Raw genomic sequence first — 144,179 nt, 5'->3', positions numbered from 1 at the left:
TTTTGAACAGTTATGTATTAGATCAGTAAGTAAGAAAAGTAAAAGATTCTATTTTACCTTCATTTATTCCATCACTAACACTCTTCCATTCTTTATTTAACTCTAAGTTCTCAAGAAATCATTACAGAGAACACACTGTCTGTAGCAAAACTTGAAGAGAGAAGAAAACAAGGAAAAGACATTCTAGACAGAAGAATGATGCCAAAGGGCACAGAGCCAAGGAGGCATCTATGGATAAAACAGTAGTTGAATTGAAATTCATCCTAGAAATCATCTGTGGTTTAATTACCTCATTTCCTAGGTGAGTAGTTTGCCCAAATTACATAGCTAGAAAGTTGCAGAACTGTTATTCAAGCCAGGAATAGTGACTTCAGCACCTGTTCTAACCACAGAAGGTGGTTAAAACCTGCTGAAGCCCTGGCTGGTTTGGCTCAGCAGTTAGAGCGTCGGCCCACAGTCCAATGAGTCGCAGGTTTGATTCTGGCCAAGGGCATGTACCTCAGTTGTGATTTGCCCTGGTTGGGGTCGTGCGGGAGGCAGCCACTCGACATGTCCCTTTCATGTCAATGTTTCTCTCTCTTCCTCTCTCTCCCTCCTATTCTATCTGAACAAAAAGGGGGGGAAAAGTCCTCAGGTGAAGATAAAACAAAAACAAAAACCTGCTCAAGGTGTCCCAGCCAATAAGACACAGCAAAGACAAGACTTTTCGTTCCTTTCTTCCATACCTGTCAGCTTTCGTTCTCCCACAGGTGCACATCCTGAAACATGATTAATGACTCTATGGGGATTTTAGGGATGGAGTTAACGTAGTATTCTGGGGTCAGGGGAAAAAGTTCCATAGGAATCAGAAATAATATATTTTCAGGAGGCAGCGAGAATTTCTAGAGTAGCACTAGCTGCAACTTTGAATAAGCTGCCAGTATAGACTTCCTAATGAATTCAGCCAGAATCTTTCTTTGGAAACTTTCCTAAGTGACCAGGTCTGTGTGAGTGAATACTTATACCCTAGACCCAAAGGAATGCATTAGTCAACGGAAGCCTCCTTGCAAATGTGGGTTGTGGGCAGAGAGGGTGAGGTACCATTATGGGACTGGCAGAGGAGGGTCTTTCTTTCATTCTAGGGTACTCACCTTAGAGTATTATGTAATAATTACAAGTAAGAGATGATATACTGCCCTGGCCGGTTTGGCTCATCAGTTAGAGTGTCGGCCTGCGGACCAGTGAGTCTTGGGTTTGATTCCGGCCAAGGACACATACCTTGGTTGTGGTTTGTCCCCGGCCCCAATTGGGGTCATGTGGGTGACAGCCAGTCAATGTGTCTCTCTCACATTGATGTTTCTCTCTCTCTCTCTCCCTCCCTCCCACTCTGTCTGAAGATAAATGTAAAAATATCCTCAGGTAAGGATAAAAATAAAAAAGAGATAATATATTCACATAAAAATAAGAATGCATGTTAAAAACATAATGCTTACTAAACAAACAAACAAAAACAACCTAAGAAAATGGGGTGAGATATATGGCACCTCACCATTTACATAAGTTTAAAATATGTGCCCACAAAACAATATTATGTTTTTCAGGAATACACACATACAAGATACATATTAAACACATTAGAACAGTTTCCCACGGGAGGCAAGGAAAGATGGTGAGTTATGCAGGGTATATAGATTTTTACATTTACATATATATATACATGCAACACATATTTTACTTATATATGACTTCATATTCATGTTTATTATACACACATGATTTATATAAGGATATGAATAATATAACCTATACTTATGTAAATCGTGTGTGTGTTACAACCCTGAGCAATGATAAGATGCTTGAGAGCAGCATTTGTAAATGATTCATTTTAGAGGTCTTCATGCTTCCTAGTATATGGTGGGCAAACAAGAAATATTTCTAAATGAATGGCTTCATCTTCAACTGACCCGATGTTCGCAACGTGACCTGCTAGATAGAACAATAACTTTTCTTTCCAATTCCTCCCATTCCCCTGCTCCCAGTTCTCTCTTTTGCAACTATGGACTATTCCAGTGACAGGAAAGAGGTGACAGAAAGAGAGGAATAGTTATTTTAAAATGAAGAAAGAATTCCTATTAAAACCACATTTAACACCCCTTTTAAGTAAGAGTAGTTGTCCAGCATATTCCCTTTTGCTTGTTTCCATATGCACAGTGTTTCCACTGTGAAATACTCATTGGCTTTTCTTTATACTATAAGTCGATAAAGAGAAATCAGTTTGCATCCATTGTGTCATTTCAGCAGGACTCAGACGCCATTGTCGATATAATGGTATATGCTCCTTATTTCACTGTTTTAAAGCAAAATCATGTTTCTGTCAGGACAACTAAATTCTGCAAGTCTGATTTTTAAAACAATTTAAAAATTGTATAACAGTTTTAGATTTACAGAATTATTGCCGCGATACTAAAGAGAATTCCCATATACATCACAGCCAATTTCCCCTATTACATTAGTATCATAGTGTCACTTAATGAACCATTGTTAATAAATAATTATAAATTCAAGTTCTTACTTAGTTCAGATTTCTGCTAAGAGGACCTCAGTCTTTTCTCTTAAAACTTTCAACTGATTGGACTAGGCCCACCACTCCACGGAGGACAGTCAGCTTTACGCAAGTCTACTGAGTTATGTTGATCACATCTAAAAAATATCTTCATAGACACATCTAGACTTGTGCTTGACCAAACAACTGGGTACCGTGGCCTAGCCAAGTTGATGCATAAAATTAACCACAACAGTACAGAGACTCCCCATATATCTCGCGGCTGCTTTCCCCTGTTATCAACCCCTTACATTAGTACGGCACATTTGTCACGATATAAGAACCAATATGGATACATGATTATTAACTCAAGTCCATTATTTTTTAACATTTACAGTATTTTATTTTTCAATTACAGTTGACATACAATATGAGTTTCAAGTGTACAACATAGTGATTAGACATTTATATACTTACAAAGTAATAACCCTGATAAGTCTAGTACCCACCTGACACCATATAATTATTACAATATTATTGGCTGTATTCCCTGTGCTATCATTTATATCCCCATGTCAAGTCCATTCTTTATTCAGATTTTTCTCATTTTCTTTTCTAATGTCTTCTCTGGGCCTCAGGATCCCATCCCATTTAGTTATCATGTCTCCTTAGTTTCCTCTTGATTGTTATAGTTTCTCAGACTTCCCGTTTTTTATTAGCTTGACAGTTTTGAGGGTTGCTGGTCAGATATCTTGTAGGATGTCTCTCATTTGGTATGTTTATCATAATTAGCCTGGGGAATTGTTTTGGGAGAAAAACCAAAGAGGTGGAGTATCATTATTATCACACCATATCATGGGTATATATTATCAACATGATATTACTGTTGATGTTATCCTTGATCATCTGGTTGAGGGAGTATCTGTCAAATTTCTTCACTGTAAAATTAATTCTTCTTTTTCTCCCTTTCCATATTATACTCACCAGCCTGCCCTTAAAATGTACGACTGATCAATACAACTCCAGACATTGGTATTAATAATGAAGGCTTTACGATAACAAAAGGATCCTTAGAGAAGAACACAAAGATGTTTCCTTCCCTTTATCAACAGTGGGAGAGATGTTTCCTTCTGACTCCTGAGGACTGCATAAAAAATCTGACTTGATACAGTTTTAAATTGACAAGATTCACACGAATATTGATTTTGTCTTTTCTGTACAATACAGAGACATGTGAATCTTTGTAACTTTCCCAATGATTCTGCTCTTTGCTAATACACATTTGTTCTCGGACACATAATGTGAAAATAAGGAGAATAATACAATATATCATAGTAATACCATAAGAATCAACTCTAGAGATAAACAAAGGACTGTGAGCATGTGGGAAGAAAGAAGACTTTCAGCCAGGCAACCTGAGGACAGCTTCATGGGGGCAGCACGTGGGCGTGGTTTTAAGAAGCGAGGAGGCTGGAAGAACACCACGTGCACCGACACGGAAAAGATGAGGACCTAACACAGGAGACGCGAGGCCGAGTGTGTGAGAGCGCAGGGTGAGTGCAAGGTGTGTGCCAGGCTGGGGAGTTCCCACTTTTTTCTGTAAGTGTAGTTAGTTATAGGGGACACCGACATTCGGGGGTAAGGAGAGTCATATAATCAGATCCGAGTTTTAGGAAAATAACTGGCAAAGGTCTAAAGGAAATCGGAAGGGTAAGAGATTAGAAAGAGGAAAAAAGGAGGTACTATAAGAAATTATGGAAGCATAGAAAATAAAGGAGGTGATTTTGGAAACAGACAAGAATAGAAAAACTTTAGAGATATTATGGAGGCAGAATGGAGAGGACTTGGAGCCAATACAATAGCTAACAGCAGAAGAGACTCTCAGGGTGCTCACTAAACCCATTTCCTCTCCTTTCTGGCCACGCAGCTGGACTACATCCCCCAGCCCCCTATGTATGAGGTGGCACTGGGTGCCTGAGTTCTGGTCAAACAGAACACTGCGGACGAAAGTCATGTCCGACCCTCCAGACTATCCTCCAGGCTCTCTTGTCTTCCCCCCTCCTCGTCACACTGGAGTGGAGAACTCCCCGAATGCAGTGTGGGCCACGCGTTTGAAGGTGGTAGAACCACAGGATACCAGGAGCTCTGTTTCCTGAACCACTGCTTCGAGAAGAATTATCCAACCTGCCAGACCTCGAGACTGGTGAGGAGTAAAAGGCCTATCTGTAACCACAGCAAAGCTTAGACTACCCTCAGCAAATTAGAAATTGACACTTTGAAGTAGGTGCTCCCCTCCAAGAAAAGCATGTGACATTGCTTCGTGGGGAGACAGAGATACTGGAGATCAGAAGACTGGAGAACCCTGTGCAGTGGATTGGGGTGAGCATGGATGAGCATTCACAGAAAGTCTGGTGCATCAGTGGCTCCAGCACTCCTGATGGAACAGGCTGCAGGGCAGTCCCCGGCTTGGAGTGGGGCTTGAATGGAGTATGCACCGTACTTCACATTAGATGTAGAAGTTGCCACTTGACTTCATCCAAAAATAAGACGGGAAAGGCAACAGAAGGATGAGGCCCTAAAGCCCACCTGAGAAAGCCCTCAGTATTGCCTTATGTTGTGGAGGTGGTCTTCTCAGAACCCCCACCCCCACCCCCACCCCGAGCAGGACCTAACTCAGAAATGCCTCACTCACAGCTTTACCTTCAGGGGCAACTTGCTCATGAGTAAGGAGGTGGCAGCTGTGGATCTGGGACCCAGGTTTGGGGGACCCAGGAACATTTTCAGCTGAGAAGTGTGAACTGTTCCGTTGGGGGTCCTCGAAGAGGTAAGCAGCAGGGGTAGGTGAGGACACTGAGGCTTGGAAACACAAGGTGACCTTTTGAAGGTCACATAGCTATTTCTCCATTTTAGATGGTTTGCCAGCATGATGTAGCAAATTAGAAGCAGAGTCTAAACTTAGCAAGAACTCGTGAAATCTAAGAGAAGAGCTGAAAGGGCCATTTGGGTCTATACTGTAGACATCTGATTCATCTCATTTACAGATTGAAACATGAAGGGCCAGACAGAGACTAATAACAAGAGCCGACTCTTGCGCAGTACTTACTGTGTGCCTGGCGCCCTTCAGAGAGCTTGCCAGGTATCAGCTCCTTTTATCATCACAACAGCACTATCATCCCCTTTTCTGCAGATAAGAAAGCACTCACGGAGTGGACAAGTGGACTTCAGAGGAGGACAGGGAAATTGTCTAAAATCACACATCTCAAAAATGACAGAGACAAGATTCAAATCCATGCAGCGTGGCTCGAGAGTCTGCTTCCAGCCACTGTGCCAGGCCAGTGCCCCGGGACACGGGCAATGGACCTCCTGCTGGTGGCGGTTTAGAAAGACGAGCAGCAGGGCTCTGCAAACTACACGCTTATACACACATTCACCCTCGACAAGGAGCATCATAAAACCCTATAGTTTAGTCACAGGGAGAGATATTGGAAAACTTCTAAAAACATTTTATGGCCTTAAAAATTCAGTAACTCAATAGCTCCATTCTACTCAAACCTGTCAATGGACAGAAATGAAATGTCCTATTGTAGACTGTAATTTTCAAAGGGACTTTGACTCTTGTCAAAGTATGTGTGTGGGTGGTAGTAAATGCCTTTTTACAGCTGCCGGGAGCTGCGGGCTCTCTGCACGCAGAGGTGTGGGTGGCCGGATGTCTGTTCTCTGGGAAGTAAGCAGAGGCAGGAGCCTCTACCGTGAGCCAGTGGTGTGCCTTGAGTGTTTCAATCAGCACCTCCCTGCTTGTGTCAGGGAACCATTTTCTCTTCTGCATTCTTGCCCGTTGACAAAACAGGACCTTCTGCACTCTGTGAGCAACTGGGAAATTAGCGTGTCCTCTCCTTCTCCCTCTCCTTCACCACTTCCCGCGGGAGGGAAAGGCATCTCTTTCTGGGGAGGCTGCAGAGGGGCCCTGCACTGGGCGCTCCCCTTACAGGCCGGCTGCGCACGGGATGGAGACTCTTTCCTTGCTTCCGCTTTCCCGTGGGAAGAACAGTTGGATCCCCGCCCAGGACCGTGTCTCTTTCTCCCGAATTCAGGGGTTCGAGGCAATCTGCCCACCCTCGTGTGTCTGTGCCATATCTGCAGATCTACCCACGTATAGGTCCAGACTGGGTCAGGGCTGTGCCATTTTCAAGATCATTTGATTGCAGGTCCAGTTTAAGCACTCCAACGTGGCCATCAATAGAGCTACTGTTTTGTCTCTGGTTGTAAATACGACTGTTTTTAAACTGGTCCAGAACCAGAAAAGTCCTACTACCTAAAAGAGCTGAAAGGGGACTTGAAGTGGTATAGCACAAGCCCCTGATTGTGCGGGTGCAAAGCTGAGAACTGTGCCCCTTGCAGTCCACCCTTCCAGACCCCCCGGTGCTGGTGGATGATGGAAGTGGGTTACCCAAGACTGCTCCTCGCCTGGACTGGCCCTGCTGCTTTAAGCCCAAACCCTGCACAGCTGGAAGACTCGACCTGCCTCAGATCTCACTGTGTCCTGGTTTTGTCCAAGTTGACCCCTTGCTGAAAGGTGCTCTGTGCCTGGTTTTCTTCCTCACTCATTCAGGAGCACCAGCGTCTCCCTCCCATTGGCATGGCTCAGACCCCTTTGTGTTGCTGGGCTATGACCACTGGTGTCTTGGGATATGTCTGTGTTCTGGATCTGACCCCAGTGGACTGAAGCCTGTATCCAGGTCACCTGCCTACCTGCCCAGGGCTCTACACCAGGGTGGGTACTCGCTGTGAATTATATAGTTGGACTTCTCTTAATATCCGACTTTATTAAATAGAGCATTAGTTTTATCTCATTATGTGACTCAGAGATGGTTGCTAGGGAGCCAAGGGGAATATGTTTAATTGGTAAATCTTGTCATGGCCCTAAATTAGCAGTAATTTGTGCTCTTGCTTCAAATGTATTTGGACTGAGCAGACTGGGAAGCAGGTGGGGGGGGGGACAATCAGAGGCTGGCTTTCACCATGGTATGGTCACACTTCTCATAAAAGGTTTTGTCCCCTGCTTTGCCAAAAGGCTAAAGGGATTAAAGGGGGAGCCAGAGGGGGCATCCGGGCGTCCTTCCCAGTGGACCCAGAAAGCTAAAAAGACAAAACAGCGCAGTCCCGCTGTTTGCATGGATTCAGGTGCTCACAGCAGAGTGGCTGGAGGCCGCATACGAAGGGATGGAGGTAAAAGAATATCTACAAGGACTTTTTATTTTAAAATGGATTCAGAATCCCCAAACTGTCATTTACAGGGGTCTGCAAACTCCAAATGAGGAGCATCAAGCTATTTGGGAAATTTCATCATCAGAACAAGCCAGGTGATCTAAGTGGAGGACCCCAGTGTCAGATTCAGCAGAGAGGTGGCATCATTGCTGCCCAGCCTTTTCTTGGTCCATATGGGTAGTCAGAGGGCCATCCAACCTCTGCTCTTGGACATTTCCAATAACTCACACCTTCCCAAGGCAGACAATTTTATTTTAAAACAGCCTTAATTATTAGGAAATATGCCTTATATTGAGTCGAAAATGGGGTTCAGGTGGGTGGTATTTTCCCTCCTCGCTGCAGTTGGCTGGCTGAGCTCATAGAGGCTTGTTTGTGAGTCTGAGAGACACCCTCCCTTGTCATATGTGCCCGCCACTGAGCAAGCCGCACTGCCCGGGGGCCCAGGACGACCCAGACAGCTAGGGGTACCTTCTGACAGAGGGGAGAAGCAGTGTGGGGAGAAAACGGAACGTTCCTTGGTGTACTGTTTGAATAAACCTGTCTCTCAGGATCCTGCACTGTTTACCTCCTTGTGATAAAAACCAAAACCGAAGAGCAGACGCTGTTGCCTGAGGTAAATGTCACATGAAACTGTTCTTTATGCCACGCCAGGCCAATGGAGGATGACTCCGTGTTCTAGATGGGCCAGATATGCTAGGCTTAAGGGTCCCTGCGCTTTCTTTCGGAAACACCAGAGTTCCATTAACGGCCGGATATCACGTCAGCTTGGGGCAGCTGCCTCCCCTGTACAATTAGTGAGAGCCCTCGGGCTATTTCTCTTTTGCTGGTGCAACATCACATGGCCCCCAACCTCAGCTCTGTGGGGACTGTGGATGTTCAGGGCTTTTGCTATCAGATTGCAGGGACTGCAACCTCCTGTTTCTGGGTTTTTTTTGCATCTCTCCTGGCCTTTAAGGCTCCAGAAGGTCATTACATTATGTGATCTCATCCACATGGTTCTGTTCCCTTTGACTCTAATTGATTCAGACCAACATGTTGAATGAAGTTAAATGTCTAGTCTGTCTTTTACCGAAGTCTGTTCCCTTTTCCAGTTCTTTGACAGAAAAGTTGGAGGACAGGCAGGAACTGGGAAGTTCTGTTCTTTCTCTGATCCATCGAAGCATCATCATCAGCTTATCTGATCATATATTACCCTCATGAAAGGTAATTGTTTAGGATTTTTGAAAAAAGACTTGCACCCTGAGTGCATGTTCTGCCTGGCCCCTTTGCCCTGGTTAGGACTGCTGGGTTCGATGCTACTTGATCGTTTTAACTAGCAGCACCACGGCCTATACAAAATGGGCACATTCAGTAAATCCTCATTCAGTTGTCAGTCTTATGGAAAGGCTAGTTTTACGTGCCACAAAGCCATCGCGGAGGTTTACCTTATTGTAGAGAGAGAATCCAGGAAGAAGTGAATGGTCGCGGGTGGCAACTTTGTAAAATTTCAAACTGTGGAATGATGTCGCGGGATCCTAGCTTTGCCTCTGAGCTCGGCTCGAGACTCGCTAGAAAAAGAGCTGCTCTGTAACTGGGAAATACAGAAAGGGCCCATTTCTTGGAATGTGGGGGTGTGATTAGCCTCAGCCTTGGAGTACGGAGTCAGAATCCGTCTGACCTTGGAAACAGGGCTGGAAAGACAGGACTGGGTTCTGAAGCTGCCTCTCGGGAAAGCACCAGTGCTGCACCACACACTGGGAGTCCGAGGCATGCACAAAGGCAAATATGTAGCAAGAAAGAGGAAAAGGAAGGGATGCTTTTGGCCCCACATAGCAAGTGGCATGGATTTGGTGTTGGCGTACCAGGGGCTAAAGAAAGAGAAAAGACTACTTTGTTCTCTCTGAACAATGACTTTAAACTTCACATCAGTCGTCGCAGTCAGTTTACTGTGGAAAACTGAGAACGTGGCTCTGAAATTCCAGAATTCCTTGGTGCAGACTTGCGCCTGGGAAGAATCCCAGTTAAAAGCCACTAATAGTCATCCCCATAGCAACACTCTGTGTTTAAAATGTAGATGCATCAATAATATATACAGTCTTGAGTGGTTAATTAAAAGGCACTTAGAACCATTCTTGGAGATAATAATAATGTAAGACAGCCTCCCCTAAGGGCCAGGAGCGGAGTCAGGGGTGGGTGCTCCCAGAGCGAGGCTGAGTCGGGGTGGATAGGGCATCTGCAAGGAGAGCCGAAGGGAGCCCTGGAACTGAGCCTGGAAGGAGGTGTCCTCGGGATTCCAAGACTCCTGTGACCTCTGCAGCTTGACTGTAAGGAAAGGCAGTTTGGAGGATAAAGACAGTATCTCTGCACAAGAGGTAAACCCCAGGCCCAGTGGCCTCCAGGCCTGGGACCTCAAAGGCAAGAGATGGGAAAGTGTACCGTGACTTGATTTAACCTAGGAGGCAAGCCACTCCAAACTCCATTCCAGAAACTCACCCCTCGGTGACTCCAAGAACTCGTCACCAGCTGTTTGGCAATGTCGGAAGTTCGGGCACAGAAGGCTTCATGTTTCGCAGGCACATGCAGCGTGCTGCCTGCTCTCCCGTCCAGGGGCACACAGAATGGGCAAGGCTGGTCTACGTCGTCAGTGTGTGTGTGTGTGTGTGGGGTGTGTGTGTGTGTGTGTGTGTGTGCACATTTAGTGCCTGGGACCAGAGATGCTCCATGTCCTGTCCCTCTGGGTCAGTTTCTCACAGCATATTCAAACCCCATTGTCCAACACCATGCTTTGGACCCTGTCAGAGTCACATTCTTTTAAGAGAAACAGGTACCATTTTAAGTTCGTTTCGGTATTTTACAGTTTAAAATGATTGCACCTCAATCACTTCTGCTTTTACATTTTAAAAGACTCTTATATTTAGGAAATACATATTAGCATAAAGAAAATGATGAAATAATCCTCAACTCTACGATTTAGATATAACAATTATCAATGTGCTGGTACACATACTATCTTTAAATCATCTCTTTTTACCTAACACATTGTGAATAATCTTCATTTTCTTAAATATACCTTTCTATAGTATTTTATTGCTGCCCAATATTCCATTTAATGGCTGTGCATTATCTAATTATCTTCTGCTGTTGAACAGCTAGACTCTTTTTTTTGTAATTGACGCAATGTGACAATTTATCTTTTCTTTAGAAAAGATCCTTAACTGTCAGAGAGCAAAAGGACATTTGACACCTGGGAAGAGTTTCGGATCTGCAATGAGAAGCCTCAGGTTCAAGTCCCACCTCTGCTACGCCTTTGCTAATCAAGTGGCCTCAGACCAGCCGGTTAAACCTGTCTGTACCTTGGTATCTTCTGTAATGTGAGAGTAACAAGACTTCCCCAGCAGGATAGCGCAGGCATTGGCTGTGATGCTATGCCTGAGAGTACCTTCTAAGTGTAATACTGTGGGAGAGATTTTTAAAATACGTCCTCTGTCACTTATTGTGAGCCTCTCCTATGCCAAGTACTTTTCTATGCTTTACCTACTTTATTTCATGTTAATGCTCAGAGCAAACCTATAAGGCAGGTGTTATTTTATTATCCACATTTCACACAGGAGGAAAACGAGACAGGTGCATACTCGACCCCGTTTTGGGCACAAAGCTGTAAGTGGCAGAGCAGGGACCCAGGTCTGCCAGACCCGTAGCCAGACTCTGGGGCGAATGTCATGCAGAGTAGGCGACATGCCGCAGTTTTGCAGAAGCCCTTCTCAGAGTCATTGCTGTCCTCCACACCCGGCTCCGTGGCAGACGAGGGCAACCATTAGTGAGCAATCTCGAGGCAGCTAGGTTCAAATGGGGCTTTTATCAGTCTTTGAAAATGGGTGTGAGAATCCTTATATGTACATGACACTTGTCTATTTCAAAGCTGTTTGCGCTGTTCCCTCATTTTGTCCTGATGATATCTGTGCTGTGGGTGCAGCAGGGTTCCCATAGGGGAGGAGCGGCTTGTCAGACCTCACTGTAGGGTGTACACGGGGGCAGAGAAAACGCTGATAAATCAACTGTGCTAATATCATCAAAAGACACTCACAAAGAAAGTGCAAGTACCAAGTGTCTTGAGGGAAGATCATTTTAACATAATAGCTATAACTGATAAGGGATTAATAACCTGATTTTATTTTTAAAAATTCTACAAATTAATTACGACGATCCCCTCCCCAGATGGGAACAGGAAACAAATAGGCAAAATTACAGATGGGGCGATACAAACAACAAATAAACATAGGAAAATATGTTTAATCTGAATAGTAATCAGGGAAATAAAAACTAAGACCTATGAGACACTATTTTACACACACTGGATTAGGAAAATTAAGATAATAGCAAGTGTTTATAAGGATGTGGGTTAGTGGGAAATTTTATACACTGCTAGGAGCACTGATTTTGTATAATCAACTTGCAAAACAATTGGGTAGAATGTAACTTGCCATGTCTATCACCTATCAGTGTCATTCCTAGAGACTTGTACATGAGGTATCGGGGATGTCACGAGAATGAAAATGAATAACCCACAGCTATTTGCATCAACTCAAATAAATCTGACAAACATATTTTTTGAACTAAAATCCAACATAACTCACATAGTTGATGATCTTTTCCTAATGTTCAAAAAGAGCAAGATGAAACAATATCCAAGTTCTTAAAGGATTAAAAGCCCTGGCTGGTTTGGCTCAGTGGTTAGAGTGTCAGCCCGTGGACCAAAGAGTCTTGGGCTCAATTCTGGTCACGGGCACGCACCTCAGTTGAAGTTCAGTCCCCAGACCTGGTTGGGTCATGCAAAAGGCAACCAGTCAATGGGTCTCTCTCACATTGATGTTTCTTTCTCTCTCTCTCTCTCTCTCTCTCTCTCACATCGATGTTTCTCTCCCCCCCCCCACTCTATCTGAAGATAAATGGAAAAATATCCTCAGGTGAGGATTAAAAAAAATTCATAAGAATATGATAAAATATAAGAAGGCAAAGGAATGTAAACAACGACGTCCAGAAAAGGGAGGACCTGGGGTAGGCCTAGAAATAACGTGGTGTCCATAGGCAGAAAAAAGCTACTGTAATAATTTCATCCTGTTGTTGGCTTTTATTATTTCATTCACTTACTTTGATATACCTTACATATAACTTCCGTATTATCAAACATTACATAATAAAAGTTTTAAAGATATGAGAGGAATAATAAAAGTTATAGGAAAATTGACTTACTGGCTAATACCAGGAATCTGGCAAAGGCCCTTTTGGAGTTCTGTTTCTAGACCTCACAGGGCAGGACTTTGAAGTCCATGACTGGCTGTGAGCCTTGGAGCCTCTCAGGGTCACAGTAGCTCCAGAGAGAGGCAAGGGGAGCCTTGGTCAAGGCTCCTGGGCAGAGGGGACACTGCCCTGCCTTCCGCTGAGTCCCCTGCCCATCTTCCTCAGAGAGGGGGTTTGCCCCACTCGCTGTGAGCACAGCCGCCCTGCAAGGACCGGGCAGTTTCACCAGCCAGTGTCAGGGGGGTGAACAAAGTGATGCGTCACTACTCAGCTTTCGAACATTGTGTGTGGGTGCTGTCAACCCGGTGCAAAGAAGGGGGACCTTGGAAGGCAGGACCAGCCAACAGTCCTGTCATCTGTGCTCATGGAAGACCACACAAAGAGTTACAGATAAAAGTCAGAGAACTGACCATTTCCCCCCTCTTTTTTCTAATTTTAATTCTTACTGGAGGATATGTTTTTATTGATTTGAGAGAGAGGGGCGGGGGGGGAGGAGAGAGAGAGAGAAAGAGAGAGAGAGAGAGAGAGAGAGAGAGAGAAGAATAGAGAGAGAGAGAGACCGGTTGCCTCCCATACATGCCCCGACCGGGGATCAAACCCACAACATTCTGGTGTACGGGATGACGCTCCAACCAACTGAGCCACCCTGCCAGAGATCGACCATCCCTCTCTTTATCTTGCCTGTTGAGATGACATGAGCATCCAGCGACCAGGGATGAAATTCGGTCACACGGCTCCACTATGTTCTGTGGTCTCAATTCAGAAACCTAGAGCCTGATCAAGGCTGGGGAAAAGCAGCGGCTCCCAGGGTGAGGGAAAAGCTGCTGATAAGGGGGGAGGAGTAGGCAACCTCCGTGCTAATTCTTGCCTTGCCCCTCCCTAGCTGTGTGACCCTGGACAGTTACTGGGCTGCAGTTTCCTCTTCTGTTTATTCTCTATCAGTTGTTCTCATTTGGGGGTGAGCCCTCCCGAGCGGACCTTTAAAACACGGAGGGGAAATGTTTGGTCCTCACAATGACTGGAAAGCCAAAATGCCAGTGGTACCCTAATGAGAAGCAGTGGCCCTCAGCCTGCCCAGCCTCTGTATTTCTCCAGATCGTCTGCCTGTGTGATGTTCGCCGCTGTGGGAAGGGACACTTGGGGATGCGCTCTGAAGCATGCACGTCTCTGCTCAGACTGCTGGGGACACATGGCTGTCGGTACCACTTCGGGGTCTTTCGGGCTGCGGGTGCTCTGTGCTCACTTACTCCCCGCTTGGGAGCTGACTCGTCCTCGTCCTCGCAGTGAGATTTGGTTGCATTTGGTGGAAGTGGACAGTCACAGACTCTGTCAGCCATCGGAAGCAGAGAACTGGCTTGCTCTGGTTCAAACTGCACTCTCAGAATAACTGTGCATTCGGGGCTCTGCTGTCCTGTGCAAAGCTGAGCAGTGCCCTCACCGGGACACACTGGGAATGCGCAGGACTGGCTGCTTGCAGAAATGCCTGGCACAAGCAGAAAACGTCCCACAGCGGCGGCTTAGGCTGCTCAGACCACTGTCGTTCCGAATGGAGGCACCCCCTTGGGGAAGGCAGCCCACACCAAGGCGCAAAGCTTGGCGGGAGGAATGAGAGCTGGGCTTCGTGGCAGCCTGAACCTAAAAGCATGTACATCTCAGACTCTCGTTCTAAAGGGAAGGGTCCAGGGGTCTAGCCCCCCGCCCCTGGCCTGACATTCAAGGCTTTCTACACTCTGCTTCCAATTTTGCTTTGCTCCCCATGACTCCCAGATTTTCTTCTAGGCGGACGACCTTAGTCATCGCCTCCCCAAAATGCCTGAGACCTTTCATCTTCATCCTCTCTCACACTCTTCCTTTATCTAGGAAGACTTCCTTTATTCCTTTGAAGACTTGGCTCACTTGCCCTGGCTCAGGAGTCACTGAAAAGCCCTCCTGTACCTCCCCCTGGCTGCACAACTCCTGTCTGTACTGGGAGCCCGCTCCCTATGACTGTAAGTTCCTGGAAGGTAGGAATCTAACTGGAGGAGACTTGGCCCCCAGGTTCCCTTCCTGGAAAATGGCTAAGCAATTACCATGGAAATAAACAGCTTATCTTCCTGGTCTCTTGGATCAGAACAAATGAACAAAGAAACAAACAAACACATTGTTGAAGAGCATGGAGTCGGTCTCCCTGCCTGGATGGGCAATGAGAGCATCAGGACAACCGTGAGGCCAACTCAGTGACGCTGGTTTAGTAAGTTGCCCGTGAACTTGGCCTGGGATGCTTTGGTACCATCGTAAAGCAAGTGATTCAACCTGATTCCTGTAGGCCCACACTCCCGAGCTCCAGGACAGGAAGCACTGTGTCCCCGTGATTCACTCGGGGACCACACGGGCTGAAGCCCCAGGAACCAGGAAACAGCTGTGTCCACACAGGGGGAGCCTTACCCATACTGGGGTGAATCTGATTGTTACGTTTAAGAAGTGCTTTGACTGGTTTTTGAGATCTTTGACCAGTTTGCAGCAGTCCTGGACCACTTACATACTCACATCCTCCACAACTCAGGACAGCAGATGTTTCAGAAGGTGCCTGGGAAAGGGCATCCTTGCTGAATTCCCCTAGTGATGCTATCACTCCACAGGCATGTCCTGAGCACCTCGGTGATGCTCAGGTCTAGGTGCTGGACATACAGCTGGGAACAGACAGACAGAACTCCCTGTCCTCCTCGGCCTCCACTCCGGCTCAATGCCTGGTGTACTTTTCACACAACCCAAGCCTTCAGCAGGCATTAGGACTGTGACAGGGCTGTCCCAGAGCTCCTGGGGTAGGGAACACAGCACACACACCTTTTAGAAATATCCCCTCCAACCCCCCTGTTCAAAGTGCGGTCTGTGGACCACTTGAGTCAGCACCACCGGGGAGCATCATAGAAATGCAGAATCTCAACCTCCTCTCAAGACCTTCTGAATCAGACGCTGCACCTGGGTCAGCCCCTCGGGTGGACCACGTGCAGGTGGAGGTTTGAAAGGCACTGCTGCAGGATGCTAAGTCCCGCCAGCTGTCCTGCAAACAAAGAGCAGGATGGCCAGATGAGTTTGGGGAAGAGCACATCCTGTCTCTCGCAGACAGAAAGCTGGCCTGTGAGAGGTGACAACGCCCTCAGAACAGAAACTTCCAGCACTACTGAACCGCTCTGGCAGCCCACCATGACTCAGCGACTGTGACCTTCCCAGGGAAAGTGTCCTCTGAAACGTACCTCAGGCAAAACCATGTTGCTCTCCCCACCCCACCCCACCCCCGTCCCCCTCCAACCCTCCTGGCATTCACTGTTTCAACTTGGGCTTAAACAGTTCTGCATGGAATTAGCCCCTGGCAGAATATCTGGCAGCTTTGTTGAGGCACAAATTGGAATTAAGCCGCCTTCCCAGCTGGGGTTCTGAGCAAAGGTCTCAGTTGTGGGGGACAGGAGGATGGAGGGGACCAAGGGGCCTTACCTTCGTGTGGCTGGGTTGGTCTCTGCCCATGGCTGACTCTGTGGCAGGGCTTCTGGGGTAATAGAGACACTGAATCTCAATGATTCAGTGTCCTCACCAGAGAAGCCTTCCCCGGTGATGTTGATCGCTGGTTACTTATGAGAATACACATAGGAAACACTGCATTCTAGAAGGATGTCATTTGGAGACGTTCAGAAGCCAAGATAAGCATTCATTATTTGTCATTTAGGGAATTCCAGAAGGTCCCGGGCCATTCACACTCCACAGGCGCCGGGACCCATGAGGATGATGATGACAGCTGGCATTTACTGAGAGTTTCTCATATGCCCTGCACTGTCCTAACTCATGATTTTCTTGCAACAACACTGAGGCGAGTAGTGTAATCATTTTACACAGGAGGAAACAGACACCGTTCAATCAATCCCTTTTAGGTTGAATGTGACATTTGAGATCTAGGTGACAGGTGACTGGTAGAGGCCAGATGATGGGGTTCACTGGGTGCTCAGCCCCCCAGCAAGCTCCCGGAGAGCTAAGCCTTCCAGAGAGCCTGGTGGGACAGTGGGCATGACGCAGATCTGTGCCTCAGCAGGACCGCGTACTGCACCGTAGGCTCATTCGTCTGGAAGAGTGCGGACCAAGAACGTTGCCTCTCCCTTGGGAGACCCTCTCCTGTCTGCAGTTTGAAGGTGTCATTTCGGGGGTGACCAGCACTGAGTAGATAGGTGCAGACGGGAGTGGCCGTTGTGGGGAGCCCCAGGCTGGGAGGGGTCGCCTGGTTTGCCTGAAAGTCTGCATTTCTATCACGCTCCCAGGCTCTGCCGCTGGCTGTCCCGAAGGGCAGGGCATGGCTGGGCTGCCAGGAAAAACTAACCTTGCGCTCGCAGGGCCGGGCTCTCGTCCAATCTGCCCCAGCTGCTGCCTAGTCTCCGCAAGCCCCTCCCGCTGGCCTGGGTCCCTTCTCTTCCCGGCCCCCATGTGGACTGCCCAGCGCTCCTCACCTGGTATGTGGGGCAGTCCCCGGCCCCTCCTGTTTCAACTCACTGCTTCTCAGGAGGTTCTTCCCTGGACGCCCTCGGCCCGTGGCTGCTCCAGGCTGGCAAATCGGATCACGCAAGAGCTGGTCGAACCCGCTCTCTCAGGGACACTCCGATCTGCTGCCTCCACATCACAGCAACAGAACCCGATGAGAAGGCCCCGTGTGCTCAGGCAAACCCCGGATAAACTGTCTCTGCTTCTTGGGATGACACCTGGAGGTCCCCGGGACCTGGAGGTGAGTCACTCAGTTTAGGATGCTTCCCTCGGTTGGGACACAGCATAGGGTGGTGGCAAAGGTGTCTGCCGTCCAGGCATAGCCTCAGGTGTTCTCTGTGTGACCCTGGCACACGCGGCGTGGATACAGGACCTGTGTCCTCGGGCTGCTGTGTGACCCTGGCACATGGCCAGTGCTCCCTCCAGAGGAGCTATTGTATGGTTGTTACTGGTCGTAAGAGGGGGTTCTGGGGTACACCATAGAACATTTTTAAAAATTTGCCTTTTAAAAACATCAACACGTTTCTAAATGGAATTTAAAAACATGTTCTTCTCTCCCTATAAAATTAATGTTTTGTATGAAGCTGGACACACGGTAAAAACAGATTAATGAACAGAAATCAAGGGCTGCTGAAAGTTCGAGGAGTCCCTCCGTGTCCCAGCGCCCTCCGCTCCGGGTGCAGCAGGGCAGGCCCGCCCCTCCCTGCTCGGTGGATGCCAGCGGCTGTGTTGGCTCTGCCCAGGCACCGCGGCCAGCAGGGAGGAACGTGCGGTGTCACCAGCTTCCAGGCTGCCTCCTGCCCGCAGTGCTGGACTGGAGAACAAGGATCAGGAAGACCTCAAGTCAGGGGTCTGGGCAGCAGGTGAGGCTCAGCCCCTCCCGCGGGCCAGCGTGGAAGGGGGAGGGGGAGGGGGAGGGGGAGGGAGGGGAGGGGGAGGGGGAGGGGGGAGGGCGGGGCATTTGGAAGGTTCCGCTGCGGCACGCCAGCCGCGCCAGGTGTCCACTTCCCACAACCACGCGGGGTAAGGGACGGGCTCACCGGCACGCCCTGGCCGTCAAACCCGCGGTGTGTTTACCTTTCTATCGCATGAGGCCGCTGTCTGTCCAACATTTGGGGCAAGAACAAAGCGTATGTACTGAAGCATGCCAGTCAGGGCAGGGTGTGGAGTGGTTCCCAGCAGGCCCTGGGGCCAGACTGAGGGAAGCCAGGCTCAGTCACTGCCCAGCTGTGTGACCGCAGGGACACTGTTCAGCCTCTCTGTGCGCCGGTTTCCTCACCGGTGACATGGAGAACAGTCACACCTACCTCATAGGACTTGCTGTGAGGATCACAAGGAGTTCATAAATATAAAGCAATCACAATACTACTAGGCACATATATGTTTAATGGTTGTTCTTGAATTAAGTACCCCGAAGGCAGAAATTGTTGTGTTCTGGTCTGTTTTATAACAATGCATGGTACTCATGAGGCACTCCATAAATATTTGTTGGGTAAATGAATACTATTACTACAATCAGAGAAATCTCTTTTGTAATGCAGACGTTACTTACTTTGGCCAGCAGAGAGCAGCAAATAGCTGTGACTGGCACTAATTCTGGGCAAGGGTGATTTTCAGTGTTCTAACTTTGAAGGCTCACAGGACCAGCGCCAGCCAGCTGGTGGGGTGAAAGTTTGCCATCGCACCTGTATGAGTGGCCCCTCCCCCTCGCACTCACCTTTGTGCAGGTTAGAATGATTGGCAGGAATTCCGGTTCACAACAAGCCTTGGTTCAATATGTTCTCACAGGTCCCATTTATTTTCAATTTTCCTCCTCCCTTCTTCTTCCCTCCCTTCTTTTCCTCCTTCTTCTTTCTCTAATTACATTTCTCTCACAGACACACATGTAGCCCTCTGCATCACGCTAGTACACTGTACACTCCCATATTTTATCTGTACAACCGCAGCTTGTATTCCTTATGCAGTATTCTTCCCAACAAACCAACAATGCTAAATGTGGTACAATAAAAAGAACATCTGATTTGATCAAAGTAGATCCAGAGACGTGCTATGACTTGGTTCAGGACACACAACAATTCGCTGTAGAGTTATCGCACCAGCCAAGCCCTTTGGCTCTGTCCATCCAACCAGGTCATCACTTGTTTCCCTTTCGACCCACAGAAGAGGCTCAAGTGGTTCCCTTGGATTGACCCCATCAATGCAGCCGTCAGCTTCTGGCCCCAGATGCCATTTGCCCAGGCTTTGGCACAGAGGAGCAGATTGCTTGCCAGGGCAGCTTCCCAGGAGGCCCAGGGACAGTGGACGAAGGGCACTGCTGCCTGTTTCTTCCTGAGCTCACTGGACCCTGCCCACAACTCTCAGGTTTCCTCTGTGGCCCAGTATGAGACCAGATGGTGCATTTCCTCCACATGGACAGGGCCCACACCAGCCAAATCAAAGGTGCCTTTTCCCAGGAGCCCTCGGGGAGCCCTGGGTACCGGGGCCCAGGATGCTCTACTTCTCTCTGGCCGCTCTGGCACAGCTGGTGGCTGCAGAGGTTCCGCATCAGCCTCAGGGCTGCTCCAGGCTCGGTTCAGGTGTGGCCCAGCCTCTTCAGTTGTCTTAAGATCCTGTCTTTCCCAATGAGTATCCAAAAAATCATGCCAGGGTCACTATTTGAAAAAAATATTTAATTGATATTCCTACTGAAAAACAAACTCCATATGAATTGATGAGTGAAAGAAAACTAAAATAGAAAAATTTAAAAACTGAAATAGAAAATAATATGGGTAACCTATTCTATTAGATTAGGAAGATTTCTTAAGCATTACAGCCAAGATGGAAGCTCAAAGGGAAAGAGTTACAGATGGGATTACATTGGAATTAGAAAGGAAACATCAGAAACAATGTTAAGAGCAAGCAAGAAACTGGGACAAGTTTGTGACATAAAAAGCAAAGGGCAAGTATCCTAAGTCAGAATATTAGAGGGAAGAAATGAAGATTAACTGACAACTTAAATATAGAAACTTGCAGGGAAATGGAACATGTTCAGTATCACTGGTCATGAAATAAGTGCAAAATTCTATTTATTTTATTTTTATTTTGGCCTCTTGAAGTGGCAAATAAAACTCAGTGTCACTGAGGATGCGAAACCACGGGTTCCTCAGTTCTGCTGGTGGCCCATTTCCAGAGGGCGCTTTAAGCTTACAGGTGTCCATGGCAAATGCCTTTGTCCATAACCTTTATGGATATCACTGTATTTATTTATGACCTATTGCCCATCCCCACCTTTGCCTGCTGGATCAATAAATAGCTTGATGACTGGGACGTTGCTTATTGATCCATCCCAGGTGCTTAGAACAGCACCTGGCCCATAAACGCATGTTCAACATCCACTTAGTGAGTGAATAACTGAACTTTGGCCCTGGTGACTCTACTCATAGGAACTGATCCTAAGGCAACGATCAGAGATCTACAAAAAAATTTATATCCAAGATGGTCAGGTCAGCATATGTTGTAATAGTTAAACTTTGCAAATCATTTAAATGGTCAACACAGGGTATTAACACACAAATTATGATATATCCTTATTAGAGACTATTAGTAGACTACAATAGTAAAGTCATTAAAATCATGTTGTAGGTGATATGACATTGAGCAATTTTCTGATATAGTAAAAGGGCAGGTTACATAGTGCTGTTTTCTACAGAATTTCTGAAAAAATTTTCTGGAAAATTTCTATAGCTAATACTATCCTAATTTATATATCTATTTACACCAGCACGCTCAGACAGCCATTCCAGCACATATGCCCACAGCAGGCCTCCTTGGGTGCTTTACTGCTGAAGGATGTTATTAACAGAGCTTTCTTCATACTTCTTAGAATCAAGGCTGGTGAGTACCGCAGAATTCACCTACCTTGAGTGGGTGGGGGTGAAGCTGCCCTGAGGGTCCCAGTGCAAAGGCATATGCACAACCAAGACCAGAACTCACCAAATAGCAGTAATCATTATGGAACAACTACCAATTTCCCAAATTCCAAGGTCTGGCTTTTGATCTGAAGATTTGCCCAGAGAGAGCTGCCATCCTGCCTTCGGCCAGCAGAGGGCAGACACTTGCCATCGATGGAGGTGGAGAGCCTGGCAGATCGTTTTGAAGGCTGGAATAACACCTCCCAATGAGGTCATTCTCCTTTAATGAAAGTTGGAGCTCAAAACAAAACTCTTGACTCTTCTGCTGCAAATATGCTACTTAAGACTGTGAGGCTCGAAGACAGAGGACCTCAGTTCCAGCTTTGCCATTTCGCCTTCTCTGAACCTCATTCTTTATTAGGTGAAGAAAGAGCCCTACTATGTGACTATGAGGTGATAATCAGGGGGAAACATGTAAATTATAAAGTTCCGTATTACAAAACACATATGCACAGAAAAGGGAACTCAACACAACGTTGTGTGTGAGTGTGCGTGTGAGTGTGTGTAGAGCTGGACCAAGGAGTGAGGTCCAGGCTACAGGAAGCTTTTCTGGTCTCAGGTGAATACATATGTGTCAATTTTCAAGCAATTAAAATTAATCCATTTTGCACTTGGAAAAAAATTAACTACCTTTATTTACAGTTCAAACTGTGTTTAAGAGTTAAAGATGTTGACCTACTGACTGTGTGAGAAAAGAGTGAAATATCACAGGAATACATATAAGGTCCTATGATTAAGCTAAAAAATATCCCTGAATACAATAGCAGGAATTGGTGGTATGCATTTTTTAAAACACGAAGTGCTTTGAGTGGTTATATATGTGGTCACGAGAAGCAAAAAAGTAGGATAAGATGCAGATATTTTTTAAAATCTAGTTTCATTTTCTTAGGATGTGGAGCCCTGGTAGAAGTATTTTTTCACACCAATCTGTGGCAGCCAGAGCAAAACTGCAATCCGAGTATTGTATTTTGCAACAACGAGAAACTACAATGCAGATGACAGGCAAGCAGTCATGCGGGAACTGTCTGGAGGGTGAGCTGTGGGTCTGGAGAAGAGTGGCCCTGGTGGGAAGGGACCTGTAGGAAGAAAATCGATCAGAATGAGAGGGTCACTAAGGCAGGTCTGGTCTCAATACTGCAGGACCTTCTCAACACTCGGCCGGTTCAAGGAGGGCCTGGAAGACAGACCCCTCTGGTGTCAGGAGCAAACGTGCTAAGTGGTCTCAGAAACCAAGTTGTCCTTAGACAAAGAAGTCATGTATCCAAGCGTGATGGGTGAGAGCAAGCTTGCAGGTGTGAGAATGTTCCTGGAGCACCACAGGAGAGGACCTTGAAATACGGGGACAAAGGAGTTGTCCCATGAAAAGTCCGACGGCACCAACGAGTGAAGCCACATCAAGGGCTCTCTCTTATCCTGACGACGACTGTCAGAGAAAAAAAGCAAAGTCTGCTTGAACCAAGAACCCCAAGGTGGTCTCAAAGAATCTGTGTGTCCACAGCAGTCAGAGGCGGGGAGCAGCTGAGGTGCGGTCACTTGCTCACCCACCAAGTCTCTCGAAATGAATTCCCACACTATGCTGGGCACTTTTTCAAGAGCTGAATTTTCTTTGGAGGCACAGGGTTGCTCCCTCAGGCTTTGTGATGCTTGAGATGTTATCTCTTCCTTCTGTTTCCTCTTTAGCCTCTGTGGCTACCTGACAATGGCAGGGAAAAACTCAGTCTGGGATGATGGAGCCAGGAGATATCTGCTGCCCTTGTAAAGGTATGGACACCGGAGCTCACTGAGATTCCACAACATGGCCCGTCAGCCTCCGGAGCCTGATTGATTTGAAGAGTTGATAAAACATAGTTTCTAGAAATAGCAAGAGGAGGATGACACCCCGGCCCTATCTCCCCTCTGAATGTCTTTTCACTTTCTCAGAAGTACCTTCCAGGATCCCAGGGGTGTGGCTTCCAAGGGCTCCGAGCGATGGGCTGACAGAGTGCTTTTTCTGGGTCTGAGAAAGGGCTCGAACTCTGGTCATGTGGAGAGCCATTTCCTTTTCTTTCTAATTGTCAGCTTGTCAGTTCCTCCAGAAGACAGTCTTTAAAACCCCGCTCGGCAAATCCAAACCTGTCATCTTGCTCGTTGTGGTAGATCTTTCCTGATTGTTTGCCCACGTCTAAATGGATTCTCCGTTCTTGGGAAACTGACCCCAATCCACAGGCTAAGCTGCTAAAAGCCACTTGATTTCTTGATCACAGCTAATTGGCAGGGGAGCAGGCACCCGCCTGAGACTGAGCCACTCACGCAGTCTCTCCTCATCTTGAAGTGCGAGAAACAAAGACTTGGGCTCATTGCAAATGGCACTGTGCAGGGAAAAGGCCCATGATTCTTGGTGCTGGAGTCCCTTAGAACTGTCCCAGTTCCCAGTCTTTCTGGCTCATGTAACTGTTCCGTGGATTCATGAGATACTCTAGAAAAATTGCTCGTCCAGTCCCTCCTTGGGCTAAGCCTGCTTGAGTTGGCTTTTACTACTTAGAGACCTTTAAGTAACAAACCACCTACACTTCCCCAGGAATCTCTAGTTCTGCCAGGGGCCCTGCCGTTCCCTTCTCAGCAAGGCTGGACACTGGACTCTGCCCTTGACTTTCGAGGCCCTCATTCAGGATGCTCAGACCTTGCCCATACGTCTCCGACACACGCCCCCTTCTCTCCACATGCTCGACGGTGACTCTAGTTCCAGACTCTGTGGTCTCTTTGCTGGCCTCGTCCAGCCTCCACGTGCTCCAGGGGTCATTCAGATTATACCGCTTCTCCGTCTAAATCCTATCGGCTCTTAGCACAGCATGAAGACCCTGCTCGTGCCTGCTCCCAGGCGCACAGGCTCACCTAGACATCCTCCCCTCCTCACTTCCTCTAGGATTCTGCACTTCGGCCCCCTTTGCCCTTCAGCCCTGGTAAAATCTTACTTCTTTTTAAAGGTCGACCTCAGGCCCTTTCTCCATTTCCTTATGAGAACCTCTCCCTTCACCCTCTGGAACAGGAGATCACTTGCCATGTTTTACGTTCACCTCCCCTTCCAGACAGTGAGGCGTGGGCCGGCTTTACTTGCTGGCACCTCGGCGGATGATCAGAAGGGGGTGCTGAGGGAATTCACTCGTACACCATCAGATGTTCACCAGGCTGGGAAAAGGCCCGAGAGAACAGCCAAAGCCAAAGCATTTCCTTCTGCTCCTGTGTACAGGGCTTTTAGCCAAAACCGGGGGGCAAAATGGATGGTGGGTGCTGAGGAGATGAATTAAACAGGCTGCGGCCCAGACCTCCAGGCATCGGGATGCTCGGGAAGCTGTTCTGGATTCCAGGAGGGACACGTTCCTATGGCTTTTGTGTTTACATTTCATTCCCATGGACACGACTGACTGAACTGGCGTGTGACCCTGGGGAGCAGTCAAAGTGCATGAAGGCCAGTTTGTCGGTGAGGGGACCTCCAGGCTGGTGGCTTCAACACTGTCACACCCACAAATGACAGACTTTCTACAGGAAACTGCCTCCTAACCTCAGATCCAGGGAGCTTTCTGTTGTACATTGTTGCTTCTCCAGTGGTAGAGTTAAAACACATCAAAACAGGTTATTTGGGGAAGTGGGAATAAGGTGTGTGTGTGTGTGTGTGTGGTGGGGGGTAACCTGCTTCTAAATCATGTAACTTTACCCCCCACCCTGGTCGCCACACACAAAACAGCTAGGGAAGTTAACCGCCCAGTCAGTACAAAATGGGTTACCCTAGTTCCAGAAATAGATACTGCCCCCAAACACTTTGATTTGAATGGCAAAATATTTTAATTTCTCATAAAGCTATTTCCTCCACCCACTCCCCACCCCACGGACTTGACATGGAAAAAAATCTGCATGCATCTGTCCTGGCTGAGCATGTACATAAATGCATACACATCCAGGTTTATTTAAACGATCCGATCTATACTTCTGGAGGCTGTTTGAAGCATCTTATCAAAAGACAACACATTTTTAAGCAAGAGGTTAAAAAAGCTTTTCAGACCCAACCCACATCCAAAAGATTGGCTAGTACTGGATGTACAGATTTGGTTTCAAAGCTGAAATCTGGGGTAACAGACCGTCTCATGAAATTCAGTTACTTTATAGTATGCCATAAAAAATAGGAACACGTATCTATTGACAACTTAAATATTAACTCAACAGTCTATTTGGTAATATAAGTAGGAAAAAAGTGGTCATGAACTAGGAGTGAAAAACTATGACACCAGCATATCTCAAAACTGCAAAGGATGTTAAACATCTATCCTAGAATCTAAAACAGGAAAGAAAGTCAAATAGTCCACTCCATAGAGACCCCATCTGGCCCAAATCATCCCCCAAGGAGTATACCCCCAACACATGAGGTTTACGAACCACCTGCTACAGATGTTGCTACGTCACTAATTAACAATGATCACAGAAAATGTGTCGTACCAGAGGTTCTGTTATTATACACAATGCATTAGTGGCTGCGGGATCTTCCTCCAAGAGCTATGGTCAGAAGGCAAAGGGACAATGTCCACGCCGCTGGTCCAAGAAACAACCGCTGAGAAACACGAGCTCATCTGCCCCGGGAGCCCTCTCTGGCACGCTCCGCACTCCAGTTCGACGGGCTGGGATGCAGGGGACAGGCCAGCCAGGTGCGGCAGCCACCTACTCCTGCGCCTCCTTGCGGGTCAACTTGTAGATCTCAGTGGGTCCGTCCACGTGGGTGATCGTGGTGGTGAGCTGCAGTTCTTCCCCACTGTGGACCCTCAGATCGCCTGAAACAGGGGTTTTGGTGTTAGACGTGTTCTAGGAGGAAGGAGAAGAAAGCTGGATTCATCTCTGTCACCAGCGCCCAGTGCCAGCCTGCCTACTCTCACACCCTGAGCTGACAGAGAAAACCCGGCACGAACACAGGGCTCACGCCCAGCCTTTACACTCAGGCTCTATCATAACTTCATCCACTTTTGTCTCCCAGAGAAGAGATATTAATGACAGATGAGTCAGCTTACTGCTTATGTAATTTGTAGTCATTACTAACATTTAATGAGAGCTTACTGGGTGCCCGACGCTATTCTCCATGCTTTGTCCTGGAGCATATGTAACCTCACCAGAGCCCCCCACACTGACCGGGCTGGCTTACAGATGAGGGAACTGGGGTGGAAGGAAGGCGACTGCCCCAGGTACAGGACAGACACCCAGCAGAGCCAGGAGCCAGGCCGGAAGGAAGGCGTGTGCTGTCGGCTAAGTCAGCACCACTCACCCCCGTGACGGGAGGGCAGGCGCATACCCCTGTGAATGATTTACAAAGCGGCTGAGCGTGTGCAGGCCAACGAGACCTGCCTGTTGCCAACAGGTTGGGCACGGTACCACGTATAACGCATTGAGGAGCAATCAGGAGTTTTACCAGAAATGCACTCTGGATTTGCTGCTACCCCCAGTATTCTGTACACACCAGTGTTCTGGTCACCCGACAGGGCCCTGCAGGGTGCTGGGTCAAAGCTAGTTCTTAATTTGCATATCTTGGGGAGCCATCAAAAGTTCAAAGCAAGTCTCAGGGTCTGAATCTGCTGGTCTGAGAGTCATCAACGTTTCAGAGAGTCCTGACCACCCTGGTAAATCCATTAGCATTTCCAAGTGTTTACCTAAAGAATCCTTTTCCTTGAAGACTTCTTAGAAATAGAAACCAGAGTGTAATTTTCTTCCGGTTTTGAACCAAAGACGTGAGTTCTTTAAGCTTAAAATGTGACTCTAATGAGCAGGCCCTAGAAAATGCGTCCAATCCTACAGATCGTTTGAAGAAACAGCCAAAATTACTTGGGCTTTTTTATTTCACAGGTACCTGGATTATAGTATGTGCCTGACAACATTCTAAACACTTGACAAATACATGTAATCTTCATGCCAGCCCTTCCAGAGGTGCTGTTGTCCTCATCCCCACTCTGTTGACAGAGGGACTGGAGCACAGAGAGGCTAAGCACCTTGCCCAAGGCCCACGCTGGTGCACGCGAGAGTCAAAGGGGAGCAATGAGACTCCAGCGCCCTTGTTTCCAACAGCCAATGAGACTCCAGCAAGATACAAATTCTCGTGCAATGCATTACAGTCGTAGACACAGATATACACTAATTTGGATGAATGATTCAGGATGTTAGTGTTGCTTTTTGTATCTGATGAAAGAGAATTTATAGCACGCATTATCAGTGTGCTGAGAATAAGGAGAGCTGTTATGTATGAGTATTTACCATATGCACCATTAGGGGCTTAGCATGCCCTGTAATTTCTTATAAGATGTGAAGACACTGAGGCTCAGATAGGCAATTCATTTCTCTAATGTGATGCGGCTTCCTCCCGGGGGAGCTGGGACGAGGAACCGGATCTGTGCAACTCGGGCTAGCAAAATCTTTGACTCACGTGTGGTTCTATTGTACCTCGAAGGCCAATTAGGGAACGGATGTGGGAATATGGCAGTAACATGGCAGGAGTGGGGATCCCTCCATTTGTCTCCAAATTCCATGGACCCCACTCCTGCCAAGGTCTTGCTCCATCTGTTCTTTCTGTTCTTCACCCTCTCTTGGCGTCTGCCACACAGTGCCCAAACATACTGGAAGACTCTTCCTTTCCAAGACAAAAAGAAAATTCCCAAACTGGGATGTTTCTTACTGGGGGGAAGGGAAGAATAAAAGGAAAAATAATAAGTTAAGGAAGGAAAAAGATCTCTGGTTTGCAATAAGTCTCCTTCTCTGGTTATGTCAATTCATCTCAGCTAATTAACAATGAGAGAACCACTGTGAAATGAGACCGATCCCTGGCATGAATTTACTCTCAATGGACGGCTGATGGGTCCATGTTTTGGTATCACGGCCAGAGGTGCACAGCTGCTGCTGATTCTAACCGCCTGAAATGCATACTGTGGACCCAGAAACCTACACACGCTGGACTATAATGACATAATGATAAGCCTCTAAAGACAGGCAGCTTTTTAAAATGACACTTATTTGTGTTATCTGTGACTATTTTAGTAAAAGGAAGGATAACTCTAAGATTGTTTCACAGAATCCGGAAGAGAACAGCAGTTTTCTGATATTAACAAGGGCTACCTAATTCTTTCTTCATAACCACTAAGCCCCATTAACACCCCATTACCCAGACATGGAAGCCAGGGAGGTCCCACACCACGAGTTTATATTTGTTTCTTGAAGTCATACACAGTATCTGCTGGAGCCAGGATTCCAGACCATCTGTGTCTGCCTGCAAAGCTTTTGTTCTTTCCGAAACATTCTTGACTTCATTCTATTCTGTGGAATTTTTTGGAGTCCCACATTACCCGCCTTTTTATTCATCTTCGAAACTAAGCTCAAATGATAACTCTCTATAACGAAGCCCCTGGTTCACAGCAGGAGAAAATCAAAAGTGTAGTATTTGTAAAGCAAAATTATTTCCATGCAAATGAGTGTTGCTTACTCTAAGATGACACCCCTCGTCCATTTTGGGTGTTCATTAAATAGTGGATGGTAGGTTTTTAAATTCTTTTTTCTTTTCTAAAGAACGTGATCACCCAGCACAGGACCTGGTATAGTAAGTGCTCATTAAAACACCCATTCAGATTTGTCTGGTAAAGGACAGTCTAGCTCCTCCCAACTCTACTCCGCGTGGCCAGGTCCAGTCCAGTGGATAGTACTGCTGTTCCCCACTGGGGTTTAGGGACATACTCTCAGCTAGAAAACAAGTATGCCTTGGGATGACTCTGCTTTTGTGATTTCTTCTGGAGGATGGGGCAGAGTGGCCTTGGTGGAACAAGGTTCAGGAATGCTGGGTTCAGCCATCTCTCAATCCCTTTGAACCATCAAGGTGATCTATACCAGGCTTGGGGTGAGGCGTTTCCCACCCACCTCCACAGTACCTCCAGACACTCAATGCCAGGCAACTGCATTGCAAGAAGGGGGGCCCCATAAAGCCTAGACGTTTTGAGTGAAATCTCAGTGTTGTGGGATGAACCGTATTCCCCACCCCATAATCACTTGCTGAAGTCCTGATTCCCAATACCGCAGAATGTGACTGCATTTGGACACGGGGTCTTTAAAGAGGTAGTTACACTAGTGTGAGGTATTGGGATGGGCCCTAATCCAATATGACCAGTGTCTTTATAAGGAAAGGAGATTAGGACACGGACACACACCGAGGGAAGACCATGTGAAGACACAGGGAGAAGACAGCCACCTCTAAGCCAAGAGAAGCCTCAGAAGAAACCAACCCTGCTGACACCTTGGTCCTGGACTTCCAGCCTCTGGAATTGTGAGAACATAAATAAATGTCTGTCATTTAAGCCACCTCGCCTGTTGTATTTGTTATAGCAGCCCTACCCAACTAATACCTTTAGGAAGCAGAAAGGTCCCCTCAAGAAGGTGCCTGAGGTACCTTCTATCACAGCAGGGTGACAGTAATTCTGAGACTCAGGAAATGTGACTTGAGGCGGCTGGGCTAGGAAAGACCAGGTCACCGCAGGACAGCAGGTCTAGGAGAGCAGGTGAGAAAGTGCCCGACGCCAAAGAGCAGAGCGGGAGGCGGGAGGCTGACGGGGCCTGTCACCTGTTTGCCACCCTCACCAGGGAGGGGAAGGGCTGCTGAGACCCCTTCAGAGCCCCGCCCTGCTGGGAGCCCAGTTTTCTCCCAGACACCCAGGGGGAGCCGCGGCCAGGGGGAGTCAGCTCCCCTGCAAGCAGAGGAAAGACTCAATAAAAGGCAGCCACTGGCCAAGCCTCACGCTCACACCAACGGTTACTGAGGCCACGAAGGCCACAGCCCCGTCCTGGGAACCGAGCAGCAGGAGACCCCGAAGTCAAACGGTGGCTGCGTGGCCGCCAGCTGCCGAGCGGCTGCTGGCTTCCCGCACAGGAGTGAGCCAGACAGAAGACACCCATGTGAGCAGCACAGACAGGAACCCGCCGGCCACCAGTGTCCCTGTTCCCTTCGTCATCCGCATCCAGTCAAGAATCATGTTTCTTGCGTTTTCCCTAAAACCTTCCGACAATAATCCTCTGCATGGGAGGACACCACCAAGCGAAAGGTATTATCAAGAACTGTCTGACTTCATACGCAACACCAACTTTTCTCCCCGATATGAACTGGTGACGGTGGTGTGTACGGGCCTCCGTGCTGTGACCCGGGAGGCAGTGTCCTCCCTCCGAGCTAAGGGCGGACCAACATCGGCTGAAACGCGTTGCTGCCTGGGAAGACACCCAGAATGACTCACAGATGGGTACAGAAACAGGTAAAAAGAACAACTTGAATGAAAAGGCAGCGAGGGCAGAGCAGAAAACATCAATGGTCCCTGCAAGAAAGAGGTCTAAGATACCTTTGTTAAATTTAAAAAAATTATATGCACGTTTTGTATATACATATACACACATAAAATGATTACATAAACATACACATACATGCAGGCACATGCACAAAAACATATATGTGAAATAATTTATGAGAAAGTGATACCACGGTAGCTGTGGTCAGTCAACCCACAAGAGGGGAGCCAGCGCCCCATACCCTGGCAGCACCTATCAGCCCCTGAGAACAAGAAAATGTGCTGCTTGGAGCTGTCCTGCCAGGTCCCGTGTTTCAGGAGGAGCCGAGAAGTCTTGTCTCCCATCCCAAACTTCTAGCTCGCTGAGAACAAGGACACTGCCTGGGGCTTCACAGCACCCCCCCTATAAACCCAGCTCAGGGCTCAGTGGTTCACTTCTGAGGGTCCCTTTCTGACCCACAAATAGAAGACAAATGCATGAGAGAAAATGCTCTTTGGAAACCGACCCTCTCGAACCTGCTGTCCGCTGTGTTTCTCTCCTTCCATTCCTTGATCAAAAGGGAGAAACGAAAGTCTGTGCTCTCTGCTCCCACTTCCTTCCTCCCCACTTTCTCCAGACACTTCTCGGCACCTTCCTCCACCCCGCAAACAAAACAACGCTTCTCAATGGTTCTTTCTTTTGCAGAGGTCTATCCAGGATCCATCTCATGAAGGCAAGAGGCACGACACACCTGGGATTCATTCTCCTTAGCAAGAGATCTGAATTTTTGGCTCTGCACTTTAAAAGCAAGGGGTGGGGGGAGGAGTCCAAGCCAACTTAAAAATAAACACTTTCCAAGAGAAAGAAAAAAGGTCATAAAAAAGTGGGTGGGAAAGGGGGGGAGTAGGGGTAGGTGGAGAGAATAAATGCCATCCAGAGAATTAAAAACTGCAGTATATCACCCTAACAGTCCATTTTTGAGGATTCCAGGTAACATTCCAAACTAGCTCTTTCTGAGGAGCTCCGAAATTGATCATTCCTAGGATGCACTGTGTGGTTTCGTGGCAGATGAAGCGATGACAAGTGATCAGAGAACCCAACATGGAAGAGCCCTTCCAAATGCACAGGCCACCATGCAGGAACAAGGGGGCTGCTCTGAAGTCACAGTTGATCATGCCACCATCACAGACCTGTGAAATTGTGTGACTTTTGTGTTTATGATCAGAACAGGGTCCCAAAAGAGTCTGCCCACTAAACTGCTTGAAGAATATTTTTCCACAGAGGCCCTGTTGGCATTAGGGGCAGGACAGTTCTTTATACAAAGGACCATTTTGCTCAATGCAGGACCTTTAACATACCTAGAATCTGGTCACTAAATGCCAGTGGCATGTCCCAATCATAGTGACCACCTTAAACAATCATGAACATTTCCAAGTACCACCTGGTAAAAGATTCAGGGGAGATGACCTCTTCCTGAGAACTAGCTTTTTTTTTTTTTTTTTTTTTAAATTTGAGAGAGAGAGAGAGAGAGAGACATCGATTTGTTGTTCCACTCATTGATGCATTCATTGGTTGATTCTTGTATGTGCCCTGACCAGGGACTGAGACTACAACCTTGGCGTATCGGGATGACTCTCTAACCAACTGAGCTACCTGGTCAGGGCCAAGAACTAGCTTTTGAGCTCTCTGTGAAGTTGCAGTTTAAGCTGTCTTCAACAACAACAAAAGTATGATGGAAAATAGATCAAGTGTTATTCTCAGTTGCAAAGTTTCAAGCTTAGAAGGGTAGCAGTGGTGCAGGGAAAGAAGTCCTAATGGGAGCTGCCTAACACCCGGCTGCAACTCAAGCATCTGGCTCAACAGAAGACAGGCAGCCATCCTGTCTCTGCGGGGCTGGCTACCGCTCTGGCCGCCCACATGCCTGAAAGTGCTGGAGCTGGGCAAATTGTCACCAGTGTCTGGAAACCCCTTACCTATGACAGAGTCACTCCCTGGGCTGCCACTTTATGACAGGAGGTGCTCCTCTGCCCCTTCTTTGCTATCAGGAAGAGAGAAAACCACAGAACTTCGTGGTTCCATAAGACTCCAGGAGATGAGTTGCAATTGGGAGAAGTGATGCACAGAGAAGGGAAGCAGTTTGCCAACAGTCATACAGCAAAATCAACCTCAACAGTCTGTGTACAGGAAGTGCTGTAGCTCCGGTCAGTACTCAATAATTACTACCCATTAGAAGGATCATTCCAACATCCCGGGAAGTCCAGCAATTGCTTTACGTGGTATTTCCCTGGAAGGCAGGAACTCCAATTTTTGGGTTCCTGCTTAATACTCTCAAGTCAAGAACAGGTCCTCATGGTTTCTGTCAAAGTCCAACAGGATGACCATAAAATGAAATCAAGATTCTTGATTTCCCATCCCATCCGGTTGGCGTGACGGAGGACCACTGTTGGAGAGGCGACATGCTTCCGTATTCCATGCACAGAGTGAAACCCTGAGGGCCGGCAGTGGAAAGGCAGCACCGGGAAGTGAGGCTTCCTAGTCCACAAGCCTTCGAGAGGTTGTCGATCAAACCCAGAGCTGGGCAGCTGGGCAGGGGACCCACGGCCAAAGGTAAGGCCGACGCTGAGTGGGACAAGCATTCAAGGAGAAGGCAGGCAGGCAGGCCGGCCTGGACACTCTGGCACAGAAGGGGCAGGAGCAGGGCTGGAGACAGATGATGGTTGAGACCCTTCCTCCACGGCAGACCCTCAGCACAGAAGCTCCTCTCCCTGCTCCCTTTCTCATTCATCCCTCACCTCCTTTGCCTCCAAGTTCGAGATCACTCATCTGTGACATATGAAAGCTCATCCAGAACTCTTACTTCTAGAACATTAATTCACTCAACATGTTCAAAGCACCCTTAGGACCAGTCCTTGACCGGAAGGACTTAGTGTTCCAACAGGAGAGAAGGGACAGGCACACATCCACTTCTACCGTGGGTGTCATGTGAAAGGTGCAACCTTGTTCCCCCAGGCCTGTTCCTTAGGGCACTAGTTCCAAAAGATACACTGTTAGAAAAAGGGTTCCAGGTCCAAGTGATTTAATAATTTGGGAAATGCTGTTACCCCAACCCATTTTAAATGATTGGCAGTACATATTAATGTCTAAAGGCATTAAGATGTCTTTTAGTAAAAACCCCATTGATGCTGATTAAAAATCCAATGTTATCAAACTTAATTGACTATTAAAACCTATTAACATCCCATGGCAATAATCCTCTACTGAATGTAATCTGTTGAACTCCAACTGGTGTGATCAGGAAAAGGTTTCAAGGAGGAGGAAGCATTTTGAATGAGCCCAGAGATGGGTAGAGTTTTATCACCCAGATGGAGGCCGGATATAAATCTATTCACTCACCACGGTCACTGAGCACTTCCTATGAGCAAGGCCAACCCTTGGTGCCATGGTGGACGGGCAGTCCTTGACTCTGGTCTCTGCTCTGGGGCAGAGTGAAGGGCATGGGCTCTCATTTGAGAAAGAGCATCTTATATTTGGGGAATAGCAAGTACATGGCTAGGGTAAAGAAGGTGTAAAAAAGAGACAAAAGAATAAGGGTGGAAAGAAACAGTACAGAATCAAGTATCCAAAGAAAAAGGAGCTATCAGAACAGATGTTTACCAGGCCACCAATTCCAAGTTAACAGCAATGCCATAGGCAGGGATATTCATTTCTTTCTGCCATGACTGGTAGAGAAACCCCAGGTGAGACCTTCCTTTCTCTGGGCCTCAGTTTCCTTATCTGTAAAATGACCAGACTGGCTAAGTTCTCTAAGACTCCTTGCAGCATCAACGTCTAAGACAGCACATACCAGCATTTAAGCAGAGAAAGGCTGTGGGGACTGGAGACTAGCTATTGGTTTAGACATATGTCAACAGCCTTGCAGGAAAAACGAGCAGGAGGAACATGAGGCCAGCTCCCTCTTCAGCTCTCAGCGTCCAGGCTCGCTCCACCTGGTGTCTGAGGCTCATGCTTCTCAAACTAGAAGAATGAATGTGGAATACTTCTCAACGGTCAATTTTGCTCAAAAAAATGAGGAAAACAAATTTATTTTTTTGAACTAAAACTGGGACATGTTTTAGACTAGAATGTAATATTCCTAATGTATCTTAAAGATTTTTTTTTTAATGAGAACTTAAAGAAGTACAGTCATCCCTCGTTTATCGCGGTTAATCGATTCCAGACTCTAGTCGTTGCACCTGGTGTTGAAGGATTCCTGGGGTGCTCGAGTACATAGGCCTATAGTCCATACATACAGTAATTGTAATTGAAATTGCAATACAGGGGTGTATAATTGACTCAGACAACAGAGCACGCGCTGTATCATTTTCACTGTCTCAATCAACTTTTTAATGAATATATTTGAAAAAACCGCGAGAGAGTGAAGCCACGCAAGTTGAAGTGCCAAGTGCAAGGGACGACTGCATCTGCCTTGTGCTGGCTTTTTGGCTCATGGTTCTGGAACCCCTAGGGTGCTCACTCACACTTGGAGGGAACGTTTGACTGGGGAACCCAGAGCCTTTGCTAGTTCAGTCCTGTAGAGACAGAAGCCTACTTACCCTAAGTAAAGCTAGACTAAAGAGACTGGAACTCACCATTCGTCTGGTCATCCCCATAGTTCTTATGGGATGGCGCGTACAAGAACATCAGAGCAAAGACATACAGGTTCCACATCCCATAGATGCCTGTGAAAAAGGCACTGTTCACTTGGACGGTGACACCGCCCCACTTCCAATGGCCTTCCGTCACCTAGGGAGAAAGAACAGTGACACTGAATTAGAGCCAAGAAGAAACACTACACCAACAGGAACCAACCAACACAAAAAACAAGTCTCTCCTCCACGTGGGAAAAGTGAAGGGCCATGGAAGACTCCATTCTTTATCTGAATCATACTAGGAGGAACAAATTAATTAAGGGCTTACTAAATGTGTCAGGCACAAGGTCTGCTTCTCATCTTGGCTGCACACCAGAATCACCTGGGGAGCGTCTCTTCCGAAAACAGCAGTACATCGTTATCGTTAATTTAAAGAAACTATGTTTGCGCCTAACACTTATCCACAAGTATAATTCCTCCTTCGTCATCTGTCTTCCCAGCTAGCTGTCAACTACCTGCAGACAAAGACCAGCGCTGGTTCATTTACTGCCATATCCTCAGTGTCTGATGTACCACACGGCTCAGTGAAGACAAAGGGATCCTTAGGTGAGGAGTTTTCCTTAGTGGGGTGGTGTGGGGAAGCACAGAGACACAGGCTTAAAGCCAGAGATCTGGATTCAAATCCAGACTCTACCATTCTCTGTTGAATGTGAGAGAAGTGAATACTAAGAACTCAGAACTGTAGTCTCCCCAGCCCCAAAGTAGAACTTGCGGGGTTATTGAGCAGAATTAAGTAAAAATATTTCTAGAAATTTCCTGGCTTGTAGTACACACTCAACAAATCTTTTTAATATCATGTCACCCTTTGTAAGTCACTCACAAAAGTAGTTATGAGCTTTCCTGTGCTTTACAATTCTGCGGGAATGTTCTGAGGCTGCTTTTGTCTATGTTAATGACTTGGTAATTGTTTTAAGAGACATGTGGAGTATGCTAAGGACTGTCAACAGGACAGTCCTGTTGAGGTGAATGGCTAGCAATTCGTGTCAACTCTGAGATCAAGAAAATGATTTTGACCACTTCAGGTCATAGAAGCCATCCCTAGAAGCCCCTTCTTCTAGGAGCTAAAGTGTAAGATGGCAAGCTACAGCCAAATATTAATGACTAACAGTCAGGAGGTTTCACCTCCTGCTTTTGAGACAGTGGGTCTACTTTGGTACACTCTTTATAACCCATGACCCAGCGGGCCCAGGCACAGTACAGCTGTTAAGCACTGGCGTGTCGGTTAACCAGGTTAAGTGATTACAGACTCACCAGCTTTAAATTGACACTGGGGATACATAACTTTTTCATTTCCACGATTCGTAAACAAAAGTCCCACCACGAACTTCTATTTATTTTGGAAAATAACTCAGGACATTTATTTGACGTGCTCAGGAATGTTTTAGGCCAAGCAGGATTTCAGAACCATTACTGATTTTGGAGCAATGCACCAGCATCCAAACTATTTAGGACTTACTTCGTAGAAATGTCTCCCAATGCCTTTCTTCTTCCTTTTTAAGTACAGAATAACCTAACTTTATAAAAATCACAGTACTTAGAACGTACGTAAGAGAATTCTTTAATGCCTGTAATGGAAGGGGAGAGGACACCTCGAGGTGGTTCCTGGAAGTGTACCTGCTGTCCGTACAAAGGGGGCTCTTCTGTATGTGGTTAAGGAGGGGCCGCAAGGCTCGGAGAAGTACAGGCAAAACAGAGTCAAACAGTTCTTATTTTCTTCTATTCTATTCCGATGGTGGACCTAGAAGAGACCCTACTTCCTGTGACATAAGCTGGAAATACCCAGGATTGACAGCTTTGCTGCAATTGAGTCTTGCTGGGGGTGACATGTCTGCTCTAAGGAAACACCCAACAGCATGTCTGGTACACAGTGGTGCTCAACAGATGTTCGTTGAATGAATATGGGCAAGTGTGCGGGGATGTGCAGGAAGGCAAGTGCACATACACGGAACTAGAAAGGGGGGATAGAAACAGTCACACTTAGGAAATACCTGACTGAAAAGTCAAGAGAAAATACCTCAGTCCACAGCAAATCACAATAATTGCACTTAAAAGTAAGAGGTCGCTAGGTAACGAGTGTCATTTAAATATCTCTGTCTATTGTATTACTTTATTATCAATTAAAACAAGTAGTTAACAGGTAAGATTTTTAAAAATAGTAACAAGGATAATACTAGTTAACATTTATTCAAGGCTAGTGGTTTGTCAAGTAGTACACTAAGAATTTTACACGGAAGGCATTGTTTAGTTTCAAAAGCAAATCTATGAGGTTGGTAGGTAACATTTCCACTCAACACCGGGGTAAACTGTGACAGAGTACCTTGCCCAAGATTCCTCAGCCAGAAAGTCATGGCCTGGCTCTGGAAGAAGGTGCACTTAACAATTACACAGCACAAGAGTGGGAATATTATCTTAAACAGGGGCGAGTCTCTTAAGTTAAATTATGAGGCAACTGTTGTGTAAGGTCAAATTTCTTTCAAAAAGTCACTTAATTGACCATGATGCACACTGTTTATACAGTATATGTACACACAGGCCTGTTAATTCAGATCCGTATAGTAATATCTATGCACTGTGTATCCTAGCTAGAATGCACAGTACACAATAAACTGGATATATATGCAAAATACGGTTCTGCAGCAGAACCGCTCCAGTGAGGCACCCAGACTGAGGAAATAGAATTTTCATGCCCGCATCTCACGTTTGCTTGGAGACACGTGCACGTCCTTCAGATAAAGTTGCAGAATTACCCAGACTACTTCATTTGTAATCTCCGAGTGTGTTATTTCCTGCTGAGGGCAAAGAATTGGATTTGCATAAATAAACTGTATACAGTGTCACCCTGCTGTTGGAGACTCGGTCGTGTTTCCCCCTCTCCCCTCTCAATTATTCATGCCTGAGCCACCCTGCGCTTGGAGCCCATTCCCACCAACATGTCCCACAATAAGCAGCCGCAACAGAGCAGGCCTTGTAAATCCAAAATCTCATTCATGCCAAGGCAGAGAGGTGACAGTCACCCCGTTTTAACTTTCAGAGAGAAAAATTAGGTAGCCCCACCCAGGATAAAAAAAATTTTTAAATGAAAAGAAAGAAATTCATCTCCCTTCCGTATACATCTTTCTAAAAGTTCCTGTTTTTCCCAATTTAACATTTGAACAATTTACTTTTGTGTGAAACCACCCAATTATGCCCCTGGAGCCAAGTGAAGGTCAGATCCTTTTTACACCCAGTAGTCTTGACAACCAACATTCCACTTAACAACAAGATTTCCAAATCCCAGACACAGGCTCTCTTACTGGAAACATTTCCTCTGTAAGTAACAGAATGAAGTGATCACACAAACAAAAAAAGGGCCGGGGACAGGCTCTCTGGGAGTTTGCTGTTTATGGCTTGACCTGAATGTCAGGCACCTGGGGGCTCTCTTAATGAAGGTTGGTGACCTTCTCCCCTGCCATCCACGGCTGTTCCCTACTGCTCATCACCTCTAAATGGAACGCCTCTTTCTTTTCCAGAGGGAAGGGGCTAAAATACCAGACTGTGATGTGCCATCTCTTGGTTGCTAGGACTGAGGCCATTTAAATGGCAGGCATTAAAAGGCTGCACCTCAGCACCCAGCTACAAAGCCTCAAGGTCACCGCATTCCACAGCTTCCGCCAGCCTTTCATTCCTGGCCTCAATATCCTGGCGAGATCCCCTCGCATTACATTTCAGGGGCTTAAATGCAAGCTCTCCCAGCAAGCCCAAGAGTATAATGGAAGTTTTAATACATTCCTTTTACCTAAGGCTGGGATCTATTTCAAAAAGTTACCCAATAGGTTTTCTTTCAGGTGAGCTCATTGCTGAGACATTCCAAAATGACATTAAAAAATAAATCCTCTGATGACTATATTAATACAGTACCTGGGACACTGAGAGTTATGCCTGAAAATGTCTTAGATATCTATAAATAAACCTTAAAAAAAAAGAAACCCAGCAGGAGGAATGTGAGGAGCTAATGGAATCCAAAAGACCTCATTGCTACCCCCTTAGAGTTCAAATCCACTCCAGACCGACTCATAGCAGATATAAAAAGTCAGCCACAGTTCTGTTAGAAAATGCGGGGGCAATGGAATATTAATCTTTTTCTCAAATGAAAAGCCACAAACTCTGCTCCTTGGAAGACTGGCCTCCTTTGCTTTAAAAAGGTACACTCTACTAAACATGTACAAGGTTAAATTCGGACCACATATAACTGCCCTAAACATCAGCCCACTGTCCCTTCTTGACTTCATAGCAGAGACCAGAGAATAAGTGGGCTGGGCTGTGGGGGAATGACTTCGGCTTTCTAAAGCGGCAGGAGCACGTTAGGAAAAGGTTCCTGAGAACATGTCCCGGTCTCGTCCTTTCTTCCTGTGCCCCTCTCTCGTGCCCCTCTCTCAGGGGGCTCTGCTCTCTCGGCCCGGCAGCACCGGCTGTATTAAGCACATCGCCAAGAACTGCAAAGCATTGGGTCGCACGAGGGGATCAACCAAGGGATACGTCGGGCCCCCACACACCTTGTTTGAGCCTTGGTTGGTGAGATAAAAAAATTCATTCAGAATTTGAAATATTTTTACTGCGTTAGGAGTGGAGAATGAAGTTTCCAAGGCTTTATAAATAGTCTGATACAAGCACAGCACTGTTGTGGGTCAAAGCAGATGTGGTGAATAGAACTGGTGAAGAGATATATTATATATGTATGTACATATGTTTTTCCACATTCACTTCAGCCTCAGGAGCAACACTGACACTGTCCCGGGGACACAGCCGACAGAACTCTAGGGACTCCTAACCTGGGTTAGAGGCATCCTTGGGTGTCCTTAATAGAGTTCAAGGGGTCTGTGAACTGGAATGAGAAAAAAAATTTTATCTTCATTTTCACCAGTCTCTAACTGAAAGCTACTGTTGCTTTCAATTATGAATATAGAAAATAGCCCTGGCCGGTTTGGCTCAGCGGTTAGAGCACTGGCCTGCGGTCCTGAGAGACCCGGGTTCGGTTCCCGCTAAGGGCACGTACCTTGGTTGCAGTTTGTCCCCGGCCCTGGTCGGTCATGCGGGTGGCAGCTACTCGATGTGTTCCTTTCACATCGATGTTTCTCTCTCTCTCTCTGTTCCTCTCTCTCCCTCCCACTCTACCTGAACAAAAAAATGGGAAAATGTCCTCAGGTGAGGATTAAAAAAAAAGAAAACATACCCCCATAATATTAGCTAGCACTACCTGTAATTTTGTTACCAATAGAAATCATATTTTCATATCAATTATAGATATGTATAATTGCAAATATAGATCATCTATCTATATCTACCTGATTCCCTTTGAAATCCAATGTGTGTTTTTTTATTTGACTCACTTAACAACATTCAAAGAAGAGGTTCATAGCTTTCCCCAGTGTACACAAGGGGTTCACAGCACAGAAAAGTTGGCAGCCCTTGTACTGGAAGAAAGCTTGCTAGCAGAATGGGCAAGTCCTGTCCTAAGGCTCCGTGAGCGTATTTTCAATTTTGGGCAAATACAGGGGTGACAGAACACTTGGTAAAAAGAGTCAGAAGGACGGGTTCTGGTCCCTAACTTACCCTATGTCCTGTGGCACAACAGTCACGCTTTTTGCTATTTGTAAGGGCACACCGACTCGTGCTCACAATGTGCCCACAATGTGCCAGGCACTGTGCCAAGCACTTGGCAAGCATTACTTCATGGGATCTTTAGAGCCACTTTCTACGGTGATACCATTATTATATCCATTTTACAGATAAGAAAATTAAACCTTAGAACTGTTAAGTAGTCATCCACAGTCTCACCCTCCCTCCAAGCTGGAAAACAGCATAAACGGAACATGGCTCTAAGGCCGCTAGATTTCTTATTCTAGCAAACTGGGATAACTATTCCTACCCGTAGGGTTTCTGTAAGCTCAGCTGAACGACAGATACATGATACATTAGATGTAAACAGGAACTTCTAAAACAAGTTGCCAATCTTTTCAAATCATGAACATTATTAAGATTTTCAAGTACAACAAAATGTTGAACTTTGGAAATGACCAGCAGAAAGATAAGGTTCTATCAGCAGGACTTTTGAATTTCATTTCATATTTAAGTGGCCATATAATTATTACAAAAAATGGCTGATGGACTATAAAAGGATCTGTGTTAATGTTAGATACGGATCAAACAGAATTAATCCATGCTTGTTGGTGTTCTGCTATAGAGCTTGGAGAGTTTATTCTCTGAAGTAAATGAAACAAGTCCTCTTCAATATGGCTGCAAGCTGTTAATTTACTTACTAACGTTTCCTCCCATGAGGCTGTACTAAAAGGAAAAATCTAGTCCACCTCTGGCCAGATAATAACCAGACTGAGACTGAAGCCTACAAAACATGGCTTGGTCAGCTGCCCAGCACGATAGCTTCCCGGCTCCTTTCTCAGCAGCTCTACAGAATTTTCTGTGCCGAGCAGAGGCACCTCTCCAGGGACATTCCGGCCCTGACGCTCAGGGTCCACTTACCTGGCTAACAATGAAGAAGATGACAGTCATGGCGGCACAGGCCAAGGTGATAAGCATGAGAAACTTGAACCTGAAAATTAGCCCCTATTAGGAGAGAAAGAGCAGTTTAACATTCCACCAGCTGCCATCAACCTTCATCTCAACATATAAATCGACACAAAGCTACTTTTAAACCTATAAAACCAAATCCCTAAGAGTGATAGCGAACTAACTTCACATAGTAACATTTCTCCTGCAGAGGTGGAGTGGCTGGGGAAAAAAAAGTATTGGGCCAAATATTTCCTAAGTTCTTATCTCTCCTGAAACAGCCACACCAGAGCCTGGGAAATTAGATTCATAGCACGTCACGAGGCTGCTAATTTCCCTGCTAAGCTGGTTATGCTTCTCCGCAAGGGTTCAAAGTGACCAAATCCAAGTTTTCTGCAGTTGAAATAAAGTTCTGCTCCAGTGAACAAAAAGAAATGTGCATATTAATCAACATGAAGTGGACTCGGTTGAGTTTTTTTCATGTGTCACTCCAGCCCTAGAGACAGGCAGAGAGAGCTTTAGAAAGTGCCCGTGGTTTCTGGGAGCAGGGTTGAAGGAAACCTGTTTGGGGAGGGCCGCCTCCGGTTGCAGATCCACTCCTATAGAAACCCCGTGGTTCTGCCGTGGCTGTTTCTCTTTTCACAGAGGAATTAGGCCCGTGTCTTTAAGGACAGCCACTTGGGCGTGAGTCCAAAGGGATCCTTGAGAAATGAAGAATGTGTTGCCCGCATTAGAGATTTGAGGATGTCGAGTGAGGCACATTCTCTGGGGTGAGGCACATAATCTATAAATAGAGAGGTGCTGAACTCTATCTGAGCACCTGCTGGACACTTCAGGGGAAAGGCGGCTTCCTGGAGTCTGGAAGTCAGATCACCTGGGTTGCACCCAGGTCTTCAGGCTGATTCTCAGCAAGGGAACCCTAACTAATGCCTCACCCCAACTCTCTATACTCAAAGCTCCCACCTAGCAGGCACCTGCATTCCACCGCAAAGCTGAAGAACCTGGGGCACAAGTTTACTCCTCAATGGGGACCGAAAGTCATTTATACCCCAGAAAACTCCAAGATTTAGATAATCCAGCCAGACGTTTCTCGGTAGGATTTAGCCTCTTATTTTGCCCAGAGATCCTATATTACCTGTAAATCTCTTAATGTCTATGTGTATTTGAAATAAAGGCTTTCAATCTCCGGGTGTAGAATTGTGTGTGTGTGTGTGTGTGTGTGTGTGTGTGTGTCAGTGGTGGTGGTGGTGGTGATGGTGGTGTATGTATGTGTGTTTACACATCAAGCAGGAGATACTGAGTAGCATTTCCTGAGCGACCAGGAGACTTGCTTACCTCATAGTGCAGTCGCCGGACTTTGCTCATGGCTGGCAGACTGGACTGCTTCCCACTGATGTTCCGAAACACCTGAAAGACCATGAAGCACAGAAACAGGAAGTACAGACAGAGGCAGATCCCAGCCACAATGATGAAGGCCATCTGACGGTGTCCAGTGAAGGAAACGGCAGGGTGGACAAGGACACAAGCTCTTCTCCCGGCTCTGTTGGCAACCCCTTTCTCTCCAAGTATTTAGGTAGTTTTCAGGGGGATGAAGTGTTAAAACCTGGTTCTAACGCCAGTGAGAGAGGTTTTCTGTCACAAAAGTACCACAGAGAGGAATGTTCCAAACTGCTTTCTAAGCCAACCAAGAGAAACGGAGCTTTGTTTGTTTAAAGTGCAGACTCAAGGGCCCACCCCAGACCTACCGAATCAGGATCTGCCTTTCAGCAAGGTCCTTAGGAGATTCACAAGCACCATAAATTTAAAAAGCACTAAAATATTAGATACTGGTTGCAAAATACTGATCAGGTGGATGGCTGTATTAAAATCATCAGAGGGGTCCAGCTGGTGTGGGTCAGGGCACATGCCCAGGCTGTGGGCCCGATCCCCAGTGGGGGCATGCAGGAGGCTGCCAATTGGTGTTCTCTTTCATCGATGTTTCTCTTTCTCCCTCTCTTCTCTCTCTAAAATCAATAAAGAAAAAAAATCTTAAAAAGAAAAAAAGAAATCACCAGAGGAGCCCTGGTCAGTCTGGATCGTTGGTTTAAGCGTTGGCCCATGAAGCAAAGAGTTGTGGGTTTGATTCCAACCAAAGGCACGTACCTTGGTTGCAATTCATTGCCGGCCCTGGTTGGGGTCATGCGAGAAGCAGTCAATTGATGTGTCTCTCTCACATAGATGTTTCTTTCTCTCTTTCTCTCTCTCTCCCCCCCCTCCCCTTCCCACTCTATCTGAAGATATTTGGGAAAATATCCTTGGGTGAGGATTAAAAAAATAAAAGTTAAAAAACAAAAAAAACAAAATCACCAGTGGAGTTAAAGTACAGGTGGCCAGGTCTCTCACTGCAGGTAAATGGAATCAGATTTTCCAAGGGATAGGACACCATGTATAACCATGTTTGGGAATCACTGGGCGAGTCCCTGGGGTTTTAAAGGAGATCGAGCTACCCTGGATCAGGAAGGGGTGGAATGGAGCAGCTCAGGGAGGCTGGCCATGGCACTGAAGGCCTTGAAGCAACACCAGGCACGAAGTTCTGTTTGTTATCTTCTGTCCGCCACAAAAATCACCTTGTCAAGTGGAACAGGGCACAGAAGGACAATGGCCGAAATGGGAGTTGAGAGAGGTGGCAATATTCTTTGAGACCAAGCAGGGCTACTTTAAGACCTCTCTTTAAAGTTCAATCTGAGAACCACCAACATTTCAGGGAGCATGAGCTGGCTTGGGAGACAGATGACCCAACTCCAACTCCTTACTGCTACAACTCTACCCAACGTTCCTATTTTAAACTATTTTAACAAGTGTGCATTCCGCATGCATATTCCATTAAATAATATATGTAATGAAGTTTTTCCTTCTTTCCTAAATTCAATAACACCCTGGAATGAAGGGAATATAGTTATTTGCTTCAGGACTTGAAATTGTATTTGCCTCCTGGGACCTCCATCATGTCTGTAGAATAGAAGGACTGGAGGAGACTTAACATTACATATATTCCCTGTTCGGTGCAGCCAACATTTTTTGGTGAGGGGATGGAGTATTGGGGTGGGGAGTCATCGCTTTCATCTTTAAGATAACGATCCTACTGATTTAGTTTGCTCACAAATTTCATGTGATACTAAGAAGCCAGTATAAACATCATGACCGGACAAAGCATATTTACCAGCACGTGACAAGATATTATCCACCAGGAAAGAATACAACTCAAGCCTTTTTCCCCTCTCTAGAGGAGTCTTTTTCTCCTGAAGGATTTCAAATATTATTCAGGAAGATAAAATATTTAAATCCAGCATCCTAAAGGGGATAAGCTAAGACTGTCACTTCTGCTTCATGAAGATGACTCAGACTGAGTTTCTGCCATCCACCCAGAAGCCTCTGTGATGCCTCTGGAACTAATCACCTTAGCCTTATCTCCACTTGGTCTCAGGAATGAGTAGCAGCAGCATGCTGTGCTGGCACACCAAGGTCACTGTGAGAAATTTCACTCACAGGCGGATTCAGAAACTGGCTCTCCCACAAGGAGCCCAGAGACGAACCTCCACAGCTCCAGGGAAAAGCGAGTCATGCTTCGGTCTGCAGTAAGCAAGGGTAGAATAGTTCATTTAGACAGGGTGCAAGAAGACCAGTGACTCTGATGCTTCTGCCATGGGGACATGTTGCGATCTCTTTATTCTGCCTGCTCTCACCCGGGCTTGAAAGCAAGCATTAATTCCTCTCATTATTTGCTTAATTGTGCCGTTATCATTGGTCTAAGGATCAAAGCTCTGGCGGAGCACATATGGAGAGCATCATTAGAAAATGATCTTGGGGTGCGGGTGGCTACGGGAAGAAATAAAACCCTGAGCCCATCCAGGAAGGATACAGCCAGCTCTGTTCCCACATCTGTAGTCCAGATACTGTAGAAGGGATTCGTGAGCTGTACTCCTCTGCAAAGAGAAAGAGATGGAAAGGCAAGACACCATTAACACAGAGGCAAAGGGGAACTTTCTTTCATAGATTCTTAGCTTTTCAGCCAATGGGGTGGGGCTGTATTTAGAAAAGTCACAGAGGACTTAAATAGAAAGGAGTTTGAAGAATAATCAGCCCAAATAGTTTGCATCTATAAAGAGCTTTGCTTTTGATTTAATCCCAGTCCTTATCTGAGGATGTGACCATGTCCAACCCTTATATTCCACAGGCTCCCAACCAGCCTCCTCCCTTTAGAATACACCCCCTGAAGAGCTAGCTGGCAGTGGACATGGTGACGTTTCTGCCCAGAGCCCCACAGGCATCTGCTCACCTCTCACACATGTCAAATATGAAGAGGCAGAAAGAGCCCACAGTGATTGGTCCAACTTGCTTCCAGTACCCTGCTATGTGATTCCGCTCATGCTGATCCTGATGAAAGCCAAGTTGAGGAATGAGATAAAGCAAAGCAATTCTATAGGTGAGTCAGTCATTCAAACAATTCTTGCCGACAACCTGTTGTGTATCAAGCCAGGCTCTAGGCATAGGAAAATGGGTGAGACCACAATTTGTTCCTAAAGACTCTCATACTAATAACAACAGGATGCTGCGGGAACACAAAGGCCTTGTAGTTTAAATCATTCAGAATTAAATTCCTGTGTGACTTAACCCTGTGTTTGTTAGGGTGGGGTGGTCCTCAGAGGACTAAATAAAGACTCTAAGGCATTAAAATATGTCAAATGTAAAAGGTCTCATGGTTAGAAAAATAAATAATGTTCTCCCTGTCTTTATTAAGAATAAGAATGGGCCCTGGCCAGTGTGAGTCAGTTGTTTGTGTGTTGTCCCATGCACCCAGAGGTCTCTGGTTTGCTCCCTGGTCGGGGCACATGCCTGGGTTGTGGGTTCGATCCCCAGCTGGAGGCAGCTGACTGACGCTTCTCTCTTATCGACGTTTCTCTCTCTCCCTTCCTCTCTCTACAAAATCTGTAAACACATATTTAAAAATAATAATAATAAAATACAAAAACAAGAATGGTTCCTTTTGATACATATACAAAGATACTAAAAGACAGAAAATAAAGGAATGTAAAGTGAGATAATGGAGAAAGGCAAAAGACATATCTGAGAATCCAGGCTAGGACCCAGGGAGGACAGTCCACACCCACTCACTCGGGGAATCCACCGTGGCAGGCTGTCCTGCTGCTACACCCGAGTCCCTCCACTGCCTGTCCCTGGTGCTGAGGGCTCATTCTCAGTGCGTCACCACTGGCGCACCCTTATACCTGCCCAGGCAGTAGGCAAAGCCTTGCTCTCCTCTCCCTGTTCTCCTGGAAGGGCAACAAGGATCAGAAACAAGGATCAAGCCATCATGGGATTTAGAAACAGCCCACTCAACCAGGAAGCCCGCGTCCCTCTTGAAATAGGATTTGGTGACTGTGCAAACTGACCAAGGAGGTCAGTATTTGGGGTAACAGGGGTTACGAGGCCACCTGGACAAACTGCCAGCTGGGAAAACTGGGCCCACACTCTGGGAGTTACTTTGGTCCTGGGGACAAGCAGAGCAGAAGCCAAAGGACAAGAAATAATTGTCATTAATATTTGTGTGTTTCCTTTCTGCAAAGTATGTTCCTCACATTTAAACCTCACAAAAACCCTACACACAAGTCTCATTTTATAGATAAGGAATTTGAGATTCAGAGCGATTAAGTCATTCGCCTAAGGCCACTCAGAGAAGGGGTGAAGCAGAAATCTGAACGGAGAGCGGACTCCAGAGCTCACTCTGGTAACCACGAATTGACTGTGCCTCCCCCACGGTGCTTGGCCAGGGGCTCCTACTCTTACCATCATGTGCTCGCCACAGAAGATGATCCAGAAGGAGAGGAGCATCGCGTAGAAGATGCCCTGTCGAATATCACCAAACAGCAGCATCCAGGTCCAGTCGAACCCGATGGAAAACCATTCCACTGGGATATTGATAAAAGTCATGGAAATCCCAAGGGCAAAGATGACTCTGATGGCAAGAACATATCAGGAAATGACTATTCATCTGGGAAGCAGGTCTTCAAAAATCAGAGGCCAGTTTTGAGAAACGAGATGTCATGTATTGGGACGGAAGCTATGTGATCAGTTTCTTAGTTCTCATAATAAGTTTCTACACAGAGAAGCAAAATGTCATATTTTGTTGGCACCACTGCAGAATGAAGGAATGTTATGTTAACCTTTCTAGATAGTTGAAGCTAATCTCCTTAACCCCTGGAACTTTATTTTGGGACCAGCGCAGATCAAAGCTTCCTATAATATTTGTACCCTCCCTTGCATTCTTAATCAGACCTCATTGAATATAATTATCCTCTCTTACTTATTCAGGTTACCACTAATTTAATCGTTAAGAACATTCATTATTATTATGCTTTCCTCAGCAACTATAAATTATATAAGCATATTTGTTTCAATAATAAATGACTACAAACAATATGAAATGCAAATTCTTTTAGCAGCTTGTTTTACTTTTTTTTTTAATTAATTAATTTATTTTTTTGTTACAGATGTTTCTCTTTTTTTACCCCATTGGCACCTCCCTCCCCACCCCACCCCCGCCCCGTCCCCAGCTTAGTTGTCCATGTCCATTGGTCATGCATACATGCATATAAGTTCTGTGGTTTAACACTTCCCAGCCCTCCCACTCCCTCTTCTGAGGGATGTCAGTCTGTGCCCTACTTCCATGTTTCTGGGTCTACCATATTTCTCAGACTGTTATGTTCATTATATTCCGTATATAAGTGAGATCATGTGGTATTTGTCTTTTTCTGCTTGGCTTATTTCACTTAGGATAATACTTTCCAGGTCCCTCCATGTCGTCTCAAAGGGTAAGAGGTCTTTCTTTCTTACAGCTGCATAGTACTCCATTGTGTATATGTACCACTGCTTTTTTATCCATTTGTCTACTGATGGACACTTGGGCTGTTTCCAGAACTTAGCTATTGTAAATAGTGCTGCTATGAACATGGGGGTACATATATTCTTCCTGATTGGTGTTTCAGGCTTCTTAGGGTATATTCCTAGAAGCGGTATCACTGGGTCAAATAGCAATTCAATTTTTAATTTTTTGAGGTAACACCATATTGTTTTCCATAGTGGCTGCACCAGTCTGCATTCCGACCAGCAGTGTATTAGAGACCCCTTTTCTCCACACCCTTGCCAACACTTGTTGTTTGATTATTTGTTGATGGCAGCCATTCTGACAGGTGTGAGGTGATACCTCATTGTTGTTTTAATTTGCATCTCTCTGATGATTAGTGATGTTGAGCATTTCTTCATATGTCTCTTGGCCATTCGTATGTCCTGTTTGGAGAGGTGTCTATTCAGCTTCTCGGCCCATTTTTTAATTAGGTTCTTTGTCTTCCTTTTGTGGAGTTGTATGAGCACTCTATATATATTGGAAATTAACCCCTTATCTGATATATCATTGGCAATGATGTTCTCCCATACAGTGGGTTGCCTTTCCATTTTGATGATTGTTTCTTTTGCTGTGCAGAAGCTTTTTAGTTTGATGCAGTCCCATGTGTTAATTTTTTCCTTTGTTTCTGTTGCCTTAGGTGATGTATCAGTGAAAATTCTGCTGCGTATAATGTCCGAAATTTTGTTGCCTACATTTTCTTCTAGAATTTTTATGGATTCACGGGTCACATTTAAGTCTTTTATCCATTTTGAGTTTATTTTTGTGTATGGTGTAAGTTGATGGTCGAGTTTCATTTTTTTGCATGTAGCTGTCCAATTTTTCTAACACCATTTATTAAAGAGGCTGTCTTTACTCCACTGTTTGCTCTTGCCACCTTTGTCAAATATTAATTGAGCATATTGCCTTGAGTCCATTTCTGGGTTTTCAGTTCTGTTCCACTGGTCTATATGCCAGTTCTTGTGCCAGTACCAGGCTGTTTTGATTATAGTCGCTTTGTAGTATAACCTGATATCTGGTAGTGTGATCCCACCTACTTTGTCCTTCTTTTTCAAAATTGCTGTGGCTATTCGGGGACTTTTTTGGTTCCATATGAACTTTTGAAGTATTTGTTCTAGTTCTGTGAAATATGTCGTTGGTATTTGATGGGGATTGCATTGAATCTATAGATTGCTTTGGGTAGTATGGACATTTTAATGATGTTAATTCTTCCAATCCATGAACAAGGTGTGTGCTTTTACTTTTTTATATCTTCCTCTATTTCTTTTTTCAATGTCTTGTAGTTTTCTGCAAATATGTCCTTTACTTCTTTGGTTAAGTTTATTCCTAGGTATCTTAATTTTTTTGCTGAGATGGTAAATGGGATTGTTTTTTCAGTTTCTCTCTCTGTGAGTTCATCATTGGTGTATAAGAATGCCATCAAGCCCTGGCCAGTTTGGTTCAGCGGTTAGAGCGTCGGCCTGCGGTCTGGAGAGACCCGGGTTCGGTTCCCGCTAAGGGCACGTACTTCGGTTGCAGTTTGTCCCTGGCCCTGGTTGGTCGTGTGGGTGGCAGCCACTCGATGTGTCCCTTCACGCCGATGTTTCTTTCTCTCTCTCCCTTCCTCTCTCTCCCTCCCACTCTATCTGTACAAAAATGGAAAAATATCCTCGGGTGAGGATAAAAAAAAATAAAAAATATTAAATAAATAAATAAATAAATAAATAAATAAAAATGCCATCAATTTCTTGAAGTTAATTTTGTATCCTGCTACTTTTCCAAATTCATTTATTAAGTCTAGTAGATTTTTGATGGAGTCTTTAGGGTTTTCTATGTATAATATCATGTCATCTGCAAATAATGAGTTTCACTTCCTCCTTCCAAATTTGGATCCCTTTTATTTTTTCATCATGTCTGATTGCTGTGGCTAAGACTTCCAGTAATATGTTAAATAAGAGTGGCGAAAGTGGACATCCCTGTCTTGTTCCTGTTCTTAATGGAAATGTTTTTAGTTTCTGCCCATTGAGTATGATGTTGGCTGTAGGTCTTTCATATATGGTCTTTATTATGTCGAGATATGATCCCTCTCTATTCCCACATTGCTGAGCGTTCTTATCAGAAATGGATGCTGGATTTTGTCAAATGCTTTTTCAGCATCTATTGATACGATCATGTAGTTTTTATTCTTCATTTTGTTTATGTGGTGTATCACATTTATTGATTTGCAACTATTGTACCAGCCTTGCATCCCTGGAATGAATCCCACTAGGTCATGGTGAATAATTTTTTGATGTATTGCTGGATCCGATTTGCTAGGATTTTGTTCAGGATTTTGGCGTCTATGTTCATCAGGGATATTGGCCTGTAGTTTTCTTTCTTCGTAGTGTCTTTTTCTGGTTTTGGAATTAGAATTATGCTGGCCTCATAGAACGTGTTTGGAAGTCTTTCTTCTTCTTGAATTTTTTGAAATAGTTTGTGGAGAATGGGTGTTAGTTCTTTTTTAAATGTTCGGTAAAACTCCCCCGTGAAGCCATCTGGGCCTGGGCTTTTGTTTGCTGGGAGAGTCTTGATTACCTCTTCAATTTCCTTAGTTGTTATTGGTTTGTTCAAGTTTTCTATCTCTTCCTGGTCCAGTTTTGGGAGACTGTGTGTTTCTAGAAATTTGTCCATTTCACTTAGATTGTCGAAAATTTTGCCATATAATTGTTCATAGTAGCTGTTAACAATCTTTTGTATTTCTGTGGTGTCGGTTCTTACTTCTCCTCTTTCATTTCTGATTTTGTGTATTTGGGTTCTCTCTCTTTGTTTCTTGGTGAGTCTAGCCAAGGGTCCATCAATCTTGTTTATCTTTTCGAAAAACCAGCTCTTTGTTTCATTGATCCTTTGAATTGTTTCTTTTTTGGTCTCTATGTCATTTATTTCTGCTCTGATCTTTACTATTTCCTTCCTTCTACTTGCTCTGGGCTTTTTTTGGCTTGTTTGCTTTCTAATTCTTTAAGTTGTGAGATTAGACAGTCAATTAGAACTTTTTCTTGTTTCTTGAGGTAGGCCTGTAGTGCTATGAACTTCCCTCTCAGAACTGCTTTCGCTGCATCCCATAGATTTTGTGTTGTTGTGTGTTCATTTTCACTGGTTTCCAGGAAGTTTTTAATTTCTTCCTTGATCTCCTTGGTAACCCATTCATTGTTTAATAACATGCTATTTAGCCTCCATGTGTTAAAATGTCTTTGCATGTTCTTGTTGCAATTGATTTCTAGTTTCATGCCACTGTGATCTGAGAAGATGCTTGATATGATTTCAATCTTCTTGAACTTGTAGAGATTTAGTTTGTGTCCTATCATGTGGTCTATCTTTGAGAATGTCCCATGTGCACTTGAGAAGAATGTGTATTCTGTGGTTTTGGGGTGTAATTCTCTGCAGATATCTATTAAATCCATTTGGTCTAGTGCTTCATTTAGAGTCTCTGTTTCCTTGCTAATTTTTTTGTCTAGAGGATCTATCCAGTGGTGTCAACGAGGTGTTGAAGTCCCCTGCTATGATTGTATTGCTGCTGATTTCTCCTTGGAGGTCCTCCAGAAGATTTTTAATATATTTTGGTGCTCCTATATTGGGTGCATATATGTTTATCAAGGTTATATCTTCCTGGTGGATAGATCCTTTCAATATTATGTAGTGGCTTTCTTTGTCTCTAGTTATGGCCTTCATTTTGAAATCTATTTTATCAGATATGCGTATTGCTACCCCAGCTTTTTTTTGCTTTCCATTTGCTTCGAAAAAATTTTTCCATCCCTTCACTTTCAACCTATGTGAGTCTTTTGTTGTGAGGTGGGTCTCTTGTAAACGCCATATAGATGAGTCATGCTTTCTTATCCAATCAGCTACTCTGTGTCTTTTTATGGGAGCATTCAATCCATTTACATTTAACGTGATTATTGATATGTACTTATTTATTGCCACTTTTGTTTAGTGTGGTTCTATTTTTATTCCCATTTCTCCTGCTAATTACAGCAGTCCTTTTAACATTTCTTGCAGTGCTGGTTTGGTGCTAATGTATTCCCTTAGCCTTTTTTTGTCTGGGAAGCTCTTTATTTGACCTTCTATTTTGAATGACAGCCTTGCTGGGTAGAGTAGTCTTGGATTCAGATCCGACCTTGATTACTCCATGCCATTCCCTTCTGGCCTGTAGTGTTTCTTGTGAGAAGTCAGCTGAGAGCCTTATGGGGTTTCCTTTGTAGGTAACCTGTTGCTTATTTCTTGCTGCTTTTAGGATTCTCTCTTTGTCTTTAATTTTTGGCATTTTAATTACTATGTGTCTTGGGGTGGGCCTGTTTGGGTTCTTCTTTCTTGGGACTCTCTGTGCTTCTTGAACTTGAATGCCTTCTTCCTTCACCAAATTAGAGAAGTTTTCTGTCACTGTTTTTTTGAGTATATTCTCTATCCCTTGCTCATTTTCTTCTTCTTCGGGGACTCCTATGATGCGAATATTATTACGTTTCCAGTTGTCCCACAGTGCTCTTAAGCTGTCTCCCTGTTTTTAATCGTTTTTTCCTTTTGGTTTTCTGATTGGTTGATTTTTTTCTTCCCTGTCTTCTAATTCACTCATCCAGTCCTCAGCTTCCTCTACTCTGCTTTTTAAACCTTCCAATGTGTTTTTCATTTCTGATATGTCATTTTTATCTCTTCTTGATGGTTTTTAATTTCCAATTGGCTTATTTTCAGTGTCTCTGTCCTTACTCATGCTGTTGAGCTTCCTCAAGATCATGGCTCAGAATTCTAGCTCTGTTAATATGCCTAACTGCTCCACATTGATCTCATCTTCAGTGGAGGTCTCTTGCTCTTTCATTTGCCTTCTGTTTCTGTGTTTCACCATTTTGGCTATCACAGTGGGCTTTGGAGCCCGTCAAGTTTTCCCTGTGGGTGTTGGTGTTCTGCTGTTTGTGGCTCCCTCTCCTATGTTTACATGAGTGAGGGGGGACCCACGTTAAACACCACTGTCAAGTCTTACTTTCCTGGTTAAAGTTGCTAGCCCAGGAAAGCTACTGTTATCCTCTAGCTCTTTGCCTGGAGGCTAGCAGTTGAGGTTACTTGATGAGTTTTGGGTTGTCAGTTGATTAAAAAACTCCCTCAGGTGCTCAGCATAAGGGGATTTCACGAAGGTGGGGCAGATGCTGTTTGTTAATGAGCTTCAATTAGCATTTCAATGGCCCACAGGGTGGGGTTGGATCCCCGAGGGAGGGGCTGCTGCCTCTCCCCAGAGCCCTGGGAAGGAGCAATATGGCCACCGTCCTGCGTGGCTGCCACTCAGCAAAGGCTCTAAGTGCCCCTCAAATCCCGAGTTTTCCCACACAGCTCCAGTCCAGTCTGCCCTCCCTCTGCCGGCGCCCAAGGTGAGTGGCTGTGGCTGTTTCAGCCTCTGTCCCGGCTCTGCGCTGTGGAGCCGCCTGGGAGTGTGACCCGAGGGCGCCGCTCCCAGCTGAGGCCGCTGCCGAGCTGCCGACCGTGGGCTCCCAGCCCCCGTCTTGCGCCTTCGCAATCCCACCAGGATCGAGTCAGTGTCCCTGGTTATATGGTCCTCACAAGCTGCTTTTCTGTTGCTTTTCCCGTCGATTTGTCTGTGTTATAGTTGTAATTCCAGTTTGGTTCTGGGAGACGGTCTGTGTAGCTCCGTTCACTCCGCCGTCATTTTGGAATCCTTGTTTTACTTTTTATTTTGCTTTTTCCCATCACACTATTAACTGCCATTTCTCTACCAAAATATTCATTTAGTCACTGAATCATTCCTACTTTCATACATTACAATGAAATACATATATTTATTAAGCACAGATTATGTACTGGGCATTTTGTTAGGGCTATAAATACCTAAATAAATAGGACCAGTTCTTCCACTCATGGAAGTATATTTAGTGCCTCAGCCAGAAAGAGACAAAGTGTGATAAGTTATATGACAGAAGTGTCCACAGGCTGCTACTGGGACCGTCTAACTTTGACAGAAAGAAACTGGGCTGAATTGTGAGTCAAGGTCAGGGAGGTGGAAGGGGCTCCGAGCAGAGGGAAATGCTTGGGTGCGAAGCCTGGGACAGTGTGAAGCATTTGGGGATCTGCATGCAGCTCATATCAGGAGATGCAGGACATGATCCCAGAGAAATGAAAAGGCTGAGCTCATGAGTAAACTTGCATACCTCATTAGAGAATTTGCAATTTACCCTGAAAGAACTGAAGATCCAATAAAAAAGGTTCAACAATGGAGTGACATCATTCATTCATTCATTCAACAAATTCAACAAATTCATATTGATTGAATTCTTGCTATGTACCAGTCACTATTCTAGACACTAGGACTGTAGTAGTGAACAAAACAGACAAAAATCCTGCTCTAGTGATACCTGCATTTAGGTGGGGTTAGAGGAGGGGTATGGGAGGAAAGATAATAAATAAATAGAGAATGAGTATTATAAAGAAAAATAAAGCAAGGTAGGAGAATGGAGAGTGGTGCTATTTTATATATGGTGGACAGTGAAAAGCCCCAGTGGTTCTCAACCTTCCTAATGCCATGACCCTTTAAAACAGTTCCTCATGTTGTGGTGACCCCCAACCATAAAATTATTTTTCTTGCTACTTCATAACTGTAATTTTGCTACTGTTATGTCTTAGGCGACCCCTGTGAAAGGGTCGTGCGACCCCCAAGGGGGTTGCGACCCACAGGTTGAGAACCACTGTAAGAGACATGAGAGCAGGGCCTGAAGGAAATGAGGACTTGAAGCACAGACATATCTGGGTAAGAGCACTTCGGATACAGAGAGAGAACAGCAAGTGCACAGGTCTGAAGTTAGACATGCTGAGCCTGTTTGAGCACGAGGGGATGGCAGGTGGTGAAGAGGCTAGGAGATCAAATCAAAGGTAGCCAGAGACCAGAGCATCTAGGGCTGGATAGGCTAGGGCAAAGGGGATGCAAAGCCAGTACAGAGGTTTGAGCAGAGAAGTGACAGGACCTGATGTACACTTACAAGGGAGCGATTTGGCTGCAGTGTGAATAGGTTCTGGGGAGGACAAGGTGGAAGCAAGAGAGCAGCTGAGAAATGATGGTGGGTAGATTAGGGTGGTAGCAGGGAAAACGGTGAGACTTCCTGGTGGGTTGGTGAAAACAGAAGTAAAGGACGACTCCTACATTTCTAGCCCGAGCAAGGGGACGGGGTGGAGTTGTCACTTCCCAAGATGGAAATGCCTGGGGAGAGGAGCAAGTTTGATAAGGGAGAATATCAATTGTTTTTTTTCTTTTTTTTGCATGCATTACATTTTTGTCCTTGTGAAGATGCTGAATAAACTGGAACGTTTGAATCTAGAGGCTGAGGTTGGTGATTATAAATTAAGAGCCATCATTTAGACGATTTTTTAAATCGTGAGATTAGATGAGATCACCTACCGAATAAGCATAGCTCATAAAGAAAAAAGTTCCAAAGACTGAGCCCTGGCTCCAGAATTTCAGAGGTTGGAAAGTTGGTTGGAAACAGTGACAGAGACTGAGTGATGGTCAGCAAAGGAGGAGACTAACCAGAGGAAGGGTGGAGAAGGCTCTAAAAAGGGGGGGGGGGGTGACCAATCACGTCAAGAAAAACGAGTACTGAGAAATGACCATTGGATTTGAAATGCGAAGGTCACTGGTGATCCTGTCAAGAGCAGTTTCATGAGTGAGCGTTTGTGTGTGTGAAATGGGCTTAGGAAAAAATAGGAGAAGATAAACAGACAAGTTTTTTGAGGAGTTCTGATGTTAAAAAAAAAAAAAAATGGTAATGGATTCAGGGGAAAATGGGAAAAAGAAAAGTTTTGTTTAAGAATGGGAGATGGTAGAGAGTAGTTGTACATTAATGGGAATAATTCAGCAAAAAGGGAAAAGTCAGTAATGTGGGAGAGAAAGGGGATATAGCTACAGCATTTTCCTTCTGGGCTGGGCTTAATTAGGAGAAAGGCATTTCGCCCTGTAACAGAGAGAAGCATCTGACTCAGACCATGAAAATGAGGAGCAATGACAAAATAAAGAGTTGAAAGAGACAAAACCTGTAGGATTTAATAATAACTTGTATGCGAGAGATGGCGGAGAAAAAAAAATTCCAAAACGATTCCCGGTCAAATCACTAGCCCAAGTAACACACGGCCATTTGAACTAGACCCCACAAAACCAGGAGCACGGCAGCTGGGTCATGCGATGCCGGCTTCCCTAAGGGTGCTCCCAAACCAGCTCTTACTTTTCCAGAAGCACTGGGGGCCGGGACATCATGGTGATCCTCCGCCAATACCACACCATAATGATGAAGATGCTGGGCGTAAGGAAGGTCTTCATGGCAAACCACACCTTGGTGAAGCCTCCGTTTTGGTGGATTCCCTGGAGAGAGGCCGACATAATTTTGAAGGTGAATATATCTTAGTGTCACTTTCTACCAGAAAATGCATTTTGGAGAGAGGTAAGGGGAGACCTTGTCGTCCGAACTGTCAAGATCAAAAGCTTTCACAGTCCCAGCATGTCCTGTCCTCACACTCACCTGACCCCTTCACCGGCACTGCAGAAATATAAATCAAAAGGCATAAAAATGGACCCACTTTATACTAAGGGAATGCTTAAAAATACACTCAAAAGATATTTTCTGTAAGGCCTTCATTGAAAAATTGGAGATGTCTTACATATATATATATTCACTGTATATATAAAAATATTCACAATACACCATTAACATATGTACAAAACACCATTAAATTTAAAAAGCAAGGAACAAAAGTGTCAATTGAGTATGATTCCATTTTTTGTATGTGAAGGATTATACGTATGGATAAAAATCTGAAATCAAAACCTTAAGAGTGGTTATTTCTATATGGTAGGATATTATAGGTAATTTTTATATTCTATGTGTCTACTTGTATTTTCTAATTTTCTACAATGCATATGTATTTCTTGTGTCACTATTTTTAGATAAAAAGTGGTCTCCTTACTCCATGTTCTAATTTTTCCCATTACACAAAATAAATGGAAAGAACCTAAAACACCACTGCTTCTGTTAACATTTGCACTTGCAAGTTGAAACATGTAAAAAAAAAATTGCCTTTGCCCAGTGTGGTTGAGCATTGACCCAGTGCAGGGCATGCGGGAGGCGGTCAATCAATGTTCTCTCTCATCGGTGTTTCTATCTCTCTCTCTCTCTATCCCTTCCTCTCTCTCTAAAATTAAATTTAAAATTTTTAGGAAATCGCTTTTATCTTGGTGCTATTCATTATGTAATCATGATCATTATAACATCGTCAGTGGGCACAATAATTGCATTATTTTCCATTTCTGTAATCTCTCGCACAAATTCCAGCCATCATGGGTATGTGCTCTGATTCCTATTTCTCAGATGAGACAACTGAGGCATGAATACGCCAAGCGTAAGATGTGAGTCCCCTTAGCCAGTGTTGTCATGCCGCAGGCTGCCTCGGTCAGTTAGATTCACTTACCACCAACCGAATATCTTTTATCTCCCCAATCCCGACGTTGATTTTCTTCTTCTCATTCACAGGCAGCCGGATGTTTAGAAGGTAGTATTTATGTGCCACAGACCCGATTTCCATGAAAGGGAGGACATCACATTCATAGTAACGGCCCTCGTGCTCTGGGGTCTGGAAGAAGAACAGAGGTTTTGCGGCGGGTCACTATTTCCAACAGACTGTGTAAACTGTCTTACCTTTGCCTCTCATCGCAAACCCTAAAAAACAAATGCTTAAAGGTATGTATACCTCAGAAGTACAGATAATAGGGCACACTGGTTGCCTTCCCTCCTTAAAAAAAAAACACAATAACTCATTGAAACAACCTGAAATGTTAGGTAAAAGCAAAAATCTCTTCTGTCTCGACACTTTCTCAGTATTTTAACCCTTATTTAGCGTCCTATCAGATCCACCTGGTCTACCAGGCCTGCACGGTCTTATTCGCAGTCTGTCACTGGAGGCCTGTAGGACCCTGCAGACAGCCAAGTTGTTCATGTCCCGGAGGAAGCCCTTGCCGACGTTCACCACAGTCGCAGGTAACGGTTAATTACTTACATGGTTTGGGCCAGCAGGAGAAGCTGCAAGAAGATGAAAATATCTACTTTTTATTTATTTGATAGAAAAAGAAGCAACTCCAGGAACCCTTGAGATTTGGGCAAGACAGAAAGGGATGAAAGGAAATAATGGGATTAGTTAGAGGCGCCCGCTTGGAATTTTCTATCTCCAGTGCTTCCTAACCGCCCAAGAGGCAGGATGGCAGAGGAGCAGAAATGCTAATTAAACAGGAAACAATCCCAGTTTCTAAAAGAAGCCTCTTAGACTTCCTGCTAAGTAAGTGACGAGGTACTGCCCAGAACGTGTGGGAGATTGGAGAGCTAGGGGCACAGGTTGCTTTGAAAACTAAATTCTGCTCCCCTCACCAGGACTCCTGGTTTTGTGTCCCTGCCCAGGGGCAGTGGTATTGGGGTAAATACGAGCATCTAGAGGTGTAAGCTTTGGCAGGCAGGGACTCTCCTGATAAAAGAGATGAGTGACATCAATGTTGAGTTTATATGCCAGCTTCAGTGTCTGCTGATCAAGTGTTAGGAAATCCCTAATTTGTTGTTCCCAAGCCTAAATTCTCAGGATCCATAATTTTTTTTGTATATCTTCAGTGTAAAAAGTCTGAAGAAATCAGAAGCAAGATAATAAGGAGTCCATAGTCTAACTAGTGTATGAAGAGTCTTCTGCCCCTTCTGTGATCTTGGGGAGTTCTTTATTAGAGAGTCAGAGCTTAGGGTGCAATAAACAGACCTCTGTATAGAGACAAAAGACACACATGACAAAATAGAGGTAGAACAGTAAATATCTGGCTTATTGCTTCCACTCTTTCGTTCCCTACTCAAGGCAGACATCACTAATCAATCACGATAGTTTTTCATCCTCTAAGGTTTGAGGGGCTCTTATCAGAGCTACCAGTTGATGAGACTTGGCTTATGGAATTTAAAAAATTCTTCTGTGGAAAGAATCCTGTTTCTTACCCAAACTTCATCTGCAGGCTGGATGATTCTTCCTGTACAGGTGATCTTTCTCTCCTCCCTGCTCCCCCCATCCCCCAATACTTACAAAGCAGGGCTAGTATTAGGCCTCTGCAAGAATAACTGAAAACACACTATAGGCTCTAATTCAACTTCAGATTAAGCTGCACTGAGGAGGCTGATGCCTCTCTGTGGTTACAGCAAGAGGAGGGTTTTCTGATATGTTTCCAATGACAGTCTTGTTTTATTTCTAGAAAGCGAGAGTTTGAAGGGGAAGTCCAATGCCACTGACTTGATTATGTGCCCATAGCCCCAAAAGTAATAGTATTGAGTTGAGGGCATGGGTCTTCCGAGGTCCAGCCTCCAGCTCTGATGGGGAAGAGGTTGCTTGAGGACAGCAGAAGGAAAGGGATGACACTGTTTCAGACATGCCTGAAGGCAGGCATTGTGCTGTGATAGGAAGACAAGGAGCTCCAAGCCAGGAGACTTAGATGCTAGCTCTGACCTTGCTCTTTGCTAAGTACCTTATGAGGGTCATCCACTTCATCTGGCCTCACTTTCCTCATAAGTAAAACAAGAAGGTAAACTAAGATAATCTCCAGGGTCACTTCTAGTTCCCCATCATGGGTCTCTGGGTGTCCTCCACTTCCCTGTCCCTACAGAGAGGGTAATGTTACTAACCCATGACACAAATTTATCTACGTTTAAGAAATTAGACACACGGGACTCTGGGATCCTGGTCTTGCCTACCTGTCCCAAAGACAAACTCACTGCGTCCTGTTGGGGTCTTTTCCGAATGCACTGAAGTTCTGCCTCTGCCAGTATTTAGGGCATTTAGAAAGAAAGACACCCCCACCCTCTTTGCTTTCTCCCATCCCCCTCAGCCCTCCCCCAACTCCAGCATGAGACTGACTAATTAGGACAAATTACAGCAGGTGGCATCTTGACTTTTTTTTTTAACTACACATTACACCAGAGACTAAAAAGTTTTAAAGCAATTTCTCATTTAATCTTCAGACTCAAGACTAAATTTCACTGCAATCAAAAAGCACAGATTTGATGATTCATTTCCTTCACACTTTTCAAGGTTTAATATCTTTCTTGAAAGGGATCAACACATCCTAACGATAATTAAGCGACCAACACTGAGGAGCAGTGGCGGCTTCTTGATGACTCCCCTTGCTCTGCTTCTCCGTGCCCTCCGAGTGTGTAAGGTGAGAAATGACTTCTCCCTTTTCTGAGGATGAAATTCCATATCCCAAAGCTTTACATCCTTTAGCTTAGATATCCAACCAGTCTCGCCTCTGAAAAATGCAGGCAACTTGCCACCACAGCTAGAAAGGTTTTAATTAATTTTCTCCGTTGCACACAAAGACCTGAAAATGTTAGATATCCCTCCCCTCCTGCTACCTCCAGTTTCTCTCTACCACTCATTTTACCCACCGATTGCCCAAGGACCTACCCAAACAATTCGAGGTGGCTTTCTTGTTGTGTGTGTGTGTGTGTGTGTGTGTGTGTGTGTGTGTCGGGGGGGGGGGGTGTGTGCCTCTATTTGGCACTCAGTAAAGGATCAAAGGCAGAGGCTCTCAAACTTCACCAAGCTTAAGAGAAGAAACTGAAATCCTCTTAAAACACAGACTCCTTGTTCATATACTCTGATGTTTTGATCAAGTAGGTTTTGGGTGTAACCTGAGAATCTGCATTTCTTACGAGCGCTCAAGTGATACTGAAGCTGTTGGTCCTCAGACCATACTTTCTGCGGCTCTGGTCTAGGGAACCCGGGAACAGACTTAATAAAGGTCAGGTGCCCCGGCAGGTGCTTATACTCATGAGCGTCCTAATGGCCCATCTGATTAACATCCCCTTTTATTCTCAAACAGGTCCCAGACTAGATGTTAAATAATAAGGTCACCCTGCTTATTATGTTCACTATCTCATCTAGTCCTTATAAAGTCTCCCATCACATTTTGCAGAAGAGAAACCGAAGCTCAGACGGATTAAGTAAGTTTGCCTGAGGTCCTGCAAGCAGTCAGTGATACAGCCTGCAACTGAAGACAAGTATGTTTTGCTCCAAATCCATGCTTTTAACCATGTCAGTACTGTGAACCTGCCCCATTTTAGTCCTCGTCAGGGCAGGGCGGACAGGGCAGGGCCACGGTACTCAGAGGCTTCAACCTGCTGTTCTCACCATTCCGCAGGGAACCCCAACTTTATAGTTACAGGCAAAAGCAAAGGTAGGAAAGGCTGATGCTAGGAGAGGAGAGGAACTAAATCGAGCAACGGGGTGGGTACTACAAAGCCGCCAAAATCCTCCAGAAGCAACTGAGTTGAAGATGTCACGTGAAAGCACATATGCAAGAACGTGCTCCCGAGCCTGGCCTCACACATCACACGAAGGAAACGAGACCATTCCTGTACCTGAGGGGCCATCAGAGATCACCCACCACTGACGGTGCATCACGCCAGCCCCCTTGAGGAACGTGAGTCACCATGAGTAACAGTAACTGTGGCTCCATTTCACCTTCACAGAGACTTTCAAGAGCAGGCGGGTAAGGGGTGGGGGTCAGAATCTCAGGGAGGCGAGTATGAGGGCAGCACTGGGCTTTTGTGATGGGCTTCCTGCTAATTCTGATTCGGTCCTTAAACCAACCACTATCCTCAAAGGTCACTGAGTCGATCTTTGGGCCTTTGCCCCAAAGCAAACGTCTCCCTATTTTCAACAGAGGATAGTAATGTCCCTCCCATGAGTGGTAGAATGAGTCCTCCTGGAAGAACCAGAGAAGGGAGAGTCTTAAAGAGGGGTTAGAAGACTGAGGCCTTGTTGTCTGTGGTCGCTGGGATTTTCAGTCTTCACACCTGCACAGCAACCTTGGCAGCAAAGAGATCCCTAGGAAACAGGAGCAGACACAGCACGGATCCAATATCAACAGATTCTTACACCTCCAAGTAACTTAGCAACGTTCTTCAGACATGTTCAGCTATTAGCCAAAGAATGAAGAATTTATTTGTATGGAAGGATTCAGAGAAACAACTAAATCACTTCAGACAGACATTCCTTCTATTCTTTCTTCCTTTGCAGGGACATGAAATATCTACGTGTCTCTTTTGTCTCCTAAGACAAAGGATAATGTGGGTCATGCATGGTCAGAAATAAGGAACGTCTGTTCATTGTAAAGCAAATCTTCCCACATACCTGGAAACAAAACAAAAAATCCATCAACTTCGACGTCAGGGAATCCTACCTTGGGGGAAGTGAAGGTACATCTGAGTTTCCGAGGCACTCTCTCACGGGCCATTTCAGTCCACTCAGCAAAATTATCATCACGGTAAGCCAGGGAGACATCCATGGAAACCTCTGCATTTTCTCCTGCAAGAGAAAGAACTCACAATTCAGAAATGGCTTTGGAAATGGTTCAAAAATTCTTATAGGCTCTGCTGTGGAAACCGATAAGACAATATTAGTGCCTATCAAACTCCGAGTCTGAAATTCCTAATCTGAAGACTTGAAAGTCCTAAGACGAATGTCTAGCTGGATGCTGGGTCCCCTTCTACAACCGCTGTGCAGAGACGTGGGCCTCATTCCCTCGGAGACAAGTCAGGTGGTCATATTCTGACTCAGCACTTATCCTCCTCTAACTTGCACTACTGGTCCTGGGTCTGCCCACAGGAGTCACATGGAAGATGAGGTCCTTCTTCCACAAAAGTGTGTTAGGTCCTAAAAGCCATACCTCACCTGCCTGTGCTTTCTCTCCTCTTTGAGAAACATGACCAGGTTTCTCAATCCCTCTCAGAGACATGATGTAAGCACCTTTGGTGTTTTCTTCTGCACGTGCTCTAGCCTGAAAGCACCCTTATGAACATTACCCTCAGTAAGCTCTCAAATATAAGATCTGTTACTGCTCTAAAAGGTAAAACCCCTTCTTCATAATGTGGACAATGTTCATCTAAAAGATGAGGGGTTCCCCCCCCCCAAATTAATGACTTATACACAGGTAGGGATATATTAATGAGCACATAACGGTACAAATGAATGTTCACACGTTTTTCCCATCAGTAAGGACCACAAGTAGGTTTCACTCAACCACAGAGCTCAGTAAGGAGTTTAGATGAATAAAAACTGCATCTATTCCTTTGTCTGTTTTACACTATGTTAAGCAAGTTCAAGAACAAAGGGGTTGTAATGGGGAATAAAAAAAGCACAGACTACATTTCCAAAACGATTGGAAAGCCAGCTCCCACAGGGTTACAAGACTGTGCTCAATTCTAGGCTCTGAGACCTGCGCGCACACAGATCACAGGGGAACTGAGGAGACTAAGAGCCGTCTGGAAATGTAGGGCTTTTCTACCACTGGCCCAGTGTGGCTTGAGGTTGATCTGACAGTGTCATAAATCCCCGCTTCTCTTTAAAAATCCAGAAACAGAAAGAAATGCATACAAGAAGGGATCTGTGGCCATTCTGATGCAAACGAGATCCTCCGTGGCCATCGGAGTCTTACTTTTCGTATTTAAACCTCAAACATGGTGCATTAGCTACCTGTGTTTTCCTCCTCTTCCTCCTGAAATTCCACACACACACACACACACACACACAGAAAAGGAAACCAAAGACTATTAAATCACAAGGGAAAACACTGTAGATAAATGAGCGGGCCAGAGATTTCAACAAATTTCTTACAGATAAGAGATAAAGTAGGGTTTCCTATCAGTCAAAAGCTCAGCCTAAACTTCCACAGGAGGGATATTGTGGGAAAGGGGAGTCAACATGGCCAATAGACCCCCAAGTCACCCTGAACCCGAAAGCACCAGCCATCACAGAAGACAGTTGAGGCCTGGCACCGACACCCAGGTGACTGGTGGAAGTCCGTACACAGAATTGTTGGACCCCTAGTTCTCCTACCTCTCCCCATCACCATGCAGTCCGAGGGGAGACTCTGGACTTGAGGACACCAGGCAGTGCAGAGACCCAGGGCTGAAAATGGGAAAAGTCTGCAGAAGAAACTGGGGTGCCCACCTGGGCAGAAGCAATGCTTGAAGTTTGTTTATTCTCCAGGTTCAGGGCCAGGACTGCTACAGCCGCTCCTCACCGGGCAGCCTCAGTGGTCAACCGAGAGAATCAGCCAGGACTTCAGTCCTAGGCACCGAGGGATATCGTTTTTATTTCTAACTGGGATTAGAAGCGGGGCTTTCAGTCTGCTGAAAGGGCACTCCCAGAACCACATAGCGCAAGAATACGAATCTGAAAAGCTGTAGAAGAAGTGATCAATTCACATACTGGGCAACTTGGAGCACTAGGGTTCAGAGCAGCACTGGCCTTAGCCACAGGGAGGAGGGGCCCTCAATGTGGGCCCAACTTTTCAAAGGTCCAACTCTGTCTGGCCCTTTTCCAGCTCTTCCTTTCCTCAAAGGATGAAAAGACCCTAGAGAAGAGGATGTGCCCACCCGGAGCCTAACCCTCTCCCCACCGCCAACTTCTAGACCATACTCCAGGAACTTGGGACTGCTTCCACAGCCTGGGCGGGGGGGGGGGCGCTCTTCCCCAGATCCGGCCTCCTAATGGGGACTGACACAGCACGTGTGCACCCTTGGGCGTGGTCGAAGGCTGCTCTTTGTAAGAGGTGAAGACAGAGATTGTGCTTGGAGGTTGGGGTGTCTACACACAAGCACACAAGGCCCCTCTCTGTGCAGGATGGATCCAGGAGCGGGGACAGAAGGCATCTAGGGGCTCACAGTCCCCGGGAGGTCACGTTTTGGCACAGAATTCCAAGGAGTCCAAGAATCCTAAATTCAAACCCGGCTTTCCAGTCCATTATGAAGGCAAGTTTGTTACCACTGGATGCTAGAGCTTATTTATCTTAACAATCTGTTCGCCTTACTTATCACTTTTAAATATTTAGACATATGGCAGCCAGACCTTCATAGGTGCTCTAGCCCAGGGCCCAACAATTGCAGGATGGGCCTGGTTCAGAGCAGGGGCCTTGGAAAGAGAGAAGCCAGACAGGTTTGCCTCCTGGCCTGCTCCCAGCTTTGAGTGAGTCCCATCTGCTGGGAATCCCCAGACGGTTTTAAAATGTGCTGTTACAAACAAAAAAGTAAAACACTGTTTTCACGTACAACTTCTCCGTATGAAGCCCGTGACTTCCCTGCTTTCATTTAAATCACCTCATTTAATTTTCCCAACGACTATTACACGGGCATTGATGTTTCCTTTTGATTAGGGAACAAACGAAGGTCCTTCGATATTAAGTAACTTAAAAGTCATGTTGTTGTTGGTAACAGGAGAGAGACAACTGTTTTCAAATTGTCTGAAAAGACAATCAGCTTTTTTGTATTGCTTCAAGAAAACTGGCTAACTTGTGATGAAAGAGGCCGCTCAAACTAGTCACAAAACATGAATACGGGAGTCTTTAACTCACAGTCCTCACTGCCATCCTATGAAGACGAGGCTACGGAAATCGCCCAGTGATACACAGGGATACAATGGCAGAGGTGGGATTTGCACCTTGGTCTGGATCAGTCCAGAGCCTCTACACCCTTTGTTGGTAGAAACCAGTAGAATTCTAAAGAAACATGACAGTTGACTTAATCACACTGTGTATAAGGGGACACTCCACTCTGACCAAACACCCTCTGCAGATTTCTCTAGGAGAGAAACACGCAGTGTTCCTGGGGGGCTGCAAGCATGGACTATAATATACCTGGAATCCCCTAGTCTGAGCTCTGACAGGAAGAACTGCCGAAACCTACACAGCACCACTTCAGAAAACGGACTGAGAAGCATGAAGGGATCCACACGGCACAAAGCTGGGAGCCCGGGGACATGTCCCAGTTCTCCCTGAAACTACATGTGTGATCAGGGACAGGATGGGTTTGGAGAGGGGACTAAAGCCCCGTCTGCTGTTGGGAGCTGTGTTTACCTCCGGTCCATGGACAGGGTGAGGCAGTATAGGTTGTTCTAACCCGACGAACTGAGAGATGTTTCAGAACAACTCTAATTCACTAAAAACAAAAATGAAAACTAAAACAAAACACAACACCATCTCTGTGCAGGTCAGCTCACAGAACGTGAGCCGATCTGAGTCACTCCGTGGAGGGGACACTGCTCATACCGCCCCCACTCCACCGGGTCTTGCTCTCCATTCCGCCAGGGAGGGAAGCTCTTTCTAAAGCTCTCTGTTCTCGTCCATGAACAGATCACACATTCTGCCAAATCCTCGCATCTTACCTACTTACTGCCTGTGTCGTTTGAGGCAGTGTCCTCATTCCTGCTTGTGAGGTGGAGAAGACAGGCTCAAAAGTCACACCCCTAGAAACACTGGATTCAAGCTTCCAGAGCATTAGGGCCTACAGTCCTCCAGCCTTTGACTGCCTCTCTTGATGTACTTATAAATAGAAACCACTGGGCGAACAGCCAGTTCAAGCGGCCCTCCGGCCCTGTTTCGCTGGATGCTGTGCTATCACTCTGGGACAAATGCTCAGGTTCCTTATCTGTTGAAATAAGACTTGCCTCCTAGGACTTCGTGATCACGAAGTTAGTTGCTGCATCACAAATGCTTCGAGCAGTGCCAGAAGCAGAAGGGATTCGCTGTTGTTGTTATCATTTTATTAGGGAAGTGAAACTCTCATACCTACTATTAGCTCAAAATAATTACCAGGTTTCAGGAACATGGAAATTTCCACTACGAACCCCTCTCCAAACCCGGAACATAAAACTCAGAAACAGGAAAGCACTAGGCTAAGGAACCCAGCAACGATGTGGAGTCAGCCACCTGAGCCATTTTCTCTTCCGCCTCCGATGGACTCGGAAATAAAGTTCAGCTTTAATGACTATGTTGTATATAATAAAACACCAGTTTCATGACTCCTGGGATACTGCGTGGGCAGTACTCCCCTCCCCCATCACCACCCCCGGAGATAATGAAAGTGAAGGATCCAATCTGAACTCCCTGGGAGAGTGGCAGGAAGGCCAAGGCTACCTCTGGCACCCGGAAAACCTTCCCTATAAAACAAGGACACTGGTTATACCAGTTCCTTGGCATAAAGTTGTAAGGTGTCAGCGTAGGGCATTTATAGGTTTGAAATGCATGGTTTTCCACAATATACCGGACCAGCAGCTTTGCTATATGTGGGCTGTCCAAGCTTCACTTTTCTCAAATGGCTTTGGAGACACATTTTGGTTGGGTGGAAAATTCGTTCAGAATACTGGAAAGGGAGGTGTGGAAAGGCACCGTGGTTCTTCACACTTACTATTTCCATCCTGTTTCAGGGGTGGTGCCCCAACATGAGGAAACCTGCACTCCCGGGCTCTGCAGACACAGACCCAGATGGCGGAGTCTCACTCCAGGTGCAAAGACCTGTGCCTTTCCATATTAGGAAGCGTTGAGCAATCTCACCCTCTGCGAGCATTTACCTCTGCACCAGTTAAACTGCCTTGCCCTGTGTGCAGAAAGCATTTGCCCATCAGATCTCTAAAGACAAGTGGAAAGTCAGAGAGGAGAGCAAGTCCTTTGAATAAGCCTAAAACGATGGGGAGACAAATAGCTGGGAAAGAGTCTGAGCACCCCAAGAAGTTAGGCCACCTGCATCATGTAAGAATGAGCCCCGGGGATGAGGAGGGAGGGCAATGACGTGATGAAGGATGAGGCTTCATTGAGAAAGTCATCCAAATGCTTTTCACTTAGACGTTTTTGAAAAATGTATTTTTCAATTACAGTTTACATTCGATATTATTTGGTATTAGTTTCAGGTGTTACTTGGCCATAAAAATTTTAAAAAGAATGACATCTTAACCATTATGACAGCACGGATGGACCTAGAGGGTATTATGCCAAGCGAAATAAGTCAGTCTCGTACTTTTTGAAATGAACGTTTGCCAGCTAGGATAGTGCAAAGAGTTTGGGGTCACAGCAATCTGCTTTTGAATCCTCTCTAGCGAAGTGACCTGAATAAGTCTCAGTCTCTACCCTGCAAAAAGTGTAGGACCTCCTTCCCAAGGCTGTTGACAGAACCACTTGGCACATAAGCACTTAAAATAATACTACCTTCCACCCAGTCCCAGGATGTTGGGTTATATTGTTGACCAATTAACTGGAAATAAAGAGGGGAAAGGGGAGGGCAAGTCTCATTAAGAGGAAATACAGAATTATTTTATGGTTGTCAAAGGTTCCCTGAGAAACCTTGATTTTCCTGGACCCTTGCCCTGGGGGAAAGATATTAAAGAGGTTTTGAAATGCTCGTATGCATTCCTACATTCCACAGGGGAGCCTGTCAGCCACCAGGGTTTGTTTGGGTAACCTCTGGAGGAGGACGCCCAGACCAGCCTCCTCACCGCCTCCAGCAGACATGTAATCGGGGGTTACTTATGCGTTCCTTCCCCAATAAAAAACTCTCTGACCTGGCTTGTATTTTCTTGACGCTTTCAATTAAGGAAATAACAAAACAAACCCTGTCCTCTATCCATGGTTAGGTCTGGCAAAAATGGACTCAGCCAATTATAAATTTGGCCCTGGCTGTTTTCTTAAGGTGCCCTATAGGCCTGGGTGTGAGCAGTTAATGAAAATGAATGAGTATAATGATTGCACAAACCAGCCTAACAGTTTAGTTCACATTACCTCTCTTGTTTGTCCCCATCATGTCAAGCATTTGCATTGTGGAGAAATAGTTTCCACATGTAAGAAGACATTTTTTTCTGAGCATCATCTGAACGTTCCCTTGCTATACACTGAAGCAACACCTCCCAGGCAAAGTCAGCTGCATGCAATAAAATACCAATCTATGAAATATGATTAGGACGGGGGGAACATTCCTCACACCAGGCCCTTTGCAAAGTGACATCTCAGTTGGAAAACATACACTTACTGTACTGCTAACGGCTATTCATTTGGACAAGGAACCGGAGCATCAATTGTCTCACAAACAAAGAAATCTGAAGACCACAGAATAGAAAAAGCCACATCCGCTGGTGTTCACCAGGCTGTAGAGCAGCGCTCACCTCTGCTATCTCAGCACAGTTGCTTTGAGGGCGTCTCTTCTGCTCCCGGGATGCCAGGCACGTACTCAAGTTCAAATTTCCCTCTGGAGTTTCAAATCTGCAAGCTCATTTCCCACTGTCTCTGCTGTACTTCCGTGGTTCAGAAAGCCAACACCCCAAGTCCCCCAGTTTCGTCGGTGCTCTTTGCTTGTCACATCTTGAAGATTTATGCCTCCCCTTACTGCCACTCCCCTCGTCATCTCAGGCCTGGAAGACTCAAACCCATGCCCGTTCCTCTCCATTTTCCACTTGTAGCCGGAGAGATGATTTCCAAAATACTCTGAATGCTTTTCATTGTCCTCAGTCCAATGTTGAACCTCCTTCAGTGGCATAAAAGGCTAAGACCTGGCTCCCAGGTTCCTAGTTCATGAATCTTCCCCTACTCCTGCCACCAAGGCTGGTCACCTTGAACACAGCCTGCCTCTGCCCACAGCCATGGAAGATGGGGAAGCTCAGGCTCTAGAGAGACCGCCTGGGACCGTGGTGTTTGAGAAAAGCTGGGCAAGTCACTGAACTTCTTTACCTATGACATGGGGAGAACAGTAATACCCATCTCCTGTGGTGGTGAGAATTAAGTGAGATGACACGTGCGAATCACTCAGCACAGCCCTGGCCTACAGTGAACACTCAGTAAATGCTGACCGTTATTTGAAGGCTGCTACTCAATGTCACCTAACCTTGGTGCACTCAGGATCCCTGCCAACACACCCAGTTCTTAAAAGGTGCCCACACGGTGAGGGTGAATTACAAATGGGCTTCTTTCCTTCTGGGCTGCAGACAGTCCTCCGCAGACAGTGCTGGGCGGGTCACTTTCTTTCTCCAGACACACCCCTCAGAAAAAAGGATACTCCTCAAATTTGGCCCAGTGGTCTCATCAAGAAACAACGTGCCTACTCCCCAGGATTGGGTGGGAAGGGGGCTTTCAAGGGCGTGGTCCTGAGGAAGGCACTGTCTCCTTTCTCCCTCAAATCTGAAGGATGATACGGGGCTGCACTAGTGTTCTGCTCGGGACGGGTAGAGGGTGCTAAGGAGGGTACAGTGTAGCCGCAGGGGCTAGAAGCCAGAGTTCTCTGACCTGCTGTAGAGCTTAAGGGCTAAGTAAAGCAATAAAAGGGTAAGTCTTTGAGGTCTGTATCGTGCCCGTCTAAGTCCATAGGGATAAGAGAATAAATGGAAGTCCTGGCAAGAGATTCCAGAGAAGGAACATTGTGCAGCACTCAGGGTATAACCTGTCACGACTCTGGTAATCTACTCAAGCCTGCTTTTCAAGGACGAGGAAAGCCCATCTGGGACTGGGAAACCACCACGGCTGGTGCTGCCACCTACATGGAATCACTGTACCTCTGAAAACCCTGAGTGCCTTCCTCAGGACCACGCTAGACGGACCATCCAATCCAGTTCATTATTTTCTCCACTAAAAATAATTTTAAGCACTGACTAGTTTCCATGCACAATAGTAAAGATAAGAAGACATACAAGGCATAGTCATTGCCCTCAATTGTTTACAGAAAAGTGGGGAAGGCAGGCATATACATTAATAAGTATAATTCCATGTGGGTAGTACTACATTAGAAGCACATATGACGTATGTAGTCAGCACAAAGGTGCCCAGAGTGATAGGTAGGGGGCCAAGGAATGCAGCATGGAATATATGGTCTTCTAGATGCCCTCATCAGACAAGGTGATGGTCCACTGAGAATCACAGGTGGGTAAGAGTTCACTAGGTACCAAAGTAGGAGAAGGAATTACAGGCGGAGGAAGCCACGAGCATACAAAGTCTGGAAGCACAAAATAGCACAGTGCCGTCAGGGAGAACGGGCAAGGCTGGAGAGCAGAAAGGGTCTGAGACAAAGGGATGAGGCTTGCTCTGAATGGTGCATTTTATTCAGGAGGATGTTTAAGCAAGATCTGGAAGCTATGTGAAAGGCAGACGGGGATTTAGGGTGGGGTAGACAGACCTAGACTGAGCCTGTCATACTTCACAGTTCTCAGCACGTTTAAGATGAGTTCATCTTATAGAAAATATCACCTTGTCTGTTTTCCAAGGCATCTGAACTCAGCAATTAACCAATCTTTTCCTAACACAGCTAGAGAAATCAGAACCACCCAAGCCGGCAAGTGTTAAAACACCGAGAAACAAATGTGGCAACAGCTCTTGCCTGTTTGACCATAATCATCAACATAAATGTGGAGAGAAAACAATCGTGACAGCCAAGGGAGGAAAACACAGTGGCTTCTTTGCTGTCTCCCCAGGACACAGCGCACAGTGCATTCAGAATAGCTGATTAGATGGTTAGGAAAATCTACCTGTCTCTGTCTCTCTGTCTCTCCCACTCCCCCACCCCCCGCCTCCCTCCCTCTCACTCCCAATGCAATTAGAGAAGAGAGCTTCATTCACACTGAATCTAAAAATAGATGATGGCAGAGTTCACAGACTGACAGCTGCACTCTCATACAGTAACCAGGAAGGGAGAGGGATGGCTAATTTAACTTAACAGCTTCCAAAACAAACAGTGTAGAAGAAGTCCAGGATGAGGAGAAAACACAAAGGTCACTTCTTCAAAGAGCTGGGAGCGAATGGGGTCACCCTGTGGGAGTTTATCGGTCCTCCCAAACCCTGATGGAACTGGCTAAGTATTCCGTCCAGATCTGCCTGGAGTCCCTAAGACAAGAGTTCTGGCAGATGAAGCTGCTCAAGGAATCCAAGCAAGGTCATGCAGAAGGGCCAGGACCTGCCCTTGGTAACTTCTCCTAACTCACCTGGATACCCAGAAGCTAAGATTTCTAGATAAGATAAATGAGCACTTTTTCCCCCTTCCCCATATCTACATCACACTCTGCTTAGCCTGGGGCAGAAAAATAAAGTTATTCAGGAAATAAACATGGCTCGTTAAGGGGGAGAGACCAGGTGGCTAAGAGGAGTGACCCATTTCTTCCTCTGCTCAGTCTGCCCTGCCCAGGATTACGTTGGGCTTCAGAAGAAACAAGGGAATGCTTGTGGACAGGAAGCAGATCCTCTCTGCAGCTCTCCCACAGATCTGTGTAGGCTCTCAGGGCTGGCTGCTGCCAGCTAAATGTCAGATCACTGCACCCCAGCATTCCGAGACACACTCCCTCCATCGCCCTGGTGACTAAGCTGTTTCAACAGCTGTGTTATTGCTGGAGTCCGGCCAGTGTTACTCACACAGAGTGTCTGTTTCGTAGGGCTTACAGGGTGGGGGGGGTTACTGCACTTAGTTTTGGGGGTTCTATTTGCAGGTCAGGTCCTCCCCTTGATCCATCAGCCAGGACATTCCCTGGACCGGAGCTCTGGATAGCAATGGGACAGTGGGCTCCCTCCCAGGCTTCCAAAAGGTGGACAGATTCATAATACCACAAAGAAGGTGCAGAAGGCACGTGTGTCTGCGTGAGAGTGAGAAGGAAACAGTCAAAACCCATGACCCCACGTTGAGTCCCGAGAAACCTCCACTGCCCCTCCCTCAGTAAAAGCCGCCGGCACTAACAGGTGTGTTAAGCGAGTTCCCTTTTCTTCTCTCTCTCTCCAGTCATCTCCTTCAGTCTTTTCCTTGAAATGACTTATTTCCTTTTGGGTGATACTGGCACCTCCTCTGCTCCACTGGTCTCTCCATGCATCTCTCTGCACAAACTTGTCCCTGAATACTAGGTCTGGGCAGCATCCTCCTGGTTGCTCCCCTTGACAGTGGCCTTCCCCTCTGTCACCCCATTGCTCACGATCATTTGTGCTCCTATCACTTCTGAAGCAAGATGGGCCCGTTGGCTTGTTCATCTCCCCCACATGCCCACATTGCTAGTGTCTTTCTCAGCAGAGTAGGCACTCCATTACTAACTGCTGAGCAAACCAACCAAATCCCTTACATTGAAGGGTGAGGGGAGGAGGGAAAAGTCACTGCACCTGGGACCCTATTTCCCTGTCAGCGGGGTCAGTTTCTATTTCTAGTCCACTAGAAGCTGTACCCACCTAAGAGCCCCATCAGTCCACTCTCCCTCCTGAGTTCTCACCACAAGCAATAGGGCTGCATTTTCTAATATTGAAGAAATCATAGAAATGTGAGTTTCATTTATTTTTTATGTTTTCTTTATTGATTTTTTTTTTTTTTTGAGAGGGTAAGGGAGAGAGAAAGATAGAAACACTGATGAGAGAGAACACTGACTGGCCGCCTCCTGCATGCCCCCCACTGGGGATCGGGCCCACAACCTGAGCGTGTGCCCTGACTGGGAATCGAACAGGCGACCTCTTGGTGCGTGGGTCGACGCTCAACCACTGAGCCGCACCGGGCCGGGGGAAATGTGAGTTTCTTATAAAAAGGGTCCTGTATTTTAAAAATAAATAAAACAATGATCCTTAAAGCCTCACCTTTTTGAGTGCCGACTATGTGCAGACATCTTCAGCCACACACAGATGCCAGCCAGATATAAACAATCATCTACAAGCTTAAAATGAGGAAACTGAGGCCCAGAGTCACAGTGCTGGTGTGGGAGGGAGGGAGGGAAACACGAACTCAGGTTTGCCTGACTCCACAGCTCAAGTTCTTTCCATTATGTCAGGAGTTCAGAGTCTATTTCTTACCCTAGGAAAGCCACTAATTAGCTGTACAGTTCGAGTCAGTTGCTTTACATATTGTATTCTTTCTTTAAATACTGAAGTTGAATCATTTGATGACGAAGGTCCTTCTCCTGTTCTAACAATTCATGAATGTAGAAATCTAAACTGCCACCAGCCATTGAACTGCCTTCTACACTGCAGGAGTTATGGCAAAAACAAAGAACAGTAACACAATTCCTGCCCTCAGGGCACTTCTAGGGGTGTTAGGGATGAAAACTTGAGTTTGACTAATGTAAGAGCTAAACAGTAACAAATGCAAAAACACTAGGGTACATGGGGGTGGGGAGAGAAAAAACAGTCATAATTATAGAACGACATTAGTACATTTCAACAATGGTTAGTACATTTAACAATGGTTAGTACATTTCAACAATGGTTAGTACATTTCAACAATGGTTAGTACATTTCAACAATGGTTAGTACATTTCAACAATGGTTTCTCCTCCTCCCTGCAAAATACCTGCGTGCTGCCTGCAGGGAAAGGCAGCCACAGAAGGGTATCACATCTGTTCACGGGGAGCTTTGTTTCTGACAAGTTTCCTAAAGGAAAAAGTAGGCTAGAACAAGCTTTGTGTTTCCAGCCCATCTTTTCTTAGTCCCCATGAATGAGGAGGGGCACAAATGAGCGCAGGCAGCCAGGGAGAAAAATAATGTGGCTGGTGGTTCCTGACCTCCCGGATTCCTGCCGTCAGAGAAGCCCGAGAGGCAACATTTAATTGTGGAAAAACCAGCCTTGCTAGCCTCTTATCTTTTTCCTCTGTGACTTAAACCCACAATTACTGGCAACCCCTCGATTCCGAGCCACTCAGCTGGTGGTGGCAGCAGCGACGGCTGTGTCTGTCGCTGAAAGGCAAAAGGGGAGTCCGATTGTACCTGCCTCCGAGCCCGCCTCGTGCAAACACAGCCCTAGCCCAGCTTTATGACTTCTCCCATTAAAAAGTTCACAGATGCCCTCCCGTCGGGAATACCACTATGCAAGAAGTCCAGATGGGGGGGAAAAAAGAAATGCGATTTCCAGCTGCTGTAATTCAAAGGACAAGCTACAAGTCTCAAATCCTGAATTCCACATTTCATTTCAGCACCAGATACGTGATTTTCGATTTCTCTCCTGAAGGATCAAACTCCAGATTTCTTTGCCTGGTCATCAAGGCAACGCACCAACTGACCTCTCTGTCTTTCAGGAGCTTGTCTTTCCTCTCCAATATGAAATTCTTCCACAGCCTAACAAATGGCTTCCTATCTTTTGCATAGAACATGCTTTTTCACAGATTTTCACAGTACAAAAACAGGGGTGTTAGTCCTGACTTTCTTACTTGCAAACCAGGTGACCTTGGAGAAGTCACTTAACTTCTGAGGTTGCCTCCCATATAGTTCTGCTCTCATTTTGAATTATTCTGCTCCAGAACATTTTAATCTGTATGTTAATAACATCTACTTTAAAGGGTATTTTCCACCTGCTTAAAGTGCGGTCTACCTATACCATGAAGTTGGAGATTTCACCTTGAGATTCACAAACATCCGAATTCCACGGATGACTTTCAGAGCCTCAGTAGGAATACGAATACAATATGTATGAATGGGGCCTATGTGCATTTTTCTTCCAAGGTTCAGATCCAGGTTCAGATCCTTGATCCAAAGTTAAGAACCACTGTCCTGAAGCAAGGAGAAGCCTGTGGGAGCATCCACCTGGGTCCCTGTTTTGCACACTCGGCCCTGCTGCCTGCCTTTCTGGGCTCCACGTTCCCGCCAGAACTCACATTCCTCTTCTCTGCTCAAGTCCAAGAACAACAATAACTCACTTTTATTGAGCATTTATTATGTACCAAGCACTTAGTATGTAAAAGCCTCACAGGTACTCTTCTAGTTTAATCCTTAAAACAATCTCACAAGGGTGGTACTACTATTATTTTGGTTTTATAGAAGAAGATAATGAAGTACAAGGGAGTTCAAAAACTTACCAAAGGTCACAGAATGTGTAAGTGGCAGGCTGGGGATTCGGCCCAAACACTGGCTTCGCGTAACAAAATGAGGCTGCCTTTGGACTATTCATTTGCCATCAGATAGTAGATTGTCACAAATTCCACCATCCCCTTTAAGATTCCACCCATAAAGTCTCTTTAAAAATTACCTTCTCAATGAGTTAATCATTTCCCCTTCTGTGTTAATGGAATACATCGGGCGCTTAGCACTGAGCACACTGCTGTCATTTTTATCTCTGAACTAGAATGTGAACTCCTAACTCATTGTTTTGAATTCATCTTGAATATTTACTCTGCCTGGAGCTGTGCTAAGTATGGACACACAAAAATGAACAAGATACAGTTCCTACCCTCAAAATTCAGTCTTGTAGAATAAAGAGAAGTAAACATAGAAGGGCCATGATTTTTTTTTTTTTGGAAACTGTATTATGAAGGAGGGCTATCTTTGTATCTTAAATCCCAAGTTAAAAAAAAAAAAATGCCACACATAGTAAAAGCCCAATAAATGATTACTGAATGAATGAATGAAGTTGGAGAGGAGGCCTCAGAAGCTAGACTGTTAAATGAAAAGATCTACCATCCCTTCATGAAAACTCTTTGGTTATTTATACACTGACTCACCTAAAAACTGCTTCCTGTGTTGGTGTCTATGATACATTTTTTAATGTCAGACCAAAAATACACTTCCAGTACAGCAATCCTGTCTGCTTACCCAAGGACTAGAAATGAACACAGAGTAACACGCAACAAAATAAAGTACAAGAACACTTACTCATTTCAACACTAAGTTCACCCACAAACAAAGGACCATCTATCCCGACTAAGAAGTGTCTTCTAAAGTGATTCACACGTGAGGGTCTCTGAAGTTACCTATTTACAAAGCTGAAGGGATACTTGTGAGATTTTTATAGTGCCAAAGAACCTTAAGTGAGTCATGGGCTCTCTGCAAAACAAAGTTAGAGTAGCTGGGACTTTGGGGGTCATTCAGCATGACTTCCCACTCAGAGCGGGAAGCCACTCCACAGCACTATTGATAGACTCCTGGTGGGACCCAGGCACCAGAGCCACAGATAACTTTCATTTACAACCATCTATTTCCCACCGGGATACTTTGGACAAATCAATTAATCTCTCTCATCCTCAGTTTCCTCACTTTGCCAGGGAGAAAGGTGGAGATGATCAGATGAAATAAAAGTAAAGTTGTCTTAATCAGAGATGACTTTGTTACAGGTAACAGGATTTTCCCACACTAGCTTAGGCAGAAATTAGCTGGAAGGATATAAAGGCATCTCAAGGAACTCAAGTACAAAGTTCTGATAAGCTCGAGGAACCAGAACCAGGAAGAGAAGTCTGCCAAGAAGAAAGTCATCACTTGTAGTCGATCATAATTACACCCAATGGTCCTTCATCTCCACTTTCTCTTTGCATCTGATTTCAACCAACTTTCTCTGCTTCTCCATGCACATGGTGAATACTGGCTGCCCAGAGAGACTGCAGGACTTTTCCATTTAAGTGCTAATGAAGATGGGCCTAGAAATATTAAGCCCCAGTTTCTGAAAAAAAGAGAATCTGATTATTCCCCCTTGGGGCAAGGGCCCATCCTAATCCAATCATCTGAGGCCAGCTCTCATTCAGGAGGCATGGTGGAAGCCCACTCTCAGGGAGGGGAGATAGGCAAGTTCTGAAAGAAAATGGTTGAGACCAAAGCAAATGGTTGGCAGCAAAGATAATCACCATCTTTCGTACAAAAGTACTTGGTAGCCCGGCCGGTGAGGCTTAGTTGGTTGGAATACCATCCCATACACTGAAAGGTCTCAGGTTCGATTCCTGATTAGGATACATACCCAGATTGAAGATTCAATCCCCGGTCAGGGTGCATATGGAATGCAACCGATAGATGTTTCTCTGTTTTGCTCTCTCTCTCCCTCTCCCCAACCCCCTCTTCTCCTCTCTCTAAAATAATTTTTTTAAACAAACATATACCAGGGTGAAGATTAAAAAAAAAAAAAAAGTACTTGATAAAGGAATCACCACCTCACCACCCAAGGCAAACTATCACTGTGGTCATCATTATGATCCCATCACCACCACCACCAAACAGCTTCTGCTTGATTACTACCAGTGACAGGCAGCTCTCTTCTTAAAGACACAGTAGCCTTTTCATTGCTGAACAACTCTGATTATTAGAACTCTTTTCTATGACAACAACTTTTTTCTTAAGATACTACATTTCAATATTTTCAATATACCCCCAAACCTTACTTTTAAAGAAAGCATAATTTTGCTTGTTAGGTCAGACCTGGGCTTTCCTTTGTGGTCATAATATGAATAACCAGTAAGGCAGGAAATATAGATTCACTGAACAATTATTTTAGGAAATAATCTAGACCAGAATAATTAAAAACCAGAACCTCTTCTTCTTTTAAAGAATTTCTACTCCCTTGACTATTAACACTGACTTACTAAAGCCAGAGAGGAACTGGAACCATTTCTAGCATCAACATGTAGACGGTAAGTAGATGCTGAAAGACATGGTTTTTCCCAATGTAAAGTCCCTGGAACTTTTGAGAGTAGAATTCTGCCTTGTTTAACAAAGGATTTGCCTTCCCCCTCTAACTTTCTTTTGCTTTGGAAAGCATAATCCAGAAACAATTTTACTTCATATTTTCTAAGATTACCCAGAAGTATAATTCCCCATAAAATAACCTCACATTAGCTATGTGATGACTGACTGCATTTAAATAGTAATAAGAAAACCCAAAGTTAGACGAGGAGGGAAAACACACAAAAACACCTTCTATATACTGGGGGCGCCGCCAGGAATCTGCTGGCTGCTGGCTGCTTTGCTGTTCACATTTCTCATTGATGTCACCAGGCTTTCATTTTAGTAACCAGAATATACTTATTATGGATGCAAAGAGAATCTCCTCATTTATATTCTAAACTCAGAGCAGGAAATGAGCCACGTGGGTGATCTGCAGCTGTGGCACTATAAACAGGACCTGTCTCCCTCCTAGTCTCGGTTCGAGACTACGCTACCTTCCCTGAACTACATACAGATTGGGAGATTTTTAAAAAATAGAAAAATACACCATTTTAGAAAGACCAGACTAACTTCTATCCAAAAATTAGAGGCCGCTGATTGGTGGAAGGCTCACTGACCTGTACAGTGTAGTGTACTTGTTGCTATGTACCAACCGCCTACCTCCATGGTTGCTATACAACGAGGAGATCCTCTGTCTCCAGCCAGCTGTGCTACAGTGGGCGATTATCACGGGTTGTAAGGTTTTTTTCAGCTGGCAAATTAAAAGACTAGTCTTTTACATCTGGAGGTCAAGCACCTATTTGAAAACTTGACAAAAGCCACAAACCCTCTTACTCCAAAAAGTCATTTAAGTATATACAAGTAAAATTTTCCATAGCATAGCAGGAGGCTCACCTGGTCCTTGAAATCTAGCCATAAGACTACTGGTTGAAGATTATTAGACCGGCAGTACTCTAATGTTGCTTCCGGTGCTCAAAGTCTGCAATTACACAGCTAATGTTTAATACCAATTACTGCAAATTATTCAGCACCATAGATGAGTGTTTTGTTAAGAGTACAGATCAAGCCCTGGCCAGTTTGGCTCAGCGGTTAGAGCGTCGGCCTGCGGTCTGGAGAGACCCGGGTTCGGTTCCCGCTAAGGGCACGTACTTCGGTTGCAGTTTGTCCCTGGCCCTGGTTGGTCGTGCGGGTGGCAGCCACTCGATGTGTCCCTTCACGTCGATGTTTCTCTCTCTCTCTCCTTCCTCTCTCTCCCTCCCACTCTATCTGTACAAAAAGTGGAAAAATATCCTCGGGTGAGGATAACAAAAAAAAGAAAAAGAGTACAGATCAAGCCAATACAATCTACTTTCCAATGTTAAATTGACCAGTAAGCCAGTGAATAATTGGAAGGAGGTGGGAGGGACTGGATGGAGTAAACTATAAATATTATTATTTTTTTAATCTTGGGAAAGTTTTAGAGGAGCCCAATTCTGCTTCTTGGTTGGTTTTTTAAATTGGAAATACATAACACAAAATCATAGAGCCAGATAGAGAGATCCAGACAGCTTTACAGTGATGTCAAAGTGAAGGGCTTACCAATCATCACACAAAAATAAAACAAAGCCAAAGGTTCCCATGCTCCTGTCAATATAAACATGTTCACAATGATTAATTCCAAAGTTGTACTTGAAGATCCCCTCAAAGAGAAAGATAATAATCCGTGACTTAGAGTGAATAAATATCATGTCCCTAATCTTTACTACCCTGGGTTAATTATCAAAATATAGTTTTCTCTCATGACTTTAGTTTCTTTCTATTCCAAGTCAGTAGGTGAGACTGATTCATACTAGTAAATTCTAGGTTCCAGCCTTCGTTTGAAGGGGGTGTATGATTCCCTAAGAAAGACTAGCCATGGCCCTGGTCGGTTTGGCTCAGCGGTTGGAGCGTCAGCCTGCGGTCTGGAGAGACCCGGGTTCGGTTCCCACTAAGGGCACGTACCTTGGTTGCAGTTTGTCCCCGGCCCCAGTTGGGTCGTGTGGGTGGCAGCCACTCGATGTGTTCCTTTCACATCGATGTTTCTCTCTCTCTCTCTCTCTCCCCCTCCCACTCTATCTATCTGAACAAAATATCAAAAAAATGTCCTCGAGTGAGGATAAAAAAAAAAAAAAGAAAAGAAAGACTAGCCATGTAAACCCACCTTGAATACTGGCAACCTCCCTACTTTTATCCACTACCACAAACCCCACTCCCTTTAAGTCTCCTGGACTTTTCTGGTATATTTTGAGCTTTTTTGGCTTATCTTTTTTTGAGGGGGAGACGTGTGAGGATAGAGGGCAATTTTGAAGTTTTTATTTCCGCTCACATGAACTCTGACTGAGGTAGGTAAAGAAATTTAAAAAGTAACTTTGAAAATCTTGGTGCATCCAGACTGCAATAAAAAATACCTAATCAGAAATGTGTTTTGTTTTTTTTTCTTCTTCTTACAAACAGAGAGAGTAACATGGTCATGAATCAAAGAAGGTCTCTGGGAGGAGTGGAATGGTAGAATTCTCTTTTTTTTTTATCCTCACCCAAGGACATTTTTTCATTTTTTTTGTTCAGATAGAGTGGGAGGGAGAAAGAGGAAGAGAGAGAGAGAGAGAAACACGTCAACGTGAAAAGGACACATCAAGTGGCTGCCACCGCACAACCCAATCAGGACTGGGGACAAACTGCAACCGAAGTACATGCCCTTAGTGGGAACCGAACCCGGGTTTCTCGGGACCGCAGGCTGATGCTCTAACCACTGAATCAAACCGGCCAGGGTGGAATGGTAGAATTCTTTTTCTCAGTAATTGCTTCTACATATTTTGTTAAAGAGATTATATGCTGAAGCATAAAATTCCAGTTGTGTGAACAGCATACTACCAATGGTCTGCTCCACCACAGCAGTTGTAGTTCTGTGGTGTATGAAATCCTCTGCCTCATTCAGCTGTCTTGGTGGATGCTTCCCAAGAAACATCAGAAAACAGAATTAAGAACCCTGACTCTTGCTAATGGCCAACAATAAGTTCACAGAAGGACTTCCTGACTTTTTTCCTTCTATAATTTATCCCTGATAATTTTGGATAATCTCACAGTTCATTTTTTACAGTTAACAGATTGTTCTTTTATTCTAATTGCTTTCATGTAGTATCTACTTAATAATATCCCACAACAGATGCACAAATAGAAGAGCACCACCATTTCATAAAAAGTTTGGCAATTTTCTCCGAGGATACAGTCATCTAACTTAAATATTGACTGGATTATAGTATCATTCTGGGTTATGTTTTTGTTTTTTTTTTTATTGATTTTAGAGAGAGAGGAAGGGAGAGGGAGAAAGAAATAGAAACACCTAAGAGAGAGAACACTGATTGACTGCCTCTTGCATGCCCCCACTGGGGATTTGGCCCACAACCTGGGCATGTGCCCTGACCAGTAATCAAATAGTTGACCTCTTGGTGCATGGATCATTGCTCAACCACTGAGCTACACCAGCTGGGCTGTTCTTTTTTTATAAGAAGTTAGTTTTACAGAAATGTTTTCAGTTCAGTTTGAGAAAAGAAAAATCACTTGTCATTTGTAGAAATATGTAACTCCATCATTTTATGTAGTCATTTGCAATAATGAAACAAGCAAGTTGGATTTAACATCTAACTGTAGTGTACAGCACAGGGCTGAAGGCAAAACAACAACTTCATTGCCTAAGAACAGAACAGACACTCTGGCTTTCCCTACTGCATACCATTTACCAGTATTTCTTCAGCCTAAGGGATTTGTAGACCTCTGAAAATCCTAGATTTATTACACAACACAGAGCAATCCATCTTGAGGCTTTCTGCCAATGAATCTCAGTGCTTCTATTTCAACAGCCTGTAGATTTGAAAGCTGGGTTAAGACATTCAAACACACACACACACACACACACACACACACACACACACACACCCTCCTTCTTTGATCACTGCACCCAAGTTCCTCAAAAGGAACCCCATGGAGAGTCTGAAGTTATGCTAACTATGTTTCTTGCAGTTAGAATCCACAGAGTGACATTCTGTTACAAGTGGATATCATGTTAGCCAACTCAAATCTATATTTCACAAATAATATAAGTCGAGCAAGTGACTGACAATACACTTTAAAAAGAAGAAGATATACCTACTCTCGAGGCTATTTATTTTCAAATACAGAATTTGGTGTTACAGAAAACTCTAAGCCCATCACATAGGTAAGCATTCATTTCCCCCAGTGATCGGCCATACATCCAGGTGCCAAATGTTTAGGCGGACATTTTGCCGACACCCCTTTTTGGGGTGAGTCTCCCTCCATGTCCTGACTCTTTGGAGTAAAAACTGAAGTCTATGTCTCCTGAAATCCTACAGAAACACCACATTTGTGGCTTGATAAACCGGTTAATTCCATGCCTCTGAAATGTTCAGAAAAAGTCATTACTGACCCAATTATAGATTTCCCACAGATAAGTCTGCTCAGAATTTGTAATTAGTGTTCACTGAAAGGTCAATTACTCCCCATTTCTAGGCATCTCTAAGTCTCTGGATTTTCTTCAATTGGCCTTCCTTCCCCAGATGTTGTAGATGGTTATGTTAAAACTATCACCATTAAAAAGTTAAACTGGTTAATACTTTTCATATTTATCACCAAATGACAATTTTAGGTATCAGAAATGTTTATGCTTAAGAGGTGAAAAGTAGTGATTCTGTTTAAAATTCTTTTGATTCTTTTCAAATGTGGGTTACTTTTTTGTATAATATGCATGGACTATATTCTTTCTCAACAATCAAATATAATATATACAATCTCTAATCACTTTTATTACTATAAATTACTCTTTAATGTCATCATTTTCCCTCCAAAAGAGCAGCCTGATTAAATCTTGGAATTGATGAAACAATGAATAACATTTAAATAATAAGTCAACGGTTGCAGTTTGTCCCCGGCCCTGGTCGGTCGTGCGGTGGCAGCCACTCAATGTGTTCCTTTCACATCGATGTTTCTCTCTCTCTCTGTTCCTCTCTCTCCCTCCCACTCTACCTGAACAAAAAAATGAGAAAATGTCCTCGGGTGAGGATAAAAAAAAATAAAAATAAAAATAAATAATAAGTCAATGCTTTTCTAGTTTTTAAGGGTTTGTTAGGATCTCAAATCCTATCTAAAATCTGTATCACATTAAATTAAAAGACTTACAAGAAATAAACATTTAACCCAAATAACTAACGTCATTTAAAATATAGAGCCCTTAGATTATTTTATCTGATCAGAGATCCTTTAAAGATACAAAAAAATTCTGCCCATATATATATTGAAAATACCAACTTTATTTCATAGTCCAAATGAGAAATCTTTTTTAAATTTAGAATCTAAAATTCATTTCATAGACTGCCTAGGAAAGTTTAAAGATAAAATAGGATTGGTCTTGACTTTTCCTTACATTGGAGGTAATATTGTTACGGCTGAATCTTTGATAAATAGGAAGTCATCCGCATATAATAGGAGCCGTTCACTGTACCCCCAGTCTCTTTTCTCCTGTCCCATTTATTGCTGTCAGAAAGGCATCCAAACAATGATAAAATATAAAACGTGGACAGGCAGTCTCATGCATTCCTAATATAAGGGTCAGAGCAAAATTTATCATGTCTTACAAATATTATAATTAAAATACTTGCATGTATATATCCATATCAATGAGCAAAGACATATCATCGCTCTTTAGCCAATGCTTTCATTGTCCATAAACCAAAAGTATAGAGAATAAATCTAAGGAAAAAAATATTCCCACAAACCCAACATGTAACCTTCTCATATTAAAGTTAATAGTCCCTACCCACTGCTCCTGCTCAAAAAAAGGGATTTTAAAATCTGGTTTTCTCAAGGCTCTATGATTTCACCTATTTTATACATTTACTGACAGAACCATTAGTTATCTATCTTGTTAAGAGTTTAGTGTGCCCGCCCTGGCCGGTTTGGCTCAGCGGTTAGAGCGTTGGCCTGCGGTCCTGAGAGACCTGGGTTCGGTTCCCGCTAAGGGCACGTACCTCGGTTGCAGTTTGTCCCCGGCCCTGGTTGGTCGTGCGGGTGGCAGCCACTCAATGTGTCCCTTTCACGTCGATGTTTCTCTCTCTCTCTTCCTCTGTTCCTCTTTCTCCCTCCCACTCTACCTGAACAAAAAATGGAAAAATGTCCTCGGGTGAGGATAAAAAAAAAAAAAAAAAAGAGTTTAGTGTGCCCTTATTAATTTCAGGGCCTCATGTTTTAAGAAATGTAAGGATTTCTTAAGATAAGAATCTACCATAAAATCTTTTTCTAGATGAAGATAAAACATATTTTGGAGCCTAAATACACATTCACACTTCATTTACATATAGAGATATTTTATCAAAACATTACCAATATAGGCATTTTTGATGTTTAGGATTAATATTTGTGGGGAAGTAATTCATCTGTAAATTTATTAAGGTATGTAATAGGTCCACCAATTAGGATGTGTGTGTGGTGGCAGGGAGGGGACGTGGAGTGGGGGTCCCAACACACCCCACAATTCTCGAAGACAGTCGGCCCTCATTTATTGCGGTTAATCAGTTCCAGACTCCACCGCGATAAATGAAATTCTGCCAAGTAGGATTCTTTACTTATACAGTCGTCCCTCGCGGCTTCACTCTATCGCAGTTTTTTCAGATGCTATACTATATTGAAATAACTACGATAGAGTGAAGCCACGGAAGTCGAAGCGCGAGGTGGCGAGGGACGACTGTACCAGCAAGGTATCCTACTATTCAACTCAGTTCTAACACTACCCGGAGATAGCTTCAGATTCCACACATCAAGGGCTCAATCCCACAAGAACTAACCTTCACTTCGGATGCCAATCATAAGCCCAGGTTGTCACCTGTGCTGACCGGCTGTAAATCAGAGGTTCCCACAACCATCTCGTTATATTCAATTAATTTGCTAGAACAGCTTACAGAGCTCACTAGATTACAGATTTATTACAAAAGATATGAATCAATAGCCAGATTAAGAAATACATAGGGCAAGGTCCCAAACAAAGGAGCCTCTATCATTGTGGAGCTTGGGTCCTGCAGATGGAAGTGTTCTGGTTCTCCAACCTGGAAGCTCTCCAAAACCCCTCCTTTTGGGTTTTTGTAGAGGCTCCATTACATAGCCACAGCTGCTTACATCACTGGCCACTGGGGACTGATCCCCCAGCCCCTCTCTCCTACCCAGAAATGGTGGGTGAGTGTGTGAGAGAAAGTTTCACTCCTCCATTTATGGTTGGTTTCCTTGGCAACCCGCCCCTATCCCTAGGTGTTTTCCAAAAGTCGCCTCATTAACATAGTAAGCCGGGCGGTGGTGGAAAGGGGCTTGTTATGGAGAACAAAACACACATTTCACCTTTATGACTCTGAAGCATTTTCAAAATCCAAGAAGAAGAGCCCAAATATAACAGAAGATGTCCCCCACTGTTTTTATTGTTCAGAAAATCACAAGGGCTGGGGGAGCTATGAGCCAGAAACTGCAAAGACTAAATATTATATATGAGAAATATTTTTGGTCATCTGATTGACCAAACATCTATTTCTTATCAATTACAATATCATAATATTGTGTATTTCTCTCATTACAGCACATATCTTTCTTCTTGGTCGGTTAAAGTGTCTGTTTCCCAACCACCATCTTCCCTAACCTGTGACAAGAACATTTTTTGTTCAGTTTTGTGTCCTCAGTACCTATTGTTTAACACAGGGTTGGGACTCAAGAGTTTGAATGAGTGAATGAATAAAGTGTGTTATAAAACCAATGAATAAATCAATATGCAAGAGAGTGGGACAGGGTAATACTCCTTGAATGATTCCAGCTGTTGTTCAAATCTGGACATTCATATCATTTGTTCCTTCTTCCTTCTAAGTAGAACGCTCTTCTACGTACCCCCATCCTCACCCCCAACTCCTCGTCAGGGTTTTCACTCTTGAACATTCACCTCAAACATCCGTCTGCTCACCTGTACACGTGTGCACACGCCAAGGCAGCCTTCCCTTTCCCTGCTCTAAAGCCTTCTCTTCATGCTCCTCGGCCCCTTGGGCATACCTTAGTCGCAGCACCTAGCACACCACACTGAATGATTGGTTATTTCCCCATCACTTGCACTTGAAGGACAGTCTTCATCTGCATCTCCATGTCCGGCCATCAGTACGCTGCCTGGCAGTAGTGGGCTCTCAAAAACACTTTGAAGCAATGGGCAAACGAGTGAACGAATGGGCAGGGGAACGTCTGCATGATGGAAAATTATCTCAGCATCATCTGTCAATCAGGTACATACACTGTTTCCACTTCTAAACAGGGTAAATGAATGTGATTGTATGTTAAGATTATTGCTGATACAGGAAAATTACAATGAGGAAAAGTGCTTTAATCCACGGGCAGGTCTCAGGCAGAACTGTTTTCAACATACTTTTCCCCTCTCACTCCTGATCCTGCTTCAGCAAAAAAAGTCTCTCTTCCTTCTCAGGGTAGAATTCCCCGTTCTCCCCACATGCCACCCCGGCTCTCCCAGTGACCTCCCTCACAACGTGCCTATAGCCCCGCGTCTCAGACTCTTGAATCACAACTGGGTATGCTAAAACAATAACCCGGTTTTGTGGGAAAATGGGTGCTCATGGGTTGATGTTCCCATTTGACAGAGAACTTTTTCTAAGGCAATGGCTTTACTCAAAGCCCAATGGGGAAAAAATAACCTTTAAAACATGGGACCTTTCAGAAATCTTCAGATCACCCTCCCGGGATGAGCTTCCTCGGAGCACTACAGAGGTGAAGGGTGAGTGTGCGCTGGCGTGTGGATTATTTTGAGCTCAAGGCCATCAAGACCAGCAGCCTCAAGAAACAACTTTACTACTCCTTTAACTACCTAGAAGAATTCAGCTAGTGGGACTGGCACCAACTTCACCAGAGATAACTTCTTCTACTTTTTTTTTTGGTACGTGCCCCTAGCGGGAACCGAACCTGGGACTCTGGTCCGCAGGCCAACGCTCCAACCGCTGAGCCAAACTGGCCAGGGCAGAGATAACTCTTCATATGAAAGACTTACCTGCATGGCAGGGTGAATTTCTAATTACCAAACATCTGCTTTCTTATCATCCTGTGAATTACCCTCCTTCCCTTCGAAGCTCTCAGCCTCTATCCCACCCTTAGCTCAGGAGGGCATATTAAGCTTCAATTACCCAACTTTCCCTTGAGTCTCATGTCTTTGGGGCTCCTGTACATATGAAATTAATTTTTTTCTCTTGCTCTTCTATCTTATGCCATTTTTATCATCAGACCAGCCAAGGAAAGAAAGGAACACGTTCCACCCCCCAGAGAGGTAGTGAAACTTGGTGGTTAGGGCAGGGCTCTGAAGCCAGGCTACCTGGGTTTGAATCCACTCTCCAGCCTTCTGACCTTAGGCAACCTCTTTGGTGCCCAAGATTTTTTAACTGTAAAATTGAACAAAAGACCTACCTCTAGAAATTGGTGGGTTAACACAAGTACTCAGAAAATTGCCCAATAAGTATTAAGCCGACAATAATTGTCTGTATTAATATTATCATTTTGTTATTAGAACCGGCTCTGAAAGAACCTGAGGGGAGGAAGAAGGTAGGAGAGGAGAGCGAGGCAGATGCACTTACTGATTTGGTTGTTTAGCTTGAATGCAATGTCCAGCTGCAGGATCAGCAGCATGAACTGGAACCAAGGACTCATCTCCATGGAGGGGAGAGGAATGTGGACCGAAAACACAATATCATTGGCTTCTATTTCCCTTGGAATTGCTTCCTCGATGTCTCGGATTTTGTCACACTGGTCGGGTCCCCAAGGCATTAGCCATTTCGCCTTGTGATGGTTTTTCCGAACATCCACGCATTTCACTGACATGTAGGACACTGCCGTTGTGGGCCCTGGAGCTGAAAAGAAAATGTTTTACCATTTTAGAGAAATCATCCACTGAGGTGCTCATTTCTGACAGACAGTGTTTCCACTACTGTCGTCTCTCCATTTGTTTGTACTGCCTTTTATAATTTGGGATCAGTAATACCTCGGGATATCCCATATCTAGGTGAGGATCCTTCAGTGACCCTGTAGGGATCATCAAATGCCTTTTCAAATGTTCTCAATCACTGATACTTATTGAAAGAAAATATTTGTGACCTGTTTCGTTCAGTTACCTCCTCCCTCCAAAATGTATGTCACAAAACTCCAGAGTGCTTCAGTTCCCACCCGCCTGTGCACTTGGAGGCTCTGGTGCTTCGCAGAACAGTCTGAAGGCGGAAGACTGGGCCTGAAGCCTGGTTCAACAACTTACTCTCGGGTAATTTCGGGTAAGTCAGTTAAATCTAGAGTAGCTACAGGACCCTCATCTGAGAAATAAGATAGCTGGTTTCTAAGATTCAACCAAGATAGCTGGTTTCTAAGATTCTTAACTCTAAATTTTACAACACTGCTTTTGGTGGCGAGAAAGAACTGTGTCCCCCACCTCGAGCGGTACCTATCAGAGCGTGGGAACTCAAACCTTGACCGATACTTCAAAGGCGTACCATACAGAATCCACGAATTTCAAGCGAGAACATCACCTTCAAACAATGTAACATTAAAAAACACGATATTGAGATTATAAAATGACTATTTGATTCCAATAGAAAATTTGCCAAATATAGAAATTTTAAAGTTTGAAACAACATTTACCCAAAATCCCACTAGAGGGAAGTAACCACTACTAGAAAAATATCAAAATACTATATTTCTTTTCTATGAGTGTATAATTATATAAAAATTTATACATGAGCCCTGGCCGGTTTGGCTCCGCAGTTGGAGCGTCAGCCTGCGGACCAGAGAGTCCCAGGTTCAGTTCCCGCTAGGGGCATGTACAAAAAAAAAAAAAAAAAATTATACATTAATTAAATTGTATGACCTTAAAATACATACAAATATTAACACATATTTTTACAAAATGGGATGATACCATGCACAGTTTTGTAGCTTTTTCTTTGTATTCGTTGAGAGAAGCAGAGGAGCACGTGGTAAACAGCACCAGCCCTGGAGCCAAGTCGCCTGACGTCAAACCCTGGCTCTGTCATTCCGGTTGTGCCACCACTAATCCAACGAGGAACGTTATGGGGGAATTACTAAACCTGTCTGTGTATCCTTACTTTTATCACCTCTTCAGTGGCAGTGATAATAGTACCTACCTCTCCGAATCACTGTGTACATTAAACAAGTTAACATGGAAAGTGCTCGGAAGAGCGCTTGAGCACATGAAGAGTATAAAATATGATCTATATTATAAATACTTTCTCCATAATTAAAAAGTTTCCACTAGCAGTTACAAAATAATCACAATATACCTACACACCTCTTAGTTTGTAAAGGCTATCTATTAATAAGAATAATTCGTTGCCTAAACTTTTTGGTGTCTAATTCATCGCAACTTTTCCATGTGCTGTCTACATTTATTTATGAACTATTTTAATATAGAGAAGATCCAAATTTTATATAGAATCTCTCTTTCCACTTGTGTTTTTTCCATGCTTTTGTCCTTAGAGGGACCTTCTTTATCTCCAAAATTCAATAAACAGGCACCTTTATTAACTTCTAGTTATTTTTAACAATTTCATTTCTTAAAATATGTAGATAGTTGATCCTTCTGGAATTTGTTTTGATATAAGAGATAAGGTAAGGTTCTAGTTATTTATTTTTTTTAATATTTAAATTATTCTTAACTGAATAGACTTTCATTGATTTATGACATCCCTTTTATCTTGTGTATCACAATAGATGTTTCTGGACAGTCTGCTCTGTTTCAGGTACTAGACTGTCAACTCATGGCCCAACATAACACTGTTTTGAATTCTGTGTGTTGATGGTGTATATCAACATCTGACACAGGAAATCCCCTCCCCCCCATCCATTTCAAACTATTGCTGGGATTTTCATTGAAACTACATTAAATCTCTATATGAATGTGGACAGAATCCACGACCTTTCCCAACATTTGGGAAAGGCTCCCATGCAACAGTGATTTGCTTCTCCATTAACTAGAGTTCATTTCACTCCTCTTTGAAAATTTTTCTTCACAGGGGCGCTGCTAGTGTAATGTCTTTTAAAAATTAATTTATAAAGCGTTTCTCTGAAAGTTAGTAGTGAGAGAAAAACATAATAAATTATGTTTTATGTGCATGGTTTAAATATGTTTAATTCTGTAAGTAGACTTGGCATACCGTGCTTTCAGACCTTTTATGAGCAGAAACCGTCTCTTATTTTATGGGGATCGGAGAGCAACTAGAGAAATACGTCAAGTAAGAGGAAAGTCACGTAGGAGCCAAAAGTGTGTATTATATTACTAATATTTTCCTCAACGTCTAAGGCTCAGATACACCTATTTTCTGTTCCTAAATATCTAGCCTAAATTTTGAGTAGTAAAATGTTATGTTTGCAGGAAATGTGACAATGCCTAATAAAATGTACCTGAGAACCCAGCACTACGAAACTCCAGCTGAAGGTCCTTCAGTGTAGAGTCGTGAACACTGTGGCACGGAGTCATGACTGTTCCATGCCAGGGGAGTTTTTCTTTAAAACTCAAACTGTATCACAAAGACATTCTACATCTAATTCATCTAAAATCAGACATCTGGCTTATTATTAGAAATATGAATCAATCGAACTGGTTACGCTGACTCAGCTAAATAGCCCACTGACATTAAAAAGACCAAATGACACATTTAACTGAATCCTTTTTAATGTGGTTGGAGAAATAAACAGAGAGACAAAAGTCAAGAATTCTATTTTTGTCTCACATGCTCAAACTGACTATTTGCAGCAAAAAATAGTTACTACATTTTAAAACTTCTATTCTTCCAAAATGAACCTAACCTTTTCTCAATTTTTTTTTTCCCCTTTTGAAAAACAAGTCTTTCCCTCCTTAGACCAAAATGAAAAATAACTAGCTGAGTTCCTCAGCTAAGCTCCAAAACCACATTCCAAACTTAATAACAGAGAAGCTGAGCACTTGACGGGCACAAAGGCTGCATTTTTAATGGACACCGTGAACGCCTGCCTTTGTAGCGGCCTGAATTATTTTCATTCTTTCATTAGTCTAGTGTTTCTTGCATAAAGAAAAAAAATCCCAGGAATACTAATATTTTTATAGAGATCATGACAATGAACTTGGAGAAACCTAAAATTCGTTTCAAGCTAGAATATGAGAATCACAAATATTTTCCTGCATGTGAATAAATTAGTCCTCTGGACTCAAAAACCTTTGCATGACTTAAAAACCTGAAGTCATGCAAAAACCTGAAGACAAGTCAACATTTTCTATTTTTCTAGTAGTGCTCAAAAGGCAAAATCATTGTATTAGTGGAGACAGAAAAGAGAAATTCTGATATTCAAATATGGACAGTAATGCTTCCCCATTAATGTACTTACAGCTCAATACAACTTCCTACTCCAGTTAAAAGTGAATTTCCAGGCGCTCCTTTATGTAGAAAGCCTATCAAAGTGAACTAAAAAATAAAACTTGTATCTAATAGCTGGTTGCTTTAGGTGTTTTCATTAAGTTGTGGCCAAAATTGTGACTGCATGAATCACAGAACAGTGTCCAAAATTAAAGGAAGTCTGATTTGTCATTACATTTTTTTAAAAAGTGTGACAGATGTTATTGTAAGAGAATGGAGTAAAATGGAAGAAGCTGAAATTATCTGCAACCTTTGAAGAAGCAACCGTCAACTAACAAGTATATGAGATGAAGGCCTTACTCAGAAACCAGTGTGGTTCTAGGGATTAATAGACTTTGTGTATTTAAGAAGGGGCTGGATGGATTCAGGTCAACAAACTCAGTCATGTTTGCTCCGGTGAAAGCTAAAAATAACCACCCCTCAGTATTCCTAGGATAGTAATGCAATAGCACCCAGTTGCCTCAGCATACTTTATAAATGTCCCCTCTATCCATCCGTAGCATTCAGTTTTTAAAAAGTGGGCCAGTAGCTACCTCTACATTAGTACAATTTAGCAGACAGAGCAGTCTGGCCAAAAATGAATATACCCAGGCCCCGTGGATGGGTTAACTCGGGTAGGTTAGGACAGCATTTAGAGTACGCCCAGAAGTCTTAAAGCCACAAGCTACTTCATTGAAAACTCTGGGCCATTTTGAGTTCAGTTCTCTTTCCTATGTCAAACATAGGCCTTTCCCCCCCTTCTCCTCATCTCTATTTCCACACCGGAGTTTTGGCCTCCACCTCTCTACTATAGAACGAGAACTGGGAAAGGTAATACTATACGACATTTAATTTTTAAAATGATATGAAATCTATAAGACTTCTATTGCAGGGTTGTGAAAAACTGTACAAACACAACTTAAAGCTCTTTGAACATTCAGTGGCCCCTCAATTATGTACATTACTAGGTTCATACTACATTCACCAAGTATGTCTTGAGTACCTATGATGTACTAGGTACTGGTAGGAAATGAAATGAACCAAATAGACACCAGTCATGTCAAATGTATATGTAATTGGAAAAACAGACAAAAAAACAACAACAAATAATTACAGGACAACGTAATTATAATTGTGATGAATGCTGCATTTATCCTGACATTACCTGAGAAAGGGCAACAGTCAGATATTTAGGAGGTAGGGAAAATGAATCCTCTAGAATGAGGCAAAAATTCCATCCATCATTACAATGTAACCTTGAATAAAAATGTTAAGTGAACAATGACTAAACTCGTACTTCTTTTGGAAGAATATTCATTGACTCCAGTCAGCTTCCTGTTATGGCATCTCAAATGGCTGTCCAGTTTACAAATTACTATCTAGCCAACCACTACCACTATCATGCACTAAGTTGAGTCAACATCAAATCATTAGCCCCTACTCCCTCTAGAACCTGTAATTAAAGAGTTGGACAGAGATGCAAGACTTGGTTGCCTCCTAGAAAAGTTAAAATTAAAACAATATGTTGACATGACGCATGGTCTCCACTCAGGCCAACACAGACTATTTATTTCTTTGCTTTATTCAAGTGAAAAAGATTCCTTTAGCGATCATCTAGGAGCATTATTACTATGTGAGCGCTGTGCTAACTAAAGATAGAGACGATGACAGTCCCGGACCCTGAGTTGCTCACGGTCTGGTGTGGGAGGCTGAGAACTTGGCTGAGAAGTACACCCTGATTGAAACTTTCTCTGACAGAGGTTTGTACAGGGCGCATCAGCTGGAAAGGGCCTGGGGTAGGGAGGGCTGCTTGCAGAAGGCTTGGACTCAGGCTTGGACTTATCCTGGAAAGAGAGTAGGTGTTTTTTAGTCAGGGGGAAACTGGCGACAGCCAAATGGAGAAGGTTCCGAAGAAGACCATGTGCTGGATCATAGGATACCTAAAAAACCACAGTATGTTCTGCAGATGTCTGTGTTTGAATATTAACCTTTTTAAAAAGAAGATCATTTAACAGGTGAAAATGCAACACTACCCCAACTTTGTTTCAGCTCTTTGCTTTCTCTAACCAGTGGCATAGTTCTACTAGGGGGCCTTAGCTTCTGTTCCCAACAGCCTCTGCTCCGGTCTATAGAGCAACATGAAGAAGGATAATAAACAGACCTACCAATAACAAAGAATTTTTATTTGGGGGAGCTTTCCTTCTAAGACACCTATCTCTGTCTTGTAGGTTTCTACGAGGCTAGAGGTGAGCTCTGCTGGTTGGGAGGGGATGGAGAAGCACCTCATTCTGGCAACCAGGCCTCCAGAGAGCCTTTGAAGTCTAGATTGTCAGATAATAGCCTTCACCTAAGTAACAGGAAGAATGTCTGCCTTGCAACAAAAATGATATTTAAAGATTAATCCGCTTTGGGCTACAAGGGGAAGGAATGTGGAGAACAGACCAGTTAAAAGGGTAATGCATGTTTATAAGCATTAATAATCATCCTACAATTGCTAGCAGGTACTTTTTGCTACTGACTCAAGAGGGAGGTTGATTAACTCTTAAACCTTAGTCTCAGTTTAAAAGCTGCTATCATGATCTCTGGACCTGTAAAAACATGAATGCTTAATTCATTAATCTATTTTTTATAATTTCATTTATGTATTCTCTACTTTGTTCCCTAAAAGGTTTTGGGTTACTAGAAAGTGCATATTAGACTTGATTTTTTAAAAAGAACTGAATCTAATTTTAAAAGATAGAGTTAATGTTTGGGGGCTAAGAATTACGTAGAGAACAAAAGCAATGGTTGGGCCTGGCTAGTGTGGCTCAGTGGTTGAGCATCATCCCATGCACCAAGAGGTCGCTGGTTCATTCCTGGTTACGGCACATACCTGGGTTGCAGGCTCGATCCCCAGTGGGGGCCATGCAGGAGTCAGGCAATCAATGTTTCTCTCTCATGGATGTTTCTATATCTCTCTCCCTCTCTAAAATTCAATAAAAACATATTCTAAAAAATAAATGTACAAAAGTGATAGTTGAGTAATGTAGCTCCCAACTTTCACCTGAACCAGAAAGCTAAGTGGCTCTATATTCATTTCACTTTGTAACATAGGGAAAATGTCTACTGTCTGGCTATGGATGGTATTTATAAAATTACAAACAGTAATTCTCTCTTACCCATAGGGGATGTGGTGCAAGACCTCCAGTGGATGCCTGAAACCGTGGATAGCAATGAACTCTGCAATACGGTGTTTTTTCCAGTACATACACACCTTTTCACTTAAAGGAAGCACTTTATGGCTTCTCGTTGGCATACCTGAATTGCCAGCATCACTACTCCTGTGTTTTGGGGCCTTTATTAAGTAAAATAAGGGTGACTTAAACACAAGCCCTGTGATATTGAGACAGTCCATCTGACCACTGAGACTGGCTACTAAGTGACTACTGGGTGGGTAGCATGTACCATGTGGATACACTGAAAAAAGAGATGATTCAGCCCTGGCCGGTTTGGCTCAGCGGTTGGAGCGTCGGCCTGCGGTACAGAGAGACCCGGGTTCGGTTTCCGCTAAGGGCATGTACCTCGGTTGCAGTTTGTCCCCGGCCCTGGTTGGTCGTGCGGGTGGCAGCCACTCGATGTGTCCCTTCACATCGATGTTTCTCTCTCTCTCTCTTCCTCTCTCTCCCTCCCGCTCTATCTGAACAAAAAAAAAAAAAGGAAAAATGTCCTCAGGTGAGGATAAAAAAAAAAAAAGAGATGATTCATGTCCCAGGCAGAATGGAGCAGGACCATGTGAGATTTTATCACGCTGCTCAGAACTTTAAGACACTACTTAGAATTTAAAAGTTATGACTTGTTTATTTTTGGAGTTTTCCATGTAATGGTTTTGGACCATAGTTGACTGCGGGTAACTAAAACCATGGGTAAAGGGAGGACTGGACTCAACTTGGTTCTAAACGCAGCCCATCTGCATATCTCTGCTGGCCTCCATGAGAATGTGCGTGAACTGTATCGGGCCTTCGGATGCTTCCGAGGTTTGCTCAGGACGATCTGGTGTGCCTCAAGCAGGGGAAGGAGGAACAGAGAGAAAGGAACACAGGTGGCAGAAACCAAGGGGACCAGATGGAGTCCTGTTATTTTTACAACCACAATTTTTATTCGAAGCCCCTAAGCACTCCTTTAACATAAGAGGATCTTCAGCTAAATTTAGAAATTAGTTTTTGAATGTGTTAAACCGAGTTCCCTCAGAGATTATGCCTTTCTCAAGCTCAGGAACATCCTACTTTCACTCTGGTCAAAAGGAAACATGTGACTCTACTGTACAACCGGTGCAGCCACACCCATTATCTGACTGAACCGTGAGGTTCCCGGCCGCTGGCCAGCCCTTCCGTCTGTTCGGTGTACCGATCCCTCCAGGTCACTAAAATGATTTCTTAGTATCTGCCACCGCAGGTGTCCGAGTTTTAGGATGCCTCACTGTAAGGACTGCTTCGGCCTTTTCAGCCGGAACGTGCCAATGCTTGTGTTACACTGACGTGGTACTTCGGGACGGACTGACAGTCGGCTAACTCCGTGACTGAAACTGCTCTGACGTGACAGTGGTCAAGCACTCACGCTACCTCTGCCACCGGCTCTGAAGATAAAACTCTCCTGTATTTCCACCATACCAATTCCATCTTACGAGAGGACTGAGTGGAACATTGTTTCACAATTCCAGCTCAATCACTGGAGCCCTGAAGGTGGGGCCACAGGGCCCCGACCCGGGGAAGTGGCTTCGGAATGACCCCAGCTGCGCCCTCGTGTGTGTCCTGGGGTGTGCCAAGTGAAATGTAATTCATTCTCGCCAGCGATTTTCAGTAAGTAGTTAATTATGCTCACGCCTGTTCTAGGAAAGTGAAATTCTTACACATGGCCGTCCGTTCCTCTACACTCAGCCACTACCACGAAAACACACACCACGTAGCCGAGCTGCATGCAAAATGATCTGCGCTGTACACACACGAGGCAAGCACGTATTTAAAAATAGTTCCCTACAACATAAACATAGGAAGAAATGACACAGACGGTTTTGACAGCAAAGTTTCAGAAACTGGAGCCAACCCTTGTAGAATCCATTCTGACTTTGAAAATATGGGGGGGAAAAAACAACAACATGTTATGTGTTTACATCTAAGGCTGATGAGGATTTTAAAATGCTTGGCCTGCAACCTCAACTGTGTTGGAGCCAGAGATGTAACGACTTTGAAGAAGGGAAGAATTACTCTGCCTTTGTCAGCCTGCGCGCACACAAGCCGTGCCGCTTGGCTTCCATTACTTGCCTGGCGTGGAGCCCGTGGAATTGAGGAGCCCTGGAACCAGGAGGGAAAAAAGTTAGAGAGCTCTGGGACACTGAGCCAAACTCTTACACGGTATTTGAAATGCTGGGGTAAACATGAAATTACTTTAGGCTCAAAAGGTTCATGTCAGTATTTTTCCTCTTTAGGAAAAAATAATAAAACACACAGAAAGGTTCCTGCCAGAGATGTGGCCTGGAAAATCTGCCAACCGTCGGACGTGCTAATTGGGGGAGCAACGCGGAATTCTGAATTCAGATTGAAAAACGGACCCTCACCTCTGGTCCCCGGCAGCAAGGAGAGACGACATTAAGAAGTTCGACGGAAGGACATCAAATCACTAATTCTAACCTCTGTCTCTGAAAACTACCTGAAATTGTTTCTCCATCACTCCAGAAATACACAGAACAGTGACAATTAAATACACATTGACGTGGACACAAACGACCTCCACAGAAAAAAGCAAACGGCTCATCTCTTGCTGCTCCGTCTCGTTGCTCAGCAAACCAGTCGTCTGGGCCGAGTTGCTGACTTCCTGCCAGGGCTTCCCCATCAGCCACCCTTCAGCCAAAGGCTGTGGAGCGCAGCCAAGACCACCTGTGGAAAGTGAATTACAGCACCTCGTGATTTACTACCTTGGCTACGAGCTTTCACAAAGCCAGCACGGAGAGCAAACCAGCCCGTGTGGGAAATCTCTGAGCCCTCGTGCAGGCCCCCAAAGCGAGCTGTGGGGTGGGGGTGACAGAGAGGTGGACAGCTGGCTCTCTGTTGTGAGCAAGCTTGGCACACTTCTGTATTAAAATTTTAGGGTGAAGGAATCCACAGCTTTTTCTGAAAGGAACAGTCAGCAGCTCTGTTCTGAAGTACTCTTTCCATTGTACACATTTCACACATTTGTTATTTATAATTTATCGTTATCAGACACTTATTTACAAATGACAGAGATCTACTCTTATCGATATTCTCAATGTTAATAATAAACATAAGTATTAACTATGTTGACTGCGTATTAGTTGACAAGGCACTTTCACACACTTGTATCTCCTGATCCTCACAGCAAATAGGTACAGTCGTTCTAATGTCCCTCCAAGGCACCTGCAGAAGATGGATGGGTTTGTCCCACTAGTAAGTGGCAGAGCCAGGACTAGAACAACAGTCTGACTGGATACCCAGTGCTCCTTCCAACACACTGCATGGCCTCTCTCAACTGCCCGTTTCTTTATTAGCTCTCTCCAGTTACCTGAGAGGTAATGAATGGAGCGGAGGGATGGATGAGGAAGGCCGAAGGTGCCATGGGGAACTTGCTGAAGCTCTACAGACACGGCCCTACCCAGCCCTGGGCTGGGCTCCACACAGAGGGAGCCGGCAGGAGAGCTTCTCTGCAACCCCCAGTGACAGGGCGCCTCCAGGTTCCAGGTAGAGATGGTGGAATAGCACAGCCTCCCGAAAGCACACCGAACTCACTTGAAACGAAAGGCTACGCTCCCATCATTTAGTGGGGTTTGGGTTACAACTTCAAATTCCAGTCTGGGATGCTAACCCGGAGAATAATGGACTCAGGAACATGTGGCCATGGAAGAGTCTATGCCAGCTCTGTGGGCAGAGTAAGGAACAAGATTCCAAGTCAGAGGATGGGCAACGTCAGAACAACCGAAGGGAAGAATTTACTGACGAGTCGGATTGGCAAACAATGGCACAATTTGAGTCAGGAAAGGGCGAGCTCTCCGTTCATGGAAACATTCAGGAAGTTACGGAACAGATAAGAGCCTGAACTAAGTAAGTTATTCTCAGTGACACCAAAACGATAGTCTCCTATGCACACATGTAGGATACTAGGGAATGGACAACTTGAGGCTCAATAAAGAGCTTTAGCCCGGCCGGTGTGGCTCAGTGGTTGAGCATCGACCCATGCACCAAGAGGTCGCTGGTTTGATTCCCGGTCAGGGCACATGCCCAGGTTGTGGGCCTGATCCCCAGTGGGGGCGTGCAGGAGGCGGCCAATCAATGTCCTCTCTTATCGATGTTTCTATCTCTCTCTCCCTGTCTCCCTTCCTCTCTCTCTAAAAATCAATTTTTAAAAAAAGGAGCTTCATGCCGTGTATTGATTAATTTTTCTCCACATCTGACCCATTTCCAAAAAACAATAAAAGAAACAAAAGTACAGGGCATTCTGAAGGGCCAACAATTTAGTGTTAGATGAGCTGAGGCTAAGGTCAAGCAAGGCCCGTTAATGACTGTATCTGGAATTTCACAAATGCCAGGGGTAATCATATCTCCTTTCTTGATTTTTCAAGGAAAAGGTGGCACCTTATAATTTCAAATTCTCTAGCACTGGAGGTAGACGTCAACTGGCGGTAGAGGGTAAACTACAGTTTTAACAGTCACACTCTTAGAAATGATTCTGTTCTTAAAAACACTGAAATAAAACGAAGACTACTATGTAACTGTTAAATATGTTAATATTTTCATCAGCTCTGGGTTCTAGCTTAAGTGCCACTTCCTCCATTCACTTTGTTAAATGCCTATAATGTGCCAGCATCTCAGGACTGTGCCAGTTTCCCTGAAGTAACACATTGTCCTTAGTTCTTCTGATGCCATACCCCCGGTCTGTGCTTTTATTGCAGCATCCTACTCTATCTGCAAACATAGCTTCTGAAGCCTACAAACTTTAAGCTCTTGTGAGGAGAGACCCTGATTTATTCCTCCTCATGGCACCAAGCAGAGAGGGTTGAACATGCAGATCCTCCGAACCTGAACTGAACTGTTTATATTAAAGGGTCTTTATGTCATAATAAACACATTAATGTTAAGTTATGCTCGACTTACTTGTTAGGCAATTAACTTACATCGAACACTTATTTACTTTTTGTTTACTCATCAAACACATATTTACTTTTATTGAACACTTACTCGGCACCACAGAAAAAATGAACCCGATCCACGGCCTGCCTACGTCGAAGTACAGTGAAGACCGGCATTCAGAGAGTGTGGGACAAAGCTGTGGTCCCTTCCTTGGTTCCACCCTCCCAGTGCCACACTCATGCCCGGTGGAGGCTCATTCACATTTATGATGGTTCTAGATCTGTGTCAACCTACATAAACAGTGAACACTAACTTCTGAGGATCAAAATCACTTCTCCTAAACCGAACACTACCACCCCAATCCACAGAAAAAGGGGGAAAAGTAAATTTATACATCAAAAGAATGTGTATGAGACAGACAACAGGCAAGCAAAAACATGATAATTAAAAAAAATTTTCTCCCGCCCTGGCCAGTTTGGCTCAGCGGTTAGAGCGTCAGCCTGCGGTCCGGAGAGACCCGGGTTCGGTTCCCGCTAAGGGCACGTACCTCGGTTGCAGTTTGTCCCCGGCCCTGGTTGGTCGTGCGGGTGGCAGCCACGCAATGTGTCCCTTCACGTCGATGTTTCTCTCTCTTTCTCCCTTCCTCTCTCTCCCTCCCACTCTATCTGTACAAAAAATGGAAAAATATCCTCGGGTGAGGATAAAAAAAAAAAAATTTCTCCCAAAGGGTTTACAGCTAATATGAAAATGTGGAAGCATGTTTAGATAACTACTCTTTAACCTATTTCTTGGAAATTGAGGGTCTCAAAGGTAGGATTTAACAATCGTTTATCCTATTCCAGCACTGCCCTGAGGGGGTCAAGGCTGCATGACAGAAATAAAACAGGAGATCAAATGTTTATCTCTTAGCCTTAAATGTCTATAATTAGTGGCTGCATATTTGAAGACTTTATGACAAAATCTATATTCTTAACAACACACAGAGGGGAAAATTTGGCCATTGTATTAATATCTTAAAACAAGTCCTACCAGAGAGAAAAGCAAACACCCCCTTTTAAAGGCATCAAATCCTACTTTCGAGATCAAATTCACAAAACAGGCTCAGACAGAAACCTGGGCAAAGGAACCTTCTGCTGCAGGTATGTTCTATATATCCGGCAGTTCTAAATGAGGTTTTGTCTCTGGCCCAATGAATTACATAGGAAAGTTCTGGAAAGAACTAGTAACTAGTAAAGAAAAGCAACGGAAGACTCCTGGTGTTACAGGAACTGGGGAGCACAGCATGGGTGTCACACGTCTTGAAATAACAGCTTCTGAAGGAAGATAGGTACAAGCAAGTGTGACCGGAGGAAAATGTTCTTTAGGAAGAAGAATTTGCAGGCCCTGTTGATTCATGCGAAATGTGAGTGAGAAAGAGAAATCAAGAATGTCCCCAAGTCTCTTGCACCAGCAGTAGATGGATAGTAATGTCATTTTGCTAGGAGAGGAATCAAAGAAGAATGAATGATAGGACATAGGACAGGTCGAATATGTAGAGGCTGGAGCTATATGGTTTGTTGAAGAAAAGAGTTCAGCTTGCATTGAGGGGAGTAGCTTAGAGATAAAAGGTCAAATACCCGAGTGGCTAAGATTTGGAAGAGGAATTTTATTTATTTTAGGTAGTTTCAGTATTGCAAGTTCTAAGGAAGGAATTCTGAGATCAGTTAAATCTGATGGTCCAAAGTTAACCTGACTGGTTGAAGACAATGAGCTGCCCACACCTATGTGAACAAAGGTGAGAATAAAAAGTACAGAGACCTGAGCACTGAATGGGGATTGGAAAGGCAACCTTTAGGGCCTTCATCATCAACATTCTGTGAGCCCTCTTCAAATATTAGAGCTTCAATTCTGGGCCACAAGTCAGTCTGCTATTCCTGAACTACTGCAAACTTGAGGAGAAGAATCTTGGGAGAATGAATTATCCTAAGAATGAGAGCTGCTGAGTTTTAGTACTGGACATGCCACCAACAGGCAAATTATTCACCAACCTTGGCCCCAGCTCTCTCAACTGTAAAGGCAGTATTGTAACCATTAGACACATCTAACTTAGAAGTTTTATGACTCTAAAGGGAAGTTATATACTCTATGTTATGATGAAAATCATTCTTTTATGGTTAAAAATATCTTTTTAAATTAGGCTCAGTTTGTCTGCCAAGAATAGAGGCTGCCAAGCCTTGTTCATCTAGGCTCCTTCTCCCCTCATTTCCCTTGTATTTCCACATGTGTTAGAAGAAAAGACCTCAATCATCCTACTCTATTGTGTTGCTGTTAGGGGTCAGAATGGGCTCTGGGTGTTTTCTGTTTTCCACCAACTGGTAAAACCAATGAACTGTTCCAAAAGCAAGGGCAAACCACAGCCAACTGTAAAATTCCTACTGATGTAGTCAGCATGATGAAATATACCTCTATAGCATACACCATGGGAAAGTGAGTCTAATCCAATCACAAAGAAAATGTTTAGGAATTAAAACAAACCCTCCATTCCAGCTTCCAGCCAATGGCCCATGCACGCACAGAAATACAACACAAAGACATTCCAATACAATGAAACAATGTGGAGCATGTCCAACCTCTATTTTTCAGGATGATAGAAACAAGCTCAACAGAGCTGTCTATTACTATTCAGAAGAAATGGAAGTCATGGCATACATGCCTTAAAAGATCACTGACAAAATTTGCTAATCAATTCATAACATTCATTCAGATTTTCATTTAAACTGCCGGGTTCTTAATATATTACAAATGTTACCCAGATTACCTTCTACAAAAAAAAAAAAGTATTCCATAAGAGAAAACTACAACTACAGTGCAGCTTTCACAGAAAGGGTTCTTTATGTGGCTGTAGACATCTACAAGAACAGAACAAGAAAAATTAAAAGTGAGGGCTCTGGGCTCAGAAACACTTGGGTTCAAGTACCAGCTCTTTCTTACTAGAAGGTTAGTTGGGCAGTTTACATAGCCTTATGAAATGCCAGTTTCCTCTTTGTAAAATTGTACTATGAGTACCTAGCTCACAGGTTGGTTGTGAAGATAAAATAATTAATAGAAAGAGCCTGTTACATCACCTTGTACATAGCCTCAATAAATGTTCAGTATCGATAGCGACCACACTGCCAGCAAATGGAGAAGAAGAATAACTTGGTGGGAGGTTGGGACATTATTCCTGCTCTCTACCCTATTTTCTTCCCCCTAAGGATGTGTTAACCCCAAAGTACTAGAGGGTCTGGATCAAGGTACTAGAGGGGTTCTCCTCATTTCTCAGTGAATGGTTCCAATAATCAGAGATGATGCTGTAAAAATGTGAACTTGAATGTCTAAGATGTCTTTCCCTGAGAAATAGCCCAGGAATACCCTAGTCAGCCTGCTGTTTGAGGGAACACAGAATTAGCCCTTGCTTTCTCTTCAGTGAAATGGGATTATAACATATTTTTCACAATTATTTTTACAAATTATTATAAAATAATTATGGCCAAAAGTATTAACATGGGTCTTCTCTACTCCTTCCCCTCCTTCCTACAGATAAAGGCTGGTTTTGCTTGTTTTGTTGCATGCCCTCACCTGCCCCCCAGTGAGTGTTCAACCATTGCTAGATGGATTCGTTGGGTTTTCATGACATACAATCAAGGGAAAGGGGACAAGTAGAAGAGATGGTCTTGGCTGGGAGAGGTCTAGCTGTGTCTTTAATAAGGGCAACATGAGAAAATAGGCCAGCAGGTGCAGAAACTTCAAATCCTTGGCAGGATTTATTTAATTAACACGTGACATTGGGAAAATAGAAAGGTCACTTGACAAAGGCATTAGGATTATGGGGCTGGACTATGTGAGGTCAGAGATACAGCTGCACTAGATCATCATCTTATTTCAATATTTTATTCAAAGCCTGGGCGCCTCACAATCCAAGAGCTATGCTAGCCAATTCCATCTGAGTACTCCTGGCTGCCCTGCCCCCATCCCTCTATCCCAGGGTTTCTTAACCTCAGCACTATGGACATTTTGGGTGGGATAACTGTTGCGGGGACTGCCTTGTGCATTCAGCAGCAGCTCTGGCTTCTAGCCACTAGTTGCTTGTAGCATTTTCCCTCCTCCCCCAGTAAGACATGAAAATCGAAGATGTCTCCAGACACTGCCAAATATCCTGGGGGGTGGGGGGCAGAATTCTTCATAGTTGCGAACCCTTACTTTTTCTTAACAAGCCAGGTTTAGAAGAAAAATTCATACCCCACTAAGCCATTCTGTGACACTCCCTTTACAGAGTTTGCAACTAAAGGGATTCCAAGTTCTCAGCAATCCACAACCATTACAGTTATCCACATACTGGACTGGCTGCATGAGGCGGTCATCTACAAATGATAAGTAATTGTAACAGGCACCATTTGTTGGGTATTTGCTATGTGCCAGGCATTGGCCTGCAGGATTTACTGGACTGATATCCATTCTTATACAACAGAGAATGGTAGACAGCATTGTCTACTTAAAGATGAGACAAATGAGGCTCTGAACATGTAAAAAACTCATCCAAGGTCAACAAGTAGTTGAACTGGGGTTTGGACCCTAAATCTATCTAAGCTCAGAACCTCTCTTTGCCTTAGGCCACAGTATTTCTCTTACCAAGAAAAATAAATGCAGAGATATATGGGAAATACATTTAGCATAAGTTAATAATATGAGTTAAAATGGTGAGGCAGTGCATAGACTGTTCAAGAACTCAGTGTTCTCCTAATAAGCTGACCACTAGCAATATAGATGTTTGTGTTGTCAGGGCACTAACAAGTTGATTTAGAATTATGGACAGTCTACTAAAAACAGGAAAATGGTTGTTTCCTCCTAGTAGAAACAACAAGCAGTAGCTGGTTGCCATGGTAGCAGAGGTAAACTTAATCTTGACCAGGAATACAATCCTCAGATAGGGACAGCACGTATGGTAAGGAGTCTAAACAAGATAAGGGGTGTTTTTCAACTGGAAAAGAGCAAGCCAAAAGAGAGAAATGACAATCATCTTTAATCATTTGAAAGGCCACCATCTAACAGAAGGGAAGCACATGATCTAGATTATTCCAAAAGGAAAATCCAGGATTCATGAGTGGAAATGACAATGTGGTCATGGAAGCCAGTTTTCCACTGAATGATAAGAAAGAACATTTAACCATCGTAGTGTTTCGACTGGATGGTCCAGACAGCGACTCATCACTAGGATGGCAGGGTGGTTGTCTCTGTTGGGAGACCCCAGTTTGGGGGAGGTTGCACCAGACACATTCACAGGTCCCTGATAAAACAAAAATTTACTTCTCTGAAGAACTGGAACATTGTGAATTCTTCCTGAAAACAGACAAGTGGAGAGTGGGGGGGAGCAGGGGCCTCTACTGGGCAGAGAGAGAATACCAGTGGCGACTCTTCACCATAATACGAGTGGTAAACTCCAGTCTTGCCTGGGAAGAAAATATCCTTGAAGTGAGACCAGACAGAAGAGAGAAAAACCTTGTGGGGAATTTTTCCTGAATCGATGACGAAGGGATCAAGCAGCAGTCTTTCTTCCGTCTTCCAGCCCCAGCCCCAGCCCCGGCCCCAGCCAGCCTCTGTCTTGGACTTTATAGGCACCTCTCACGTTTTGACTTCCAAACGCCATTTAATTTTTGAAAGAAAACACACACACACATGGAGCTAGGACAGAGCTAGAGTAATAGTTGATTAGCTATCTCCTAAACACTAATATTGCCTTTGGTTTCTTTACCTTTGATTTACCCTCAACCAACAATTCATTATAAAATCTCGCCACTAGATTCACGGAATGGAGAGAGGACAGGCTATCCTCAAACCTTCCATAGAAAACCAACCACATTGTAAACAAAACTGTTACACAGACAACCTCTGCTAAGGCACACAATCTCCCCTGTAAAAGGGAGGTGCTGAAAGCATAACAGGTTTTCTTTAAAAAAAAAAAAAAAGCTATACTGTTTCATCTTTCCACATTAAATATGAATAATACTTAAGAGAAATTTCCCTATCTCTTCATCTCCAGGGCACTCAAAACATTTAGTCTCATTATTTTACACAGCGCCTATTAAGTGGATACCAAAGATTATTATCTTCCTTTGATTTCTACGAAGGCAACTATAAAAAGATTAAATGGTAAGTTGTCCGAGGTTGTTCAGTAAATTGAGATGCTTGAAGTTTTCCAGTCAGTGCTTATTTTAGGGACTTGGTAACACCAAGTGATTGCGTTCTGTAAACGCCTAAGTCATTTTTTTATCTCGTCCCCATTTCTCACACACACACGGAATGTTCATCATCTAAGCACTAACCCACCACCTTGTGAATCTTGGACAAGGGTATCTACCAGGCTAGTGCCATGCCGGCAGGAAGCTTGTACCTCACCCACTTTGGTTTTCGACCCACTCCTTTATCAAGTGAAATTAGTTGATTCTGCCTGGCCATGTCTGGGAAATTTTTAACTCCTCGATTAGCTATTAACAATTGGTTTAACTCAGACGAGACAGAGGACAAAATAATAGCGGTTGAAAAAACTGCCTCTACCATTCTGATCACAAAAGGAGGCATGATTAACGAAGCTCCCTTTGTGTCCAAGCTCCATTCCGAAAGCCAAAGAAAGAGCTTTCCACCCCCCTTTTTGATTGCTGAGTCTTTTCCTACTTGTCTCATCACCCACACAATCTGTTCAGAGCCCGGAGAGACAATCCAGCCAGTCTGTGGAGAGTTCCTAAAACATTTATGTCGTGAAAGCCAACAGTATGAACAGGACCGCGTCTCGACAAAGGATGATGGGACAGTCAGCAAAAGAATTCACAAAGGGAAATACAGACAGAAGACCCTGGGCTGAACAGAGATGACCCACAATGTCTAACACAGTGCCTATCCTTATAGGTAATTGTAAACCTTCTGGTCATTTTACAGTTACCTCCAGGTTTTGTCCCCAAAACTCCATTGCTTTCAGAACAGAGGCGTTTTAAAAATATTTTTTAATTGATTTTTAGAGAGACAGGAAGAGAGAAGAGAAGAGAGACAGAAACATCAACTGGCTGCCTCCTGCACACCCTCTCCTGGGGATTGAACCCACAACCCAGGCATGTGCCCTGATGACCAGGAATTGAACCGGCGACCTTTTGATGCATGGGACAATGCTCAACTATCTGAGCTACACCAGCCAGGGCTAGAACAGAGGGTTTTTGAAGAAAATCCAATGAACAAGTTAAAGAAATCCAAATCATTGCTTTAAGGAATCTTCAGTCTCTCAAGACCTTAAATATGAAAACAGTAAGTGAGGTAAAGATTCAAGTTCCAACTTCCATGAGGGTTGAGTTAAGGCATATAAAATCCTTAGCACATTGCTTGCCACACAATAATACATTCTCAATTTTACCTAATATTTTATCATGCCAACATACTTGGCTTTGAGAAAGACATGCCTCTGTTTTTATTTGTCAAGGGAAAGTATTACCATCTCCACTTAGCAAATAATGAAGGTAAGAAGAGGCAAGAGTGATTGAATGGCATGTCTAAGGAGTCAAATGGGGCTAGAGCCAGATGTCCTGATACTCCACTCATGGCTTTTTCTATTAAGTTCATTTTTATTTCAATGCTTTGAAGGAGGTGAATCTTACCTTGGATTGTGCACATCAAATTGTGCTTCAAATGATCACCGCAAACGTCAAAGGCCCAGGTCAATTTGCTAATTCTTCAAATTAAATCTTTTCATCTGATCTAAAAAAATGCTTAGAACACTTAGTCTATTTCACCCAACTTTGACCTTAACTACAAACTACCTTATTTTATTGACTTTCTCTCTCCAATCAAATGCAAGGGGATCGAAGGCAAGATCCCTGTGTGCGCTCCTCCTGAAGCCCCTGACTAACACAGATCAGGAATTGTAGTGCTGTGACCTGGCTCATTCCTCGTTCTGCCTCACAGAGTCCTGGATGGCCCAAAGAAACCTCGAGCCATTGCAACGTCTACTCAAGTTTGCCAACCATCCCTAGAAATACTGCTCTGCTTAGGCAGTCATTAAAAAGCTTCTACTGTGCCTTCAAGAACTTTATTTTAGATGCTGGGACATCCTGTTGCCATCCATTTCACAGAGAGACCTAGCTCAGCAGGAGTACGTGTTGCAATAAGCTTCGTTTCAAAGCCAGCAGCCTGGCCTCATTCCAGGAATTGTCACTAATGATCTTCACCAGCCACTTGGTGCTCCAACAGTGGTATGTACACACACACACACACACACACACACACACACACACCCCATTCTAACCACTGCTCTAGTTGAAAGAACTGTGCCTAACAGAGGTTGGTTCCATAGCTGATTTTATATTTTAATTGTTACCTATTCCATCAAATATGAGCAAACTCTCCAAATACACCTTCTGCAATATATTAGTGGTCTCCATCAACCTATCTTTAAAGCAAAGACACAGTAATAAGTGCCTCCGTCAGGCATCTTTGGGTTGCAAGGGAAACAAAACCATGTCTCAGAGTTGCTTGAGCAAAATCTATCAAGTGTTTAGTAAGGGGAGGCTGAAAAATGTCAAGAGACAGAGGGGTCTTTAGATAGGGGCTATTCTGAGAAATCAAATTATGTCCATAGATCTCACTTCTCTACAGTCACTGAATTCTACCTTATATTGTATTAGCTTCAGTATCAGAATTCATTAGAAAGCTTTCAACAGTTCCAGGTTCATATTATCAGGGCTCAAGTTCAGTAAGAAAAAGAGAGGACATCTCCTCCTGGTGGCCTCCACACAAGCCTCAGAATTACTCTTATTAGACCATCTGAAGCCACATGTCCACTGTGGCTTGGTCACATGCCATCACTGGAGTCAGAGGTGAGGATTCTCTTAAACCACATGGACTGAGAGTGGGGAAGAAGTGCCGTACAGGAAACTCAGGGTCCTTCTGTCAATAGGATTTAGCTACCCCCCTCCCCCCCAATAAGTCTTCCCTCTTTCCCTAATCTCTAACAAGTGTATTACAGGGATGATCAACTTTGAAAATAGTATACAAAACGAAGGAAACAAACCAGGCAAATCACAAAAGAATATAAATAGTCAGTAATCATATGAAAATAGGTTCACCCTCACTAGTAGCGGAATGTAAATTAGGAGAAAAGGATAATCTTGGCACATTGGCAACATTTATAATATTAAACGTAATGCCTGGTGTTAGCCACGATGCGGTGAGCTGAACACTTCCAGACTTGGCTAATAGGGCATATGGCGGTTATCACTGATCTGAAGGGAAAGTTGGTGACTATTATCAAAATCTTTAAAAATGGGCATGCCTTGTGACCAAAGATAAATTCACAGAAGTGAAATTGCTAAGGAAATGATTGAGGGTGTGAATAAGAATTTAACTACAAAGAAGGTTTTCACAGAATGACTATTATATAGTCCCCAAACTAGAAATATCATCAATGTCTTATCAGTAGGCAATTGGATAACTTAATTATGGTACACCCATTCTGTGTGTTATCCTACTGACACCAAAAATGACCTTTCAATGCACATTTACTGGCATGACTTAGAGAAGGGAGAAAGGCACAACGTAGAAGAGTTAGATTGCAGGTAACCACACCACAGCATCGTTCACTAGCTAACACGAGTACGTTCACTTCCCTTTCATCTTCTAGGCCCTCACTGGCTCCTTTCGGATGTACCACAGGGTTTCACAGACCCAGATTCTGCCCAGGAAAGATCAAAACATCTGGACACCCTCATCAGGCTAAAATTTGTTGTTCCTTCAAAGAGATATTCCGTTCATATTTAACAACTGTTTATGGGAGCAGCTGAGTGCTACACAGGGAAGGTGAAGAAAATGGACAACAGACGGCATTTCTTTATCCTAGAAGATAGCTCAAAAAGTGATGTTTGGTTACAATACAGTGACTTCCATAGTAAATAGTTCTCTCTCTCTCAAAAACAAAACAAAAACTGAACATTTTTTGCCCCCTGTTCGTCTTATCATCATACAGCAATTAATCTTCAAATCCCCAGAATAATTTCCACCCCGGACAAATCAACTGCCTTTTCATAAAAAATGAACCACAAACACAGCTATTCTCCATCTCAGTTTCCATAACTTTAAAATGTGAACACCCCTAGTAGACTGGCCTCTCTTAGAGCCTGTTAGTAATATGGAACGAGATGATTTCTGTCAAAGTGCTTTGAAGAAGGGTAAAAGCACCATACAAGTGTGAGGAGTCAGTATGAATTCATCACCTAGATGTAACATACAGTCAACAAAGCACCTGAAAGTCCATGTCAAGCTTTGTCTCCACCATTACCTTATAGTCATTTCTGAAAACCAGGTGTTGGTCTGTAAAGGTTCCCTGGAACAAAAGGACAGGCCCTCTCTAGTTTCATATTAGCCAAAGGATGCTTATGGTGTTTGCAGCTATTGAAACACAGGTACTTAAATGATGAAGGAGGAGGGGAGGCCAAAAATATTCTGAAGAGCAGACGGAGATGCCTGGTATAGACTGGAGTCTGAAATGGAAAAGGGCAATAGCATGAACAAGTGGAGGGGTCAGTGGTTTTCACAGTATCTCATTCAAGCCACAGCAATTAGAAAGCCTAGGAGATGCAAACCTCTGAGAGCGAGATTTCTGTTAGAATTAGCACACAGTACTACTATTGGCAATATCTTATAGTACTTCAATTATCTTCAGAAAGGAACTCTCTGCTTTAAAAAGAAGCTGTTTCCTGGTAGGGTTGTGCCTCTATACTATGGACTTACATTGTGTTTCTTCTACAGACTCTTTCTCATTTTGAAGAATGGTAAAGTTTAAATAAAACATGATGGCTCAATAATAAGTACGTTTAAGTTCCTAAATGCCCTTCTTTATAAACCCCCATCCCAATTACATCCTTCCCTTGAGGATATTTACAATCCTCTATGACACATGCTCTATACCTCTTGGTTCAAGGAAAACACACCTACAGCATTTCAAATTAACTACTGACCCTTACTCTCACACTATAAACAAACCCTTTTCAAAATCTCAATTGCATTGTGTCCACATTGATTAAAGCTTGAAGCCTGGTGACCTCATGTGGTGTTAACTTCTCCCATGCACCAACAGCATTCTGCCTTTCTACTCAATTACCCCCTTTGGTGCCAGAGGATTGCTACCCAATGAACATACACAATGGATTTCTGCTTCATTACACTAACCAACAGCAGGATAGAAATAAGCAGAAGAGGAATAAACAAGCTAATTTATCATGAGGACAGAGCAAGCTTTCACCAGTCTCGCCATGGAAAATTTCAGTGGTTAACGGGAATATCAATAGTCTGGGGGTAATGTTTATGCTCTTACAGACTATAGGCAGAGCCACAACAGAATCTCAGTAATTAAAGAATTTTGCAGATTAGCAGGTGTGAACAACATGTACCCAAAACCCATGTCTTAAAACTCTGGGGTCCTACATACAACCCACTGAATAATTATTTTGGGGAATACAACCTAGGGCTTTGGATAAAATGGACTGACACCCTGATAATTTGCCCCAAGTGTTCGACCTGACTGTGGGGCCCCTCTTATTCATCTTTGACAAGGTGTTCAGGAGAGTCCCAGCCTCTTTGTGAGCAGGATCTGGATGCCCCCCTTCATTAGCCATGGCAAGGGCACAGTGGCTGATTGAATTAACAACTTTGGAGGGCTTCGGTCCCAGTTCCCAGACATTAGCACCATCATCCAGAACAAATTAAAAGTCTCACAGCAATTAAGCAGATTTTAAAAATGAATTTCCCATGGTTCAATGATTCAACAAGCAACTTGATTTAAGTATCAGAGAAGAGTTTAGAAGGAGGAGAAGAGGAGCTGGCTGTTAAATTTCCAAAATAAATATATAATGGTAGAGGCATAAACAATAAACTTCTGAGCTTCTGCTGACTAGGTTTTTACATTTCTTTTATATAAAGTTGGAACTATTCAATCACAGAAGGCGAAAGAACAGAAAGCTAACACAGAATGGTTGTATTAAAATGATGGATTCCAAAAGAATTGTTTTCTCTGTTTTTAATTCTTTATCAGTATTGTATTCTTGTTCAAAAGCATAAATAAAAATTGGGAGGGGACAGGAAAATGCACGTTCCTAGTTACTAGAATTTAAATCCAGTCAAGCAGTCCAAGCCTGACTCTCCGAAGCAGCACCCCCAGAGTCCCCGCAGGCACAGAAACTCCGAGGCCAGCCTCCCAGGGGACTCTGGGTAATTTCACTCCAGGAACTCATTCCTGGGTTAAAAGAGTAAGACTGATGAATAGTACCTAACCTATCCAAGTGTTTACTATTTGCCAGGCACCGTACACTTACTATCTCATCAATCTTTTCACTTATTAGGTCACCGAGCATTGCCACCGGTGTACCCATCTGAGAGTGGAGGAAACTGAGGCTCTCGAATCAATTTCTTCAAGGCCACAGAGCCAGCAAGCAGTGGTGCCAAAATGTGCATCCAGTTTACATTCAGAGCAGCAAGCTCCCACTGCTGGTGGAGTTTTACCTAGGCTTTAGGGCCGTGGATGGGTCCATACCGAAAAGAAGTCATTATTTTAGTGGGAGGGAGGGCATCATGTCACGTGGAGCAGCTGAGGGACTCCTGTCCCCTTTCTTTCAAGCCCCTATTCTCCTTCCTCCACCACAGCCTCCCCCTCCCCTTACTCTATGCCAGCTCTGTGTCCCCCCACCTCCCACACACTCCCCCCTCTAGCTGGAAGGTCTGGCTAAGACAAGTCCAAGTCCAGCTTTTGTGTGACTGTGCTCTTGGCTATGGCTTCTGTCCCTTCCAGCCTACATCCGCTTTTTAAATCTCTGTCCCGCACCTCCACCTAGTTCCACCAAGAAGGTCAACAGGCACACGTTCAGCACAGCATGTCTCAGCACCATCCAGGAGTCTGGAAGAACGTGTAGACAGTTCATCCTCACCCCCCAGGTGAGCACGCTGAACACGGCGGAATGCGGAGGTGTGTGGCTACTGGAATGCATTATGCTTTCTTGTCAAGGGCAGTTATCAAAGCTGGCATCATAAACACATTATTGATGTCCAAGAAGAATTGGAAATACATCTATAAAATTCTTAGAAGAGAACCTTTGAAAGATACATTTTTCATCCTCAAAAATTTACAGAAAATTAAGCAAATGATGTGCTCTTCAAAGAACCCTTAAAGCCCTGGCCGGTTTGGCTCAGCGGTTAGAGCGTCGGCCTGCGGTCTGGAGAGACCCGGGTTCGGTTCCCGCTAAGGGCACGTACCTCGGTTGCAGTTTGTCCCCGGCCCTGGTTGGTCGTGCGGGTGGCAGCCACTAGATGTGTCCCTTCACATCGATGTTTCTCTCCTCTCTCTCTGTTCCTCTCTCTCCCTCCCACTCTACCTGAACAAAAAATGGAAAAATGTCCTCGGGTGAGGATAAAAAAAAAAAAAAAAACAGCTCACACAGAGGGAGAAGAAAACATTTACTTGTTTTTTTTTATCCTCACCTGGGGATATTTTTCCATTGCTTTCTAGGTAGAGCGGGAGGGGGAGAGCGAGGGAAAGAGTGAAAGAGGGAGGGAGGGAGGGAGAGAGAGAGAGAGAGAAAGAGAGATGTGAGCATCGACTGGTTGCCTCCTCAACAGGGACCAGGGATCAAACCTGCAATCAAGGTACACGCCCTTGACTGGGAATTGAACCTGTGATCCTCAGTCTGCAGGCTGATGCTCTCACTGCTGAGCCAAATGGACCAGGGCAACATTTACTTCTTAAAGACAATAAATCACAAAATTTCCATCATCTGTCAACATTCTCATTTGAATATTCAAATTTGGAAACACATATACTAATCAATGTTCTCTTCCTCCCAGCCAGTTTGAATAACCAGTCATAGTCAATCCTCTGCCTTGATGGCTAAGTAAAGACCAACAAGTAGATCAGACAACAGTAATCAGCATAACGGTAGCCATAGGTAATGAAACACTCCATTACTTGTCAGAACCTTCTTGGTTCTAACTTAGTTTCTCTCTCACTGTGATTTCTCTGGGCCTTAGTTTCCACAATATAATAGGAGAAGATCCCTTTCTAAAACTCCAAAAAGTGTATGTTTTTATAAGTCCAAGCATGCAAAACATGAAGGTGGTATAATCCTTTATGTTTAATGATAAGACACCTCCCCTCATTTAAATGATAAAAGAATAGCCAGGAATACAATATTACAAATGTTAGGGCAGACCTTAAAGTTGAAGCATTTTAGCTAACTCTAACCTCTGCAACAGATAAAAAAAAAAAAAAAAATGCAAGGTTTGTCCTGGCTGGTTTGGCTCAGCGGTTAGAGTGTCAGCCTGCAGACCGGAGAGTCCCAGGTTCAGTTCCCGCTAAGAGCACTTGTGAGTGGCAGCCAGTCTATGTGTCTCTCTCACATCAATGTTTCTCTCTCTCTTCCTCCCGCTCTACCTGAAGATAAACACAAAAATGTTCTCAGGTGAGGATAAAAAAAAAAAAAGCAAGGCATTTATCTATTTCCTCAACAAGAATTACGAGGCACCTACACTGCATTGCCTTATGGTAACCACTGGAGACAGACCAGCCATGCTCTCGTGTAGCTTACAGTTTTATAGGGGTTCTATTTTCATCTTTATTTTTGTTTATAATTTCTTACATTAGAGCACTATAATTTTAGCTAATATTTCAAAAGTAGTTAATATTTTATAAGAAAAAGATCATCATTTTTTCTCCTTTGAATTTTGACTTTCAAAGGTCTTTGTCATTTACATTATTATCTAGAAGCAAAACAAATTTCCCCATGGATGATGACTTCAATTTTCTAATGTAAAACAGAGCAACTGGGATTTGCTCCGCAGATGCATGAATGGAATGCAGCTCGTCCAGGAACTGAGTGATATCCAGTTAAAAGTTTTGCTGCCTGCGTTTATCTACGCTATAAAGAGCCATGAATATTGGCCCAGCAATTTAAAAGGCAAAATTTTAAATTAAAATTAAACCTTGCTGAAAACTATTGCTAACTGGATCAAAAAGTAAGTCAATCACTCTGATTCACCAAATGTATAAATGACATGCTTCTTGAACTGCTGGCTGGCATGGATTATGCCTAATAGAAGGCAGCAAGCAGGGTTGCTGGGTTTCTAGTTTTGTGTAATCCACTAAGAGGCAGAAACAATCTGCCATGGGCCTAACCGGATACAGGATGACTCAAAAAAACTTTAAAGAGTTAATTAGTGCCCGACTAGTGTGGTTCAGTGGACTGAGCGTCATCCCATGGACTGAGAGGTCCTGGTTCAATTCCCGGTCAGGGCACATGCCTGGGTTGTAGGCTGGAACCCCAGCAGTGGGCATATAGGAGGCAGTTGATCAATGTTTCTCTCTCACATCGATGTTTCTATCTCCGCCCCCCACCCCAAATCAGTGAATAAAAACATATTTTAAAAAAGAAGTTAGTTACTGACAACTCATTCAGGGAAATGGGTGATACATATTGATTGATCTAACATGTATGCTCAGGTAACTTACATTCTCTCATTTAATCTCAACAACTTCCCTGGGAGGCAGAAATCTTTAGACAAGGAAACTGAGGTTCAAAGTATGTAAGTGGTAATCCAGGTTACAAAGCAAGTTTGATACCAAACCATTGATCACCATAAAACCGCATGTTGGAAAACGATCCGTTGGGAATCTGACTGCTTAGGATGGAAGGATCAGTAAGTTTATCACTGAACAGAAACGTCCTGTGGAAAGCCTTCAGCCAGCGTCAGGTTGTCTTATAGAATGACCGTTTCCTGGGAGCCTGTGAGAAGCCCAAGTCATCAGAGGCAACTTTCAAAATTACTGTAGCAGCTCCACTTGCCAGGAGAGCTCCTCTCAAGTAAGATGCCCAGAGAGTTGATGGACAGAGCTGGTATCAGTACCGAACCCAAGTTCTGACCCAGAAACATTACAGCCTCAAATTTATATTAATGTTGCTTTTGTTTAAACCCCAAACATACTGCTCATCCTTCTCCCAAAGTATATTTTCTCTTTCTTTTTAACAGGTGGGTGGGATAGGGTAGGAGAGGAGGGGAATGAGGGAATTCTTTGGATGTTTATTAGAAAGAAAACGGCCCTGGCTAGTTTGGCTCAGCAGTTGGAGCATCGACCCTCAGACCAAAGGGACATGGGTTCAATTCCCAGTCAAGGGCACGTACCTGGGTTACAGATTTGATCCTTGGCCCGGGTTGGGGTCATGCAGGAGACAACTAATCGATGTCTCTTTCACATCGATGTTTCTCTCTTTCTCTCCCTCCCTCCCTCCCTTCCACTCTATCTAAAAACCAATGGAAAAATATCCTTGGGTAAGGATTAACAAAAAAAAAGGAAACACGTGCTAATTAAAAGGTGACCTGAGTATCCTTTCAGTTTAAAATTTGGGGGTACCTACAAATTATCCTGTTTCTTTCTCTATCATCAACTATTATCCATAAATACTTTGTTCTCTTAGAGCAAAACTCTGTTATGTTTAGGCATGTTCAAAGAACGGTGCTGGGGATTTAACACCGGCTCTCTCATGGACCTACAAACTCTGGGAACTTAGGAGGAAAGGAGACTGAAAGGATGCCGAGGGTTCAGACTTGGCTGTCACAGCAAGCCCTCCACCCACCTCACAATTCTGAAAAAGGTGATCACTCTTGAGTAGAGGTGTTCTCTAAGTGATAGCAAACAGGACTAGCGTTAGAGGCTGCATCATACAAGCCAGAACTAGCTCAGCAGAAGAGGGAAAAGAAAGGAATGCAGGGACGTGTTTTTTCTCCATTTGAGGCATTCTGTTCTCGGGCAAGTTACAACCCAACTGAGCAGACAAAATATATAAGAACCCGGAGTGAAAGGAAGAGGGCCCCCAAAGACCTGCTGTGCTTCGAGACAGGGCTGCATTGAACGAATATGGAACCCAGCCTTTTGGTTATGATCACCTAAAAGCGAGCATGTTACACAGAGATTTAAAAGTCAAAATTCATAAGGGCTAAATCAGAGAAACATCATGCTTTGTGACTCTGCTTAATTTCAACAAAAAGAAGGGCAGGGGAGGGAGAATGTGCAGTATAACACTTGCACCTCTGGAACTGCAAAAATATGCTTGTCCGTCATGGAGCCCTCAACATTTGAAGTACTATTTTGGCAATCGGAAGTTTCTGTTTGCAATTATCTGCAGAGTGAAGAAATGGTAGAAAGGAAGTTGTTTCTTTTGTATGTAAATCAAACGAAAAAATATAGGGCATGTCACTTCCCTTAAACTCATTACAACTTCTGAATTGTGCTTGCTCCAAACATCCCCTGCAAGCTCAAAAGTTAGTCACAGAATTTTAGTCGAAGAAGCCTCAGATTGAAGCCTTAAAACTAAACACGGGGATGGGTCTTTGGTTGGATTCGCAAGGACCACAGTTGTGGGATTTTTTTTTTTTTTTTTAAGTCTTAAATTTACAACATTTTTTCAAGCAAGAGGAAGGGAATGTATGTACCACACGCTCAACAAGCAAGGAAGGAATTTCATTTTGTTTTTTAATTTTGTAGTATCCTTTAAAATCCACATAGAACAGCTTAACACTGTATAGAATTACATTGCTCCATATGAGATTAGCTAAGAATATTAAGTATACAAAGGCAAGAAGGAGAAGACATTACAATTATCGCTATTTTATTTTCTAGTAACAGAAAAGTTATTAGAGCTATAAGAACCACAATGGGAAATTTTCTTAAGTTCGGACAGAAACAAATAATCTTTGTGCTGAAACTCAGAAGGCCCTGTATGTTTGGAATGCTGACTGATTAGAACCTGCGTCTAAGCCATGGTTCTGCACCTAATTCTGTGAACCGAGTCCCTTCCCTTTTGTGGGATTCTGACTCCTCCTTAAAGGAGGTAGGACAAGACCCTTCCATCTTTACACTTTAATAGCCACAAGCTCCACGGCTTCTGTTCAGGCCAAACTACACCAAAGTGTTGTGGATACAGTCGCCCAAAAAGCTACACTCATGGCAATAAGCTCGCTTCAGCGTAGAATCAAATATCAGCCTATAACGTCATGATGCTGCCAATGAGGTTACTGAGGTACGAAATGACCTGCTCATTTCACAGAGGCCCCAGACTGCTGGGCGTTCCTTCCTTTCTCTTTCTCTTCCTCTGTCCTCATGCCACCCACCACACTCCCCCATCTCTCTACTGCCAGGATTTCTGTGGCAAATTGTCCCAACTGTTGTCGACTTACAAATGGACAACCAAGCTCTATCAAAATTGTGTATAAAGCAAAAATAACAGATAGACTTTGAGTAAAAGCATGAGGGATTCTCTTAAGTGCACGCTTTAGAATGACTTAGACCTGTGTTCTTTTTTTTTATCCTCATCCAAGGACATTTTTGCATTTATCTTCAGATAGATCAGGAGGGAGAGAGGGAGGAAGAGAGAGAGAAACATCGACATGAGAGAGACACAGCGACTGGTTGCCACCCGCACGACCCAACCAGGGCCGGGGACAAACTGCAACCGAGGTACGTGCCCTTAGCGGGAACCAAACCTGGGACTCTCTGTACCGCGGGCCGACACTCTAACCCCTGAGCCAAACGGGCCAGGGCTAGACTTGTGTTCTTATTTACTAGATTTTCACAATAATATCTACTATTTGGGAAAGGCTTATGATGAGACATTGGGTTATAGCATGGGAATTAAAGTTAGGAAGCAGGATGGAATGACCTGTTTTGTACTTTCAAACCCAAATTGAGTAATGCTTTGGGTCATTTCCAGTCCTTCATCCTCAATAGAACCATGAATCTGGAGGTGTCTGACAAAATGGTGATGACTCAAGGAAGAAAAAGAATAAAAAATAAAAAGCATCATGATTAAGTTTCCTCCATATCTAAGGACGGAGAGGGACAGAGTAAGAAAAGTAGGAGAGATGGATATGGAGTTAATGAGACAGTTTCAGACAACAGTCCGGAGACACTCCCAATGGGCACCATGTCCTCAAGTTCATCACAACAATCATTCATGACACAGGAGCTCTGTCTCACATCATAGTTGAGGGTGGGAGCCAAGGAGCTTTTGTGACTCATTTAAGATCACTGAAACAAGTCAACTGCTGAGTTCCAGCCAAGTGTCTGCCCACTACATGGTGCTGCCTTGAGACCAGGAGCTCTCTCTGGGAGGGGCTCAGCCAGGACCAAGGGCAGTTAACTGTCCCCCCACCAACTCTCATGACCTAAGCCTTATTAATCTGGAGTTTGAAAAAAAAAAAACAACACAAAAAACTGAGCCAATCATTTACAGACTCATTAACTTCTTTCCAAAGAAAAATCAAAATGCCTTGCCAAAACAAATGTAATAATTTGGCCTCTTCTTTCAATGACCTCTGCTTTTTTGGAAACGTATTTTGTGGATAAAGCCTCTGAGTTAACACAGGGAATTAACCAGAAGTTTAAAAAGGCCCTATAATTCCTGTGGGCCAGGGAAGAAAGAACACCCCTTTACCAGGGAATATTAAAAGAATAGAGTAGGAAAGACAAAGAGAAAGGAAAATATTATATTTGAAGGTTCAGGATTTAAATTTTTTTTCTTTATTGATTTTTAGAGAGGAAGGGAGAGGGAGAGAGAGATAGAAACATCGATGAGAGAGAACATCGACTGGCTACCTCCTGCATGCCCCCCACTGGGGATGGGGCCCTCAACCTGGGCATGTGCCCTGACCGAGAATCAAAGCAGCAACCTCTTGGTGCGTGGGTCAGCACTCAACCATTGAGCCACACGGGCCAGGCGAGTGCCCAGGATTTAAACAGGCATAACAGATAGAAACACTAGTTCCGTTTCGGGGTTGGGGGTAGATGGGTGACCAGAGAGTAGGTTTTGGAAATCCAGGTACAAGCTACGTCCCAGAGATATGGTCTCACATGTTTACAAAGGCCCTAGTTTTTCTTTCCTGAGTCCATATTCTTCTCCTATCTACCTGCCTTCTCCACACAAGTTTCCTCTCTTGTATTCACGCTATATTCAGGAGGTCAGCAATTTGGACACATTTTCAAGTACAACTCTCAGTCACTCTTTGCTGTGTGTAATGATTTTTTTTTAGGGGTAGCTGGGGTGACGTTTGCTCAGGTTCAGCCCCCACCTCCAGCATGGCTTGCAAGCACTGGTCAACATTTGGCTAGTGTAACAGGTTAATATGCATTTGAAATTGGGATCATTGTTTAGATCCATGATTAGTACCCATGCAGTGATGAGGGTGTGTGGTCTAGGAAAAGGGTTAAAGCAGAAAAAGGGGAGACAGCTCTCATTTCCTATTGAATTGGTGTAGAATCAGTTTCATCACACTCCACCTTTGCTTCCCATGGAAACTGAACGGACGCTAGAGGAGAGTGGCATTAGACTTAAGACTGGCTGAGAATTCAGTCAAGGAACATGGGCTTGAGTGCCAGGCCTCTTATTTACTATCTCTAACTTCTGAAAAGTTCCTTAAACGAGCCTTGGTTTCATTTGAAAACTGGACAAAGTACCTGCTGCTCTAGGTTGTTATGATCATTAAATAAATCAATAAACATAAAATGCTTTCCATAGTCAGTGTGTAAATTCCCAAAGAGCAACAAATCATAATAAGCCAAATCTTCCACTACTAGTTGGATGACAGTCCGATTATTGCTTTTACTCCTCTATAAGATTTAACTGGGGGGGGGGGGGGGGGGGTAGTAAAAAGCTAAAAGAACCTCAGCATTTTTGTATTCTAAAACATTTTTGTTGTTGAGCAATCCTTTCAGATTAGCCCTGTGAAGAAAAGGGAAATTGCAAAACAATCCATCAAGTTTGAGAAGTTGAATGTCTCAAGCTCCCCTTCTCCACTCTAATCTCCATCCACATGCAGGCACTTTCTCTGGGAACTGTCAATATCTGGTTAATTTGTCTATCAGACCACCATTACAACAGCTCAGAGAAGACACAAGACCTCAATGGAACAGACATAATCACTTCGTGTCTTCATGCTCCCCATCTGCCATCATCTCGGAAGAGTTTCTGTCAAAATTGAGGATAACAAATCTTTCCGTACAGAAAAGTCTATCAGCATTTTTTCCAAAGAACAAAAGGTACCTATTCAAGGTGTCAGCATGGAAGCCTCTAGTTTGAAATGCATGGGTGTGAATAAACAAAAATTATTCTTTGGGGAACAGAGTTTTCAGTAGAAGGCTCTTCTTTCTATGGCTCCACCATCACCAGCAATTCACAGCCTCTAAAATCCTCTCCAACCTCAGCTGACTCCTTCTTTCCTCTTCCTTTGAAGTCCAGACTTACATAACTATATTAATGGTTAAAACCACTAACTAGAGAAAACAAAATCGAGTAATCTACCTTAAAGGAGCAGAACTCAAACACATTATGGTTAATGAACTTGGCTGCTCAGGCAGTGGATGATTCAGACAATTATGAAGACTGGTTAGAACTTGTAAGACATTGGTCGGACTGGCAGATGCAGATGTATCCAAAGGTGTTCTCCCTTAGCCATGGCAAGGGCACCGTTTTGCTATGTACAGCTGGACTCCATTTCATCGATCATAATATTTGAAATCTTTTCCTTTTTATATGTTACCCAGTGATTAAAAAGGAGCAATTAGTTGTTTTTCTATTGTTACTCATCATGTCTTTCTCTATTCAAACCATTTTTATTCAGTCCTTGAAGTCAAGGCTTTGGGAGGTAGAGGCAGGATCACCTAATGGTTGAGAATTCTGGTTCTCCTGTCAGATTGACTGGAGTCCCAGCTTTGACCCCAAGAAGCTAGGTAATCTTCAACACTTTTCTAGACCTTCCCGCACCTCCATTTACTTACGTGCTAACTGGGTACAACAGTACCAATTTGGCGAGGCTTTGCGTGGGTTAAATTAGATAATTCCTGACATATAGTGCACATTTAACATATATTAAATGTTATTTATATTATAATTGATACATTTGTTTCAAGGTGAAATATTAATGTAATTATTTGATGACATAATTAACAGGGCTTTGCATTTCACATGCTCTCAAATTCCCAGTAAATGAGTGAGAATTGTCTTGATGCTGGAAACCTTGTCGTAGGAAATCTTTTGCTAGTGAACTTGCACTTAGAGGGACTCTCTTCTCCCTCTGGCTTCCCTTGGTTACTGAGGTTTCAAGTCCCTCTTTCCTAGCCCTCAGTCGCATTGCAGCCCTATTTAGGGCACACAGTAGGCTCCAATCAGTATTTTGCACATTAGACAGGTGACACACGGGAGTTCTACGCTAAGGACCTTCATAAAATCTCAAATTCTAAATCTCCATAGAAACATCTTTATGAGGAAGATAACGTAAGAATCTTTCCTCAGTCTATAAGGATTTTTTTTTTTTTTTTTTTAACACTAAAGGCCAAGTTATTGCAAAATGTCAACCAGGTAGGAAAGGCTTTGAATCTAGATATGAGTTCCAGGCAGGGGACTTGAAAACCTTTCAAAGCCACACATCACACTATTATCTCAAGGAACTTTTTTTACCTTTAATAGGGAAAAGGGAAAGTTCCAATAGAAGGCTAGATAGGCTGTATTGAAAAATTAGTTGAAAGCATGATTAGAGATTGTTAGCACAAGCATGATTTTGTTGCAATAACCAAGTAAGTTGTTTAGTTTTTTTAAGTCAATAATGTAATTTCAATTATAAAATATTTCTGAAGTTGCCTAGTACTCCTATCAACCACATTAGTTAAATACACTAGCATTTAACAAAGAGATGAAAGGGACATGGTTTAGTCAGATATAAAATTTTAGCAAATAAAAAGGAGAATCAAATATAGAAAAAAATGTGGGCTAACATTTACCAAAGGCCAATTAATTAGTTCTTTTCAAGATTCTCACCAGATACCAAAACAATGCAGGATTAAGAGTACTGCATTATTAACACATGCTAAAATATAATAAATACCACAACAAGTTTAAAACCTATGTATTGGGAAGAAAACCCTTATGTAATCTGCCAAAGATTGTAATTGTTTATTTAATTTCTTAAAATCCTGCAACTTCTTTTTTTTTTTATCCTCACCCGAGGACATTTTTCCATCCTTTGTACAGACAGAGTGGGAGGGAGAGAGAGGAAGAGAGAGGGAAACATCGATGTGAAAGGGACACATGAAGTGGCTGCCACCCGCACGACCAACCAGGGCCGGGGACAAACTGCAACCAAGGTACATGCCCTTAGCAGGAACTGAACCCTGGGTCTCTCCGGACCGCAGGCGGAGGCTCTAACCGCTGAGCCAAACCGGCCAGGGCAAATCCTGCAACTTCTAAATAAATGATAGTCACAGAAACAAAAACTCACATGAATAAACCACAGTAAAGACCACCAATAGTTCCCATTTAAACAGTAACAGCACAATAGTATGAGCTATATCACTGCAAAGCAGTACATAAGTTCATGCAAAAATTAAGAAAACTTATTATATACACACACACACATATACACACATACATATACACTCACATAATAGTCTCAGCATTAATATGCTCACATACTAAGTTTTTTTAAAAAAGAGCAATCCTTCCTATAGAAACAATTATTGGTATTTGTTGATGCTTATTTGTAGTTTACGTTTAAAATATTCTCATTTAGGTATATGCTTAAAACAATGCAATAATTTTCTTTTTATCCAATCCTGATCTTCATACTCTTAATAGTTTTAGAACAGGTGGGAACAGTGACCTGCTTTTTCAACCATTACATCCCCCAGACATGACTAATTTGAAGCTGAGCAAATTGCACATAATGGGCCAGGGATTCAAGTTCATGATTTTTAGTCAGCTGCACTCTTGTTTCAGGGCACATGGCTTCCTCCCCACACTCTTCACCTCCCCACACCCTTCACCCCTGCAGCTGCCTCTCCATGAACTAAATTCACCAAATGTTAAATCAAAGGAAATTTATTTTTAATTTTTTTTTTCTGCAGGCTTATTTTTTTAAGGAGGATACAAATTAAGCTACATTTTTAAAAATATTTTTTTCCTTCCAAGATTCTTAATATTTTTAAATGAATTCTAAATACTAAAAAAGCTAGCCACTTAAGAAACCTTTTCAATACATAAGAAAACAATCAAATGTAAGATTTTGTAATAGCTCAAAGTTACAAATTTTTTTTTAAAAAGCATAGCATAATTCAGTGAATTCTTTAATACCTTAAATTCTGTCATACAGGATGCTGCTTTCCAGAGGCTTTTTGAAAAATCCCATTTACGATTTAGCAGTATACAGACACTGGCACAAGAAAATCAAACAAACAAAACAAGCACGCACCAACACACACACACACACACACACACACACACACACACACACACGGTTCTAAGAAGGCCATTGGGGTAGAGGAGTGTTTCAGCTGGCTACCCAAAACCTAATTCCTATTTGCTTTTTTATTTAATGTTTAAAATTTCACCATCAATTCCAGAAGGCTGAAACCAAGCACCAGTCTAAATGTCATATAAAACTCTGTAAGTCCTGAAAACTTCATAGAATTTTATAACTGAAGAAACCTTAAACTCATTAACCTATCAATGAGGAGACCATGGAAGTCTGTTGGTTAACTGATTTGCCTGGTTACTTTGAGGGTGCCTGGTTTGCCATTGTCCTTTGGGGCGTTTGTTTTTGTTTTGTGCATATGTGTGTGCAGTACTTATGGAGCGTTGCCATTCAGATTCTCCTCTTCCTAGGTTACCATGTTTCCCTTGGACAACAGGGATCAAAAAGGAACATATCTTACGGCCAGTTCAATGCTAAGATTTCACTTTCTCTCTTGGCCTCTGCAGATGTATTAGAAAGACGCTTCCCACCCAGGACACTTGCCTTCTAACATATCAGTGGACCTGAAAAGTGAAGTTCTCTTCTCACTGGGGAGAGTGGAGGAGGAAGTTTCTGAACTTGACTTCAACTTTTCACCCTACAGACTGCTCCTTCATCTATTGATTCCTCTCCCACTTTGCTGAAGGTCTGTTCTCTGCTCAGTTTCCTCTGCTTTCCAATTTAGGGAAATTTGGTAGAAAAACATATCGCTTACCCTTGGTTGATATTTATTTACCATGTTTGGGTTTTGTTGTATACCCAAGTTCCTAGATTTCTTTGACAACAAAAAATATATATATTTTTTCAAATCTCTAAATGAATGAGATAAAGGCTAAGTTACCGCTCAAAGTATTTAACTTAGGACTGGATCTGATCTTTTGTCTTCCAGCCAGAACCGGGGACAAATGAGGAAGGAAGGGAGCTAAAGAGTAAACTTACACAACAATTTCCTCCAAGAAGTGTTATACACAGATCTTTTCTTTTTCAAGGAAAGTTCGAAATAAAGCTTATTTACTGAAGAGGATCTCATTACAGTGAGAACCTATCACTAACGTTTTGAGACTGTTATCAAGTATGGTCACTAACCAAGCTTTGGGGGGTGGAGGGGGACACAACCCTTGGTACCACTGACTCCAGACAATCCCCTCTTTGAACATACAACTGCTCCGATCCTACTGCAACTTTCATGTCCAGCAGCCACTCACCAGTGTCCTTGAACCATCACCCCAGTACTAAGATTCCAGAAATTACACTAATTCCAAAAGTGCCCTAAGAAACCTAGAACAGTGGATGGTGGGCTCTTCAAGGCTAGGATCAGCTTGAGAAAAAGATACATGCACCAACAAACACCAGGGAACTATGTGTAATGGTTCACTGCCTGTACAAAAACCTCAAAGAGGATGAAGGTCAGACGGGGATAATAGGCCAATTTAATTCTGAAAGCACAAGGTGCAAGAAATTTTAATTATGGTCTGCCACTGAAATCACACAAGATCCAATGGCATCTAACTGCAACTGCTCATCAAGGGAGACACGAGGTGTAATTGTAACCGCTGCATAATCACTGTGAGGGCACAGGGAAGGCTGCCTTCAGCTCCCAGCAGAGAATGTATTAGCCTCGAAAAATCCAATACAAGGAAACAGAGAGAGTGCACATAGCTAAACAGGAGCTCATAACAGGAAAGCCCAACCAGGAGAGTATGAGTGTGTGTGTGTGTGTGTGTGTGTGTGTGTGTGTTCCAGGAATAAAGATTAAGCTGTTTGACCCAGATTGATAATATGAGCCTGGAAAACTCTGAACCCCTTTCTGCTATGTGGATACATACTGAGAAAGGCACTGTCTTCTCCAGAAATTTCTCCCTTCGGTGAAGCTTTACCCACCCTCCTTTGTTTAAACAATTAGCTTGGATGTTACAGTGATTTACAGAACTAGATTCCCTTTCATTTGTTCCCATCCAACCCAAGTTATAGAGACAAAACGCTAAGCATAGGACTCCAGGTGCCCAAGCTCCTAGCCCCAGGACGACTATGACGCCCGTGCCGCGCGGACTCTGGGCAGAGGGAAGCGCGGAGAACGCCGCTCCGTGGACTGCCCACTCCGCAAAGTTTTACAAATCCACGAAGTCAGGGAGCAAAATTGCCCACATGCGCCGGCTGCAAAGTTGGCGCTGAAGTTTGTGCCGGGATGTCCTAAATCTCGTGGGGAGTGTACGGAGAGGCGGGAGGAGGATGAAGATGGAGAGACAGCGGAATAAAAGGGGGAGTTTTTCGGGTGGAAGGTCCACGAGACCATCTTCTTCATCCGGAAGCCTCTTTGGCGCCAAGAGGTCCCGGAGGTGCGCGCCAGGGGAGGTCTCCAAGGGCAGGCACCGCCGCGGGGGCCCGGGGCGCTGTCACCTGTGCGAGGCGGGGGCGGCGGTGCTTTCTCAGACGCCGAGGGAGGACCACGGCCTCCAGACTCCCCGCTCTCCGGGCTGTGGGAAGTGGGGGAGGGCAGACTCGATAGAAGGCACGAGGCCAAAAGCAACACCTTTCGGATACGCTGTTCTTCTCCGACCTCTCCAACTTCCCGCAGCGCCAGCCAAGGACTTTCTGCGACTGACCCCACCTCATCCTGCCTCCCTACCCACCACTCGGACCTTCTGAGTGCCGCGGCGGAGGGTGGGAGAGGGGTGCGGAGAGGAAGGGGAGGGAGCGAAGGTCGGAATCCAAAATCCAAACTCTCACCCCCCGGCTGAGACGACCAAATGCGTTTACACATGCAACCAGCACAGCCTGTAACAAGGCTCCGGGTTTGCGCCGGGCGCAGTTCCCCGACTCTTCTGTTGTTCCTAATAAAGTCGACTACGTTGCCCTCCGGAGCCGAAAGGGAGGGAAAAGAGGGGAAAGGCGGTGGGGGGACGCGGGAACAAGCGGGGGGGAGCAGCAATCAACTTTGTACCCAGCGCTTCCTCGCGCGATCCGTCGCCATGCTTAAGATTCCCACCCCCGCCACCCCCCTCCTTCCTTTCAAGTGGATACTGAAACTAGGCCAAAACTTTTTCCCCTCCTTTTCTCTTAGCCACTAGACTGGATTGTGCCCCACGGAGCCCCATGGAGCTCTGCTTTCTTAAGCACAATAGCCGGACTAATTAGATCATAGAAGCAAGACAGTGATACTGTAACAAGTAGCCGGAGAGGCAAAGAGGGAAGGGGCCCGAAAAGAGAGAAAGGGGGAAAAGTTTGCAGCTCTCGCACTTACCAATCAAGCCTCCCACCAGAAAGGCGATGATTTGGAACACGAGCAGAATCCCACCAACAATGCATAGCTTCTTGGTGCTCATGTTTTCTATAATTGCCCCAGCCATTTTTGCGCCCCCCTTTTTCTTTTCTTTTGGAAATAAATGTTTTAGGGTGTGCTTTTGCTCGCTCTCCTCTTACGTTCCCTCCTCCCTCGCCTCCTTTCCGGGCGCTGCAAAACTTCAGGGGTGCGGGAGCGCGGCGAGGATGGGACCGGGACGGCAGGCGCCCGCACGGATTCCCCCGGCGCAGCCGGCGCAGGCTCCCCCAATGCCCGGAGCTGTGATTGTGGCCGCTCCGCCGCCTGTGGACGCTTAAAGGAGCAGGGAAGCGGATCACATGACGCCGCCTCCCTCCCTTTCTTCCTCCCTCCCTCTCGCGCTTCCTCCCTCCCTCCCTCCCTCCCTCCCTCTCTTCTTCACCCCCTTGCCCGCCAGTGCGGGGGTCGGAGCTCAGGCCGGTGCTGGCATCCCGCTCCCACGTCTGGCAGGCAGTTTGTCCCGCCAGGGGCGGATGTCGTTTGGGGGTTGATGTTGTTGTTAAGTGGGTTCCCCCTACCCCGCCTCTCACACGTTTTCTTTTCTGGTGCGAGATTTAAATCACCCGTGGACAGTTTTGCAAACCTTTCACCTAGGCGTTGACTTTAGGAAATGGTCCCCACCCCCCAACTGCTAGAACTCTTTTAAGGAAAGAGGAAGAGAATTTTTTTTTTTTTAAGGGACCCAAAGATGCTCAAATCAAAGAAGAGATGCGGAATAAAGTCTCAGCTCGGCTTCCTTCTGCCTGAGCCCAGCCTGGGTTGTTGGGCGTATACCCGGCAATCGGCCCCCTCCCCCAGCACTCCTTGAGGAACCCTGCGCTCCAGCCAAATCAGACCGCTGTTCCTTACATTAGACCTCACGCCAAGTGTTTCCAGAGCCTTGACCCTGGCTCTTACCAAAAAAAAAAAAAAAAAAAATTTAACTTCGTCAGAGTTTTAATCATTTAAAAACCAACCCGTCTGAAAAACCTTGCTAATTTTCCAACCACCTCCACGTAATATCTCCGGGAACTGAGCTCCTACAGTTTCTGTGTTTACATTCTTAGCTCCCTTTGTAAGGACTTGTAAGGACGTTTGTCTCCACCACAGAGCCTAAACTCCTGGGAGATAGGGACCAAGTTTTATTCATCTTTGCACCCCCCGTGGTGCTTAACAAAATTCTAGCTCTAGTAGGTCCTCCATAAACTTTTGAAGACTGAATAAATAAGTGAATGTGAAAGCAAGCCCACTGTTTGCATTTCAAAAGCTTAAAAGAGACGTTTGATTTAGATGGTACACATATTAAGTTGCAATGTTTATTCTCTCTTAGTGAGGACATATTTATATTTATACTTAACTTCCAGGGGGAATGGGGGTGGGGCTCAAGAGATTTCCTGCTCTGTGGAGACTAAATTTATATAAACTGGTCACTTGGCCAGCATAACACACATTTCTCGATAGACCCTGGGTCTGGTAACCTCTCCTCTGCGTTCTCACACATGCAGGGTTTCTACCACCCACCACCCCTCATACACCTGGTTTCTTGCCCCTCCCCTCTTCAAGCCAAGGGACTATCCCAAGTCCTGTCTCCTCTACTCTGTTCCTGAACTTTCATTGCCTTGTAGAAGATGCCATGCAGGTTAGACATCATAGAGGTGCTCATTTCTAGAGGTCAACTAGATGCTTCTTGTTGAACTGGTAAACTTCATGTATATAAAACTCCATCTCCTTGGCGTCTAACAGTTCTTCACAATTCTGGGGATATATTTGCTAATTATTCATTTTTTCCCTAAACCCTTTAACCTTCAGTCACTCATTGAGCCCTGAACCTTTTCCAGGCTTTCTTTTCTAAGCACTGGAGGATGCCAAGATATGAAGACACTTGCCCTTGTCTTGGCGGCTGGGCTTCCTGGGCTCCCTGTTATTCACTGAGCAGTGATTAACAGCCTTCACTTTGGAGGACAGGAAGAAGCAGAAGGAATTCTAGTCAACAGTAGTGGTCAGAAGTGTTTGGTACCCAAACACAGATTGACCATTGTGTCTTATTTGCCTTCCTTTTTTACCTTTTCGGGCACTTACATCTTTTCTTTCTTTTTCTTTTTCTTTTTTTCCTGACAGGAGTGGGTTCCAGGGCATCATAAATGGAAGTAAAGAATGTCCTTCTCACCTCTGTTGCTAGTTAACTCTACATCCTGTGTTCTCATCTCAGCAAAATGCCAACTTCCATGTATTTAAATAATGATGTCTTAAGGTTAGAATTTCTTTTTCAAAAAAATATTTTTATTGATTTTTAGAAAGAAAGGAAGGGAGAGAGAGAGAAAGAGATAGAAACATCCATGTAAGCAAGAACCATCAATGGGCTGCCTCCTGCACGCCCCCTACTGGGGATTGAGCTCACAACCCCAGCATGTGCTCTGACTGGGAATCGAACTAGTGAAGTCTTGGTACGAGGATTGACACTCAACCACTGAGCCACACCAGCCCGGCAAGAATTTCTTTTTTAATACCAGGGTACTTCTTTTATTTTAGTAAAGTTGATAGCATTCAATATCAAGATTTACTCTCCATTTGATATTACGTTTCACTATTAAGGAAGAAAGAAATGGTGTCCCACACACTTCAAATATGAATTGGATCTATAGGAAATTCTTGGCTAATTGAATTGGTTTATTGGTTTAAGATCAGTGAGCTCCTCAACTCACTTTTCTCTGAGCTGCTACAATACACCTTGGCTCCCAAATGTACATCTTCAGAGTAACTGACCTGACTCCTTAAGGTCTGGGAATGAGAGGGTTGGAATAAAATAATGGTTCCCCACCAAGGTGATACTCTATTGTGAAAGGGCACTTATTACTTAACATTTTAATTTGAAAAAGATATTTCTAATTGCCAACCAGTGCTTCTAACTTGTATGAGATTACCCATATTGCCAAACTGAGTGAGGCCAGACACGTGCAGCATTAATCACCATGAACGGCTTTTTAAAAAATTCACAATTTCTATTATGTCTTTTTAAAAATTAAAAGTGACTGTTGGATTCTTAATTTCCAAGTAGAAAAGAGAATGAGTGTGTGAGTTCGCTGGATCTGGGATGGTGCCTAGCTCCCAGCTCTGCCCTTTGCTATGTGTGATCCTGGCCATTAGACAGCCACCTACCCTCTCTGAGGCTCAGTTTTCTCATCTGTAAAATGGAGATAATAATAGTACCTAGCGCATGGTGTTCTTCAAAGATATTATTAATTATTATAATTAAGGATCCTTTAGGAAAATCAATAATCATGTGTAAAAAACAAGTAAAACCAATGATTAATTTGTTCTTTCTCAGCTCTAAAATTCTATCGTGCTATCATTATTTTTTGAAACATTTTAGGAGCAGTCTAGGTGATTAACTCTGACAAGGGTGCTAATAAGGCTGAAGTTTAGTATTGAACTGTGAACAACATTCAGTGAACTTTAAACCTAGAAACATTCTAAAAACTGCTCCCAATCACCACTAAAACATGTGTTTCAGGCCACCAGGCGGATTGTCCCAGAGGCTGGGATAATCCAAGGATGTGATCCAACTCTGCCAACAGAAATTAACCACTCCAACTCCATTTCACTAGACCTAAATCGGGCATCCTGATTTACCCATTGTTTATTTGAAAGGTTCGGCATGTGGAAGATCATAATGATATTCAATGCATATTCCCTGAATGGATGAATTAATGAATGTATGACTAAACGAATAGCTAATTGAAGGTGGATTAACTGCAACTCTTCTCCCCACACCCATTCCCCATTCCTGTAGCATTTGCTGACTAAATGCCTATCTGACACGTCTATCATGAGTTGCAGTTTTCCCCAACATCTATGTATGTGCCATGTTATCACCCCGGCTTGCAAGCTCCTTAAGAGCAAGGAGAGTACGACCTGAGCCTTCGTCTCCCTCACAGCCCCAGCACAGCCAGCACCTTGCACAGAGGAGGGCTCATCTCCTGGAGCTGAGAAAGCCCCCTTTGGAAGGCAAAGGCAGCATATCATTATCACCATCACAGTAAATGTGATGTAGAGATCTGAAAGAATGGCGTCTACCTCCTCAAACACCTAATTCACTTCCAGAGGGACCTCACAAGAGTCATAATCTCACTGTGAGGTTTCTCATTCTCATAAATAGCTTTTAGCCATAAATGGCATCCCTGTGGCTCCTTCGTTGTTGGTATTTTCTCCTTGTTAGTGCCTGTGAATGTGAGCAGGCACTTTGGGTTCACACTCTGTTATTCAGTGTCACTTCTCTCTTCTCTCTCTCTCTCTCTCTCTCTCTCTCTCTCTCTCTCGATAGAGATGTGAAAGAATATACATACATATATATGTATATATATTCACAACTTCATTTAAAATGCTTATTTTATTTTTTTATTAAAAAGGAACCACCCTTCCCTTTTCTCTCTCTGAGCTCCTTTGTCTTGTTTTGTATGTAATTACAAGACCTTTCCACACTTCCATTTGCACACTAACCTTGGGTAGGAAATACCCAGAACCCAGGGCAGGAAAACTGGTACTTTAAACCTGATCTTTAGATGAAATTGTTTCATATATACCCCACCACCCTCTCCCATTTTGCACATCAGCGCCCACCCTGAATATACTCCATTTCACCTTTTCTTTTACATTCTACGTAGATTTCACACATTAGGCTTATTCAGTCACTGCTTTAAGTCTTACTAGTTGTATATATAAACCTGAGAATACTACTTAACCTTTTTGAAACTTACTTTATCTTTTTTTTTTTTTAAAGAAGATATTAATACCTACCTCTTAAATTGTGGTGAGCACTTAAACATTTTACAAAGTACCTAATGTAGAGCCTGACACAAAGTAGCCACTCAACAAATGTTTCACTTGTTGTAAAGGGGAGGTTTCTACTCCCAAATAGCAAACCAAAACAAAAAAACAAAGAACTGTAAGCTCCCCCTCCCCCCCCTCACCCCCATTGTTTCTTATGAGATTGCCTCTTTGAACCCAGGCAAGTTGGAAGGGGCAGATAAAAACAACTTGCTAGGTTTCCAGAGGCCTCTTATGGAAGGCAGCTGACAGCTTGGAGTAGCCAGCCGGCCTCCTGCTGTTTTCCAGGCTTGAAGGAGGCTGCCGCAGAGAGCTGGGATGCCTCCAGTGTCTGAGCCTCTGCGATGGCATGAGCTCAGTTTCTGCAGAAAGCGTCCTTTCTCTGCCAGTTTCTCTAGCATAAGCCTACTGGGGTCTGAGCTGTCTGATCCCCCGCCCCCATGCCCTCATGACTGTTCTCCCTCTCCATCTCACCTTGTACTTTGTCATACTCATAAGCTTCTCTCCATCTGCTCCTCCGCGTGGAGAATGACAGGGGGAGGAAAGCTTGAACAGGCCAAGGGACACCTGCCTTGGATAGCGATCCCGTGATATGTAGACAACAACCAACACCAAAGCACAGAGTCAGCAGAGAAATTGTGTTGAATGAATGAATGATGAAAGAACACATTCCAGTCTCTGGCTGCCCAGGGCTTCAGGAAGGCTCCCCACAGATGGCCAGTGACAGGAAGAGGGGCTCAGACTTAACCTCAGCCCTAGACTATCTGGGGTGAGAATAGGCCCTGACTTGGGCCAAAGCCCAATCCTCATGCCATGCTCATTGTAAATGAGCTCAGAATCATCACTAAGTAGCTCAGCATGAAGGATAATCTCCAATAAAAACAGCTTCAGGGACCTTTAATATGTCCACTTTGCACTAGATAAAGGAAACTAGGATGACAGGGAGTGTGGGAGGGCAGGTAATTCCCCAAATGTCAGATCTAACAGCAGCCCAATAAGAATGTGAATAATTATTACAATAACAACAAGAACTTACACTGATTGCTTCCTATGTACCACTCACTCTGCTCAATTAAATGCTTTACATATGTTATCATCATTAATACACACAACAGTCCTATGAGGCAGGCACTGATTTTATCCTAAAAAAATAAAATAAAATAAAATAAAGCCAGTTCAGGGAAATTAAGGACTATTCCCTTGATCACACTGCCAGTAGACCGGAGAGTTCAGATTCTCAGGTAGATGCAATACATCATTCATTCAACCACCAAATTCTGAATGAATGCTTATGAGTGCCAGGAATTGATCTAGATGCTGGGGAAGAGCAGTGGGCTCAACAAAGGCCTTGCCCTCATGGAGCCTACGTTAGAAAGCCTGCTACGGAGCCTCAGCTCTTATCTCCTTTATGTGAGCTGTGCCCTTTGAACTCAGCACAGAAAGAAACCCGCAGGGCTGTGGAAATGAGCAGAAATCACTTCCTCGGTGTGCCAAAGGCCTCAGGCCTGCTTTCCCCGGAGACATTCACTCCGAAACTCCTTCTCCTGCTACTTTGGAGACAGGCACTGTTTCAGGGTTTTCTGGCTGTTCCTTTGTTCACACATTCAACTCTGTTTTCTTCCTCAGCACCTTCCTCCCACTCAGATCAAACTCTTGCCAATTAAGCCTTAAATCTTTGCAAGTCTTTCTTTGCAGGTTTTTGCCAGTAAGGCTAGTCCAAGTTGAAGATCAATTTTCAAGACAAATGACACAGGGAAGTAATTGTTAAGCACGATTTCAGATTGTTTTGAGGACATTCTTGAAAAAATACATGCTAACAAAAGAAATTCAGTGCACAAAATTAATTTTGTCTTAGCTAAGCTGGAAATTGATTTCTGAAATATTTTTATTTTGTTCTCATGATGTGAATCCCTATAAAGACCCTCTTTATCAAAGACTTCAAGTTGCTTTATCAACATTGTTCATCTTTTTTTGTTTGTTTTGATTCTCACGTGAGGATATTTTTCCTTTTATCTTCAGATAAAGTAGGAGGGAGGGGGAGAGAGAGAAACATTGATGTGAGAGAGATTCTTCGACTGGTTGCTTCCTGCCTGACCCTGACCAGAGCCAGGGATGAACTGCAACTGAGGTACATGCCCTTGACCGGAATTGAACTCCCCACTCATTGGTTTACTGGCAGATGCTCTAACTGCTGAGCCAAATTGGCCAGGGCAATATTATACATCTTAATGTAACAATGTATGTGGGTAAACTTTCCCAATTCCTTTTTTCCCACAGTGATAATTTTTTAAATTAAATGGGGTGACATTGTTTAATAAGATTATATAGGTTTGAAGTATACATTTCTATGATACATGATCCATATATTGCATTGTGTACCCACCACCCAATGTAAAATCATCTTCTGTCACCAAATATTTGGCCCCCCTTTACCATTTACTACCCTTACACCCTTCTTCCCCCTGGTAACCATGATACTGTTGCACGTGTCTGTGACTTTCAGTTTTATATCCCACATATGAATGAAATCATATGGTTCTTAGCTTTTTCTATTTTGCTTAGCATATTATTCTCTAGGTCCATCCATGTTGTCACAAATGGCATCATTCTGTCTTTTCTTATGGCTGAGTGGTATTCTATAGTCTGTATGTACCACATCTTCTTTATTAGGCATCTCCTATATGTCAGGTGCTTTTGCATAATTGTGGGAGGCAGCATGAGAAGCAATGATTTAGCATTAAACAGATATAGATGAAATTCTGGGACCTTGGGTAAATAACTTGAGCTCTTGGAGCTTCAGCTGAGTCACCTGTAAAATGGAGATGATGGTATCTTCACAAAAGCTGTGGGAAAGATTGAATCCATTCAGTGTATAAAGAGCTTAGCAAAGTGCCAGGTATTTAATAAGCACTCAATAATAAGGAGGACCCAGAGGAGGAAAAGGAGGAAGAGCAGTATAATTATTGTAGAGGCAACACCCATTACTTAGTTAGAAAACTGAGGTTCAATGCCCTCAGCCTCTGTCCTTCCATTGGGTACTGGTTTCCTTCAAGTCCTGTTTCCCGAAATGCTTGTTGACAACACTTTCATTGAACAGCTTGTTCTTAGCAAGTTATCCAGCTGTGGTTTGGAAAGAATGGGATACTAAGCCTCTAGGACAGCTTATTGAAACTGTCTTTCAAGTATCACACATACTTTGAAATACTTTTTTTTTCATTAGTATATATCAGCTATGTGTAATAGTTGCAGTGATTCTAATCAAAGCTTTTTGATCCTCCTCTGTCCCAAGCAGATACAGTATCTCCCTTGGGATATTCACATAGCTATATTTATTATGGCCCTTCACACATGTTACTTGATACTGCAGTTATCTACTCCAGTAGATCACAATTTTATTTTGTTTTGTTTTTAAGATAATAGGGCTGTTTTTTGCTTGGAAGTCTTTTTATTTCATTCTAGTAGAATCGAAGCAAAGAGGCTTTGCCTCTTCATCTCTTTCTCAAAAAAGATGTTCTATTTTACCAGGGAAGGAGCCTTCAGGTAGAAACACTCTCAGCTTCCAAACAGATGGTTTTCCTATCTCCAAAGAATCAATGATCCACCTTTTGGGCAAATCATACTTCCTTACTTATACACATATACCTTATTTATGTTCTTAGACCTTTTTTAGGGAGCTGGCCAGGTTAATATCATGTGCTCTGTTTAACCCTTGCCTCCAGGGTGAGAGTAAGGATTACATGAGTTAGCATGTGGAAGGTATTTTAATAGAGTACTTAGCACGTGGTATACACCCAGTAAATGTTAGCCATTATTAATTACCTTCCATCACCTTCTATAACTTGCTTCTTCAATGATCTTCTTTCATACTGTTCCTCAATCTTACTCTCAAGTCTTCCTCACATAAAACATATACTTCTGAACCCTGCTTTCTACATAATTCATCACTCACTGAATTCTTTGCTTGGACTGTAAGTCAAACTTTTGGAACAAACTGTTCACATTTGCTGGTTTTATTACCTCTCTTTCCATTTCCTCCCTGACCCCCAGCAGACAATTTAGATTCCAGACCCAACATTCCACTGATTCTGCTCTGCCAGAGGTCACCAGCAACCGCTTTGGTGATTCTCTTACTTGATGTCTCTGAAATTTAACACTTCTCCTCTTGGAAAAATCTGTCCCCACTTTATTCTCAGTTCTTTTCCTGTTTCTCTAACATTCCCTTCTCTCTCTCTTACTGGCTCCATTTCCTCTGCCCATTCCCTGAATATCAGTATTCTCTCCTTGATCTCATCTCTTCTCATAGGGTCAGTGGGAAAATCTACATTTTCAGACCTGATCTCTTGACTGAACTTGAGATTCCTAGAGCTAATTGCGGTCTAGACATCTCTGCTGAGACAAACTACATGCACCATGCACCTCCAAATCAACCAGATGTCTTCTCTATCCCACTGAGTGGCCTAACGTCCCAACTATTTGCCCAATTAAATATCTCAGGGCCACACATCCTATCAGTTATCCATACCAGGTTCTACCTCCCTTATTCATGACGGGTTAGCCTCTCCTCTCTGTCCTCCCTACCTCTTTGCAAGGCCAGACTCTCCTCATCTCTCCAACTTAGACTGTTGAAGACCTTTTCTACCAGCCTCCCATCTCTGGTTTCTAACTATAGATAATTCAGTCTGTCCACAGTTTCCAAAGTGTGATTATTATAAAACACAGGTCTGTCTTCTTCACTTGCTGAATACAACTCTAATATCTTCCCACTGCCTGCAAATAAAACCTACCTTTTAAAGCCCATATCTAGCAAAAGTTCACTGACTTCTTCAAGATAAAGATACTTGGGACAGCCTTTTGTTTTAAGACTCCCCAAGTCACTTTTTTGTACCTGATTGTGTATGATCCACAGTCTAGCTCATGTCTTTGTCCTTATATCATGATCACTGAGATAGACCAGTTGTCCCCTGAAGTCGTGCCAGTAAGTATGAATCTGTGGTATTACTCCTGTTGTATTACCTATTTCAAAGTGCTGGCTATCCAGAGTCCCAAATAGAGACCTAGAAATCATCCTAGATGTCTCCTTTATAAATGTAGTCAGCAGACACTGAGAATATTATCAGCCAGCATCATAAATAATACATCATAATAACACCAAACATTCATAGCATACTTGCTGTGTGAAAGGCATTGTTCAAAGTGAGATAGATGGTATAAAAATATAACATTTAGAATTAAAATAGTGTAATAAAAATATGTTCCTCAAATGGCTGTGGTGAAGATTAAATGCTCTAAGTGTACTCTTGTATATATGACTGACAATATTAAACTTCACCACAACCATTTGAGATATATACTATTATTCCATTTTAATAATTTACCCAAGATCACATAGCTAATTAACACTGGAGCTGGGCTTTGAACTCAATGAGTGTAGCACCAAAGTCCACTCACTTAAAAGTTACATTCTTTAGCCTTTGATTTAAATAGCAGTAATAGTGACATCCCTTAAGGTTGTCTTATGTCCCAGGCACTGCTCTGAATATATTACATGTATTGTTTCACTCAATCCTCACAACACCTTCTATGAGTTATATGCTATTTTTGTCCTTGATTACCTATGTAAATAAACTCTGCTTAAAGACAGCCTAATAAAAATTCAAACAGAAAACACAGAAAAATCTGGAAGTGAATTCTCGTTTCAAAAGAGTATGCATTTACTCTTCTAAAAGCCTTGTTTCAGAATTCTTTGGAATTTTAGATTTTTCTATCATTTATTGCAAATGTTCAGGTACTTTCCAGTATGAGAGTAGGAGTCTCTTTATTCATTCAACTATCCATCATTCAGCAAACATTTATTGAGCGTCTACTATATGCGAGACACTAAATACTTCACAGAATGTTTCTTCTCTCAAAAATAAAAATAGAAATAAAAATAAAAATCTAGAAACTGAAAAGAACATTAAAAACAGACCCTGGCTGTGTATCTCAGTTGGTTAAAATATCTTCCTAATACATCAAGATTGTAGTTAAAGTGTCTTCCTGCCCTGGCCGGTTTGGCTCAGCGGTTAGTGTCACGGGAGAGTCCTGGTTCAGTTCCTGCTAAGGGCACGCACCTCGGTTGCGGTTTGTCTCCAGCCCGGGTTGGGGTTGTGTGGGTGGCAGCCACTGGATGTGTCTCTCTCACATCGATGTTTCTCTTTCTCTCTTCCTCCCTCTCTCCCTCCCGCTCTATCTAAAGATACATGCAAAAATGTCCTTGGGTGAGGATAAAAAATAAATAAAGTGTCTTCCTGATATGCTAGGGCACATACAAGAATCAACAGGTGAATGTACAAATAAGTGAAATAACAAATCGATGTTTCTCTCTCTCCCCTCCCCCCCGGATCAATAAATAAAAAATTAAAAGAGAACATAAAAACAACTTGTACACTGAAGTATGACATGTAGAATTGCAGAGAAGTTAAGAGGACAGACTTTAGAGCCAGACAGATTTTGTTGAAAGTTTGGCTTTGCTACTTACTTCCAATATGACTTTAGACGATTCAGTTAAACTATTTATGCCTCATTTCTTTTTTCCTTAAACTCTGCATCATATGATTAGATGATTGTAAGTTTTAACATATATAAAAATACTTTGATCGGTGCCTGGAACATGGTAACACTAAGCGAAGGGCAGCGATAGTTAGCAGGAGTCATGGTATTACCATGTAAGGGTACACTGGCATTGGAAAGCAAGAATGATGAGAGATGCTTATTGTACAGTGGAGAAAGGAGTTCAGATAAGTCTTTAGAGCAAAAGATGAAGATAGATAAGTTTTACAAGATGAGCAGGTGTTCTCCTAGTAGACAGAAAGGAAGACTATAGATGGGCAAGGTTAAAATCAGGGAACAATAACTCCTAAAGCTCATATGTCTGGCTGAAGCATGGGTATAATATGACTTTGTGTCTCCAGCATGTTGCATTAGAGACCCATAGCCATGGGAGATAGGGACATAACAAGGGTGAAGAAGTGATAGTCTCATTATGATTATAAATCTTTGAAAGCTGTTATTTGAAAACATGTTTATTATCACACTGGAAATAGTAAGACCTTCTTCTGTGTTTGGATAGCAGCAATTCTGTACAATTTTAAGATAATATCTCAGTAATTTTCACACCTGTGGAGGTCTGGCCAATTATAATTATCACTATTTTTCATGTGGGAAAGCAGAAATCCAGGGAGGGGAAGGCAGAAATCCAGGGTTGCTCAAATTGATATTGGTGGATCTAGAAATGGGTCTCCAATTTGCAGTTCACTAAAGTGTCCAAAATAACAAAATCATTCTAATCCCACAGCACCTCCTCCCTTTTCTCCTTATCTTGGAAAAATAGATCAAAATGCCGTCCCTGAAAAAGATGGAGTCAAAGAGCACTCAGAAATGGTGGTGGGCCATGCAGAAAATGTTGAGTGAAACAGGTTTGTGATGAGGAGTAGAACAGACATGTTGAAAATAAAAAGTTGGACTATTGTACAAAAGGAAACTTCATTTACATACTTATTTAGAATACAGTTTACATACAGTAAACTACATAAATCATAGGCGTACACATTGATGCATTTCCACAAATAAATACTGTATTTGTTTGTTAGACATGCCATAACATATACCACAGACTGGGTAGCTTAAGCAACAGAAATTAATTTTCTCACTGTTCTCGTGGCTGGGCATTCAACCTCAAGGTGCTAGAACGTTGGAACCTCTGAGGCCTCTCTTGTGGCCATTCCCTCCCTTCCTCTGCATATGGTGTTCCTGTGTGTGCTTGTACCCCTGGTGTCTCCTTCCTCCTCTTCTTTAAGGACATCAGTCTTACTGAATTAGGGCCTCTCCCTAATAGCCTTGTTTTAACTTCATCAGCTCTTTAAAGACCTTGTCTCCAAATACTGTTACATTCTGGGGTACTTGGGGTTGGGATTTCAGCATATCAATTTGGAGGGGGATCACAATTCAGACGTAACAAATATGTATATGTATATATGTATGTGTGTGTGTATATGTGTATGTATACATATATATGATCTAGAACCATCCAGATCAAGATATAGAACATTTCCATCATCCCAAAAGTCTCTTCTGTGCCCTTTTCCAGTCAAGTAACCTTCCAGTGATAACCCCATTTCACCATTATCACCATTGATATGTTCTTTCCTGTTTTTGACCTTCGTATTTGCTTTAAATTGGTGTTTCCTCCCACCCATAATGTCTGCATTTTACTTCATGTGGTAGTATTTTGTTTATTCATTTCACTGTGTAAATGTAATTTAGGTGATATTTGGGTTGTTTCCAGTTTCTGGCTGTTATGAATAAAGGTACTGTAAGCATTTGTATAGATGTCTTTTGGTAGACATAATTATTCCTTTCTGTTAGGTATATATGCCAAAGTGGACTTGCTGGGTTACAGATATATGGCTATATTTAATATTAATAGATACTTTAGAACAATTTTTCAAAGTAGATATGCCAGTATACACTCACACTTCTAGTTGTTCAACATCTTCACCAATACTTAGCATTATCAGTCTTTTTAATTTTAATTTTGGTGGAGATATATAAGTATATCATTAGAGTTTTAATTGTATTTCCCTGATAACTTACAGTTGACATTTGGCCATTTGATATGATCTTTTGTAAAACATCTGTTCAAGTATTTTTTTCCATTTTAAAATTGCTTAACTTTTTTTGTTTTTGCAGAAGGTCTTTATATGTTCTAGATATAGACCATGTTTCAGGATTTGTATTGCAAATATAATTTCTTGGTCTGTGGTGTGTCTTCTCTCTTTTTTTTCTCTTTATTGATTTTAGAGAAAGAAGGAGAGAGAGATAGAAACATCAATGAGAGAGAACATTAATTGGCCACCTCCTGCATACTTCCCACTTGGGATTGGGCCCAAAACCTGGGCATGCGCCCTGACCGGGAATCAATCCAGTGACTTCTTGGTGCATGGGTTGATGCCCAAACACTAAGCCACATTGGCCGGGCATCTTCTCTCTCTTTTTATTTTATTTTATTATTATTATAATTTTTAATCCTCACCCGAGGACATTTTTTGATATTTTGTTCAGATGGAGTAGGAGGGAGAGAGAGAGAGAGAGAAACATCGACGTGAAGGGGACACATCGAATGGTTGCCACCCACAAGACCAAACCGGGACTGGGGACAAACTGCAACTGAGGTACGTGTCCTTAGCGGGAACCAAACCCGGGTCTCTCTGGACTGCAGGCCAACGCTCTAACCGCTGACCAAACCGGCCAGGGCTTCTCTCTCTTTTTAATGGTGTCTTTTCATGAACAGACATCCTTAATGTTAATTAAATCCAGTGTATCAGTCTTTCCTTTCATGGTTTGTGTTGATGTTTCATGTAAGAAATCTTTTGTTATCCCGAGGTCATAAAGATATTCTTCTGTTTTCATCTAGAAGCTTGATTATTTTACATTTACATAAAAGATTGATTCATCTTAAATTAATTTTTCTTTATGTCTAGCCAACTGACCCAGCATCATTTCTTTCCCTCTGAATTATGTGTGGCTATATAGGTGACCACACTTGTAGGTCTTCTTCTGGATCTATATTCTGTTCCATTCGTCCATTTATCTCAACTTGTGGTAACAACAGGCTGCTTTAATTATTGAAGCTTTATATTAAGCCTTGATATACAGTAAGTCTAACAGATTTGTTCTTCAAAATTGCCTTGGTTCTTCAAATTTCAAGTAAATTTAGACTAATCTTGTAAATTAAAATAAATAAATAAGTGACTTATTTAAAAAAATTATTTATTTATTGATTTTAGAGAAAGAGGAAAGGAGTGTGTGTGTGTGTGTGTGTGTGTGTGTGTGTGAGAGAGAGAGAGAGAGACAGAGAAAGAGACAGACAGAGAGAGAGACATTGATTTGTTGTTCCACTTATTTATTCATTCATTTGTTGTTTCATGTCTATGCCCTCACCAAAGACCTAATCTGCAACCTTTGCATATTGGGATGGTACTCTAACTAACTGAGCTACCTGACCAGAGCTCATCTTGTAAATTTTCATCTAAAAAAATTGTTGGGTTTTTACTAGTATTGTATTGAATCAATTTGTCAAAAATTGACATCTTACTATTGAGATTTCTAGTCAATAAACATAGGATTTCTTTTATTGACATTGGTCTTCTTTAGTTTCTCTCAGCCATATTTTTTAGTTTTTAGGGAAGAAGTTTAACACTTCTCTTGTTAGAATTATTCCTAAATATTTTGAATTTTGGTGTTATTATAAGTGATAATTTAAATATTTTTATTTTCTAGTTTGTTACTGATATATGTAAACATATAATTAATTTGCTATATTGATCTTTTATCTGGTGATCTTGCAAAATTAATTTATTATTATAATATATTTGTAGATTCTTTTGATTTTTTTTACATGCAAAATCATGTCATATGTGAATAATATAATTTTACTTCTTCCTCTCCAAACATTGTAGCTTTTATTTTTTTTCCTGCCTTATTGTAATGGCTAATTTCTCCATCACAATATAGAATTAAAAAGTCACAACTATTATTTGATATTTTTTTGGGAAATGGTAACCAATGCAATTGAACAAGAGAATAAAAAGAAGCAATAAGACCCGGCCAGTTGGCTCAGTGGTTGAGCATCGACCCATGCACTAAGAGGTTGCCAGTTTGATTCTCAGTCAGGGCACATGCCCAGGTTGTGGGCCTGATCCCCAATGGAAGGCATGTGGGAAGTGGACAATCGATGTTCTCTCTCATTGATGTTTCTCTCTCTCTCTCTCTCCCTCTCCCTTTCTCTCTCTCTCTCAAATCAATAAAGAAAAAAAAAAGAAGCAATAAGAAGGAAAATTTATAATTATTTGTAATAGGTATAATTATAAAACTTAAGAGACAAAAATTTGAATAAA

At 43.7% G+C, this 144,179-nt stretch overlaps 1 protein-coding gene across 2 annotated transcripts; it reads right to left on the bottom strand.

Moving 5' to 3' along the window:
* Nucleotides 1-25,374: 25,374 nt before the first annotated feature.
* On the bottom strand, nucleotides 25,375-128,673 carry WLS (Wnt ligand secretion mediator). 2 transcript variants are annotated; one of them, XM_036257323.1, is made up of 12 exons: nucleotides 128,365-128,673; nucleotides 88,843-89,115; nucleotides 63,230-63,354; nucleotides 58,441-58,602; nucleotides 57,201-57,337; nucleotides 47,865-48,033; nucleotides 46,357-46,454; nucleotides 45,940-46,003; nucleotides 43,377-43,520; nucleotides 42,015-42,098; nucleotides 35,439-35,592; nucleotides 25,375-26,309 (listed from the first exon to the last, which is right to left on the bottom strand). In XM_036257323.1, exons 1-12 carry the CDS (start codon nucleotides 128,468-128,470, stop codon nucleotides 26,200-26,202), a joined length of 1,626 nt encoding a protein of 541 aa, XP_036113216.1. In that variant the 5' UTR covers nucleotides 128,471-128,673; the 3' UTR covers nucleotides 25,375-26,199. The 2 variants fall into 2 exon arrangements, with proteins under 2 accessions (XP_036113216.1, XP_036113217.1); XM_036257324.1 differs by having other exon boundaries at nucleotides 26,235-26,340.
* Between the last annotated feature and the right edge of the window lie 15,506 nt (nucleotides 128,674-144,179).

This window comes from Molossus molossus, unplaced genomic scaffold, assembly GCF_014108415.1.
Source record: "Molossus molossus isolate mMolMol1 unplaced genomic scaffold, mMolMol1.p scaffold_m16_p_12, whole genome shotgun sequence".
Taxonomy (NCBI): Eukaryota; Metazoa; Chordata; class Mammalia; order Chiroptera; family Molossidae; genus Molossus; species Molossus molossus.
Note: the sequence above shows the minus strand (reverse complement) of the source record. Positions and strands in the feature narration are given on the sequence as shown.

Bases quoted from the DNA above. Each gene is read 5' to 3' on its own strand.
- WLS (XM_036257323.1), bottom strand. From the start codon at position 128,470: ATGGCTGGGGCAATTATAGAAAACATGAGCACCAAGAAGCTATGCATT. The intron at 63,355-88,842 runs GTAAGTGCATCT...TTTCTCTTGCAG, and splicing joins CAAGCTAAACAACCAAATCA to GAGAAAATGCAGAGGTTTCC. The intron at 42,099-43,376 runs GTAAGCAAGTCT...CTCTCCTAATAG, and splicing joins TCCGGCGACTGCACTATGAG to GGGCTAATTTTCAGGTTCAA.